Genomic DNA, 109,546 nt, shown 5'->3' with positions numbered 1-109,546 from the left:
TATCTTTGAAAAGGAAGATACGAGGGTGATGGCTATCTAGGGGGAAAAAAGGGTGGGTGGAGGGCCACGCAGCGTGGTGTGGCAGACCTGTGTCGTGGATACCTTGAAGTTAAGGAGTGTCGTGGAGTCTGTCATACCCGTGTACACCAGGCATTTTGATATTACTGAATCAAGCTAAATCTACCACATCTTTTCTACCTAAGAAACTGGGGGAAGTTTTGATAAGTATCTCCAGCAAGTAAGGAGAGCAGCAGAACCCCAATTCTCGGCATTCCTGAATGCAGAAGACTGGGTGTGGAGAAGGACTCCTAACTGCCCCCCGCAGCAAGCTCTCAGCGAGCCATCCCTGCGGCCTCTCTTCGAGTAGCTCCTACCAGGGGCCCCTGATAATGTCCAGAAAGTGAATTCGGACTTGTCTGCATGTGTGGGGTCATCGGGAGAACACGCCTTGTAGCTGGTAACACCGCGTTGGAGATGGCTGTGGAGCCACTCACACTGTTCGGTGGGTGCTTGGCTGAGCTTTGTATCGGCAGCAGTGTCAAAAAGGGAATTAATTAATTGGCTCAGCGAGGCTGCTGAGGCTGGGGCTGAGGTCCGGGCACCAAACGGCCGCCGCCAGCTCCGGGGGCGCCCCCGGTGCCGCCAGGGGGAGCGCGGCGCCCACCCGGCGTCTCCCGGCCCCCGCCCGCAGCCCCGGCGGCTTCGGCCTCAGGCCGCGGTGCCCGGCTGGATGGCGGCGGTTTGCGCTGGGCTTTGTGCCTGCCCTCCCGTCCCGCAAAGGTCTCCGCATAAATCCGCCGTCAGCGCAGCTGGGCCCGGGAAGGCTCCAGCAGGGGGCGGAAAACAGGGCCTGGCCTCCTCGTCGCTGGGCGCGGGGACCACCGCCTTCCTCCGGCCTCTGCCACCGGCCTCCTGGGCCCGCTCAGCTGGCAGCCGGCCTGGTCTTCACCCTCTGCTCACTCACGCAGAGCTTCGTGTCCTCCCCAGCCCCGTGGTGGCTTCACCCCGATGGGGCGAGCAGCTCAGCTCCAGCACGACACCCGCTTCTACCTCGTCCCCCTGGGTGGAGCAGGGAACAGGGCATGGGGGCTGCGGTCAGTCCCTGACGCTTCGTCTCCGCCACTCCCTCACGGTCCCTCTCTGCCCCTGCTCCCCGTGGGGTCCCTCCCACGGGATGCCGTCCTTCCTGAAATCAGCCTGCGGGAGCTGCCCAGAAGCAGCAGCTCTTCAAGAACTGCTCCCACACGGCTCCGTACCACGGGGTCCATCCCCCAGGAGCAAACTGCTCCAGCACGGGGCCCCCACGGGCGGCAGCTCCCCCCAGACCCCCTGCTCCTGCGGGGGCTCCTCCTCACGGGCTGCAGCTCCAGCTGTAGCACAGCAGTTTGATTTTTTTTCCCCTTCCTTCAATCTGCTCTCCCAGAGGCCCAACCAACATCACTCACTGGCTCGGCTCTGGCCAGTGGCAGGTCCCCTTTGGAGCCGGCGTGAGCTGGCTCTGCTCTGACATGGGACAGCTGCAGGGCTCACAGAGGCCACCCCTGCAGCCGCCCACAACCAAAACCTTGCCATATAAACGTAATACAACTCCCCATGTCCTTTTCTGCAGGGCTGTTGTGCAGCCAGTTGCTACCCTTGATGCCTTCGCCCCACCTGTGGGGAGAAACCCTATCGGCTTTCTAGAGGTGCAGCATCAGGCAGATCCCCTGATGTGTGACCTTTACAGAGTCACTTAACTCAAACCTGCAGAATTCATACTTATGCTATTTCTTTTTTTCGACTAGCTCTACTGTTGTCATGCAGAACAAGTGCCATTTGTCACAAATAAATGCTCCGGGAGCAGTCCCCTGTGTGTCTCTTTCAATACTGCTCTATGTAAAGTGATGACTGTAAAAGTCTTCTGTCCCACAGAGGTGCATAGAATTGAATCTTGACATTAAAATATTGTGAAAAGCTGCATATTGTGTTTCTGAATAAGCACTGCAGTATTCTTCTAGGCATTTTCAGCTCTTTATTTAAACAATTTTTGCAGGAAGATATTTGGAAACATCACAAGATTTCATATCTTTGAGCTGCAAAGCAGTGATATAAGATGCAGAAAGTCAGAACTCTCATCTGTGCAATGGGTGAATCATTGTCAAATGCACTCACAGGTGAAGCTCTGAGACATTTTTGTATTCCTCTCTCATCTCCAGCTGACTTCTCTCCATTGATCCACAACACATGAGCAGCATGAGAGAGGTGGGAAGAGTCATTCCTGATGAGAAATGGATTTCTTCCCCCACACTCATTATTTTAGAGGACTGTCAGTTTCCCTTGGCAGCCCATACAATGGGCTGTGTAATAAATGCAGATAGCATAAAATTAATGTTTCATTCCCATGGTGACAAGCAGTGGCATCCAGTTCCAGCGCAGGATAATTCAGTGACAATATGGCAGCAAACAAGCGCTTTGCCTGTTATGGGCTAATCAGAGATGCAGAGTGTTTGAATTGGACTAAAAAGCTCCACATAGCTTAGCCCGAGTTTATTAACCTGGAGACACGCTGGTGGAAACGAGCAGGAAATGAGAGAATGTGCATAAAAAATGAGCTGAAGCACATAAAAATATGCATAAAAGCCCGAGTGGATTTTAATAAAACATTTCCTTCTCCTTTTCATCCGGCTCTAACCAGCGGCTTTGCAGAAGCTGTCAGGAGAGAGCTGTGTCCACACCTGACTGCAGGAGATGAGTGCGTGTGGGGATGAGCAAGGGGATACCTGGTGATGGAGCTGGCAGAGACCAGGCCTTCACGGCTGCCAGCCTGGCACACGGCAGAGACACAACCTGCGGTTTGGTGGTTTGTGTTCGGTCAGACAAGTGGCCCTGCTGCTTCCTTTGGTAACACACGGCGAGGCAGGGCGGCAGGGAACCAGAGCCAGAGGCGTTGGGGAACTGCTGCATGAAAGAGCCTCTGTAGACACGAGCGATTCACAGCAGCAGCACTCCGGGGTGGTTGAAGCCAGGAGGGTGTCCCGAGCCCTGCGGCTGACCCCGGGCTGCTGGGGAGGGGGCTGCTGGCCCCAGGGCAGGGCCTGGCTCTGAGGATCCCCCCTCCACTTCTCCTTGGCTGCCTGTGTCCCCTCCCCCTGGATGCATGGCTCAGCCGTGGCTGGTGTTGGGGCTTCCTCAGACCCGACAGTAAGCGTGCCTTTCTTTAGACTTTATAATACATACAGGTGGGCACTCCAGAGGCAACAAGATACCGAGATCTTGGGACAACCTCCAAAGAACAGACGTGGCAGGGGAGGGAATTCAGCCGGCATGACTTGCCCCAGGGTTTCCTTCTGCGGGGCAGCAGCTCTGCAGAAGGGGCAGGACGGGCTGGCAGCCTCTGAGGAAAGCGGGGCCAGGTGAGGCTCCCCTTCTGCGTGTGCTGGGCCGTGTGTGCTGCGTGTTTCTGAAAGGCCAGTTCGCAGTGTGCGCTCTCAGTCAGAGCAACGCCTCGTTACTGCCTGGGATACTTCGGTTACTGCCTGGGATAAATCTTGTGGGTGCTATTCGCTGTGTGCTTTTCATCAGATTAGTTGTTTAAGCGTGTCTTATTCATGTCCCTTAGAATTATTCAAAAGATTCTCATCACACTTGTTTTTTTTTTTATTAACGAAAGCTCTTGGAGCCACATCTGACAAGTTTTGTTGATCATAATCTCGTGGCTGGGAACTGATCTTGGTAGCCATGGAAGCAGAACTTCTGGTTTTTAATGTCAACATAAGTCCACAAAAAGTGGAGTAAGGGGGAGCAGGTCATTTACATTATTGAGCAGTTAAGAAGTCTTTTTTTTCTGTGACTGGTTCCAAGTTTTCTAATTTCATGCACTAAGTAATGGATAGGAACAAAATCTTTTGACAGCTATTTCTACTGTGGAAGCTGATGAAAGGGGGTAACGTGGATGCACACGATGTCTTAAGAGGCCTTTCTGCTGACCGTGGGCTGCTCCCTTCTGCGGGGCTGCAAACACCACAGCGGGCTGAGCACATGGGAAACGTTGTGATGTTCCCCGTGAAGGAGGACGGCAGGTGTCTGAGCGCAAACCAGGCTGGATTGGACTTCACAGGTGTTCCTGGAAACCCCCTGAATCCTGTCGCTGGTTCTGAAGGAAGCTGCAGTGTGTCCTGTTTACAAGCCTCATTAAGGTAGGGCCGTTAGTCCTGCTGTGCCTGTGTATTGGGTTTACGTGGCAAGGTTTTGGTAGTGGGGGGGCTGCAGGGGTGGCCTCTGTGAGCGAGCTGAGCTGTCCCGTGTCAGAGCAGAGCCAGCTCCAGCTGCTCCAAAGGGGACCTGCTGCTGGCCAGAGCCGAGCCAAGGAGCGACACTAGTTGGGCCTCTGGGAAAGCAGTTACGAAAAGGGAAAAAGAAGACAAAAACAAAAACAAAACAAACAAAAAAACATGCTGTGCAACAGCTGGAGCTGCAGCCCGTGGAGGAGCCCCCGGTGGAGCAGGTGGATGTGGCCTGGAGGAGGCTGCGGCCCATGGAGAGCCCCCGCAGGAGCAGGCCCCGGGCCGGAGCTGCAGCCCGTGGAGAGGAGCCCCCGCAGGAGCAGGGGGTCTGGGGGGAGCTGCCGCCCGTGGGGGACCCGTGCTGGAGCAGTTTGCTCCTGGGGGATGGACCCCGTGGTACGGAGCCGTGTGGGAGCAGTGCTTGAAGAGCTGCTGCCTGTGGGCAGCCCCCGCAGGCTCAGTTCGGGAAGGAGGTGAAAGAGGGTGTGTGTGGGGGGGGAAGGTGTTTTCAGTTTGCTTTTAGTTTCTCACTGCTCTTGTCTGTTAGTAACAGGCCATAATCTCCCTTCTGCCCATTTTGCCCATGAGAGCAACTGGTGAGCGATCTCCCTGCCCTTACCTCAACCCATGAGCTTTTTCTATTGTATTTTGTCCCCCTGCTCTGCTGAGGAGAGGAACCAGAGAGCGGCGTGCTGGAGCAGAGCTGCCTGTCGGTGTGAGTCCACCACACCCGGCAGGAGCAAAGTCGGAGGAGCAGCACCATGGAGGTGCCGGGGCAGCCAAAAGAAGCGGTGGGTGGATGCAGCTGCCTGCCTGGCTTCCCCTCGGGGCATCCCAGCCCTGCAAGCAGAGAACTGCCCTCAGCCTCCAGCAGATCCAGCTGAGCTGCGGCTGCCGGCCTGTTCAGGTCTGCAGGAAACTACGTATGGGTATAAACAGTGCTCCTAAAAAATGCTGGAGATTTAACCCTCTCCATCATCTTTTGTAGGTGAAAAAAAAGCCCTTTGGAAGTGCTGGGGACCACAATGCTGAGAAAGCCCCTGCAGGAAAAGGGCAGCTCCTTCCCTTGGGCCCCACGGCTGCCGTCAGGTCCCTTGGTAGGTAGGTGATCAGTGCCAAGCACTTCGGTGGCCTCAGCTGGTGCTGGTGTTCCCCAAGCTCCACTCCCTGCACAGGGTTGTGTGGTTTTTTTTGTGTTTTATTTTATTGATTTATTTATTTTTTTCCCAGTGATTTATGTTAAATCTCCTGCCTCCCCAGCAGGGTGCTGTGGATGGACCGAAGTGGCCAGGGCTCCACATCCGCCTTTGCCGCAGGCACTTGGGCCGGTCCGCAGCACCAGCATCACCTCCCCGTGCAGCCGGTGGGGATGGCACAGCGGGGCGGCCGCTCACGCGTGCTAATCCCCGCACTGGGTCACTGGCTGGGAACAAGGCGAGGATTGTTCCTCGGGCTGGGGAAGGCACGGCGAGGGGAGAGGGAAGATGTGCTGCCCCCCGCCAGGCAGCGGCAAGGAGAAGTCAAAGGGGACTTCTTCAGAGAAATGGGTGCTGTGTTTGGCTGGAGGGGAGAAAATGTTTAGAGATTATTTTTTTCCCCCACAATCTCATTTCTTCCCTGCCCTCCTGGGCCTCTAGACCACAGAATGGTGCTTACTCGACCCAATAAATATTTATGGCTTCAGACAAAGAAAGGGAGAGTTTCAGCAGGTGGAGCTGAGGGCAGGGAGAGCGTGGAACTGCCCTTGGGCGGAGGAAGGGGCTGGAGCCGGGTTCCCCACACCTCGGCTGACTGCTTTAACCGCGAAACCATGGGTGGAAGCAGCAGCAACAAAAACAAAGCCCGGCACCTAAATGAACCAAACCAGAAAGCCATGAGTCATGCCTGGGTCTACAGAGAGGATTCCTTACTCACACTTCCTTTACACCTTCAAAGAGCCGAAAACCCACCTCTTTGTTGGCAGTGTTGGTCGTGTTTTTGTTTTGTTTTGTTTGTTTCATTTTGATTTTATTTTTTTTGAAAGATGGGATTCGAATGAATATTTGTAAAGAGGCGTTTGAACCTGTTTGAACCCTCACGTGGAGCAGGGCTGGGCTCTGCCCTCCCTGTTCTCGCTGCTCTGACTTTTAATCTCATGGGTGGTACCCGCCTCTTCTGCGTCCGCTGCGTCATCGGGATGTTGTGAATACCGGCCTGAAAGGTACACACCACAGCGTGCTCGCACAGCCCAGGTCATCCCCGTGACCCTCACCCCTGTTTATTGCGAGCCATCTGGGTTGAGTCCTGCGAGCGGCATCGCGCAGCAGCATTGTTTTCTGGGCTGAAACTGATGGATAGAGGAGGAGAGCAGGGCAGCGCGTTTAGCTGAGGAGTTAGGGTTATCGTCTCTCTGTATTACTGATACAATCGTTCATATTTGACTCAGTGAGTGCTCACTTACACATTCCGTAACAAACACCCATTAAAGTCAGATAGAAGCTGGCTGCTGTCTAAAACACCGAACACCTCGAGCTACGCACAGCGCTACACAAGCATGCAGCGTTTATCCAGCTTCTACATGCATAGGTTTAGCTCTACACATACATACGTGCACGTACACGTGTGTGAGTGTGTTTGCATTTCCTGTTCCTCGAGAGAGTTCTGCTGATCCACTGATGCTGAAGCAGCCTTGTGGGTGCTCCCTGGGTGACACAGCCCAATCCAGAGTGGGACGTGCGTGCTGGGGGACACCGAGGCGTCCTCCCGTGGGTTGAGCCCTCACCAGCACCAGGGAGGCTGTGGCCAGAGGCCTCGGGGAACAGGACAGGCACGGGGAGCATCCCTGTGGTACGAAGCTGCTTGCTGGCACCTCTCTTTGCGCCCAAGCTTCCCCAGAGCATCAGCACAACAGAAGATCTCGTCCTGCTCTCTGACTTACTTGGAAAAAGATATGTCACCCCGTATTGACTCACTGTGCAGTGAGACTAATGCTTCCCAAACAGCTGCAGGTCTCTCCTACCCCCGAAATATTCTTGCGGGGGAGTGATGTGGAATATGTTCCCCTTTAAAATGCTAGTTTCATTTGATGTGTGTGCTAATGGGCGTGCAATACTGTCACTGAGATTACCCAAGAGTGTCACATGCTGGAGACTCTGTACCATTTGTTTCTCTAATGACACTTCTTAATGCTAGAAATTTTAAACCTGTTAAAAGTGAAAAGCAAACAAACAAATATTGGGAAACTCTTGCTTGAGATGGGGAAAACGGCTCCTGGGGGAGAAGCTTTTTATTGCTCTCAGTTTATGAAACTCTTCACAGAGGTCAGAATTTTTCCTGTTTGAGGATCGTATATGTGGGTGCAGAACTATTTTCTGAAAGTCTCATAATACCTCAGTAGCAGAGAGAGAATATCTTTTATTAATCAGGCATTAAATAATTAATGTTAATAACCAGCTAAGATGCTGACGAAGGATGTGGGGCTGTGTTCAGACTAAAGCACCTTGCTCTTGGTCTGCCTCTTAAGCTGCTTTCCCGGGAGCTCGGCGATGAACGTTGTGTCTTTACCTCCTCGCCTCTGCTCGCTGAGCGGCGGCCACCCCCGTCTCCTCTTGAAGAGCAGGGCAGCCCCCTGCCCAAAGGAAAGGCACTAGTAAAGGCAAAGCCAACCAGCACCCAAAAACCAGGTCAGGGCGCTGCCTGGGAGGGAGCGAGCTTGCTCACACTCTCCCCCGTTACTCACGTCCTCGGTGGTGGGGCAGCCCCCGCGGCCGCCGTGCTGCAGGAGGGCCAGCTGAGGCTGTTGGGAGGAGCGTGATTCACAGTCGTGTTCTAGGTAAGCCCCCGGGTTGGGTGATGCTCACCCGGCGGGGGTAGAATCCCCTCTTCCCTTTTTGGCAAGAGCACGGGTGGATTTCCATCCCACAGAGGGATGTGCCCCCAGCCGACGCTGCTTGCCTCCGGGTCACTGTAATGTCACCCTTCCTGGGTGACCGACTTGGACACGTCGCGTATTTGATGCATTCCTGTCAACCCCGGGTGTGTGAGCAGGAACGAGCACAGAAGCACTCGTCAGGACAGCAGTAATTAGTTGCAACTTTGGAAATGAAATGCGTAATTACTGCTGTTTCACGTGCCAAGTAGCATGCAATGAGAGGGTTGTGATGGTGATTAGGGATTGCAGAGTTTTAGAGCAATTGCTGCTCCCCAAATCCCGCTCAACTCATAAAAAATGTCCCCAGGCAATTATAATCCATTGTGCAGCACCAGGCAGAGGGGCAGTTTGCATCTGTCAGTAACTCTTTTGCAGTTTTATCTCCGAAGAGGTAGAAATCTGTCTGCACTGGGGCATGTCTGTGGGTGACAAAGTCAGCCCTGAGCCTAAGCGGGAGCCAGCCCCTCTCCCTGCAAAAATCAGGCAGTGAGCACTGCAGGTCCTCCTCCTCACCCTTCCTGGCCTGAAATCTCCCCCTGTGCAACCTCTGCGAGCCCCCTCCCTCCCTCACGAGTGTCTCCCTTCCCCAGGGGCAGGGAGCAGATGCGTGACCGAAGGCACAGGGCTCCACCGCTGACCCATGCAGGAGCACGGGGACGGTGATGGCAGCACCCACGCGGTCACCGCAGCCACCACCACGTCATCTGCTCTGAGGCACCTGAGCGATGACAGCTCGTGAGCCACCTCCCAGCAGGGGCTGCCATTGGAAAAGAGATCCTGGAGGACAGCTCCGCCTGGCTGGTGCCACCACGGTTGTCCTCTGGTCCCATGGAAGGCTTTGGGCATCACAGGGATGCTGCCACATGAGGTTGGTTTGGGAAGAAAGCTGGCATTTCCCTGCCTTGGGTTGCTCTCAGGCACGGCGAGTGCAGGTGATTGGGTTATCTTCATCTTTCCTTGAGAAATTATTTCGCATTGTTATCAAATAATTCATCACGGAATCTAATGAGATCACCTTTGCAGCATTAAACACACCTTTACATTGGTATCTGTCTTCTCACCGATACCTTTTGTTTTATTAGTTCAGTTTTAAACCCTTCAGAAGTGAGGTGCTGTGCAGAGAGGCGATTTGGCTGCTCTCGGTTCTGTGGTGCTGGCTTCCAGCGCTGCTTCTGCTGCCCTGCGATGCTTGCCTGGAGGTGTCCGGCAGCGACCATGTGTGCATCAGCCGTAACGTCACAGAGCCGTGTATGGGACCTATCAATACACGTATCGATCAGGACCGTGCCAGTGTTCTGGCCTAGAAAAGCGATAGCCCAAGCTGTTATATAAACATAACTATTCAAACTCCCAACCTCTTTACCCAGACATCGAGAGCAGGTATCCTCACACAGCCTGTGGTGCGATGTGCCAGGGATGGATGTGAATTTTGCCTGTGTTTCTGCCCGAGCTGGTGTGGGGAAGCTGTGGGTGCCCTTCCCCTGTCAGGGCCAGGACAAAGCCAGCCCCAGAGGGACAGGCAGATAAGGACACTCCTGTTCTGCTCTGGTCACAGACTGTGTGTGAGACCTGCAGCCCTGTGATGGCTGGACACAGGTCACACTGCCACTTTTGCCCCAAAAAAACCTTGCCTAACCATGGCTTAGTGCTGGAGCAAAACATGACCAAAACACGGGGGTAAAGTAATCGCTCATAAAAGCAGGAGCTGCTCATGCAGATGGCACAGCAAACGGAGAGAAGCACCGGGATCTCCATGATGCACCACAGGAGTTGTCTCCCCGTATTGCTGTCCGGTGGAAGTTATTCATGCACAGCAGTATAAAATTGCCTTAAACTGCATACTTTAAGGGTCTTGGCTTACTGTCTCCGTGACTGGATAGCTACCCTCTGTCCCATAGCGATGACTGTAATAAAAAGTGTCTACATAAAACAAAATCCCTTTCTAATACCCTGTGCTGTAAAATAGAAGTGTTGCTGGTGTGCTGAGACGTGATGGGTGCTTTTATGTGCTGCCCCCGTCACACCACCCCCACAAGCATTTTGGGGTGGTGAGGGGACATCCCGGGTGACAACCCCGCTGCCTGCCCGGCCGCATCCAGCCCCTGAGTCCTCCACCTGGCCAGGGAGCGCTCGCCTGGGCACAGCGAGCAAGGGGAGGGGGACAAATCAAGGGGAAAAGCACAAATAAAAGGAATATTGAACATATAGAATGGGAAAAGTATTGGTAGATACACCTCGGTCTCATATTGGACAGTCCTGGCTGATACCAAACTACTTTGCTAAGAGTCCACATTACATCAGGTAACGTCATACGGCTTGCAAATGAGCTTCTTTATTATGAGCTTAGAAAAGAAATTCTAGCCTCCAGGGCTGTTCTTTCTTTTTGATTTGCAAGTAAATAAACTTTTTAAAATTTTTCTTTCTTTTGCACCAAATGCCTCCCGCCCCTATAGCCCAGGCTCCTCTAGACCTGTGCCTGTCTTTCCTCAGCAGTTTGAACCGCCTGCAACTTTCACGCCTGTCCCCAGCCCCTGCTGCTTCAGCTTTTGGAGCCTCCCACCCCATAATGGTCTTCTTGCAGTATTTAACTCCTCCCACCTTGAATAATGGAAGATTAACTTCATTCCATGTCTTATTTACATAGTAATTGTTACTAAATCTCTGAATCCTGATGCCATATTATTACTGCTGCAGCTACGGGGGCTGATCCAAGAACCAAATATTGTTTTCACTGTAGGCTTCCCGCAAGTCACTAAATGGATGCCGGAAAGTGCCATTATTGTTCTGAACAAGGATGAAGCCCCATCCCAGCACTGTGAACTGGTTTGAGAAAATTACTGTGTTGACTTCAGCAGCTGGACTGAAGTGTTAATAAAAGAAACAAAGGTCAGAGTGAGATAAAATTTTCAGGTGTTTCTTTTAGGTTAAAAAAGCCTTGTTCACCCACCTAAACCATTCCATCTGATGCAAAGCACATCCTTTTCCTGCATTTATTTAAAAAAAAAGAAGAAGAAGAAGAAAAGGCTACCTGCACAAGTCTGTACCAACAACAGTACCTCACGCAGCAGAAGGAAAAGACAGGCTGCATTTTCCTGTTTCCCCAGTGAAACTTAATTCTGTAATTCAGATCTCCCAGTGCACAGCTCACCTCCACTTCTGCAGCTGTGTGAGGTCGGTGTGATCAGGGACCACACAGGGCACACGGGGCTGCGTGCTTCAGGGTCTGCCCTGGGTTCGGCTGGCCCAGAGGGGATGGGGATGAACACAGGGGGCCCCAGTGCCTTGGGAGAGACATCCCTGTCTCCCCGGATCTTTTCCTCCCCGACCCAGCAGGTTTCCAGGAAATCATGTGGATAAAGCCTTTGTGAGAAGTGAGGGATGGTCATGGGGACAAGGTGGAGAGGAGGAAGCCACGCTTACAAACCCACCGAGCCGTCATTGTGCTCGCTGCATGACAAAGGCTCTGCCAGGTTGTCACGCTGACCCAAACCATTGCAGCTGTGTCTAGTTGATCAATAAATCACGTCTTGTGTGGACACCTCTCCTGAGTAGCTGGGCAACTGCTGCTTGTTGCTTTCCCTCTCCCATCAGGGATGTTGGGAGTGGATGTGAGCCGCTGGTGCAGCTGGCGTGGAGGTCCTGTGGGACAAAGACCCAGCACTGCCACTGAAGAGGATGGAAAAATTGTCGGTAAGGGTTATTTGGTTGCCTATGCAAAGGCCAGAGGTGGGAGCCTTTGGGCAGGTGGAGACCACGTGCAAGAGACAGCAGTGAGACAAAACATTTTCCAAACAAAGATCTAATTAAGGATTAGGGAGACTGCTGCACAGTGTAATTAGGAGATTACCGCCTGGCATGGGTTAGACTCAACAGAAAAATCTGTGCCCTGCTGTATAAAATCTTCCAGGCTCGGAAATGGAAACCCATAAGGAAAAGTTCTTCGCTGCCATAACCCCGTGTCCTGAGGCGCTGCTAAGGCACTATGAGGCTTGCCGGTCACGGAGCAAATCGGCACCTGTGAGGTCTCCTGGGTCGGAGGTAGAGAAAGCCACATCAGGAGGTGGCCAGCAGCTCCGCGGGCTGCTGCCTTGTGGGGAAGTGGTCGCTGCCTGGCCTGGCGTTGGGAGGGAGGAACGGGCCTGCGCCCAGCCCAGGAGCTGCAGGGTGTCGGCCAGGCCAGACTCAGTCAGTTAATGACAGAAAACATTGTGAGAAACAGCCACAGCAGTTAAATTCCCAAAGCGTTTCTGAAATCATTAACTAAAAATAAAGCCAAATTGTTCCTCTAAATGGACTCCCAGCAGGATGGGTTGTCTGGAGAGGAACCAGAGAGGCGGTGGAGTCTCCTCCTTGGAGACCTTCAGAAGCCGCCTGGACATGGCCCTGGGCTCCCTGCTCCTGGTGGCCCTGCGTGAGCAGGGGTTGGGCCTGGTGGGCCCAGAGCTCCCTGCCAGCCTCAGCCACCCTGCGGTTCTGTGATCAATCCTTGCTAAAGGTCAATAAAACATCGCAGTAAACATCCCCTGGATCAAGCAGCGAGACCAATGCTGTTACTCAGCCTCAGTGTCTTCGATTGTGCCCACAGCTGTGGATTCACCAGACGAGAGCAAGGGGAATGTGGAAGATCAGCGCCTTCCCGCAGCTCCGATCCCTTCCTTGTGTTTCCTTGTCACACAGTAGGTTTGCAGGGCTCCCTCAGCGTCGTCTTCTCTTCCCATGCCACTTTTTTCTTTTATCTAGTATTAATTCTTCAGTGTAGGATCCACCTGTTTACTGTGCTGTGTCTATTAGTTGTTTGCAGCAGTACAGACTGTAAATACTAACAATTTTGGCTATTTCAGTTAACTCCTTATATATTCTCCATCACACAGGTGTATAATACAATAGTAATCTTCATTTTAGTGCCAACTAGCAATGATAAATTAATGGATGAAATGCACGTGGCAAAATCCCAGTAAGGAAAGGCCCTGAAACCTCTGCAGAACCAATTTCTTTTCTCTTTTGGAAACTCGAAAATCAATATGAAGTTTCAAAGCCCATCACAGGTTAGTGTCAGGTAATAAGAGAAGATCTTGAACAAATCAAAGCTTATTTTGCTTTGGGGAACGTTGCTTTTAACCAGGTCATTTGCCTTTCTCTTGCTGTGCAATCACAGAATCAAAAATTGGAGAATTTACAGAAAATAGACAGTCATCAGCACGTCATCTTGTCAGACTGATTTGTCTGGAGACGAATGCCTGTCAGATTTCCTCAGCCTTGGAAGCTGATCTGAATACTGTCTGTGGCCTAGCAACCTCACCAAACGCCCCAGCGCTCACACCAACAAAATATTCAGGATACTGAAATGAAGATATTTAAACATGTGGTTTTGATTAAACCATCCTCTTTGAAAGTATAATTTGGAGTTATTTTGCAATTTTTATCTATAATATGAACTAAATCCATGTTGTACACTATAGGCTTGCCTAGTAAGGTTAACTGTCTCCCACCTGCACTGTACTTTCTTGGTCGAGATTATTGCCTCCTTGGGTACCTTACTCAGCCTTTTGCTACCTGACAATCCAATCAAAAAATGTTTAAAATTGTAAGGAAAATTTTAGAACTAGAAAAAGTAACCTGCTTGCTTCTATAAAAGCACCTACCTGTGGGATTTTTAATGACTGCAGCATACAGTCAGGAAAAAAAGGTAATAGAAAATTGGAGCTGTCATCTCACCTCCCATTACGAGATTAATTAATTTTCCTCTGACAGTGATATCAGTTGAGCTTCAACATAAAGACACAAGATATGAAACCATAAAAGTTATTTTTAAAAGTGCATGTTGGTAGTCATCTGCCGCGATGCTACAAAGCACAGGAGCTGTTTTTTATTTTATTTATTTATTTTTTTTTCCACTTTTGGCCTAGCAGGACCATTGGGTGGTTTGTCAGAGGCCACAGAAAGGCAACATCAGTGCTGTGCTGGAGCTTAGCAGCTCTGAAAATTAAAATGCATTCCCATTTCCGAGTGCTTTTTTTATTTTTGTAGGACGTTAAAGCTTTTATTGCTTATAAAATATCTAGTTGCTTAGGGGAATTTTAAATGAGAGTCTTCTCACTTGTGCTTGGAATTAATTAACCTCTGGGAGGAGAAAAGTCTTCTTGTGTATCTAAACAAATGCCCTGGAACGATCTGTGCTTAAAAGAAAGCCTCCCAGCTGCGTGACAGCCTTGCTCCATGTAATAACGCCGTCGCAGCAGCACTGCAGTTGCTTTAGGGTTCCCCCAGGGCCCCGGGGACAACTTGTGCCCAGAAAGCCCCTGGAGATGCCACCTTGTGCTGCCCTGAGGCCCAGCTCCCGGCTCAGCCCCCGGCTTGCTGGCGTCCATCCGGACTGAAGCGTGCACATTTCACAGCTGTGATGACGCCCAGTCAGTGCCTGCTGTTAACAATTTAAGTGGCCTGACTCTATTTCCAGGAATTCGGGCGAGGTTATCTGGCAGTCCACCCTGCCTTTCCGGCAGATGGCAATAACCCATAGCGGGTGAGCAGGAGGGCGGGAATGCACCCATGGCGCTATGGGGCATCAGCAGGGCTGGGGCGGAGAGGGCAAGGCAGGAGAGAGCGAGCAGGTCCATGAATAATAGATGACTAAAATCTAGCCAGGCAGCAAGTGCATACACAGGAGAGGGGGAGAGTGCATAATTCATCTGTAATTGCTTTGGGGGGGATTTTAAATAAAGAGGAGAGACAAGTCACAGATTCCCTTCGTTTCTTTTCTAGGTTTTGCAGCTCTGGAAGCGTGTTTTTGTGCACCCATCCAGGCCCTAGATCGCAGAGGTGACCCGGCTGCAGTCAGATATCTGTCAGGTGGCATGATGGCCACACACCAGGGTACCAAGTGTGACTGAGGCACCACCCCTAGACGACTGCTGCATGCAACGTTGCGGGCCGAAGGTGGCGAGCGTAGGGGATGCGCCTTCAGGAAGAGCGCGATGCAACACTGGTGCTGCCTCGCTCGTGGCAACTTCATAGCTCCTGGAAATACCACGGAGGAATTTCTGTCCTGTGATTCACTGTTAATTATCCTGCTCACTTGGCAAACCATCTGATTTATGTCAGACTGGCTTTTGTCACAGCGAATGGAGACCTGTTTAACAGTTTTGTTTTTCTCTGGAATAAACAAGGAAACAGGAGAGTACACTACAGAGTGACTAACCTGGAATCTATAAATAATGATTTCCTTGGGAATCAAGCATACTGGTGTCTAGAAGTGATAATTTTATGTGATAAACCTATATCCTGCATTTGTTAAGATTCAGTTCTTCAAAATCTTGTTGGCATTACAGACCCATAAATACAGACCCATAATGCCAGATCAAAGGTCTGTTTGTGCCGAAATCCCTGCTCTAAGAGCCAAAACATTCAAAGTTCTTTTGGAGTAAATGAGACAACCTGCCCTGGTTTTCTATTCACTGAGGGGAGGTACAAAAGACCGGTTTATGCTGTAAAACCTGAGGGTTTACAGCCGCTGCTGTTACACAGGGACCTGTGTAAAGCTCCTTTGTTTTCTGAGCTCGCTACACTTCTGGCCTCAGTGAAAGACTTGGGCAACAAGTCCTGTGTTCTCATCTGTGTGAAAAACATTCTCAGTTTCTAATTTGTAACATTTCACTATCACTGAATGTTCCCTTCTTCTTCCTCCTTTTTTTTTTATTTTTATTTTTATTTTCTTTTATGAAACAGAGCAATTGGAAACTCTTGATCTGCTTTCCTTCTTTCTTTTTACAACATTATATTTTTTCTTATCTTTTTCCTTGTATGGGTCTCTCCCAAAAGGAAAGCACTCTCATTTTTGTCTGTCTCTTAAAAAAAGGCACAATAAAGTAGGAAGAATGGTTAATGCCCACTCATAAAACATACAGAGCAACCCTGAAATATTTTTATGGGAAAAGGAAGTTCTTCTCCTTTTATGTCTCACTTGCCCTCTCCCAAGAAGCAAATTAAAAGTGCTGAGAAAGAGAATTGCTTTGGGTGGCGCTGTGGTTGAGATCCTAATAATAACATAATTGGAAGTGCAATAGCCAAAGACCTCTATCTGTTAAAATACAGTGACTTTTTATTATTTACCCACCACCTCGCCAGCAGACCTGTTTTAACTCTTATTGTCATGACAGCTTCTCAGCCTGCACAGCACCAACTTGTTTTGTAATTATTTTTGAATGGTTGGGTGTTCAGCACCTCATGCGACATTTGGCTTGTGGCATGCATGGAGAACGTGCTCTGGATTGCCAGCTCTGCCTTTTTGCTGTTCTGTTACACGGGAGCTGCTGCAGTGAGGCGAGTGCTGGTGCATCACTTGGTGCTGGACGGGCTGACCCAGAAAACCGCAGTCTGAGAGACCTGCTACAAGTGAAGAGGAGGAATGGATGATACATTTCCCAGTTAGCAGTAAATTCACAAAAAATATGGTCCCATTCATTCAAAAACATAACAAATTTGATCTGAATTCATTTGAATGATGCTGCCTAAGGAGAGAAAAGGACCAGGGATGTGACTGCATTTCCATCGCAGAGCTGGGGGAGGCGGTGCCTCTTTTTGCACGTTCACTAAAGATGTGGAAGACGCAGGTTCAGCGTCTGCTCAAGGGCTTTCAAGCCCCCTCCATCTCCCCTTTCTAAGCACGTCACCACTAACCCCTGTGCCATTAAACGTTCGGGGGTGCTTGCAATCCTGTTGCTGCTGTTACAGTTAGCATTAATTATTAAAGATTCACTGGCGGAGGGACGGCGCTTCAGATATCTCCCGTCCTGGAGGAGTGCTCCAGGCTGAGAAGCATCCACGGCCTTTGTTTAAATGACTGCTGATGTATTTTCCGTGATCCATAATGGTGCCAACCAGGGGGACTGAAGGTGGCCCACTTCAGAGCGACTGCCCATGGTCAGGATGCTAATCTGGGGGATATGGCAGATGATTTTCAATCCAGTTTCTGCCGCATTTGAACTAAACTACAAGGTCTTTGTTTTGCCATGAAAACTCTCACATTTAAATTTGTTTTGCCCCAAGCTGGGGCTTGTTTTTAATTTCATTTTCCCCCTTACATTTTTTTTTTTTTTTGTCTCAGCAGGATGCCTGAGAACCCTCCCTCCCTTTTCTTTCATTGCAATTGTAACTATAACAAAGCTCCAGGCCAGTGAACACCTCTTGCTTGGCTTTGGAGTTTATTCCTCCCTAAGGTGTAGTTATTATTTCGTAACTGAAAGCACCTTCTAGGTATTCTTTTATCAGCGGGATAATAGATACTTGTAGCTCTGCTGTAACTTCCTGGTGAAGCCGCCGTGATGCCACCGGCTTTCATCTCGGCTCAGCTGTTTGCAGTGGCTCTGGGACTCCTCCCTTTCAGGAGGCAGTTTCATCACGAACGAAACCAGCATCCTACGCAGCCTGGTTCTGTCGCCAGGGCAGACCGGTGCCGCACCAGGAAAAGATCATGATCTCCACACTTGGAGCACACGTATTATGTATTGCTAAAGTCATTACCTAGTAGGCACAGTGCTCCCAGACTTTCTCATTAGGTTCTGAGCTAATTAGAAGTGGCTAAGATGTCCGCATTTTGGACATACTTTTATTGAGTGGGCTTCAAGGGAGGTATAAGACTCTCCTCCTTCCAAAAATGTTTATATTCACCATCATCATTTTCACTAAAAGGTTTAGCAATTTTTATTCACCATCAACATTTTCACTAAAAGTTTTAGCAATTATTAAATTGAAGCCTGACTTTTCAAATGAAACGATTACATCATCCAATGGTTTTGATGAAGGGACTGGGGATTGGCTTAATGAGCGTGGTACAAATAAGAAGTTTCCACGAATGCTTTAGGGAGTGCCAGCACAGTGAACTGATGAGGCCGGGGGAAAAGGAATTAGGCAAAGGCTGTGGAGGAGGCATGCATGCAGGGCCACGGCTAGCACAGTTGTTCTTTTCTCCCTTTCTTCAGGATGTGGCGATCATAAAGTCAAGCTATGATCCAGCTCGAACATACCAGGGGATCCTTCACATCAACTCAGTGTGTAAACGGCTGCTGGCCCAGCCAAAATAACAGTAGCTTTCCATTCTTTCTAAAGACTAATCAGTTTTACTATTAAAAAACACATACAAATAAGGAAGGCTGAGCCAATTCCTTTTTATGAGCTTTTTTCATGGTCTGCTCTCTAGTGAAAAATGTGAATGACTCATTTCTGGCTAAAACCAGCTGATCCAACAGAACGAAAGACAGCATTGACTGCCATCACCAACAGCGTTATTGCTACACCAGCCTTAGAGCGATAAAATACTTTGTAAGGGTTTCTTTTCCTTTGTCGGTGGAAAACAACTGGGCAAATAGAAAGAGCAAGGAAAATCAGCAGAGAAACTTACAGGGAAACAAACATACAACAAAATGAGGACTCGGATTCCTGAAGATATTGTTCTTGGAGGAAAGAGCGACAGGATTGGAAAGGGTCTGTTCCCTGAACTCCAGTGACTCCTCGGGAATGGCTATGATATGCTGAAATTACTAGGAACTCCAAGCCAGCACATAGTTTCCATCATACCAGCCCACTCAGGGACTTGAAATAACTTTTTTGTCAGAAGCAAAACACAAAATTGAAAGAAAGAAACACAGCATGCCATGGAAATGTCATAACCTTCCACCTGCTTCTTTCTGCAGTAGCTGTCAGCACAGAAAGTTTCCTTTATCTTTTATGAAATAGGGAATGAAACAGACAAGAGTTGGTGCAGGGGCTGTAATGGAACAAAGGGACTGGATAAGGAAGAATAAAAGTTGACATCTATGCCAGCAAATTGAACATGGCCACTGGCACTGGAATGTGATCATCCACATCGTTAACTTGTAAGAACAGTCCCTTCCTACGGTTTGGCTGGAGGGTGGCATGCTGTGTCCCACACACCTCCTGCGACGAGACCTTTCCCAGTTTAGATGAGAACACCAGATTTTGAGCAGTAAGAGCATTTAATGGTGTGGCTGTGGGCCCGGCAAGGACGGTTGGCTTCACCCTCCAAGGCCTGTTTAACCCCGTGGTATGGACACAGCCACAGAAGGTGCAGGGACACCCACATCCATCCTTCCTTTCATGTATGCAACGAAGTCATATTGTCTTTTCTATAAATTCATCTAACAGCACCTTGAAAAGAGTTAGATTTTTCCTGACTTCAGTGTTCCTGATGGCAGGAAGCTTTTTCTTAGGAAAAAAAGAGAGAAAGGGAGAGAGAGAGGAAGAGTGGAAAAAAGGTCAATTTGCATCCAATTTGTTTAGACAGAAAAGCTTCTGTTGGTGTTTTTCCTTGATATATTTACACAGAGGAATCAAAATCTCTCCTCACCTTTGCTGTGTTCAACTAAATACAGGAGTATGGAAGTGGTCAGGGGCCTGCCAGAAGACAGAGTGCACAACTCACCTGTTTCAAGCCACCAAGTCTCTTTCATGCTGCGTGTTAAAAAAATAAGTATTTTTTATCCTTGTTACTACTGCTTATTCCAGTTCTTACTTCTATCATAGTTAAAAAGCACCTCCGAATTTCCAACTCACACCTGGCCAAAACCACGTGCCAAAACCACGCCAGGGACCGTGCTACCAGTTTAACACTGTGGGTGGCCGTGTCTGTTTGCCAGCACAGACATAGCTTGAGACTGTGATTAGCAAGAATGTTTACTGAGTTGAGTATCACAGTTACCAAATGAAGTATTTCTCTGAATAGCCTGGATCCATAGGCTGCAACGGGTTTGCAGGATTTGAACTCTCTCATCAGGATCGCTCTCTAGCTTTGTCCTCTCCAAGCCCCAGGGGTTAGCATGGCCACCAAGCAGCGAGAGAAATTATCACACTTAGAACAAAAAGATGTCAGAGAAACTGGAAACCAATACATACACATCCATGTTTCTGAAAACAGGTAGGCTTAAACTCAGTGTACGCAGCTGAAAATCAAACATCTGTCTCTCATTTTTTTTCTCATGAATTTGTCTAATTTTTTTGAACACGTAAACTGGAATTCACTGATTCCAGTAGTAATGACTTCCACTGTTCAACTGCATCAGTAAAATCTAGAGTGTGATCGAGCTGATCACATACAGGCATCCACGATGAGGTGAATTATTCTTCAGACTCTTTTGACTTTTTCTTGACTCCTTCTACTCTTTGAGTAGAATTCCACCGGTCATCAAGGGAGCACAGACATCTGCCTAGATGTAGATACATATTAACAGACACCCACAAACCTTAGATTCTTAGGCAGAATGGATCTCTCCCCAGTCTTGAAGCTATGCCTATGCAGGTGAGATGAATCCTACCTTGTCTATCTATTTCTGGTGTTCCTCAGCAATAACATTCATTATAAACTGGACAACCTCAAGCAACTTCTCTTTGACAGTCCAGCCCTTGAGAAGCCGCTCAAGGCTCAGAGTGGCTTTGTGCTTCCAGTTTCAGATGGGCCTCGCAGCGAGCATGCTGCTGCTGAGCCAGGCCGGGCCTTGTGCTGGAGTCAGCTCTGAACCTCTATCCTTTGGGGAACCAGAAACTCCCTCGTGTTTCTTCTTTCACACTGGATTTCGTGCATTTTTACAAAAGGAACTTCAATATAAATAAAACATTTAACACAACAGGTTCATTCTTTTGGCACATCTTTACATTTCATTTGACTCTGCTTATCAGTGGTTCACAAATGCAATTCCTTCCTTTCCCTTAGACAAAAACAAACAAGCACAAAACCAGTCCACCTACTTAGAAATTAAAGAAACTGGTGCAGGACCCTCCTTAATTCTCCAGTGTATAAATGGACATTTACATTGTGCTTTTTGAATATCAATACCTTTCATTATAGCTTTATCCCAGGAAAGAGACACTATTATTAAAAGAATTAATTGTGCCTTTTGTATGGTTGTCTGTTAGCGCAAACCCTTGCTACACCAAGCACAACTGGCTGTGTGGACATGACTAAGATCTAGGTTAGTATTTCTGTGCTAAGGCAAAGGGCTTGAGCCAAGGCAGCAGAACGGAATGCTCTCCTTCATCCATTGCTTGCTCTAGAGAGCGTATCCAAAATAGATTTGGCACCTTTCACCATTTTTAATTTCATGCTGTGACTCAGAGGTACATTTTCATGCTCAGCATTAAAAGTGGTTCATTTTTGAACATCGTGACCAAGAAGAGAAAGGCGACGTAAAAAGGTTATGTCATGGGTAACTAGTGAGCCTGTTCCTGGCAGGAGCAGACCTAAAGGATCTGTTTGACCAAAACAAGTACTACTTTGTACTTTAATAATGCTGACAATTGGACAGTTGATAGACTGCTCATGCAAAAAAATAGTCATATTTGAAATTTTGTCACAGCTTTCACTGGATGGTCTCAGAGAGAAATACAACAATTAAACACCACAGTGACCCTGTGGCAAATGAACAGAAGAAAGCAAAAAAGCTTGCGCTGACCTCAGTCCATTCTAACATGATTTAAAAAAAAATGTGCTGGAAAGAATCTTACAAACTCTTCCCTGCTTTTTCATAGTAAAAGAAATTATCTTCTCTGAACTGTGGATAAAAATTCCTGCTTAAGGCAGAGAACATTCCTCTGCAGTGTAACAGCAAAAGAAGCTCTTCACTGAACTTCTGAGAAATCTGGGTTCCTTTGCTATATTCCTTACTTTCTTTGTTCCCCTTTCAATTGATTTTCCTTTTAATGAACAGTTATATAAATAAAAATGGCTCATCTCTGAGTCGAGGCAGGAGATGGGGAGTAAATTGACAAGTTCATGCAAAAAGCCCACAGCATCTGCACGTCGTTAAAAAGTGCCTTTGTAGTAGTTAGAAAAAAACAGAAAGGAAGAATTGATTGTATGTACACGTGTGGGTGGTAAAAGTATTTTTAGCTAGAGGTGAGAGGCTAGAAGCTGTCAAAAAACTGAGAGTAAGAGCAGAGTAGACAGGAGATGCCCCAGGTGATGTATTTTAGATCAGGCTAGTTGAACCATTTTATAAAATAAACCTGTAAGTAGTACGGGAAGTAAAAAATATTTCCTATTTATATCAGAACAGTTTGCTAATTAAGTGCATTTCTTTGTCTAAATTTAGAATGGTTTCTCTATTGCATAGCACTATTGAGGTCATAGTTCCAAACACAAAATCACTGAAAAATGGGCTGAAAACCCAAGGAGAAAGGAAAAGGACTAAAGTGGATACTTGCAGTATCTGCCCATTAGATGTGAGAAAGCCCTTTTTTTTTTTTTTTTTCCTTTTCATCCATTTCTGAAAAAAAGAATCAATGTAGGTCATAATGAGCTTAGCCTGTGTAGTGTTAAATCCAGATTGTTTATTTATTGTTTCCCGTCCCCTGATCACATTTTAGGCAGCACATTTCTGTTATCTAACATCAGTTCTGGCACTATGAATAACAGGATGGCAGTGTCCAATCTTAGGTATGCATTTCAAATGAATTAAAACACAGTGCTCATCTAGAATTACTGCAACTGAGTCATGACCAAAATAATGGACAGCTGAACTTGTACAGATTTGAATTTGAGGACTCATAGAAGAAGAAACATAAATGGGATTTTGCCCTTCAAATTTAATAGACTCAGATTTTTATACACATGACCCTGCTATTTCAGAACTCTTAACCTAAGAGTTAACCTAAGGAGAATAAGTTTTCTTTCTATTTCTAATTCAAACACCAAAAAAAAGATTTTTCCAAGACTGGATTTTCAGAACTATGACACTTATTTTCTGTGGATTTGTGTTTTATCACAGAGGTCATAAATGAAAGTATGAGGTCAACTTTTTCTCCACGGTTGTGGATTTTATAATGTCACTTTCTTATATGTCTTCTCCTGCCCTTCTATATAGCTGCCTGCTTTCACAAAACTTTCAAGAGTTTAGCTACCTTTAAGACAACTCCCTTTTGGCAAACATAGATAAATTTGGACAATGGTATTGGAAGATATGAGGTAGCAGGACTGACAGACAGATTGAATACTGGCTTTATATAAGGAATCAGTTTACAAAGGCAGAAATTGATATTTAATATTCAATTTATGATATAAAAACATTCTAAATGCTATAGATACAAGAATTAAGAGTCTGTAGATTGTATAACAGTTCACAATAGTACCTAAAGCAATTGTATTTGGCAATTCTTTCAATCTGAAGTTCATGCCGTAACTGCACGTACTGGATCTTTTCACCTAAAGTATGTCTCAGTCCTACGTGAGGCATCAAGTGTGACAGCAACACTGCACTTGCACATCTCGAGGAAAAAAACAAATCACAGTGAGTAAAGGTTGTGAACTCTAGCTCTTTTTACTCCAGCAAAATTATAGAGAAATCCTTTATACGCAGAATACATAACATGCTAAAATTGGAACTTGAGCTGGACAGTTTGTGTGTGTTGTGGAATCTTTCATGACTGCACTTGGGCAGGGACTCAAAATTACATATCTTCTGGCACCTTCGGCTCTATTACACGTTAGCATTATGTGGGACCATTGGTTCTACCCTGACTCAGAGGGAAGAGTGCCTCATTCTGAATCACTAATGCCATATCCTGCAGCACTCTAGCGAAGCCCTGGCAGTAAGAAAGGATAATTACAATGTGGTTACTAAGACTGATTTTTGAGATGCTTTTATGCATACCTCAGGCATGTCAGTAGGTAAAATGCAGTCAGCTTGCCTAGAAATACCCAAGTGTCTTAAGTATATTATTTTCTACCACAAAACCGGGCATGCGAGCTGAATCTTAGTAGACAAAAACGTCCAGCTGAATACTGTATCCGGAACTACTGTGCATTTATTTTCATACATATATTTAAAAATACTAGGTATGAATACAAAACTATTTGACAAGTTTCTTTCGCCTTTTAAGGATAAATAATGAACATCTATATAAAAGATGTTGTTTCCCTTGCAATAGAAATAGTAGTCTCTACTGTTTTTCTGGACTCTGTGAATAACTTCTGAAGAAAGAGGTGTAACGCTGGTACCAGCCTTGCTCCATCAGCAGACTTCACAGGATTTTAATGACGTTCTGTGAACAGTTAGCCCAAAATCAAACGATCCTTGGTGTCATGGGGACACTTGCATAAATATTCAGGCTAAGATACATAGAAGCAAAGCTTTAAGATATTTGCACTGTTTACCACTTGTCTTGCATGTTGTCACACATCACCAGATACAAAATTGCAGGGAAATATAATTACTGGAAATATGTTCAGTATGAAAATGTGTCCACATGTTCATTTATACATACTCATGTCATTTTTCTCTTTTTTTTCCCCCTCAAATACAGCCTCTGCTTCTCTTTTCCTCAAGTGGAGTCTCTTTTGCTTGCACCCTTCAGGTGCTCTCTTCCCATTGCCTTTCCTTTCCTTCAGCAAAGCCTCTTTTTCCCACCTCTAGAGGATTTTACTGTCTCCTTCCGTATTCCATGTGCTAAAATAATCAACAAAGAAGAAGTTTGGGCCAACGTTAGCCTGGATTATAGGAACAGACCGCAGTTTACACGTCTCAGTGCCATTGTTTCAGGACGTTTGCAGATCCGCGCAGATACCCCCGCGTGGGTTACACTCAGCTCATGCTTTCAAGGAGGACTAGTTACTATTTTTTTTTTTTAAAAAGATAAGATAAATCACAATTTGAAAACGCCGCGAAGGTCACGTAAACGTTCCCACACTGGACGTGTGACGACTCTGACTGGCAGACTAAGAGACACCACACGAACTCTGAACAAGCGAGGATGTACATTTTTATTATTCCCCCCCGGTCACACCAAACACCGGGTTTCTTTTCCACAGGTGCCCCCCTCACGGACACCCCCGTTCCCCCCCGCCCCTCACGCCCGCCATGCGCAGGCCGCGCCCCCCCCCTCCCGCGCTGCCCCGGGCCAGGCCCCAGCGGCGTCCCGGAGCCCGCCCGCCCCCGGCACGTGACGCGGGGCGGTGACGGCGCCGTGCCCGGGAGCTGGCACTGGGCGGCGGGGACGGGGCGGGGACCGGGGCGGGAGGGGACGGGACGGGACGGGAGGGGAGGGCACGGAGCGGCCGCCGCTGGATCGGGGCCCGCCGCCACCCCGAGGCAGGTGAGGGGCTGCGGGGCGAGGAGAAAGAGAAGGAAGAAGAGGAGGAGGAGGAGGAGGAGGAGGAGGAAGGTGGGGAGGTGCCGCCGCCGCCGCCGGGAGGGCTCGGGGCACGGCGGCGCCCCGCTCTGCCGCCGCCATCCCGCTCGGCGCGGCGGGGAGGCGGCTCCGGGCCGCGGGGAGGCGGCGGGGAGGCGCACCTGGGCGCTGCGGGGCCGTAAGGAACCGAGCCGGGCCGTACCGCGCCGCGCTGAACCGAACCGAGCCGTACCGGGTGGTACCGAGCCGTGCCGGGCCGTACCGGGGCGCACCGAGCCGTGCCGAGCCGCCTGGCGCAGCCTCCCCTCACCTGCGCCAGCCGCAGCCGGGCTGCAAACAAAGGGAGCGCGGCGCTGCCTCTCCCCGGCTCCCCCCCCCCTTTACCCCGGTTCCCCCGGCTCACCCCCCCTCCATTTTGGGGTTTTTCGCCCCTCTCCCAGTAGCTCAGCACCGGCGGGGGTTTTGGAGCCGTTCGGAGGCGGTGCGTGAGGCCGCAGCACGGTGCGAGGCGCGCGGTGAGGGCAGGTGGGCTGGCGGTGTGCGGGGGGTCGGCCGGGGGTGCGCCAGGAGCCCCAGAAGTGGCCCTGGGCAGCTGTCTGAAATCCAGGGCTTGTGCAGGGCTCTGAGTCAGTAGGCGATTGTTAAATGGTTACTTATTAAGCCTTTTAATTTTTAAGGAAGTCCGAGCTCCGGGAAGCTGCTTTGCTTTGCGCTTGTGCTTGATTTCTAGCCTGACGGTAGGTAGCTCTGCGAGGAGACAGAGCAGGAGTGAGCTTGCCTTCAGGAGCCTGCAAGTTGTCCGTGTTTCGTCTGTGTTTGTTGGTCGCATTTGCATTTTGCATGTATTTTTATACAACTTCTGCGGGCCGCAAGCGCAGGCTTTGCAGGCGGCAGTTTTTGCAGGCGCTGGTTGGGTGCTGGCTGCTCGTCTGACCCACCAAGTCCCCCGAGAAGGTGGCTGGAAGGGGTCCCCAGGGGAGGAGCAGCATCAGCGGGGAGAGACTGGGACAGATGGGGCTGCTGTGGGGTCGGTCTGCTCAGAAACCATCATGCGATACGTCCTGAAGTGCTGAGAAAGCTGCCAGTGGAGAAGCAGAAGCACAGAGTATACTGCACTGCAGCCAGTTTATCTCATCTGGCCCAAACCGATAATAACTTATCCCAATTTAGCTTCCGTACTTGGGTTTATTTCTGCAGCAGCTCCTCAGAAGGGTTCATTTCAGTAGTGGGTAAAGTTTGATTCTGAAAATGGAAGAAGATGGCGCAAGTCAACTGCTGCTCCTTTGTAGGACATCATGAACAAGGTCACAGGAAGAATTTTAAGGAGATCAGTTAATATCCTCAGTGTTTTGTATTTAGTAATTTGCTGTGTTTCTATTATGAAGTAATTACATGCTGTGGTAAGTCTCCCCCAAGACAAATATAGAAGAGAAAGACTTGAGTTATACAGAAAAGGCTTCTGCTTAATTACTTGGCTCTAGAAGATCAGGAGAAATTACTCTGTGTGTAATAACTTGGGGAGTGGTAGGAATCTTACATTGTGCACCTCCTGATTTTTATTTTTGTCTTGAGTTCTGGGGTAGTGCTGAAGTTAGGAATGATCATACTCGATGCAATACATAGTATTATACATGTTGTACGTGGTCCTCTCTGTGCGCATATGTTTGTCTGTGTATGCTAGGGCTGTGCTTCTTTCAGGTCCATTTCCACACGCTTCAAGATGAGTTTAGCGAACATCTTTCTGCAGTTAAGAGTGAGAGTTTCAAGCAGATGAACTGCAGGGTTTCAGTTTCCCTAGGAAAGGCCTCCTTGTAAACAAATACAAAGATACCTAGAATGAACCACTCCAAGCAGAGATGAATTTGCCATTGCGGCTGGTTGGGTTTGGTAAGAAAAGATCCCGGTTTGGTGAGAAACGCCCAAGTTCCAGCTGGGCTCAGAGGCTGGCTGCAGAGCTGCTGCGTGCCCATGCTGAGGGGTGTTGGAGCTGGGTACGGGCAGGGCAGAGCTGACCTCAGCGAGCACGGTGGGCTGCCTGCTTTGCTCAGCCTTTGCCAAGTAACAGCTGGGAAGGGTTTGTATTGGGAGCGGGAGCTCGAAGAGATCCACGCCATGGCGTTGGGTGAGAGAACTCGTAACCGTCGGCCCTGTCTGTGTGGGGACACAGACACGGGTGTAATCGTGAACATGCTCGCTCTTTGTAGCAGCCCAAGCGCTCTGTTAAGTGGCAGGATGTATTTCTACGTGGGGATGTGGCCCACCTTAAATTAGTTACCTGTAGCATTCAGGTTTCACTTGCCAGATGGAAAATGTGGCCTGAATCTGTTCTTTGGCATTCGTGAAAAAAGTTTCTTCATGTTTTTGTTGTCAGTTGGGGGCATTCATTGTTATTAATCTGTTCACCAGGTATTAAGACTTTATTTAAGGTATTAAAGCTTACGGATGTCCTCTGTGGCAGTCGATGGCTTTTTCATGCCTATCACTCTCTAATTAGGATTTCTCAGCCTTCTTTACTGACGTGGCTGTCATCCAGCATTTCAGGTAACGCTAGAAAAAACAGCTCAGGGGCTGCGAGGCCTGACCTGCTGTATCGCTTCCGTGGCTGCCCAGTAGCAACAAACTCACGTGCTCCAGATGTCACTGCTGTGCTCTCAGGTCTGAATTCTTCCGTGCCCTGTGCTGTAGAGGCTCAGCCCAGGCTCCCGGGGCTCTGTAACCGAAGCTCCACGAGGCAGACAGTGCGTCCTCAGAGGATGTCACCAGTAGCTGTCCCCCGGGCTATGCACAGGGTGCAGGCAGTCCTGTCTTCTGTGGTGCAACAGCTGCGTAAAAAAAAAACGAAGTAAAACTTCCTACGTTTGGATCCACGAAGTCAAGGCAGTGCTAGTTGTTTGCAGACTTAGAGGCTTAAGTCAATATTTATTAATTAAACTCGGTGAGAAGGATTTCCCACCGATACCATAGGTGTTTCTCTCAGGGGAGGCGCAGAAGTAGAGCCTGGCTTGATCCTGATGATGTGAGCTATTTATAAATCAGTTTCACTGTTCTGGCCAGCCGCAGAATACAGCCTGTCTCTTTTCATCCGATGTTCAGTGTTACAAAATGCTTGCTATTGACTTGATAATTTTGCAGCTCAGCTGAAAGAACAAAAAACTGTGCCTTTTTTTTTTTTTTTTTTTGGAAAAGGCATGGGGTTACAAAACTGACTTCAGAATAGGGTAGAGCTATTTTTGTAGCTACTGCATTTTATTTAACTTCTATTTCTCAAAATTCTGTTAACTTTTTTGAAGTGTAAAATGCAACTTATATTGAGCCTATCTATCTTGAAGAAAAAAATAAGCATTAAGCATGCATTCTCACTAAATAGTTATATGAAGCAGGCAGGAGAATGAAAATTCCAAGCTTTCAAACACTTGGGAGCCCTGTGGGAAACCACGGGTATACATTCTTTCTTTTGGGAGAAGTAAAACCAGCGTGAGTGGGTTGTCTTCTTACATTTTAATATCCAAGGCAGCATACCTTAATGGTAGACTGTAACTTGGAATCGCTTCTATTTTTCTGGTATATGACCTTGAAGCTGTGAAAGGGATTGGTAGCGATGCTGAAGAAGTGTTGGGAGGAGTCAGATTTAGTAACAAGGAGGAAAATAATGTTTTTATGTGAGTTTCCAACGCTGCGAAGAGAGTGGGTATGTTTACCTGCTGCTGGAGTTGCTAAACAACTGCAGAAGTGCACTTAAAAATACCGATTTATGTTGAGCAGCAGGTAGGCTAGTTGTTCTGTACCCAGACTGTAAATAGACTGCAGTGCTGCAAATGTCAGTGTGCTGTTTTATGGGGGAGAGAGTAAAAGGGAAAAAAACAAAACGCGCACACAAAACCCCAGACAATCCGAGCATTCTTTCCTGCTGCTTTGTGTCCCTCTCGTCAGCTTTGTTTGAATGTGGTACCATCTTTCTTTCTGCCAAGTCCTGCAATAAAATTGCAAGTCTGATCTTGTGACTCCATTCGGAGTCCGGTAAGCAATTGTGGCTTTAAGGCTACCTGTAGGAAGTGCGTCCTGGGTGTCGATGGTGGACTGTGGGAGAAGGGACGACATGGTTTAAACACATTGTTCTTTCCAGGCTTCGTACTTGAGCTTTTTAGGGTTGTCTCTTTCTATTGAGTTAAGTGGGAAACGCAACGTATTCGAGGATCGGATCAAATAGCAGAAATGGTGAAAGAAAAATTGAGGAACTGTTAGGGGTTTCTGCTTCAACTCTCCCCAGAAGTCCCTTTTGTTGTTTGTGCACTTAGTCCCTCTTACAGCCTGCATCTGTGTGCCTGCATGGAATTGCATTAGTTCCGCTGTGTTTCAGGGTAAACACTGTAAATCTCATCATGAAGTCTCAACTGGCAGAGCAGCGAGTTTCTGAATTGTTTTTCTCATTCATAAAACATGCGGGATTTGTTTTAGACTTATCTGTTAATCTTTGGGGGTTAAAATGGCAGCATTTTATTGAATTCTCCTAAACTCTGTTTGAATGTTAGAGGTCTTCCCCATTTACTTGTATGCTTCATTTTTTTTTTTCAAGATTAAGGGACTGTATCTTACAATGAACACAACACAACGAAGTAGTGTGGAAGTTGCTAAGACTGACGCTTACCAACTCGTGAATCGCGACTTTGATGTTAACATGATTAACTAGAGGAGAAAGCATGGTAGTTCATGGATATGGGTGCAGTTGTCGTTGTCTAGACTGTAGGATGCTAAAAAGCCCTTTTCAAGATTTTCATGTAGTATCCTTTTATTATTTATTTTCAGTTTTGCTTCATAATCCTGTTTCATTATTTTTTTGGGTCTTTGTTTTAGCACATATCGCTCTTGGTTATATCAGGTTTTCTGTGAAGTACATTAAAACTAAAAGCTATAAAAGTAATTAAAACTAAAAACTCTTCTAAGAGCAAAGTGAATAGGTAGAATTTAAACCGCTAAAACCAGAGTATCTTGGAAACTTTAAATATTTCTTTTAACCTGAAACTGTTCTAGCATTACAATAGTATATTGCAGTTATACCAGCAGTTTATAGAAGTAAATCAGCATTTTTGAAGACTGGCTAGAGGTAGAGGCAACATGACGTGCGTGCTCAGATGGCACAGGTTGCCCAGCTCCTTAGGGATCAGTTTCGGCACTGAGGTGGAGGTCAGCAGAGCCTGTATACAGCGTGCAACACGTGGGGCAGGGATTGCCAGCCCATGCTGAACTTGGTGACTGGCGTGTAGCATTGGAGGAAGAATTAAAGGATTTTGTAAGGAATTCTGAGCTCTCTGAAGGGACTTGTGAACTGAAGGACAGCTCAAAATAAGCAAACCATAATCTTTTCCTTTTAAATATATTAAATCCAGAATAGTGATGCAGTTTCATAAGAAATTAAGCCTGTATGTAAGCAAGAGAGAGACTCAGACTAGTCTCCCCAGTGATGGTTAACCTTGCTTAGTAAAAGAAGCAACAGGGTTAACAGGTAACTTGGTAGCAAGAGGCTTCTGCGAATACGAGGGTTAAATCAGGGCTTCGGTTGTGTTGTTGACTTTGTTTTATTGCTGTGAAAGGTACCTGAAAATCTTGCTTTTTTTCATCAATCTCTCTGTCTGAGGTTGACATAAATTGAATATGCCGGGTTATTTTTGAAATTATTTTCCTTTAAAGTGCTCTTGGACAATTACTTCATTATGTAGATATAACTTTTTTTTTTTCCTTGCAGCTCTGATTATTAACAGGAAAATAACACTTCTGAAGCAGAATGTCGCTTACTGTTTGCCGGAAAAGGTGAAATCTTTTCAAAGAGAGATGGCTGATAAGGGTGGGAAGATCCTTCCAGGACAATTGTACATTGAAGTGGAGTATGACTACGAGTACGAGGCCAAGGACAAGAAAATTGTGATTAAGCAAGGAGAGAAATACATCTTAGTGAAGAAAACTAATGATGACTGGTGGCAAGTCAAAAGGGATGAAAATTCCAAACCCTTTTATGTGCCAGCACAGTATGTGAAGGAAATACCACGAAAAGCACTGATGCCACCTGTTAAGCAAGCAGGAATGCTGTCAAATAATGCTTTAAAGTTGACACACGGATTACAGAGGTCGACAGAAAATGTGAATAAGTCACCAGAGCTTTCTAGTTTTGGAAAATCTTCTCCAGTTCAAGTGTCTTGTTTAGTTCGAGATGCCAATCAAAATCTGGGACCGAACAATAGCCCTGGTCAAACTCTTGGGTTGAGTCTGGACCTTACTCAAAACAATGGAAAACTTAACAACGAGTTGCAGTCTCCCAAAATTTCCAATCAGTATAGAACCATCTCCATGGGTCATTTCCCGTGTCCAGAGTTCTTGGAAATAGAGAAGACCAGCTTTTTGCATGAACAATCTTGTGATTCAGCAGGAGAAGGCTCAGAAAAAATTCATCAAGATTCAGAATCTGGAGATGAACTCAGTAGTAGCTCCACAGAACAAGTGCAGGTAAGCTTAAAAATGGTTTCTGTAAATGTGTGTTTTTTTTTTCTTCTCCCTATTTCCTTGTTACCATAATGGTTTGTTACAGTTTTGATTTTTTTTTTTTCTGTAATAAATTGAGATTAAGTCAAAATGTATTGTCTCAGCATGAACTAGCTGTTGAAGTCTAACCAGTTGACATATGTGGTTCTATTACTTGCAGAAGTACTTTGGTTTGGCGATTAATTCCATTTACGATTCATGCGATTGAATGTTACAGAAACAGCCCTTCTTTATTAAGTTTGTTTGGAGATGACGCTTAATTTGGATTATTCTCTTCCAGAGGAAGCGAGCCTGTTGCAGTAACTCACTTGGATTTGTGAAAGCAGAGGAAGATAATAGTGCTAGTTACAGTCAGCTTTTTCTAAATCTGTGTGTAGATAGTGTACAAGCTGTAAATTGACGTACTAGAGGGTTTAATAGCTTAAAAAGGGTACATTTAGATTTGTATGGAGTTTAATTTCTGGCTTGATTATTTTATTTGTAGGCTCTTGTAATGAGTCAGCCTTGCCAATTTTGCTTCTCACAACTTTACACTGGATTAAAACTCAAAACATGTGAGTTTTGTTAATTAGTATGGAAGAATCTCAGGAATGATGTACTCCCACTTCAGGCTAAAACTGAGCATTGATTTCCTTTTTCTTTAGTGAAATGGAAGTCATTTCATTTACTTCATTTTTTTCCTTTTTTTTTTTTTAACACCTCCTTGCCCTTCTCCCCCATTAACAACAACAACAAAAAGGTTAGCACTGATTTAGATAATTAGGTCATACTTCTGGTATGGATAACCAGGTTAATTGGTCTGTTGTAATTCCAGATTAGTTCTTGAAGTATTGATGTGTGTGTACATGTGCATATTTATGTATTTGTGTAATACAGAGATTTTAATCCCCAATATACAGAGATTTTAAGTTGTTTTAAAATTCTCAGATTAAAAACTCCCTGCTCTTAAACTTCCTTACACTTTATTGTTGCGTGTGTACAAACCGACCACTATAATAAATCCCATTTGTCAGCCACTCGCTTGCCGCATTCAGGACTCACTTAAGGGTGGTATTCAAATGAAAGCTGATGCTAACTTCAGAAATGAAAATATTACTGTGGAGAATTGTGCATCAGCACTGGTTTGCTAATAAGACACAATTTGTACAAAGCTGCTTAGTTGATATGAGTGAGTATAGAAAGGTCTTAAAGATACAAGATAGACTGGGTGATTTACGTAGTCATGAACTCTTAATCTATATTATTATGTAATATGTTGATATTTATTGAAGTACCCAGAATCAGGAATTCTTAAATATCCCACTCTATTCTTGACCTCTTTCTTCAAAGTCAGAGTTCCTCTAGTTAGGGGATTTCATGCCTCTAATATTTGTTACCTTTTCTAACAATTTTACTTTCACTTTTTTTTTTTTATAATGTGAATAATATGGAATAAATGGGATTACTGAATTTCATTTCTTCAATTTTTTAGTTTTAGTTTCATTTTGTACTTCATTAACATAAAGATTGTTATGAACAAAGTGGAGAAAATCGATGTCCTAGCTCACAGTAGCTGATACCAGCTGCTTAGAACTCAGGATAAGATAACTGTTAGGCATTTACTATAGAAATGTGCAGTGGCTCATCTGCTGTTGGATTAATTGAGTGCTGAATGAATGACAAAATACTAAGGAATGGTTTGAAAGTATATTTTACTCTAAATAGTTTATCGCACTTATTTTTATGTTGTGTGTCAAGACAGTTTCCTCTAGTGTGTTGAATAAGCATAGCCTTTCCTAGTTAAAGCAGATGAAATCGATGTTACATGGGTGTCTTCTGCCACACAGTAATTAACATTCAGGCCTGCTGTCCAGTTTTTGTGCATCTTCGTGGTACTGATACAGTGACACAATCTTTTCACCTTTCTCCTCCATCCCACTGCCTCACCACTAGGACCTTTTTATATGTGTGGACTTTGGTGGGACAAGTATGCACATGTGTGTAGACTTTACGGGGTTGTAAGGAAGGTCTGAAAATGGAAAGTGTCCCAGTGCTTAATATTCCAAATCCCTACAGCTGAAACACCACATTTTTAGGCAAATCACGGTGGCGTTTGACGTGTGTTGCCGTGGAACTTGTCCTAATCACAGCCTCGGACATCAAGAGAGCGGGTGCTCAGTATGCCTCGCAGTTGCCTTATTTTAAAACCATGAAGTAACTTCATCTCGTCATGCGGAATCATGGGCTCTTTCAACACGATAAAAATATTTGACATTTCGTAGCCATAGGGATTAAAGCAGTAGTAGAACTGATGTCACTGCAGCTCAGTCTAGATACTATGAGTGCCAGCCTTCTCTGGAACAGGCCCATGTTTTTTTTTTATAATTCTTTCAATAATGAGCGTTGTTTAGTACAAATCAGCTGTGCCGAAATTAATGGCTTAGAAAGTTGTTTTTATTGCTTTTTAGTCTGTAGTGAGAACATCAAGTTCCCTGCTTTTGCACACAAACAGGATTTTGCTTCCCAAGACAGTCCGACTGCGGCTCTTCCTTCCCTCTGCCTGCTGTGGGATTCAGTTTTATGCCATCTGTACTGCAATGAGCTTCAAGCTACAGGTGTTTTCTCTTAAATTTGTAAGGTTAGAGACTAGACTGGCCTTGATAGTATCTCTGTGTGGGTGACTTTTTATTTCTTCCTAGACTCATGATTTAAGAGTCTGGCTGGAAGGGGAGTTGACATCGATGTCAGCACTGAGCTGGTACTGAGGAAGCCTGAGAGTTAAGGGGTGTGCTTTTGTGGTCGAGTCGGTTTGGAGAAGGAACCTTTGAACTTACCCAGCCCAGCGGCATGGTTTCCAGCCAGCCACGGAAATGAGGAATGGGTTAGTTTGAGGTGACAGTAATTTTTTGTCCCTATCCCAACCTGCAGCGTTTTTTCAGTATCCTGAGTATGAATATACGAGATGCAGAGGAGTGCTTGTATTACGAAATACTTCTGAGAGATGGGTACGCTATTCTCTGAAGATTATCCTACTTCTTCTTTCCAGTAACGAAGTACAACTTCTGTGGCTGAACAGCCTCCAGCTCATACATTTGCCGGCTGTGGAAATGTTGGAAGATCCAGTCTCCAATGTACTGCATAAAGGAAGGATTTTTTGAGATGTGGTATGGAATGGAGGTTAGGGAGGTGACAATGTGAGCAGAAGAACTTGTTAATGAAGATGAGGGCAAAATGATCTGATCAAGAGGGAGGAAAAAAAGGAAAGGGTAATGAATACTTCTGGCTCTTTGTGTAAAGAAATTCCAAGTACTGGGTGTAACTCAGATGCATAAGGTGCGCTAAGAATCAGATGTTTGCTTATGGACTTGAACTGTAGGAAGGCTGGAGGTAATTAGAGAAAGCAGGGCTTGAGAGGAAATGTTCCAATTTAACCAGATTTAAATCTGGTGGAGATAATACCTGCCAGTAGAACTGGTATTGAATGAAGTGGGTCAGGATTGCGCAGATGGAATCACTGGCACGCTGATTGTACTCAAATCTGAGAATGAATGAATGTTTTCAACAGAATTTTAGGACAGTGGTGTCAGGTGTGATGTCCAGATCCTATGAAAAGGGCAGAAAACAATCCTTTGAGATGCTAGCAATGGGAAAGAAGGAAACTAAGAGGAGAATGTTGCAGCAGAGGATGCGCAATACTTGAGAGAAGTAGCTGAAAGGTTAGTGATGTGCAGTATAGGCCAGAATAATTGTTGTGTAGGTGTGGGGGGGAAACCCAAAACCTACGCATTTAGCCACACCTGATTTCTTAGGAAGGAAGAGTTGAAGCAAAAGTGGAAAAAAATTAATAGTAGTTTAGAAGGCTTTGGGACAGTGTTTGCAAGTAAAATGTACTCTGATTTTGAGAGAGGGTGTGCAGAGAGGAAGAAGTTGGTTAAGTTCAGAGATCATGCCAAGGATGGTTGGGTGTTATCTTTATAGAAAGATGGTACTTTGGAATAAAATAGCTGCAGACAGAAATTAATCTGCTTTCAGCAATGCTAATGTATAACTTACCTGAAATACTTTTTCTGATGAGGATGAGTGTAACTTCCTACTGTGTCATCAGAGACATGGATTATATAGGTGATTATGTATGTGTATGAGTAAAATATTTGCTCTGACTTAGTGTTACTTCTTATGCTCATTAAAAGTTACTTTTAGTAGCAGGCTGTTTTTAATCATTATAAATATAGACAGTGACCCATTTGCAAAGATTGTTCTGTCTTTCATCCTCTTTAGTAATTGACTATTGCATAAACTGTCAAGTGCTAAAGGGGATTATCACTAGGATGACTGTTTTGCTTTGCTTAATTCTGAGTAGTAAAGATCTTGCAGAGAGATCCTTCTGTTTTACTGTAGAGATTTCTGTGGGAATTGTTATAACTTCTTGAATGGAGACTTTTTGTGTGTGTGTGTATGTTTCAGTAGATAGTGTGAGTGCATCATCTGGAGGTCTTAGCATTTTTGTCTATTTTGCCACCTAGTTGAAAGGCTGGTGGTAAATCTTCAGTATTAGACTACCTCGGTCAAATACTAAAACTCTAAATAAGTCTTTTGTTACTGTTTTTGTGGCCCTCAGATTTAGTTTGCATAATAACATTTTTTTTTTAAACTTCATTAAGTAAGTTAGAATACGCTGAAATATACCCATTATAATGAGGTGAAGAATAAAGCTTTTAGTTCCTTGTCATTAGAAGTTGTCTGTGGTATTTTGTAAAGCATTAAAACAATTCTTTTTATGTAATTCCAATAACTGCTGTTAGAATTTAGAAAAATGTTTCAGGCTGGTTAGAAAGTTGTATCAGTTACCCTGAACCTGCCTTTTCTTTTAAGCAGTACAAAATACCACCTTCAGCTCTGACAATGGCAGAATCTCCGCAGCCGGTAAACGCTTATACAGAAAAGCAGTACCAGGAAAATGAACTGATGTTTTGTCTGGCTGCTGCATAAACTTAAAGCAGCAGGCGATACTGGAGACTTGCTTGTTCTCCATTGGCAATGCTTCTGTTGGTTTTTAAGTTGGGAACTTCCAGATGCAGAACAAACTCAAATTGCTTTGTAATAAACAAAAACCCTACTTGAGAATATTTGATCCTATCTTGTTCTTGCACATTGCGTAACTCTGAGAATAAACAATTGCATTCTGTATATATTTACCTAGTTGCTTTCTAGACAGTTGTTTAATGTTCCAGTGCTTGTATGTTAAATAAATGTGCTGTTATTTTGTAGAATTCTAAAGAAAGTCTCACTTGTTTCACAGCAGTGTGACAAAACAGTAGGGAACGTATGACTGGATAGAATAAAATGCAGAACGCTTTTTTTTTTGTCAGATGGGCAGCTCTCTGGAATAGTAGACGTTTGTGCTTAAAAAAGGAAAGTAAAGTCTGTGCACATCTAGTACCCAAACAGCTGATATTTCTGTGTCTTTGCAGAGGTGTTTGATTTAAAAGTGATAGACAGAAATGGGTTTTGTCCTTACATGGTTTTTATTCTAATATTAAAGCAAAATACTTTTAAACAATATAATCTTCTTCTGAATAGTGAGAATTGATGATGAAGAGTTTCAAAGACTTTTGTGATGGTGAGTGATTGGGCAATGTAGTGTTAAATTACACTTATAACTTTGCATTTAATCTATCTTAGTGTGGCTTCTGAGCTAGTTCTTGGGAAAGATTGTAACTGTTGAGTACACCACTTTATGGAAGTGTTAGGTTAATATAAAGAAGTGATCAAATAAGTGTGGATAACGTCAGTTGTAGAAAACATTAAAAAAAAATGCAGAAGTTTGTAACTAATTCCATGGTATTTCAGTATCTTAAATACTTTGCAGTTGCAGTCATCTTTCTCATTGAAAATCTCTCATGGAAAATGAGAGAGTGCTGAAAACAGCACACAGAAAGGTGAAAGGTATGAGCAGAGGCGTGGAATAGTTCCCATGTGAAATCTTTGCAAAACCTTTTCTCTCCGGGTGCACATTTAGTGTTACATCCAGAATAGGTATTGTAATTATTGCTGCTGAAATGGCTGAGAGATTGTTCAGAACTAAAGTAGTCTTATTTTTTTTTGTCTTTTAACATTTTTTTCTGCCTGTCTTTTCTGTTGTAAACTCTTGAGGGTTGAGAACTTGTGTACAAAGATGTTCTGACGATGGGCGTGGGTATTGTGAGTCTCTGTTTCAATGAATTGTAGTTCTCCCTCAGATAAAAGTTTTGTAAATGAAACCTTAAAGCTGAGGGGTTGAGCTTATTGCTTTTGTTGGTTTTTGATGTTGTATTATCTGGCTTCAACTTCTGTTTGTAAGCAGAGTTCCTGATTAGAATTTACTGGCACCCCTCTTTAATCTGAAATTACATATGACTTTTGAATTTAATTAATAGTTTTAATTGTTCCCTTTTTAAATGGTTTGCCTGGGGCTTCTGGATGATCTTCAGATCATCCAGTTAAATTAAGTAGCTTCCCCGTGTTCTGTTGAAAGGCACTGCTGAAGAGCAGAGTGTTAGGCAGGTTTTCTGGCCGTGGCTAGCACAAGCAGATGTCATCTTTCTCTTGCTTTCGTGGATTATCATTCAGCTGAATAACTTTGCTGCTCTAGTCAGCGCACGGCTCTGTAAATATTTATTGCTGGTAGAGCATGGAGATGGAACGGTGTTGGCTGGAGGAGTGCTGCGATCGAGTATGTAAATACCGGTGCAGCAATACCAAAGGCTGTGCGTACTCCTTTATTACAGCCTGAATAGCTATAAATAGTCTAGTGCAAAGTTTGCAAGCGTGGTGGACTGAAGGACTCGCTTGCCTTTTTAGTACAACTTAGGGGCTGAGATACCTACAACAAAGGTACTATGTAAAGGACAACATACTGCCTGATAAAAGCAAAAATACTACTCCCCAAAATCTTTCTGAACTTGTTCAATATATATAAGTGTTGTATACAAATTTCTTTTCTAGGCAGCTTGACAGGTTGCCAGGATGTTGTTCAGAATCACTTGCGCTACGCAGAAGTTCCACAGCACGTTGCATATAACCGGTGTGACTCCCTCATCCCTACGCTCACGCCCGTGCAGATAAAGCCGGAGGAGGCTTTGTTGCTTCCTGCCCGGCCCACTTGTCATGGCCGGGCCCCGTGGCTGTGGTGTTAGGCCTGAGGCGAGGCAGCCCGGCCCGAGCTCCCTGAGGCCTGCCAGCGGCATGGCTGTCACAGCGCTCTCCTTCCAGCCCGGTGGCGCTCGGCCTGTCATGGCGGGCAGCCCCTCACGGGGCAGGTGCTCGTCGGTCACCCACTGCTGCCCTCACAGCTCCCGGCTGCGGCCTTCGGTCTGACTTGCTTTCTCCCATCTCGTCTTTGTTGGCTGGAAGGATTATGTTCTTCGTTTGTCACCTCTGAGAAGGGAGGACATTTACTGGGGAGCAAATAAAACTTGGAAGGGATTTTTTTTCTTGGTATTCTTCCATGCCCTTCTCCCCAGAAGAGACCTGTCCGGTCCGTTCCTTCTCTCCCCAGTGTTAGAGTACTTGTTCTTATAGCAGGATGTGGGTTGTGATGTACCGAGGTTGAAACTTAAACTTTGTTTTCAATTAACTGTGTGTGTAAAAACCTGTATTTCATCCCTTTCCTTCTTTTCTAGTTTACAAGCTGCTATTGTAACCATTGACTAAACAAAACTTGGGTATGTTCTTGTGCTCAAATTTATTTTTTTTATGGAGAACGAGAAAAAAAAAAACAACTCCCATGTGCTTTGCAAGTAACTTGTTTCTTGCTTTGTAAAGCTCTAAAGCCTCAGCAGACTTTGTCCAAACTTAGGGTCTGACGAAACTCCAAGTAACATTTATGAAGGATGTAAGACAGTGCTATCCAGCAGCTGCAACTCTTTGGCATGCTGTTTGTTAAAACAAATAAAGAGAACATTATGAGGAAAGATGATGTTGCGCTGACAATTTATTTCTTTGCAATTGGTTTCAGAGGGAAGATTTTTTTTCCTTTTTATTTGCGATCCATCAGTTGACTCTTCTGTTAACTCTTCAGTTAAACCTCCCTGTGGCTTCTTTCACTGTCAGTTTTGTGGCTCTTCCCTTGCCTTCTTGTAACGTGGTTGCTTTCTGCAACAAATGGAATCAATATCCATAAGATATTTCCAATTTTGTTTCTCCAGCACTGTATACTAGGCCAGGCTATATGTTGCTGGTTGTATGCTTCTTTGTGACACATCATGAATTTCCTAGCAGGAGAAAATGATGCAATACTTCACATCTTGAGTTCTGTGTGTATACTTGTTATATATGTAGTCATAATTGGTGGGTAGAAAGGATAGATCAAAATCATGTTGCTTTTTACACTTTCATAAACTTTCTCTTTAGTCGTGACGGGTCATAGCTGTGCTTAGAAAGATCCAGTTACATTACTGCAGCACGTAAGGATAAAGCTCCAAATCCTGGAGTGCAAGTCTCATACTCACCTGTCTGTGGGAACTGTTGTTGGTTGGTAAGTCTTCCTTTTGATTAGAAACTTACCCACCCTTTTCACCTACCGAGCATTTGCTGAAAATTGCAAAGTATCTTTTTGGTGTTTATTCTCAATGCAACCAGTTGTTAAAGGCAAGTGCAGAGGTCAGGTAGAAAGAAGACCGACCAATTGCTGTAGCTTGAAGGGCTGAATTTAAAAACTCTCTGGCGGTGGTCTCAGGAATTGCATACACTTATCCTCCCCTCATTTCATCTTTTCACTGTGCCTCTTTACTGTCTGTCTGTCCAGAGTGCTTGCTGCTTTACTTCACCATATATTATGTTGTAGACTGTGACTTGTGCACCGAGGGCCAGGCTTCTCTGTTGCCCTTGCTGTGGTTGGATTTGGGTTGAGTGCAGCCTCAGAGCTGTTGTAAAGTTAATAAAATTCCACAAATACTACATTTTCTTTATATGTTTGCAGCTGTCACAGGGGAAAAAAAATCTGGTTTAGTATCTAATTTCATTGAAGCATTGTGGTAGCTGCAGACTTGGTTTAAATTCTGTTCTAATGTTGAAACACAAAATGGAATGGCAAAGTACACTTCTTTACTCTGGATACTGAATTGCAGAAATAACTGTTCTTAAAAATGAAAGAAATTCTTGCTAGTGTAAGGAAAATAAAGGGGAAGAAAGAGTACAGAAATGCGTGCCTGTTAAATGCTTTCTGCCCTAAACCCAAGTGCCAATAAACTGTCTTGCGAGTAGAGAGAAACAGTAAAAAGTACAGTCACAGGACAAATATGTATATTTTTAGTCGTTGTGAGGGGGGAAAAAGCTGCAACCTGGTTGAGATTCCCATGAGAATTTTCTTGCTTTGCTTAGCTCTCCTGTAAGCATTATGTACAGTCTGTTGCTGTGTTCGTTGGGATTTCAATGTAGTTTTTAACAGTACAATTATGTACTTGTTGTTAGCATTTTAAAAAAATCAACAAAACAACAACGACAAAAAACAACAGAAAACTGAAAAGTGATCTTAGAAATCTCTAACTTGTTGAAGTTATGTGCTGTGTTTTGGATGTAATTCTAAAAATATTGATCTATTTCTAAAAATATTCACCCTGTTTTGTACTCCTTTGCAAAATGGAATCAGAACATTAAAATCAGCGGTACTGTAGTCTATTCTAGCACAATTGAAAATGGAAAATTAAAAAAGAAATTAGAAGCAACATGGCATAATTTCTTATAGGCTTTTCTGTATGTCTTTAAACAGCAATTAAAGGAAATATTCTTACTTTGCTCAAATTTTTAAATACCGTATAAATGCACTGGCAATGAATATTTTTTTGTTGCTCTTCATCCTATTACGTCTTTTAGGACAGAATTTGAAGCTGCAGTCTTGATGTAAAATGTTGTCTGTGTCTTGTCTGGCATGAGACTTGCTTTCCTACTTCATGATCAGAAAAAAATGTTACGCCTGGTGTAACATTAGATGTTCTTTTTCTTATGCCTCTAGAATAAGTGAGTTTGGGAGTGGGGTGGGTTGGGGGGTGAGATGGGGGGCTCAAACAGCCCTAACTAAACCTCAGAGTTTCAGTTTTGTGTTGGAGAAAACTTGTGGTGTAGGCAATGTCTTCTGAATTTAGAAGGACTTGTGACACTCTGTCTTAATTCTTCATCCCTTCAATTCATATTCATTCATATTCTTCCTTCTCTCCTTCTTTCTCTCTCTGATCAGTGCTAATATATGTGGGATTTTCATGGTTTATTGGGAACTTCATTTCCACAAGCGTCAAAATCAGAAGTATTTTTCCTGGTCAGAGAAGTTTTAAGCAGAAAACTCATCTAAAGTGGGTTTTAATGCCAAACTTTTTTTTTTGCCATTTTTTGCTTTTTGCCTTAACGTTTTCTTGATGAAGGCTGATAAATGTCCTGTTCTAAAAGGACTCCAAAACAGTAAGGATGACAAATGCAGTATCTTGAAATAGCAAATTCCTTTGGAAGTTAAATTACAATCTCTGATTTTGGTTGTTGTACCGTGACTGTCTTGCACCTTCTACAAAATCGTGCTGTCTGTCATGGAACCCACTAATTATATGCAGCGTTAGCAGTAAAAATGTGACAGAATACTGGATATGAATGCAGATTCCGGAAAGAGACTGGTATAAGGCAAGTGGTGTTTAAAGACAAAGGCCAACCTGTTCGCTGCTGGTTGAAACCTGCTAGGTAAAAATCAGTTTTGATTCTAAATACAGAAATGTAAAATCAGTTTTAATAGTGCGCTAAATGATTAAGGGGAAGCGTAGTGTCTAGTTTTAAACTACGTATTTAAAAGGAAATGAAAAATTAAATGTTAGTTGAAATAACATTTAAATATGTGAAAAATGAAGTGTGTGTGGAAACTACTTCTGTATCATCTGAGTGCTTGGCAGAAGATTTATGTGGAGAAAAGCCTGTGGAAACAGGCAATCCGAAAACCTACCAGCTTCATGTCCCAGTTTGTTTTCAAGTAGGGGAACTCTTCATACCAGCTTATGCTAAGCGTCTCAGTAAAGGTATGCTTCCTTGTAGTGACAAAAATGTGGGTGTGACATGTCTTTTTTAATCAATCTTTTTTAACATTGCTGCTACTAGACCTGTTTTGTTACGGGGTGCCAACGTGGCCAAAAGCTCTATGCTGCTGCCTTGGTTAAAGGCAGCATAAAATGTTAGCTTCTGCTCTTACATGACTTTTTATGGTACAGCGTGAAGTATGCACTGGTGTTCATAGCAGAGATTAGTGGTTTAAAATCTTCGTGCTGCTCTTCTCCTGCATTTCTCTGTAGGACAAGTGATCGCTGCAAGGCTCGTGGTACCGCAGGTCCAGCCGAATAGCTTTGTTGTAGGTTGTGTTATGATTGTTGTGCCAGATTGATCCTCTAGTCCCTTGATTTTAATGGCATTCTAAAAAGCATAATTATTAATACTGATGCCTGCGGTTAGATCTCAGTGATTGGATCTCATTAAGTGTTGTTGAGAAGATGCAGGTAACCCCCTAGACACTCAATTGCAGCTCTCATGAAGACAAAATAATTGGGAGCAATGCTGCTCTTAAGCATGTATTAAAAGGTATTTAAAGTTTCCAGGTAAGCCATCTATGTTTAATGTAGCTGTTGCACCAGATGTGACTGACCAGCAAATGGAGCTTTATTTAATGGCAGTGGCGTTCCAGGAAGGTTTCTGGGTAGCTGGCTGGCCAGGCGTCACTGTCACTTCTGCAGACCGTCCTGGGACCTGAGCCTTGCAACAGCAGGCATCATGGGCGCTTTTTTTCACCATTTTAGAGAAGCTCAGTGGTAATACTGAAAGTATCTCTAGAAAACAGCATTGAAGTCAATGGAGAAATATTCTTTTCAAAACTTCGACGTGGTAATTTTAAATCCATTTTAAAAACTTGTTTTTCTGTCTGCCTTAATTCATGGCAAACTGTCACTTTTCCAGAAATGGTAATACTTTAAATTTCGCTTGTGATATTTGGCTTTAGCGATATCATCAAACAAATGCAATGACCTTCTAAAGGTGCATGTTTATAATAGAGAAATAACATGCCCTTTACCCTATTACCTGTTTTTCTTGGAGACTCCCAGAAAGTTCAGCTTTCGTTGAACTTGGTTTCTGTAGCTGAGCAGCTGCTTTCCATCAGCTTTCAAGAAAACCTTTACGTGCTGAGCTCTGCCATATACCTCAGCGCAGAGATTTTAATGTGTGCGAGTCCTTAAAAGCATTTTTTTTCCGATAGCTTGGCAGATAGTGCTGCGATACTTTCTAATACTTGCAGTTTCAATGGGAATGTTCTGTAGAGGCTCGTGGCTGGCTGATCCGCTGACTGCTGAGCACAGGGTTGTAATTCAGCTGCCTGGGGGAGGGTGCTGTTTGCTCTCAGTGCTCGGGCACCCGCTTGCTGCGTGTTGCTTAATCAGCATGAAACTATTAGCAAATTCTTGCCTTCTCAGCTATAATGCATTGCTAATAGGTTTGCTTTATTGCACAGTATAGTCAAAAAAGAGTCTGGAATGTTTTAGTAATTTTAAGTAGCATAACATTCTGCTTAATGACATTAGGTGTCATTTTCTGAACTCCCTCGCTTAATGCACTTGTACTCCTGTCGTACGAAATGCTGGTTACTTACTTGTACCTTTTCTTAAGGAAAGTTTTATTACTTAAAAGCTTTCTACGTAATTTTAATTTATAATATATTACATAAAATGGACACCTGCCAACAAAAACATAGTATGAGTTCAGTTTAAACTACTGTCTTAATTTTGTCAGAAGGTCATGCAAACTTTACTTCAGTCCAAAATTTTGAGTTTTCTTTTTTTAATTGACACCCCCCCCCCCTCGTATTTTAGGAAGTGCTTTGTAAACGGGTGTGCAATGCACAGGGAGTGCAGTGGCCTCACTTGCACCATCAGCAGTACGTTTTGGGGGGGCTAGTGCTAAATTTCTTGATCTGTCACTTTCTTTTGCCTATTCTCTGCCTCTTGCTTTAGAGCAGTAACTTCTGGTTTTTGTGGCAGTTCAATCATGTCTTCCTTTTACTGATAAATCAGAATGGATCTCTGACATCTACAGGTTGGGACAGTTTTTGGTTTTAGTTGTCAACGTCGAAATTATGAGGCAGAAAGCCAATTTAATTGTTAGTTCATTTTGCTGCTTTTAGTAATTTGAGAGATTGGTCGTGGTCTCCTAATAATCATGGCAGAAACTGGAAGGGCGCCCTCCCACCCCCCTGCTTGCTGGCTCTGCGCTGGATAGACCGCATGAGTTCTCCGTGTTGTGGTCGGAAACGTGGCAAAGAACGAAGCTTCCTATTTATACTGTGAAATCTGGTTTGCTTATGGCTGCATTAACTCATTCGGAAGTGTCCTATCTCGCTTCTGGAGACGGACTTTGAAATAGACTTTTACAATGCGAATCCAGAGACGGGCAGACGAGATGCCACCTTTCTGATAGGTGCAGCCGTAACCGACCCTGTCGGGATTGATCCCAGCGTGACACCAGGACTTTGGAGACGAAGTCTTTACTGGAAATATCAAAATGCTTTTTTTTTTTCTTTGCTATTTCTGGCAGGCTGTAGCTCTTTGTTACTGATCTTCTTAAGGGATCTTTCATTGTATGAAAGCTTTGTTTGAGAAGGACCTGCTGACAAGAGGATTTCTGTTAAACCTCCGACTGTGATTAGTTGCTGATACTTGTATGAAGGAAAGAAATCAATGCAGAAAGATGGAATGAGACTTTAAAAATCACTTTTACTTCTGTGTACTGTTACTTAACAATTTCCTGCTGATGCAAATGCAGCATTTTTTGATGAACAGACAGTTCCCAGCCTTTAAATGAAAAACTTCAGTTTAGGATGTCAAAATTTTAAATAGTGGGCTGATTTTTTCTTTTCGTTTTGAGTTATCAAACAACTCAAAGATAGCACACTCAGTGATACTTGTAATAACTTCATATGCTGATTTATCACTAACATTGTACACATATAGTGAAACAAAAAATATTTTTGACAATGTTAATTATGTCCAGTCTGTTTTCACTGCCATATAGCCTTTAAAATGTGTGCTTAAAAAAAAAGTATAATGAACTATGTTCTGGGAAACTTGGTTGATGTTATACTCTCTAATCTTCCTTTGTTTCAATTTACACCCTAGCATACAGCTGGAAATACTGAAGTGGGGCTGTTTTTTTTTTTTTTGTTATAGTAGATCTAAGGAGTCAGAAAATAAGTATTTTAATGTGATTACTGAGCACTTGATGAGATGCTCATTCTCAAGGCACCTAATTTCTTCTTTTTAAACCAAGCAGCTTTTTTGTAGAGGGGGCCTGTAGTCTCTCGATTCTCTTGGTGCTTGACTACCAGACTATATGGTTGCCTATTCAAAGGTAGTCACACCAGCATGGGAATGGAGATATCTTCTTGTTTTGTTTTTTTCTCATTTCAGTCATAACAAAAACTAGCTGAATGTCAAGGTTTGTTTTACCTTCTTTTCCTTTTTTTTTTGTTCAGTTTAGAGCTTTTTAATTTGAATTGCTCAGTAGTTCATGTTGGATATAAGGGACCATTAAAATCTGTTGTGGCAAATGTTCTGTAACGCATACCAGTGAACATTAAGCAATAATTTTCTGTGTAAAATGAAGAACTGATTGAGGAAGACTGCTGGAGGGGGGGAAATAGTCAGATAAGTTTTGTTTTTTTGGGTGCGGATGGATGTGCTGAGTCTGTGGGAATAGGCTTAGTCCATTGCTGAGCAACCCATTCATTATTACTTTGAGTATTTTGGCATAAACTTGTTAAAAAAGTAAATTTCTAGACTGTGACACTGCCTTGTCCCTTCACCAGTTCTTTTAGTTAAGATATTATAGACAGTAGGCACTGATGCCATTTTGTGGTTCTTTCTTGATTACTGTAGTACACAATCCAGACTTCTGTCTTAATGGCTACATTAAAATTTTATTGGAACTGGAAAAAATAAAACCAACTGCTTCTGGAAAAAAATAAATACTTAAGTTTCGATTGCAGTGCAGTCGAAAAGCCCTAAGCCCCAGTTCACTTCGTTTGCAAGACCTCTATTTTGTATTACAAATGAGCAAATGATGAAACAAGTTGCATTTTGTAACCTCTCAAGGAAGACCAGTGACTTGAAGTTTCCTGTGCTGCAGCTGTGGCAGCCAGCAAGGGGGAAATAGCTGCGGGTCTCAGTAAAACTGCTCTTCGTGAAACGTGTGGTTTTGCCATCTAACTTCTAAGATTTTTATTTATTTATTTATTTATTTATTTTTTTCAAATTGCACCTGGGAGTTGTCTTACCCAACTCTATTTCTGATGGCTGTGAAGTGATAATTCATAGTTAATGAAGAGTAACTTCAGTACAAGCACTGCCTGTTGTCTGGCACGTTACAGAATATTGGAAGGGGTGATTTACATTCTGTGCTAGAAAGCTTTCTAATATAGATCTGGTTTTACTGCCTTTCATCGTCTCGGAACACGAAGGTGGGTTTGTCCCTTAATGAGCTTCCTTGCTCTGAAAAATCTACCTACTAACTCCGGAGTTTAGTAGTATTGGGTTTATTTTCCTGTCTGGTTTGGTTTGCTATCATCTTGTTAACTTTTTGGCTGAAATGCCTGGGTGAATGGGACAGGAACCGCTGTGGGGTTGGTGTGACAGAGTGAAGGGGTACAATTTGTCTGAAACCAGAGAAGCCTGACTCTCCTGAGCTCTGCTCTGTGATCTGTGGCAGTGTCTGAAGGCAGAAGCACGACCAGATCCAGTGGAAACTTCTTGCTTTATCCAGGGCAGTTTTGCTACAGGTTCAAGAAAACCTCTTCAGCTGAAAACTACCTAAATACATCCCCTTTCCTTACTGGCATATTTCTGAACGTGTTATATCTCTTCTGGGTTATAACTTATTTTAGGTATTGATACACCCTGGAGGTTTGGAGAAGAGCAGAAAATAAAACATCTTTCCTTGCTTAAATTGATGAAGGTATTCCCAGCATACCTGACCCAGGATTTTTCTTTCTGCTGAATATTAGTATTAGTAATATGGGTTTTGTTAATCTTACAGAAAGTGACTAAGCACTCTGAGCAACATAATGTTTCTTCTGAAAAATAAGAAGTCTATAGGCACAGCTGTCCAGCATAGCTAAGAGCATACATTAGTCCTTTACCTAACTCCATCTTGTTTGATGACAACTGCGGCAAAAGCATCCCGTGTCTTTCTAATTCTGTAAAGTACCACATTAGATGGAGGGATAGGCGGTTTTTGTACTTAGCCATGCAGACCTGTGGCATACTGGAACCAGCGAATGCCTCACGAGGAAACGTGGAGCTTGTGCCCTTGTCCCTGCAGTAGCCGAGCGTGTTGAGGTACCTCGGTTTAGCTTTGCTCGGCTCTTTGCGTCGAGTAGAGGGGCTGGCTGGCCGCTGCTGCCAGCAGTGGGGTGCCGGAGGGCAGGGGGCAGCCACTCGGGGCTGCGGGGCCGGGAGGGGGCTCTCACCCCTCGGTAGCGGTGTGCTGGCCCACCCCCCTGGCTCCGGCATCAGCCTTCATCAGAGGTCTTTCATTTTCTGAGATAAGTAAATCGGTGTTTTTCTTGGTTTCTAAACATTGAATCGTTGGCCGAGTCCTCTGAACTGCGTGCTGTATTAATCTGGTGACACGAACTGAATTAGCAAAAGTATTTGCTGAACTCTGGGTGTAAGCAGAAGTGTCAGTGTGGCTTCTGCCTTTATGCACAAAGGAAATTCTTCCTGGGCGTGCAGGGGGAGTTAGGGTAACAAACGCGTTTAAAACAGCGAATTACTTTACTCGGCGCTTCCCTTTCTGCTAAGACGAACGGACTGGTTTTTCAAAAAGGAAAAAAGAGCAGAAACCATTTTTTTTATAGTAGATGTTTTGCTGTGTTTAAAAGGACAGCTGTTGAAAAAATCGGCTGAAAAAAGAGCTCTGGGAACAATCGGGACTTCACATACACAGACTTGAGAACAGTTGCATCCTGAGATCTGTATCTCCCTACCATATGTCTGGTCTGTGTTAGAGTATGACTAAACTACTTGGTGAAGAGTGTTCATCGTAATGTTTCTAGATTTTGGATGTACAATTTGATTTTTAGGTTTGTCGAGATACAGAGCTAGCATGGCAAAATGTGGTGTATCAATCTGAAATTGAATAGCCGTGCAGAATCCTGAGAGCATACTTTTGGGATGTTGCTCAAGTTTTTATAAATCGTGTGTTACTGACGCTTGGTTGTCAGGTTTTTGGTATAATTGCTTATGGAAGTTAATGTGAGTGTTTACAGGAGTTGTTTTCTGAGGTGATTTGCTCCATTTCATCCCAAGTGGGACGCCCATCAAGTCAGCTGCCCACCAGAGGTCTGGGGAACATGTGTAGTGAGGCGGCTCAAGGGTAGTAGTTGTAAATAATAACCGGAGAAACCTCCGAGCAGCAGATGTGGGGTAGCAGCTGTCTTAGCTGTGTGAAATACAGCTGCCTGACTGCTCAGGAGCAGATAAAGCCCGCTGCTTACCCAACAGGTTATATTCTTGTTAATATATGAGTAAGGTAAGCCAAGAGAAATTTTCTAGCGTCTGATTTCCTGCTGTACTGTGGTTGTTCTCTAGGCCAGCTAGCTGTGTTAGTAACTGGCTTTTGCTTTTATATTGATAAGCGTCTTGGTACTTTAGCATTTTTTCATCCTGTTTAAATACTGGTGATGTCCTGCAGCTGCATGTTATTAGAAACTTAGAGATGTTGCAGTTCATAAGAGCAACAAGATATTTTGAAATTATTCTAACACCTAACAAAGAACTACTAGCACAACATTTTTTTTTACAGAATTTGCTGCCACAAGCAACATTCTCTGAAGTAGTTTCACACGAGTGAAATCTGCTGTAAAAGCAGAGTAGAAGGACAACAGCTGTAAATAAACTGTGTGGGAGTTCTGCATTTTCTTGTGAAATGCTTGGAATTAAATACCCTTTTTGACAGAGTGCAGTTTTGATGACTGCTATGTTTTGGAACAATAACTTGCAAATTTTTTTTAAAGCTTAAATATTTGGTAACAGCCCTTATTTATAATAAAGTTCTTAGTGCCTGTAGCTTTTTCTTTCTCTTGAAAACTGTAGGATGGTATAATTTTTGTGCCAGTGCATCGTGATTTTTAATATCTTGCATGGTATTAGATTTCATTATATATTTGATCAGGTGGCTCTTGAGCTATCTGTTAGGCTTTCTGAGCTATTAATGCAAGTTCAGCATCTTCTCAGTAACCTGGGAATCTTACCAAAGGTGATGTTTACTTTCCCATGTGCACTTCCTAGGGGTGCCTGGCTTTACTCAGCTTTGTATAAGCACTGAACTCTCAAAAGTACACTTAAATGCTGTGGGATCTGGACTTCTGAAAATAGGAAGCGTAGGAAAAATTGCTATTCAGTTGTCAGTGATGTAAACCGATGGAAACTTTTTTTGACCTTTAAGCTACCATGAGGTCAAATAACACCATTCCAGCCCACCGTGGTATTTTGTAAGAGAGAAAGTTGTGGAGATGCTGTGGTACTGTGATGGTGACAACACAGAGGAAGTTCAGAGTTGCTAATAAGCTCTCTTAAATTACTTGGCTTCTATGAGGCAGATAAGATATGGGGCTATACGTTAAATTTTTTAAAACGGTAAATGGCTTGTGAATTTCCAGTACTCTAGAAATTTTTATTTATTTATTTATTGTTCTACTGTGCCAGTTGTTCTGCTGTAAGGCTTCTAAAACATCTAAAGCTCTTTTGCTCTTGTGATGCTGCCATGTGGTAGCTGCTGGCACGTTAGACTACACTTTTACACCGGAGAAAGGAAGCTAGGTTTCTGTGGTGTTTTCTTAATGTGCTTAGATTTTATTGGAAATAATCCTCAGGAGACATCACAAACAATGCCAACAGCTTTCTTCTTCGCAAACCTGCTTTTAAACATGTACTTCAGGTTCCACAGCGGTCAAGAATTGCAAGCAGTTAAGCTAAAACACAGAATAAATTTACTGTTTTTACGAGCTTTGTTGAACTTTCATTACTACAAGACCAACTTTATATCACTTCTACGAAGCTTGGGGGAAAATTAAATGTTTCAAGTTACTGCTGCATGGCATGTCCAGGTTGTTGAAGATGCTGTCTATGTTTCTGAAATATGTTACAGATACTACCTTATGTTTGTTGAAGGCATCAGTGGTTTGTATGATGAATGGACAGTTGAAAGTGAAGGAAATTTACTGGCTGACTCTTTAACATGTTAAATTTGGCCACTCTTTCCTAATTGGGGTAAACTTTCTGTGTAAGCGTGCATGAAGTAAAGTGTTTCATATGGTATTTAAATTTCCTACTATAGGAAAAGCAGCTTTGTCTGTAGCCTTGGACAAAAGCTTTTTTATTAAAGGGACAAGCTAGATTGTGCAAGTGGTGGAGAACAAGTATGGTAAACACTGTCATCTTTGTGCATATTTTACAAAGGATCCCATTGTGAGGTCTTACTTCCGTTTTTTATAAAATATTTGACATCACTGTCGCAGCCCTTCGATCAATTATATACTCCCTTGTATTGCTACAGAATTCATAAGCTGATGTAAGTGTTCCTCACTGGGATGGTCGGGAGCGCTATAGAAATGTGAATGATAAATCTGTACTGTGTAAAGAGGGGGAAAAAAAGGTTTTCCATCAGTTTTCTTTGATCAGTCAATGACGATGGATGGAGTGTTGTCTCTGGCAGGGAGAGGAGTAGCCAACCGCTGCCTGCAGCGACCGGCCGAGTCGTCCCAGAGCTGTCCTGCTGGGGAGGCTCTCCGCTTCTCTTCCTAATCGGACGTGAATGTGACAGGAACAAGCCTCTTGGCTTTCTCTGCTGCAGGGTTTTTGCAGTGCAGTTTCATGAATCACTGCCTTGATGAGTATGAAAACAATTTAAGTTACTTTTTTCAGGTTACCAGGAAAAGGGAATGTGTTTTACTTTGATGTTAGTCAAATAATTCACTGTATGCCACTAAGGTGCGTGTGTAGTTTTGTTTGTTTGTTCTTTCATTTAGTACTGTTCTCAGAGTGTTACAGACTTTTTGCTGAAAAAGCGTTATGATATCACCAGATAAAGAGTTGTATTTTCGGCAACTTTGGGATAATTTTTTTTAATGGCTCAAATAGCACAAGAGCTTTCTGGCAGATGGTGATGTCCTATGTCCTACAGTGCTTTGTTTTGTAATGTAGTTTCATAAAGCAAAATATGAACAGACATTTATAGTAAAATGTAGGTAAATATTAACAGAAATAGAACAACTAGTTCAAATAGTTTTGCTTGTAATTCAGTGCAAGTAAATGTAAAATTGACAAACAAACAAAACGTAATTACAAAAAATAAATTACGTTTGCTTTTTATTACTTTCAGTCTGATGGAAAGTTATTAGCCAGACATTTAAAAAAAAAAAAAAACACCTTCAGATTATCTGCTTAATTTTTTTAAGTAGGACACTTGAAACATTTAACTGTTGAGTTGCCTTCAACAGACAAATACATGCTGAGGAATCTATGTAGGATGCTTTTCATTCTGTATTACTTCACTAGGTCATTTAAATTTTCTTATCACTTTATAATCACAGGTCAACATGAAAACTGTAGTGGAAATATTTAACAGCATTAATATTTCTTGTCCTAAATTCAAAGTCATCTGTAAACAGGCTTATAATATTTATTGTTTTCTTTTTATGCATACTGTAGGCTTACAGTTTAAAGCATTACCCAGCTAAGTATTAGGCCAGAAAAGGTTAGGGCATAAAAATTGTTTGGGTTCCCATTTTAACTTTTTTTTTAAAATCAGTTTAGGTTTACTTGTGAAGTAGCAGCAAACTTGCTGAAAATCGTCCTCAAGTATTGTTGGGCATTACAAGAAGTTTTATATGTGCCTCAATATGTTAGAAAGAATGTAGGATCCTGAACATGTTTGTAGAAACCTAGGCCACGAGCAGAAAGAGGAAGGAGGTAAGCTATTTATTCCAGTTGAAGCTGTCACTTCATGAAAACGAAAATGTAGAGTTTTTGAGATTTCTTTTATATCATTCTTACGGAATAAAGCTGGTATTGAAGTCCCAGGCCTTACTAAAAGGACAGTGGCAATTCCTTGGCAAGAAGCTCGGTTGTTGAGGGAACTGGGATTCTTCGTTCTCCCTCTGGATGCTGGAGAATGTGCCTGTGCTTCTGCCTGCCCACTGCTGCAGAGCACCAGTACGCCCTCGGGTTCCTTCAGTGCTATGTTGCTCTTTTGCATGCTGTTGAATGTAACTCAGGGAGCATTAACACGAGGTTTATGTATTTTTTTTGTTACTTTATCAGCGCCTCTCAGCAGTCTGAATGCTGTTACTGAAAAGGAAGTTCTTAATTCCAAATTTTTAACGTTCAGAAAAGCTGTGAAAAGAAGCAAGACAAATAAAACTATTTGTCTTGGAGGGAAAAATCACGTATGGTTTATTCTGAAAAAGCTTATATTTTGAAAGCTAGCATTGCAATCATACTTGAAGCAGTTATGTTCTAGAAGATTTGTCCTAGGATTTAAGTGCTGTGAAAAGAAAAAGGTAAGCATCAGATTAAAAGGAATTTTGTTTTCTCTCTCTTAATTGCTGGCATCCTTAATGTAGAATGTTCTCATTGGATTTAGAAAAACAAATAAGCAAAAAAACACAACACGTTTTTAGCAGTGGATAGGAGGTGATCTGTTGTCCATCTCCCAGAACTGGAGTTTCATGTGGTAGTGTGCATCGAACTTTTTTTGAATGCTTGAACAAATACTGGCATCTGAAGAAAGCCTTTTGTATAAGGTAGTATTAAAACCTAAGGTATTCTCTGAGAAGCTGATAATGCATTTTGGTAATGAAAAGTACCTTGTGAAGTATAGCAAGCTGGCTTTTCATTGCACTGAGTTCAAGTAAGTGTTCAGAGGCCTGATAGCATATCTGGCCTTTGTTGAAAATGTTGACTGCTCATTCATGAATGATTAACAAGTTGTTTTATTTAAAGGCACGTATCTGCTTCCTACTGTGTCAGTGTAAAAACTAAGTCCTGAAAAAGCTGTGTGTAATGTCTGTATGTGAAGAATGTTTTGTGTTGATCCTGGAAGCTTTGTCTTGCCTGTGTGAAAGTCTTCATTGTCAGTTTGCAAGGATTTACTGCTAGCAGTTTTTTTTCTGTGCAGATATTGCAACAAGACTGAATTTAAATACAGCAGACTTGTAATGTGTTAAAATGTCGAGCATTACGGAGTTCAGGGAGAGGTCCCTGTATTCATAAAGTTGTCATTGTGCTTAGCGGGCTATGCAATTTTGTAGCACTGTAGAAGTACTTCTGCTTTCTGATTTTCCTTTATCACTTTTACCGAGCAAGAATTCCTACTGTCTTTAGTAGGAGAAAGCAACATGAAAAAACTTGAAACCATACCAGGCAGCAGATGAAGTTTGAAATGTTTTGAGTATAAGCCACCTTGTGTGTGTACGTGTGTGTGCATGTTGAAGGACATGTTTTACATATTTTCTCACTATCAGAATTAAAAGAACAAGCAGTCTCAGTAGATTTATTTCCACGTTTATGAGCACTCGGAGTTCTTCAGGACAAAAATGAATCTCAGGGAAGGAAGTTCTAACTGGAGCTCCACATGTACATACCAAAATGTTTGGTGGTTAGCATACATTTAAGTTTCCCTTAACTGTGTATGTCTGGATATGGGAAAACAGCCAAGGAAGCTGTTATAAACTATTTTGATCTACGTAACGCCTTATCTATTTGGATTTACATATTAGTGATGAGTAAATGGGTTAAGTAAAAGAAATTATTTTAATATGCTTTTTGGCTTGAAACTAGTAAAGGCTTCTGCAGCGTGCAGTCTTTCACTGGAACCATTCACCTTCGGGGCAATGGCAAAGTTGTTTGAAGCCTGAGCGCTCTACAGGGCCACCTGGAGGGAGCTGCTCCCTGTGGCAGTCCCCTTCCCATGGGGGTGAGGGACCTGCCTTCTTGCTGGCACCGCCTGGGAGATGCCATAGGGGTACCTCAGGAAGTGACGAGCTTTGTAAAAGTTGCTTTGATTTGTCAAGAAACGAGAAAATCTTGCTGTATAAGTTTAGCATTGACGTTGGGCGCTGTTGAATGCAGCATTGCAGAGAGCAGTGCACCTTGTTGCGTGTCCTGAGGTATGAGGAAGTACCGCCGCGTGCTACGTGGTTATTTAAAGTAGTTCCTGATAAGCATGTCGGATCCCTCGTACACGTACTTCACAGCTGAGCTACGTGTTGTACTTAAATTTATTTTTGCGTTTTCCATGCTTCTCTGAGAACAGTAACTTGAAGGGTACCTTTCAAAAATCTTGAAGTTGTACCAGGGAAATCTCTCAGGAGAGGGTGCAGCAGGGAATGGTGGTAGCCGGGCCTTTGGTTAGCAGGACGCTTAGCTGGCCCGTGTGTCGTTCAGCTCAGAGGTTCTGCCTTTCCTACGGGCAAGCCAGAAGTTGGTATTACGAGTTTAGTAGTACTAAACGTTCAGAAGTAAAACACTCATTAAACTTTCATCTCACGTTTCTGTTTTAAACTTAACCAGAGTGTTGCTTGGGCTACGTGGCTGTGCATCGGCCACGAGCTCCCTATATCGGCGTAGGGTAATACAGGCCCTGCAGCTTCACCTGGCGCTGTTCTGGTTGTGATGCTGAGACCTGGGAAGACCTCAGAGTGCAATCTCTGAGCCCTGGGCCTCAGGCCTCCTGCCTCCAGGCCACCTCTTGGTGCCTGAGGAGCGGGGGGGCCCTCAGGCGTGTGCGCTGCCACCGCTGCCTGCAGCTGCTCCGCGCACACGCCAGGCCCGATGTGCTTCACAAGCTGGCTGTGGTCACGCTCACGGCATCTGGTGGCGTCCTCGGGCATCCCTGAGGACAGCGGGACAAGTCTTTACTTGTGGCAGTGCTCCTTATGCTGGTAATGCCCTCGAGAAACAGAACTTTACCAAAGCCAGGTGTTCCCCCTTCCCCTCTTAAAAACGGGAGACCTTAGATAGATTTCTTTCCTTTGAATTAATGGAGGAGGATACTAATTGTTTTCAGCTGATTTTGAGTGCTGCAGATACTCCCCCCCCCCCCGGTTTGCCTTGTATTCCTATTAAACATACTCACTATATCTAGTAGATTGCCTTTTCTCTTTTAAAGACTTGCAAGACGAGTCCATGCCTGTTCTAATCTCATTAAGTTCCTCTCTAGCTATTTCCCCTTTTGGTTGTGGATATTGCCCATATTTGGTTCCAGCTGTGGTGCAATCACTTTATATCTGATTGTGTGGTACAATATGCTGTCTTGCCTGAGCAAACCCCAATAATTTATGATGAGATGTGGCCTAGATTAGCAATTTAAGATTTTAATGTTTAAAAGCACATTATAAAGGATCTTTTATGTAATGCAGTATGTTTTTTTTTTTTTTCCTTTGAAAGATGCAACAGGAGGCACAAGGACTTGCCTCCAGCAAAGCTTCTGAATTAAAACTGAGCAGGGGGGAGGAATGGTATGAATGATATTTTTACTTCCTTTGGATGCCTAAATAAAGTGCCCTGACACAGGGAGATGGCTCTGTGTTAACAGGCAGCAATTCAGTTTCGTTTAATAACAAGTTGCTCCCACAACCTCTTAGTCACAGCTTTCGTGAACTACTTGTCTTCTGTGTGGTGTGTTTTATGTACTTGTACTTTAAAAATCGGTCAGAAAGTATATTTTTCTCCTAAACACTTCTGTGACTTATTTGAAAGTACTCATGGTTTCGGTAAGAGCCACAGACTTAACATGAACGCCAGCAGAAAGCATGGTTATCAAACTATGAATTTGAAATTGTCATTGGTGTTTTATTTTCTTGTGGACATTTGTTCTCTTTATGCATATATATGAACAAAATTAGCTGGGTAAGAATAGCCACTTAATTTCTGTAAGAAGGGAGTGGTAATCAGAACCCTGTCAGTGATATTGCATAAACTACTTAAGTAAGCATCTATTTGGAAAGGCTTGCAGGTAAACCACCCAGGTGTTTTCTGGAGTTTCTTTCTCATAACACTGTGCTCGTCTTTCAAACTGAAAAGTGCTGCTTTATATTCACCATCATCTATATGGCAATAGGGGAGGAAAAAGGCTGGGGAACCATCTTTGCTTAACAAGTGACATGTAAGAAATGCTACGTTTGGTCTTGAACAAAAGCATGTTACTTTTAGTTACTGAGCAATACTGGAACTGTAAAGCTGAAGTTTTTAAACATACAATTATTTTGACAATGATGCCAGTGTATTTCAAATCCATTGCAAGACATAATTATCAGCTGTCAGCTGGAAAAATGCTAAAAAATTGTTAACTATAAGGTTAACATCACAAACTATATCTATTTAACACTGAAAAAATCTAATGTTTTCATGCCCTGGCATCTTGTGGCTGTCCTTTGTGCTTTTATATGTAATAAAAAAAAAAAAAAAAAAGGGGAGTTTGTTGGTTTGTTTTACAACTGTAATGTATACTGATTTGTAAGGGAGCATTATAAAATTCATTTGCTCTTTAATAATACATTTCTTCTCTCAATAGCCAACTACTCCACCAAGCCAAGGGAGGCCTGATTCACCAGTTTATGCTAATTTACAAGAACTGAAAATATCTCAGTCTGCACTTCCACCTCTACCTACAAGTGCTCCAGTCCAAATAAATGGGGAATGGGAAACCCATAAAGATACTACAGGACGCTGTTATTACTACAACAGAGGATCACAGGAACGAACTTGGAAACCTCCACGTTGGGCCCGAGATGCAAGCATTAATAAAGGGGATTCCCAGAGCCATGCAGATCATGAGGTAGTTTGTTCTGAGATCACAAACAACGAGATTGTAATGCCTATGAGTACTGTTTTGTTATAGAACTTGATATCTCTGACCTTTGAGGTCTCAAGGAGTGTCTTTTTTGTCTTTTTGGTCATATGGCTTGGTATGAATGAGTAAAGATCAACAATTTCTCTCTTCAGTCAATTTTGTGTATTAGTGTGTACGTGAAATGTGTAAAAGACAGGTCACAAATCTGAGTACTAGTTGTAAAAGTGCCCAACAGTACTTCATTAGGTGTTGCAGCTTTGCTTTTAAAATTAAAGGAAAGCTAAGAAACCTTGAAACTACCAGGGCTTTAAATGACAATTGAGTATGAAGGTCGTCATAACTTTTCTGATATGGTGTTCTCTTTTTCAGTATATTCAGCATATTTTTGGGTGAGAAGAGGGAGATTGGGAAGGAGAGGGAGTGTGGGAAGGGGGATGAAAAAAGCAAGGGGATTTTTTTTATCAACCTCAGTTAACTATACAGTAAAACAAAGGCAGACGATATACAGCTATTTGCTACTACTTGGTTAATGCTGTGGCAGTAAATTTAAATATGAAGTATTTTTCTTAGAGGAAAATATTTTTTTTTTTTTTTCAGAGAGGAATTAGGTGGTTGTAGACATGGATGTAGAGAAATCCAGAGTCTAGGTGTCAAAACTAGACTTAATAGAGTTCCATAGCATGTTCCTGCAGGGTCAAAAATACTGATATAATTGAGGCTTCTATTCAATTCCATCCATTTTATCTAACTGTTTGTTTAGAATTGAATTTACATGCTTTTCAATGATTTTTGTGTGGAGCCTTGGATAACTCTTGAACAAACTGGAGGAGAAGGCAGTCAAAGGAGCAATACTTGGTTATGGAAGTGTGTTACCTGAGAAAATCCTTTTCTTCATTCTGTGAATGATAACTGGGTATCGAAGAAAAGCAGAGAAGACAAATTATGGTGCTGGCAGGCCTGCCAACCAAGTGTCTAGGTCCAATAGTGGCAAATGCTTGGGGCGGGGAGAATCTGTCCCAGTTTTTGGCAGTTGGCTGTAGGAACTTTTGACTTGATTACATTCCAACCATAAATGCTATTCTGTAGGTATGTCAATAGATTTTTTTCATTATGCAAACGTTTTACTTTTTGAAGCATTTTTCAGTTGTTCAGCTTTGCCACAGATTTTCCTTAAGAGAATCGAAGCTTACTATGAAATTATTAATGTTAGAAGATTGTTTAGGATAATGTTTGAGGTGCAAATATATTCTGTGCGACTGATTGCTAGGGAGAGGCAAACAGTAGTGTTAGTCTATTTGAGCTGCTACGGTTCAGATAAAGAAACGGAATAGTTGGAAGATGGATATTACTGTTTAAATATGCTTAAAATAGTGCTCTTGTATTCAAACAGTGCTTAGGTTAATCAGTTTCTTGATTGAAAGAAAAAGCAAACATATTTGTCAAAAAGTCTTCCACTTTTATATACCCTTTTCAAATATGTATAGTTTAGGTGGATTTCCTCCTGAGCTATTACACTATTTAGTTTTAAAATTTAATTGTGTACTGCTCAGGAATTTTAGATTGCTAGGAGTTCTGTTGTGGAAGTCTGCATTTGGGCCAGTAGTGCCAGAAAGAGGAAAGAAAGGAAAAGGGAACCTCTTCATCGCCACTGGGAATGGCCTTCCTAGCAGCAGTGACATTTGCAAGCATTTAAACAGTCTTTTGTTGTCACAAGCTAGTGGCTGCAACAGGTAAACTGGCAAAATGTCTGCAACCATCTTACAGTTCTCCGTTAATTTCTCACTGGCTGTGCTTTTGCTGGAAATGACTTTGTTCTTAGTCAGGATGAGATGATTGCTTTTTTGAGTAGTAACTCACCTAGCAATGAGAGTAACCGGTTTTCTAGTGTGATTACTATTCCTTCTTCTCATGGAAGAACTTTGAATAATTCTTTCTCTTTCCCCACCATCTGCAAATAATGCCTGATTCCTATTCCCACCTCTGTACCACCACTTCACTGTGTAGTTGCACGTTGAGAAAGCCTGTTTACTGCCTGTGTATTATATCAGACAGCTCAGTTCTTCCATTTATTTGTGATGCTTAAGGTATCACAGTGTGACCTTCAAACAATTTTATCTGTTAAAATTTCATTCTTTGTAAGATCAATGGATGATGCGTGCTTTGATTAACATAAACTTGTGTCGAGCTGAAAAATTTCCAGTAGCACAAATTCCTTACATTATTTGTCCTCTCTGACTAAGGTATTAAAGTTTTTGTTGATTTTGAAGTCAGTTTTTCCCTTCTGTTCTGCATTTGGGAGTGTACTTCACACTCCACTGGTTGTGTTCACCATTTCATTTATGACCTTTAAGTACTTTAAGTACTCTAATACCTTAGAGTACAGGTTGAGATCCCAGGCTAAGCTACAGTAAAATATAGAACATCCCAGATTTTGTCTGACCATGAGGATTTAGATTGCTGTTGGAACAAATATATCTTAATAATTAGCAAAAACTGATTTAATGTATTTTAATGAAATTAAATAGGCTTTTACATACTAGTCAGTTCTCCTCATTCCCTTCAGATTTAGCAATACAGGAGCATATGCACAAAGGTTAAATGCTAGTTGTATCTCTAATGATTTGTCCTCAGAGGAGGTTGTATCTTATTAGGTAGCAAAATGACAAGGTGACATCAATATGAGAACTGTATATGGCTATATATTATAATGTATGTATTCATTTGTAATTTATTAGAACATAAATAGCTTGTAGTTGGTCTTAAAACTTTGTGGTTAGGATTTTTTTTTTTTTTTGTAATTAAGAATAGGCAAAATTATACTTAACATGTTGAAGCTGATAAGAGGTATGACACAAAGAAAACGGCCTTAAGTTACAGCAGTTATTTGGACTTCGGGGTGTGGAACAGTACAATCCTAACAGGGCCTCTGGTAAAGGAAGACTAAATATGGATAAAATTTATCAGAGGCAGTGACTTGCTAATTTTTTTGAGGAAAGAGCTCTAAACGGTAACTGGGAGAAATTGGTCAAACTGCGGAGTGGTTTAATTAGGACTGTAAGTGAAATGAGACGTGATGTCGGATCAGAGAAGGGAAAAACCTCTGATGCACATCTAGGAGACCAGAACGTGGAGACCAGTGAATTAACCAACAGCCTGCTGTAAAGCAGCACTATTTCGTTTAAATTGAAATCCGCATTTAAAAAATGTGGCCAAGATGCTCTTTCATTCCCTGTTTTTAATTTGTTTCAAAATAAACAGGGTAATAAAGGGATGCTAGCTTTAAAGACTCGTTTTTTTTCCTCACTGTTTTTGAAAGTAGTGGTAACTTCCAAAACTGGTTTAATGATAGAAGAGAGACCATAAACATTCCCCATTTCTAAACACAATGTGCCCTGGTCTCTGCCCTGATTTTCAACGTAAATGGAAAAAAGGCAGGAAAGGCATTAGAAATGATGGTGTGGGGGACATTTTTGTAATTCGCTTTGTAATGTCGCAGTAAAGTTCTTAGGAGGGGTAAGGTTTTGGCAGCTGCCTGCGTAAGATGGTTTTAGCTAGATGTGGTATCCTGTGATTGAGGATGGGACCCTACAAAGTAGCACGGAGGCTACATGAAGGGAGAGTGGGGTAGAGAGCTCGCAGGCAGTTAGTGCTGGGAGAGAAACTGAATGTAGTTGAGCGTGGTTTGGCCAGTGTTCTCTTTAATCCCCATTTAGGCAGCTTTAGCAGTTGTTCCTAGTAGCTGGGGGATGAAGGATGCCTTGGTTTGATAAACTTTGAAACAACTCTGGCATTTCATTTAAGTTTGTCAGCCAAGGTTAAGGTCTGAGATAGTGTGGTAGGTGGGATTAGCTCATCCTTGGAACTTCAGGCATGAAATAGGGGGTTATAGACATGTGTTAACTCATTCTTACTGAACAAAAGCTTTCTTTTTCTTGGAGAATTTTCATTTTTAAGTCTTCTGTTTAGTTTTAAATGTGTACAGTGCTTCTTTAGTATCAGGAATTACTTGGAAGAAGCATTATGTTATTTGTTCAGAATTCCTGTTAATGAAAAAACCAAAACCATACCCTCCAAGTCTTCTACTTTGATTGAACAAATGTCAGTGTGCTTGTATTTAAGTATTAAAATATAATGTAAATTTAAATGCGCATATACACTACAATTATCCTATAAAACAGTTGTTCAAGTGGGGCCAATAACATTAATATCAAGTCAGTGGTCTCAATTCAAGCGTAAAAGCGTGGCTGAGGACTTTCTGTTGTCCAAGTAGTCAGAAATCGGCAATTCAGATTTTCATGTTATCCTGTGTCCGCGAGGTGAGATTGTTTAATGCATAGTTTAAGTGCACCCATCCTTTTCGCTGCAGAAGACACGCTTATGTTGGTTTGTTAATGACCAAATTGCGTGCTATGGGTTTTGCTGTGCTTGGTAAGCTAGCTTGTGTCAATTTAGGGAGTCTCCCTCATGCAAGTGGTAAGCTACTCCAAAAGCTAACACCAAAGCCCATATAATAATTCGGAAATGTCACTAAATATGTAGTCTCTAAAAACAGTCTCTTTAAAACTGGTGAATTTCAGATGCTTGGATTTTTTTTTTTTTTGGTAAGAGTTTAAGCTTTTCAGGAGAGAGAAGTTTGCCCTTTTTTTCCTAGTTTAAAACGGGAATTTTGCCTTTCTTCCTGCTTTATGGCTTTCTTTTAAAACCTTTACATTGTGTTGTTGAACCTTAGTCCATATTTAACCATCATTTTCAAATAGCAATGATGCGTTCCCTCTTAAGATTTTGCCTGCTACCGGCCTATGATCCATGATATTGTGAGAGGAAATGCGTGCTGATTTCTTCAGGAGACTCTGTTGTAGAAATATTGTTGTGGAAGATGAATGTAGAGAGGGTTTTTTTGATGCATGGAGTGGATACTTGGAATAATATCTACAATACCTTAGGAAGGAGATGAACAAGGTGTACTAAAGAACAGAAGTTTTGGTGTGTGTGCAAAATCTTTACTTCACATGCCAAACGTGTTCTTTACATTATAATCCACTCTTGCCTTTGGAAGGTAATCTTGTAGTTCAGCTAGCTGTGCCTTCAGTTGGTGGAATATCTTGATTTATGAATCAACTTTTTGTCACATTTGTCAGCATTGGAAGGAGAAAGGTGGAAATTCCTCATTCTTGTAAGATGCATTGCAGACCTAGATAGGTGGAAATGGAGTTTAAAGTTATCCTAAATGATTATTGTGTTTCCAGGTACTATTTGGGAAGGGAAGGAAAGAATCCAGGTATGAAAGCAGGGACGTTGTTAGGAAACCAGTAGGTCATCCAGGTTTTCTGCGGCAACAGAGTTTACTAACGCTGACTTTCTTCATCAATGAGTAATGTAAATTTGTGGGAATAAAATTTAGATTGACAAAAAAATGGGAGTCAAAATTATATTTGAAATAGTTGTATGGTATTGTTTAAATCTGAGTAGTTGGAATCTGGTATGGTAGAATAAAAAAATTATCAGTATAAACTCTGTTCTAAAAATGTTTTGAATTACCTAGCAATTATCAAATCCTTACGAACTGTAAAAATGTCTGTCTTATTTTCTGATGTAAGGTATAAAAATGTGAACTTCTCTCAGTTATTGCTATTCTCGTTCTCTCCAAATAATCTTTGATCTTTCAGATTTTAAAGCATTTTCATTCTCAAAACTGCCTTATGTTTCTGACTACTTGTAGCATCTTTCATCAGAAGAAAACGACCACAGTTCTTGTTACAGCCAGTCAGATAGTCAGTATGGTTCTCCTCCAAGGGGTTGGTCAGAAGAGTTGGATGAACATGGTCAAACCTTATATACCAATGACTATACTAATGAAAAGGTACTTTTTCCCTTCTTCTCGTCACATGTTCAGCTAATTCACTGTTAGAAATTCCGGTTTCGTTTCTAGAAGTCAAAAGCATTCCGTAGTGGTATCTCCTTTTGTTTTTAAACTTGCATGAAAATTTCACAACTGAACTAACATTTTTTTCTTATGTATGTCCTTTGCCATGCTAAGGACATACTTTTTTCTTTTTTTTTTTTTTTTCCCCACCTGCCATCCTCTTGGTTACACTTCAGGAATGAACTTAATACCAGTATGATGCTCTTATCTTTTTAAGGGTTTTCTTGTCTATGAGATAGGTCTTCCAGATAGGATGGTTTCAAACTGAAAATAATGCTGCTTTCTCAGTTTCATTCTTGCCTTATTTGAGGTTTTCAGTACTGGTTTCAGATATAGACAAACTTTTTACTTAAACCATAGCAGTATCAGTAGATTTATGTTCTATTCTAAGGAGATAATTGCTACTGATAACTTACTGTGATTCTGGGCATATCCTAGAAATTTCTACCATGCAGGAAAAATGACTATGATATTTGTATATATTTGTAAAGAAGTCTTGTTTTAATTGCTGACTGAAGTTGTGTTTTGATTTTTAACCTTCAAAAAGTGTTTATGGCAACAGTAGTATAATTACCATGTTGTAGCACTACTTCTTCTCTACTTGATATATGTAAGTTTTTTAAAAGAAGCTTTTACGTGATTGAGTTTTATGTCAGTTTTGGAGTTTTGTCCTTCTTAATCTATTTCTGTGAAAAATCTATAGCTCATACCTCTTTTGGCAAACATGCAAGTATTGTTTAAAAAAAAAAACAACACTGGGACTGAGAGAGAACAGTATTTCCTATCACAAACCTTTCATTGAAAGGCAGTTCTGTGAAACCTACTTGACCCAAGAACCCTGATGTGAGTTTTTTCTATGCATGTTTTTGTGAGACCATCCTGTAGAATTTTACTCATTAAAATTCTGTCTGTTCTGCACAACTAGTGATAATCACCATAGTTTTACCTCTTTGGTTCTGGGAGCTGCTGATAGAGGTTACATAAGTTATATTCTTCATGATTTATTTAGATACTGCATCTCATGCTCCTGTCGATGGTACAAAAACGTAGTTGTTCAAATTGTGCAATAATCTCTTAAATTATCAGTTGCTGGTTGAGCTTCTTATAATTCTGTAATTTTATCTATACAGTTCTTACTCAGATCTGGTACAAAGATTGTACCTCCTTAAACTGATGTCATAATGTTGATAAAAGTGAGATGTGTAATCTTCAAAATATCTGTTGATCACATTGTCTTGGTAGTTTATGTGAGTCATCAGGAATTCCATAACTGTGATATTGCAGGTGTTTTTCCTGAGGTGTTTCAGAAGGAAAAAATGATAGTGAGCCCTATTCAGAAAGCAGAAAACTAAAATGTTGCTCCCATTGTTAACTAACCTTGGTTAGTTAATGGAGGTTGCTTGGTAGGCACTGCTGAAGTGGATGGAACTTTAATAAAAATTAATTTTAAATCCCAAATACCAGAGACTGTCTATGTTATGACTGTCACACTAATTATATTGCCTGTCATCACATTTCTTTCTGCAGTGGATAAAACACGCAGATGAACAAGGTAGACCATACTACTACAGTGCCGATGGTTCCCGATCAGAATGGGAGTTACCTAAGGTGAGTGACCTAATAAAGAAACTTTAACAACTTGGGATTTTCCTCTCCTCCTCAGGAAATGTTCTATGAGGCCCTTAATGGGAGTTATTTGCAAGAAGAGGGCTTAGTTACTTCTAGCATTTTTGTGGAATTTCTGATTGAGGAGAGAAAAAAACATACTAAAGGACATAAAAAAATAGATGTATGTAACTATTCAGATGTCAAAAAAGGTATCTTTTCTGAACTGAGCTTTTCATGTACGAATGCAAAGTATTATCTGTGATTCATCTCTGAAATAGAAAATCTTTGTAGGAAAAAAGTTTTTTCTTACAAAACAAAATGTTCCTTAAAAACTGCAGTCTATTTTTATTACCCTCCAAAATGAATGATTTTTCTGTCCTATATTTCTAAATTTGGTGATTTAAATCTTAGACTGAGAGGTGTTAAAAAACAAATTTCAACAGTTTTGTGGTGTCTTTGAGGATGACACTTGAGAGCTTCACTAGAAGTGTGTTCTGGTATTTATTAATTTTGGAATAAAAATAAAAATAAAAATTTGTAGGAAATCAACGTATTTAGGTAGTCTGAGAATGTTCCTATTATTACTTAATTTACATTTTCATGTTGAAAAATTATAGAACATTTTTCATAAGGATGTAGTTGTACAACTTTTAGGATGTTTGTTTGATCTCATATAGTAAGGTTATAAAAAAAAGATTCACAGGGAATTGCATGCATCGAACATATCGAAGTGTGTGATTCTCAACTATTGTTCCTTTAGTACAAAAAACAGTGTCATTTCTAATTAAAAAGGAGTAACTGTAATAGTGCTTTTGTAATACTTGTGGGAAAATATTTAAAGTTACAAATGAAGCTATACACTACCCTATTGTTACATCAGCTAAAGGATTTGTATCTGAGCTGAGCTGACATTATGAAGTTTCCTATGTTGATCTGATGTGTTGGGTATCTTGAATTTTGTAACATGTCAAAGCTATCTGATCTGTAACTATTGTTTTTAAAAGCTACTTAGCTATTGATTAGCTATTAGATTAGCAGTGTGCAAATCTGCTAGGACAGGTTTTACCAGAAGCAATTGATAGTCTATATAGTTGAAGGTAATTTGGGGGAATGATGTCTTGGGTACTTCATTCGGTGACTTCTGCACAGAAGGTTTTGACTGTGAAGAAGTTGCTTTCCACTGAAATAGATTGGATTTGGATTTAAACTAAATAGCAAATGGAGTTGGCTTTAATCCAACTGTAACAAGTCACGAAGAGAATCCAGCACTGTTAACCTGAGGCACCTTAACTACAGGGGTGAGGTCTAGTATTTGTGTGTTTGTGCATGATATTCTAGTGGTTCTTCGTAAACCTCTGGGCTCCCTTGTGTTATTAACCACCTACAGAATGAAACAAAGCCTCTGTTTCTTGGAGTTAATGGTCTGATATGATTTAGCTCATATTTATATGAAAATCATCAAATATTTTTGTTAGGAAATTTGCTTAAATTGTTTAGCCTGGGCTATTGGAGTAGCAAATATTCTTAATTTCCTTACTGAGCATTCTTGAATGTACTAAATCTTGGTTGGAAGCAAATACGAGGTTAACAGAAGTAAATGAGCAATTGACTTCTTGATTCACAGTCCAACTGCCTATCTGTTGACAGAAATCCCTGGCTTTTAGCTTTGAGTGCAGTGGAATAGATTAAATGTTTTAGCAAAACATTTAGCTAGTCTGTGTATCTGAAAAACATACAGTATAAACAAACGTTAAAAACTTGTGAGTAGTTGAAGCATGATTGAAGATCAGTCTTTTGAAAGACTCGCTGAAGCGTGTTCTAAAAGCGCTTAGGAGCAAATGAACTGGAAAGACAACGCAGACTGCAGAGCGACTTTGAAGAAAAATAATCTCTATCAAAAACTCTCGTGAATGGTGAAACGACCTTAGAAAGACTTCAGCGTTTTAACTCCTGCTTAAATGAAAATTAAGTTACTTGGAAAAAAAAGATCTTTGAGAAGAAATTAGATACAATCTCCAGTGGTTCTCTAGATCAGTTTTTTCCCCCAACATATTTTGGAAGGCAATATATGAACTAAATATTTTGTGAAATAAACAAATAGAATAGTATGGTCATGTAGTGTTGTTAAACCAGAAAAAGATCGTAATTCTTTTTGAGGTGATTCTTAGTAATCTGGACATCGATAGAACTAAAAAACATCCAGAGGCTTCTGGAAATAGCACATTAGCTGATCTAATACGTTATATGAAAAAACTTCACTTTTATAGCATTAGCTGTAAATGTGAACATGCTCTGGAATAACACTTCAGTAGTCTTGAATGTGTGTTTAAAAAATATCTGATATTAGAGGAGTTAGGGAGAGTTACAAAACAAATTACTTCAGTCTCATAGAAAGCCCTCCAGTCACGTATATTTACATGACATCTAGGAATAGCTGAATGCCTCTGGCTAAAAGCAACATCTCGGATGGAGTAGCTTTGACAACTGCTAGAAAAAATTCTATTAAGACTCATGAGTGTGACCCAGCTTTTTGTAGTGGAACAGAAGAACATGCCGAATTATTCTTTATATTGGATAATAACATTCACTCATAACTTGTCCTACCTCTTCCAAAAGACTTTGTTTTCTCCTGTGATTTCTGCTATATTCAGTTATCAGTTCTTGCTGATTATTTAAAAAAAAAAAAAAAGTACAAGGTCTTCTGTGAATAGTTTGTGATAAAATTGGTTTATTTCCTTTTTAGTGAATGAGTAATATCTAAATCATAGTGAGGAAGGATATGGCCCTATTCCGTAAGCCTAGTAGTTTTCTAATAGAAGTTTTATATTTTGAGCAAATGAAGAACTCTGTATTAAGGGGGGAAAAAGTTAAGTTGATCTCAGGAATAAAAACCTTCTAAAGTTTAAAAATGCAACTTATCAAGATGACAAACAAAAAAAAGGCAAGGAAACCTACATAATAAATATTGAATAAGTAGCTGAAAGGGGAGGAAAAGAGGACAGGCTAATAAAAACTAGAGATGCTGAGTAATTGTCTTCCCAGTTTTCCAAATGCATTCCTAGTCTTGTATCTAAAAAGAAAAATAGCATAACAGCATGGTTATTGGACATCAGCTGTCTGAGTTCCCTTATGCAAGAGTAGACATCAGAAGAAAATGCTTGTACTATAAGCATCAGGAGTGAACTCATAGTTCTGGCTGTTAACATTTAGAGACTATGATATCCCAATTACACTTTCTGTTCTCAGAAGTTAGTTCACCATTAGCTCCCCTCACTTACTGCATGTACAGAGGCGGCAGTAGGTAGAGGAGCTTCATTTCAGGATGTCATCTTAGACTGACAGTTTTCTTTTGCCATCTCTGCCCTCCAACATCAAGTGTGAGCTCAGAGGTCTCAGTTCTGGTGCTCAGGTGAATGATTTTGCTGCTGGAGACCTCAGTGTTGTCAGACAACGAATGACACCTGAAAAATTATAGTAAACACGATGCTGGTAATAGGAAGAAGATACTGTGCAGTCAAATGGTGAAAGAAAAAAGTGAAAATATGTATGCATGAACTTGTCTCGTGGCCAGGATGTGAACAGGTCCTACCGTGAGCAGTGCTACTTGGTTTGAGGTAACACATTATGTGTGTTGGCATTCGTGTCTACTGTAAGTCTGTACACATTAGTAACAGTGAATAACCCTCACATTCTTGTCATGAAGTTTGGGATAGCTTGGAGGAAGTTGAGACTGCCTCAGCTGATGTGATGACTTAGAGGTATGTAAGGACAGAAGTGCAGGTGATATTATGACAAACCTGAGATAAATCTGAAGATGTAGTCATTTTTTTTTTTGTTCCTTTCTCTTTAATGTGTGTACCTGTATTGAAGAGGCCTGGTCTGGTCTTCCTCACTTGTCCTGGTGTGGTGGTTTCCAGCCCCCTTCATTCCTCCCAGATAAGAGAAGGGGGGGGGGGAAGTATCCCCAGCTTTTGCTGAGGCAAGCAGTGGTGCCTGTGGCAATCAGTACTGACTTGGTGCTGGTCCTGACTCAGTGCTGGTCTTTGCAGGCCAGCAGTCCTAGCGAAACAGTGGGTAAGAAGGTGAAGCAAAGAACATCCAAGGCAGCAAAGTCAATGATCCAGAGGGGTCTCCAGTCGCTTCTGCTTCAGGTGGAGCTGCCTTCTTCAGCACCCTCCTGCCCCTGCACAGCCTCTGTTCCTTCAGAGAGGCTGCTGCCTCAAACGCTGCTGCAATACAGATGGAAAATGAGTCTCATTTTCTCCAAGGAAAGAAAAGTATGAGGTAGAGATGAGGTCCGTGAAAAGACCAAAAAAAAAACAACCCAACCACAAAACTTATATTTATGTGTTAAGGAAAACATTGTATTGATTTAGCTAGGAAGAGCAAAATGTGTACATCAGTGGTACATTAATCACAGCACTAAAAAAATGTATTCAAAGCCAACGACTGTTCTAGCATTGGAGAAATACTTCTGTTCTGAGGCAACATTAAAAAAAAAAAATATTTTTTTAATATATGATTTCAGACTATCCGTTGGGAGAACTGCAAATGCTAGAATAAGGTAGTAAAGATGACTAGGATATCAGAATATTCTTAAATGTTCCTATTTTAATCTAACTGCAAGAAAGTAGAGTAAAATGTTTAACTTTGGGTCTTTACCAAGTTTCGCTGTCAGTTGCATTCCGCGCTTTTCTCCCTTCACCCGCCTGTTCCTTGCATTTGGCTGTGGCTGTTGTTAGCGCAAACAAAGAAGAATCTTTGTTCTGTTTCTTGAAGCTGACAGATCTGTGTCATCTCCCTAAAAATGGGGACAACTGCTACAAATAACTCGGAGGTGTTGCATTTATTCCAATTGCAATTAGGCTAGGACAGAGCCTTGAGCCATGCCATATTATCAGGTTAAAATTAAATATAAATAATTTAGCTAGTTGCGAGGGTTAGAAAATTTTGTACCAAAGCAAAGAGAGCTTTCAAGTAGCTGTGAAGGCAGCTGCTTGAAAAATTCAACAATGAAAATAACTCTGTGTTACCCAAATTTGCACCATTAGTGTCCTTATCCTACACCAAGAGCTGGTGTAACAAGAGGTCAGCGTCACTTGGCACATGTGGTAAGGTTATGAACAATTTGCTGATGTCCTTATTTCCTGATAAAAAGAAACTGGTAGTAGAATAGGGAACAAATGGAGGCGATGTGCTAGAGGGGGTAATGTAATGGGACAATTTTTGATTTGGGGGGAAAACTTTAAAGGAGCAGCAGCCTGCATTCTTAGAATTCTTGGTCACGTTATCAAAAATTTTAGATTTAAGAAAATAATAGCATCTTAGGGTCTGATGTTTAGATGCATGGTATCATCAGATGATCTTTGTATGGCCCTTCCCTAATCTCTTCAAGATTACATCAGAGACGCCAAGGAGGCATCTGACTGCATCACCAATAGCTCTGGCCACTTCTCTCTAGACAGTGACATCTGTCCAGTCTAGAGGATGGCTAGTTCGGTTGGATAACGTGGAGCCTGAAACAGTATCTTTATCTCACTGTGCTTCTCTTTGGAAAACCACAGATCAGACCATTTATTTCAGAAGCTGAGGCTTGTCTTGAGCCCAGAAATATATTTTTTATTTTTTCTCTTTGTAGTTCATTCTACTGTTTGCAGAGAGGGTGGGGAAAAAAAAGCAAACCCACACCTGACAAACAGGCATGAACGCTTGAGTGAAAATTGTTTACTTGACACCTATATTGTGAGAAAATGGGGGAAAGATGTCAAATGTTCTCTTTAAAGAGCTGTCAGTTTATTAACACTGTTTGTATCACCAAAGCAAAGTATTGAAGCTGCTAAGATACGTGGCACAGTGTTCCTGAACTGTTGGAAGTGCATTGTTAATGAGCTCCATATATACTGTTTCTTTACTTTCTCGTTAAATGTTTTGTTAAACTGGAATGTCACATTGTGTTACAGGCCCTTTCTCCTTCAAGATGGGGTTGTCTGTAGAGATAAGTAGACTCCTGCTGATTTGTGGTGGTATAAAAGGCACCTTTTAAATATAGATCACCTGTAAGTAGGCTGTGCCCACATTCTGACTCTTAAGACAGATTTAAATTCAAGACGCTTTACATTAAAGTCTGTATTTGACTGTTGTTAGAACCTGAATTCTTCAGGTTACTCAAATGGAAAGTGTATAGAGGATTTCCATAAATAATATTCAACAGTGTCACTTAAATATAGATATTTTAAAAATAAATGGTTCATTTTATGGCAAAAAATGTTTGAACTGTCCATTTAAATTCTCTAGAACTGTTGTGAGGAACACTGTGGCAGCTTTCTGCGGTGTAGGCATTGTTTCGTCGAAACTCGGTTAGATTTTAGTTGTATGGGCATTTTTTGCATATTGCAAATTGCGTATTTGTTTATTGAGTTGCAGAAGTATCTGCAGAGTGGATGTTTCTAGAACAAGAAAGTCAGCTGGTTTTAGATTCCTTGTAGCTTGAATGAGAGTTCAGCTTTGATTTAACAAGGGGGCAACCTAAAAGTTTCTTAAACCTCACTGTTAAAACATACCTATTGTCATACGAATATAAATGTGCTGAAACCAGTGCAAAGTCACTGCTGTCTTGGATGTGGATCTCTACAATGATAATCAATACGCCTCTGTCTGTACACGAACCACCAAATCTTATTCTCTGTACTGTAATATTCATTCAACTGGGAGTATTTTATTACCGTTATGCATATTGGAATAAATTAAATACTAAATTTATCATTTACTTTCTAAGTATTGACATTGTTGAAAAATCAGTTTGTGCTTCAAAGCTGCTATCGTATAGTGTCTGCCATGGCAGTAGTAATGACGGCTCTTTATTTAGACACTAACTGCATTGGGTTATTTAGCTTAAATTTGGCATTTCTGTTATTTAACTTAAATCTTACTTTGCTTTGTTGGAATGTGTTACTGTCTTTGAAGACCTCAAACTCCAGGATTACAGTGGTAAATCTGCAGCAAAACTGTGGAATTCAATGCACTTACAAAGACTATTGTTTTAGCCTTTTTTAATAAAAAGGACATTTGATTTTCCTGTGTTACATCTTACCCAGTGGGTTCTAGTCCTTTACGTGACTCCACAAATACTTCCATATGTCCCTATGTGCAGATTTTAGTCTTCTAACACTGAATAGAGACAATAAGAATTTTATTGCCCTTGTAAAGCAAACAAAATTGATGTTGTTTTTCCTTTTTTGTATTTTCAGTGTTAAACTCTGCTTGAAATATTTTTATAATTCTTTATAGTGCTACCCTGGTGATGATGGTGATTATTTGAAATGACTGCACTACTGACAAGTATGCTGCAGTGCTGAGATGAAATTAATTGCTACGTCCTTCTACGGCTTTCACGTTTTCTTAACCTCTTGATCTTTTGGGATGCTGTTGAGTTAGTGGATTTATCAGAACGTAGGTCTTCTGTTTCCTTGGGCTATTAAAGCTCTGCCAAGTCCTAAAGCTATTTCCTGCTAAATACTTACTTTCTGTGCTGAGGAACAGCAAATCCTTCTATCAGTAATTCTGTGTAGTTATTCTGAAAAGCAAATCCTCACCTTTTTGTGTCTCCTCTCCTAGCCATACCAAACGCTTGGGTCAAAGAGAATTATATTCAGTCAATCACCACTCTCAATCTGAATGGCTTACAGTAGAATAGAAGGGTTCTCCTTGTTTTACACGAGACCTGACAGGTGGTATAGTACTGTTGGTGCGATATGAAGACTGAATGTTTATATCTTGTGTTTATTCTAATGCCACGGTGGTTCTCAATGTGCCAGTTGGTTGCAGAATGATAAGCTGTTGCCTAAGAAATCAAACATCTGTCTGTTGCCCAAGAGAGGCACTACAGCAGACAGGAAGTTCTGAAGACTAAAAAGAAAAAGAAGGCTATTTTGATACCCTTAAGTGAAATAGGGAATCTGAACATTTGTACTGTTAATATGTATGAATGGCATGCTCAGGTGTTGTTTGTATAAATTAGATTCTACTTATAGTTTGATTTTTCTTTTCTTTAGTATAATGCTTCACCACAGCAGCAAAGAGATATAATAAAGAGTAGGAGTCTGGACAGGAGGCTACAAGAACCAATAGTTTTAACAAAATGGAGGCACAGCACAATTGTGTTGGACACCAACGATAAGGTAGGAGTGAGTTAAACAGCATGCTCCAATGTGAACCGTTTCTGATTTCTAAAGTATTTAACAGAAAATCAGTGTGCATGAATTTCTGAAATCTCATTTGTTTGTATTCTGCTGTATTGCTGTGTATAACATTCAGTGAATACAAGGACTGGTAGATAACTTCACTATTGTTTCTTTGTAAGTAGTAGCCTTTTTCTTGTTATCCTTGAAATATTTTAGAGTTAGTTCAGATTTTGATGTGTACAGCCATTTTACTTATAATTGGGAATTTCCTGTTATTCAATTCAGGCTGTAGAGTATAATCAGGGTTTGAGTTCAAGAATTATGAATATGGGTGAGGTTTCCATGTAAGGTATATTGATATTTCATCTCTGAGTATCTTAATTATAGAAGACACCCAGTGTAAGTACACTTTAAGGATTGCAGATGAATAACTGAAGTGAAATATTCGTAGAATTGAAATAAAAGTTGCACTTGCTAAACTAAAAATTCTTCTCTAAAGATAGCAGTAATGCTATTACACAATGAATTTATCCCTTTAATGACCTCTCTGCCGATCTCCACTGTGATACGTAAAGAGGAAAAGTTGTGCTCGATTGCAGCAGGGCTGTAATGTTACTAAAGGACAGAGGACAGTACTGAAAATGCTAAAACTCTCGGTTTTAATCCAGAGCTGAGCTGGGAGTTTAGTCTGAAAAGAGCTGTGAGTCAGGGATAACAGAAGCTGTTTTCTGTGCATTGTTAATGGCACATTCTTGGAAGTCTGTTTCGGACTATACGCTAACAGATGCTGCTTGAGCAAACATGGAGACAGAACCTCTCCCTTGTTCTTCCTCTGTCTGTTTCTGTTCTGTTTGACTTTTGTCACCGCTGTTTCTGCCTATGCTGTGACGTTCCGTCAGCACGTGGGTGTATATAGGGAAGGATGTATACAGGAGAGCTGATGTATATAGGGAAGAACTGAAACTGGTGGCACAGGGTGATGACTTACTTTTCCTGGAACTTCACAGGAGTCAGTCCCAAGTTTCATGGAAACTGAAATATGTTGCAATGCTGAAATCTTAGCACAGGCTACTCAGAATAAGATGCCAGCAAACTGGCTAATAGACTTCCTTTTTCATAAGATACAGGTAAAAATTTTGAGAGTCTGGCAAAAGCCCTCTATTAAGTTGGCGTGTGTAATTGCAGATGGTAAAGACGAACTTAAACGACAAAACACAGCAGTGGTCATGAAAACGGATCTGCTGCCCAGAATGTTACATGCTTGACCTGTTGTTTCTGGTATATTTTAATAGTTTTTATTGTTGAAATGAAGAGTTCCTTGTGGACAAGGAGTTGAGTGGGCTATCAAGAGCTGATGTAGTTCCTCAGAACAGAATTTATTGGATTTGATCTTAGGCTTTTGAGCTGCCAGGTTAGAATATGTCATACATGGTGCTGAGGAGCCATGGACCGTGCTTGGCTAGCAACTGCCCGCTCTGCACCTGAACGTGTCAGTTCAGTGTGAGCGGTTCCGAGGTCCCTCTTACTGCTCCTTCATCCTGCCTTCATCTCCTTATGCATCTTTCTGCACCAAATGTGCTGTCGCATGTGCATGGAAGGCTAAATGGAGTCCTGCAAAATCAAGGCTGAGAGGGCTCTCCTAGTCTCATGTGACGTTTACGCTTCATAGGTACGAACAATTCTGTTGGTGAAAACTTAAAATTTTGGCCCCGCTTTTAAAGGAAGACTTCTTTCTTACGTATAAGATTTACTTTTGGAATGACCTTTATGTAGCTCAGCGCTGAACGAAGAAGCTCTTGTAAAACATTGAATAAGAGGAGCTGTTTACTTTTTATCAAGACCCAACGTTCAAGTACCAAGACCTTAAACCCACTGAAGTAGATGTGCAACTGTACAAATGTCTGGTGTAATAACCAAAAGAAACTGTGTATATAAGTCAGACTTGTAAAGTCTAAGCCAGCAGCTTGAAGTTACTTTAACAGCTTCAAAATATGCAGGCAATGTGCATTTGTTAATGGTAAGGAGTCATATAAAGCACAACATTAATGCTTTTGGAAAATTTAAAAATATGTAGTAGAGCAATAAGCTAGTGTTTTGTGGAAGGACTCGTGGATCTTAAATATTAGTGCATTGATGGACCCATTTTATTACCACTGGCAGGCACACTCTTGTATGAACTGCTTAGAATTAGCATCTGGTAAAGGAGTAATTCATACCTATGTAAGTTAGGCTTCTTCCAGAGCTCCAAGTTTATGACAGTTATCTCAAATTTGGAATGAAATAGAAGGAGGAAAAAAAGATGGGTATTTGGCTGGATAGGTGCATCAACTGCAAAACAGCTTTTAGCTGCAAAACAGCTTTTAGCTGACTCCTAGGGAATTTGTTTTTTAAAGATTTCTGAGTTTGTTTTTCCTGGAAAAACAGCAGAACTCAATTCTGTGAAAACATGCTGGTGAAGAGTGGTTAAATGTGTCAGAGGGAAGGTTGTGGGTTACCAGGGCTGACTGGGACTGGATGATACCAAGTGTACTTGCTGATTGTTTGGTGGCTGTGGCACATACCGGTATATAGCCATCAGGATTTGCATAGCTAAAAAGTTTCATTAGCAGGGAAAAACATACTTCTCTGAGAGGGAAAAAGTTGATTTCCTTAGATTGAGCTTTCTTTTTTTCCTATGAACATCTGAAAATACAGAATACTTAGCTTATTCTTAGGGATGCTAGTGCTGTTTGTCAGTGCAACAGTAAAAGAATTAGTGGGCCACTACTTGGAGGTAGATTTATAAGTGGATTTTAAATTGCAGATGTGCAAGGATTTTATGTAATACTGGAAAAACAAACGTTTTGTTCAAGCTGAAGCACAGAATTTGGGAGAGCTATCAGGGGAATTAAAAGGGGAGAAGAGGAGAAATGTACAAATAGAAAGCGTCAGTTTTCTTCTATTTGAAGTTCTTTACCAGATTTTCATGCAGTGTATTTGTGCAAAGCAGCAGTACTTCAGTGGAAACACGCATGCCTTTTGGTTTTCAGTATTTTTTCTAGTCTTCAGAGATTTAGTAATTTTCTTTTGATCCATCATTAATGTTTGGTTTAAAACAAAAACCTGAATCTGTAGGAAATCTCAGTGCTTGATTATAAGGAAACAAACTGTCACAACTCACAAAAATTAAATAGAGCTGGTATACACTGAATGTATGAACCGTGCATGTAACTATTTATTGTGTAAGTTTCTCTGCATGTATGGGTATTTATTGTACTAATCTTGCATGTATTGACCACGCAGAAACATAATCTGTTCTTTAAAATCTTTGTGTTTTTTCAAATGTGCCTTGTAATAAGTTAGTATTATAAACATGCTTCATAATTTGATAGCCATGTCATACAGAAAAATCTGCTTCTTAATAAGGATGAAAGCTTTGCTTTAAGCTCATGAATTATGTATTAATTTTTTTTTCAAATGGACATGTGCTAATTAGCCTGGATTGATTGGTCTGTAAATCTTGTCATAACACTATTTGGTAAGCAGGTTTATGATACAAGTATTTCAGAATATCATGAATACTTAAAAAACAAAACAAAACAACCAAACAAAACAACAACATAACAAAAGACACAACTTTTTTCTGTAAAGTGTGAGTGGGGGGAGAGGAGAGGGTGTTTTTAGGGGTGAAAAAAGTTAAAATTGTAAGAAAGAGAATAACTTTTAATTGCATTTTTAAATTCTGTAGGAATCATCAACTGCTTCTAAGGCCAGTTTTCCTGAAAATGAGTCCTCTCCTTCTTCACCGAAGCATCAAGCCACAGTCAGTATGGAAATTGTTTAAATAAATAAGTAGATGTTGTAGAAACTTGGCTGTTCATGATTAGATAATTGAGGGTAAACCTTCTTGTTACTGGGGAAAAGTAGGGGGATAAAACTAACATTTTAAAAGGAATATGCTTTTAAAAAAAAAAAAGGGAAAGAAAAAGCTGGATATTTTTGATTTCAAAACAACTCTGTGATGGGAGATGATTCCACAATGAATTTTTAGCTTCAAGTTATGCCAAATTACGTAGTTATTCCCCAACAGTCATGTCTTCACACCTAGCAACTTGGAAGGTTACAAGCAGAAACAAACTGTCCTTGCCCACAGAGTTTATCGCTGTCAGTAGTCAGTAATAGTTCATATGATCTGATGTCTTTATTTTTAACTTGTATTTTTCATCTGCTTGAATAGATGTAGGAATCATGAGAACCTTGCGTAAATAAAACCTTGTCTTTTTAATAGGATATATGCTGGGACGAAAACCTGAGCTTGCTAAAGTCTTGTTATGAACACTTAGATATTCTTGCTTTAGTTTAAATTTTAAATGTGATCATTGTTTTTTTTAAACAGTAGGGAGTAATTTAGAAATATATTTATATTTATATATATATATATATATATTTCTTTTTGCTTGTAAGAACTGCATTCCAATAGCATTGAAATATGTGCCTTTATCAGTTTTAGCATTTCTTTAGTGGGTAGCTCAGGGCATTAAAGGCAACCAGTTGTGTTTCATTCATATGCTGCACACAGAGGAATGGTTCTCTGGCTTATTTATGCTGATCCATTCTTACAACTCTTAATACTGTTTTCCACAATGAAATTAGCATTGCTTATCAAGCAAGCATAGCTGACAGCCTTACACACAAGCAATTCTTGCTGCATGTGTTCTAATTTCTGTAAATATGTTTCAGACCTTGAAATATTAAAAACTGGATTTTTGTAGCAGAACTCACTTCTGGCTTTAGATGATAGTTAAAGGAAACAGATTTTTTTTCTGTCCCTGGAACATAAATGTTACAAAGAAGCTCTTGAGTTTTTGTTGTGATCCGTAGACTTTTCTTCTCCTTTTCCCTAATTAAATATTACATTAATTTTCCCATTAGTACCCCCTAGTGTTGCTCCTGAGTTCTGTGTTATGATACTTTTTCTGAATAGTTCTCCTTTGGAGCATTCCCACTGGTTCCACGTGTAACTTGGTAATGCCACAGACTATTTGAGAAAGTGGGCGTGGGTTGTTCGGTCACTGCGAAAGGTAGTGACAAACTGTTCCACTTCCTAAAGCCAAAAGTTTGTTAGAAGGGTGCAACGCATAGGACTGCTAGTGGTGTTCTGCGTGGATCATGAATAAAATGATCTAAAGAATTTGCTAATTTCTGTGGGAGGGGAGGGAGATGTGACTAATTTCTTCTGTTGAAAATTCTGGCCCAATGGAGACATTAGATTAAGAGTTGCAGTGGCTGATGGATCAAAACAACATATGAATCACTAGATAAGTGGTGTTATCCTTGGAAACATCCCTTTTGTTTTATCCACGCTGCGTAAAACATACAGATAAAATTTGTAAGATTCCTGAACTACAGGTCAGACTGGTAAGAGTACTGTCAGAGTTCTTGAGTAAAAAATTTCTGTGCTGTATTATGCAGTTCTGGTCCACTTAAATTTGAGATTTAGAGGACGATGCTGGAGAGAATGTATCTTCTGTTTTCATCGGATCTAAAATTGAGGACATTTTTTGTTATGGTAAAGCTAATTTGGATCCTTTCCCTAGTTGATTATTTCAACTAATAGCTTAGTTCTTAAATTAGGAATTATTAAGAGCTGTTACTGAAAAGGAATAAATTTAAAAATAATTTAAGATTCCTTTAGTGCAATTCACTGGTAGGACAATGCTGGGGTGACAGGAGAAGATGATAGAATTCATTACCTCATTTCAAGAGTCACAAATAGTACAAGTTGACAATTTCCTTTTTATCCTAGAATATTTTTTCAAACGTGGCTTTATGTTTTCTTATTCTTCTATAGAAACTAGAAATATTCACTCCTCTGAAACTTGAAAATACCCCTCTTGTTCAGTGTTCTTCTTTTTCCACCATTCACTGCTTGATCTCCAAATTTATACAGACGCGTACAAATATAAATGATTTTCATCAACAAGACATAACTAAGCAGATTAAAATTCTAATGTTTTGCTTGGGGTTAGGAAAAAATAGGGCATGAAATGTTTCACTCATCTGTTTTGGAAATGAATATATTAATATGAACTAATAATGAATATTATCCACAAAGATGATCAGAGGGCTGGAGCACCATGCCTATGAAGAAAGGCTGACAGAGCTGGGGATGTTCAGCCTGGAGAAGAGAAGGCTCTGGGGAGACCTTTTTGCAGCTTTTTAATACTTATGGGGGCTTGTAAAAAAAAAAAAAAAAAAAAAAAAAAAAATAAACGTGGAGAGCGATTTTTTTGCTTGGGTAGATAATGATAGGACCAAGGGGGAATGGTTTTAAACTAGAAGAGGGGAGATTTAGATTAGATGTTAAGAAGTTCTTCACTCAGAGGGTGGTGAGGCACTGGCACAGGTTGTGGATGCCCCATCAGTGGAGGTGTTCAAGGCCAGGTTAGATGGGGACCTGGACAACCTGGTCTGGTGGGAGGTGTCCCTGCCCATGGCAAGTGGGAACAAGATGATCTTTAAGGTCCCTTCCAACCCAAGCTGTTACATGATTCTATTAACATTTTTATGCAGTTCAAGTATGGTTTATTTAAAATATACAGCTATGTTTGACAGAACTCTCCCAAGTTATTCTAAGAACTTGGGCTGGCTGTTTGTCGGATACCTCCTTTTTTTAGTAAAAGACACAAACACATTTGCTATTACACAAATTATTATATCCTTGTTTAAAATTTCCACTGTATTGTACTACAAAGGATTTAAGTTTAGCTTGTCAAAAGAACTTAGGCCAGGAAGAAAGAAGGCTTTTTACCTCCTTCATGTTGATGAGTACTTTCCCAGAGTAATCTTGACTTTGCTGATCTCTGTATATTTAAATATAACTTCAAGAAACTGCCATATGTAATCGTATAACATGTGCAAAGATGGCTTGTTCCCAGAAATTGATTATTTGAGCGATTTAATTCAGTGATGTGATGGCAATGAAAACGGATTTTCTTTTTAATTTATTATGCCCTACTACATCTTACAGGGTCAAGAGAAGTATGGGTTATTGAATGTGACGAAAATTACAGAAAATGGGAAGAAAGTTCGGTAAGTCTTGGAGTTCTAGAAGTACATGTACGTAAGACTTTGTGTAAGATATCTGACTTCAATATTAGGACAGCATCCAGGCTTTTGCAATTACTTATATTAGGACAGCACAGAGGGTTTTGCAACTTACTAGTTTTTCTCTGAATTTGCCTTAGAGATTTTCCTGTAGGTTGTGTATTTCCTTGACCCAAAGTGAAGTATGTGTTTTTCCCAGTGACTTGATAGTGGACTTCAGGCATCTAGAGGCTTGTGTGTGCCAGGTCTTCATAGAGGGCAGTGATTTCATGAAGGTGTACTGATGAGAGACAGTTTTTTTAAAAAAAAAAAAGGGGGGGGGGGATTTATTTATTTAAGGCAAAATCTATGTAGCTTATAGCCTGTCTTGTTCCTGGAATAAGAGGGGTGTAAGAGAGGTCTTCAGACTTTCACTTCGTCTTGTATAATATTCAAGGAGAGTGTATTTCATGTTCCCCCGAATTCTTCCTTCACTTCTCTTGTGAAGGATTTCCTACATAATGCCTTACCCAATGTTGGTTTCCCTGTAGGTGATGAATGACCTCATTTCTAACTTCCTTCCTCTGCCTCACAGGCAGGCATCTGCATAAATCGTAATGTAAGACCGAGTAATGCTGTGTAACTTAGAATTCTAGCATTTTGCAAAGAGTCAGTACTAAATAATGTGTGTTTTTTCCTCAGATTTTATTTAGGTTTACTTTTTTACGTTTAATTAATTTTTATCTCTAGTATTGTGTTATAGACATCAGTGGTCCCAGATTTTTGATACATGGAACATACTTTTCTTGAGTATTAAATTGTTATCATGTAGCTATCTTCCAGAGCCACCCTGACCAAGTCCAATGCAGATGGGCAGCAGATCTTGCCCCCAGCTTGGTTCCCCAGAGCTGCTTCTAAGAGCCTGGTAGGAAAGGGTGGACTCATGGACAGTGGCTCATGCAAGCTGCTGCTGGTGCAGTATAATCTCGCCACTTAAGTCACATCTGTTGGGAATCACTGATCTGGATTACTGCGCTGCTATACAGAAAGATGCAACATGTCACTGTGAGAGCTGTTGAATAATAATTCATGTTTGGGCAGTAGGAATAGATTGTCAGGGCTCGTCAAACTTTTTTTTTAACCTCAGGACAGATATTCAGGCACAAAAATATATTATCAGACAGCTGGAACAACTGATTTGTTCTTTTTCCATATCTTTTAAGATGCGTAACAAGTATTTCATTGCCAGTGTAAATTAGCTTATTGCATACAAATGGGACAGTTGCATCCCAGTTCGATGTGATCAGTCAGTTTCAGAATTATGCGGTACTTCGGCACAATCTCCTTAGTACACAGTAGGCTGAGCATTAGCCCTTTTGAAATTACAGTTGTATGGTATTCCTCCTGGTGAACGGCTTCCACTGCTAATTAGCTTTGTTTGATTTAGATTTTGATGGTCAGGCTGGGACTATTAACATATGTTGCCTTCTACAAATACGCTAGCAATTAAGACGTTACTGATGGCACTAATGACTGTATATATGGTTAAGTTTTATTAACATGCAGGTCAACTGGGCAACACTGATAGCTTAAATATCTGCTTTCAAAGTCAATTTATCAAATGTTTGTTTACAAATATTTACAGAAAGAATTGGATGTCATCATGGGCGGTATTACAAGGTTCATCGCTGCTGTTCACTAAAACCCAAGGAAGTGGAACTGGCTGGGTAAGCTTGGGAACGAGTCCCTGCCTTCATTTAAGTGTTAATCACATAAACCACAAGAAGTGAAAGCACTGTTTGTTGGCCTTGAATACCAATATATATGCGTAACTTAGAAAAAAACCTCAAGGTGTGAGTACGGGAGGTAGAGTGGGGAGGCTGGAGAAGTTACCAGGAGAATAGTTATGATGTAGAATGAGAAGAAATACAGATGTACTTTCTTGTAATGCAGAAACATTTTTACATTTAGTAAGTATGAAACAGATAAAGAGGTATTCAGATGGTCAATAAGCTGAATCATTTTTGCTGCAGACCAGGTATTTTTGTGTTCTTTACTAATGTGTTTATCTAAACAGTTCTTCTGTTCTACTGTTCCTAGATATTTTTTATAGAATCCAGATAATTTTTGATGTGGTACATGTAATTAAAAAAAAGTCTGACGCTGACACTTGGCTTATTGCATTGGAGTATTTGAATAATAATATAAACAAAAATGACTGTCTTAAGTGGTATTGGTAGGCAGCAGTGCTTTGAACTTACGGGAGAAAGTGTATGTTTAGTATTGTTGTCGTAATGTTGTTTAGTGGTTGCCTCGTTGAACTCCTTATTTTGTTTTATATCAGTATAATGGGTGACAAGTATTTGTATCTGTTATGCCTGATGAAGACCTAAAGATAAAACATCACACCAAACGTGATGATATCTATTCAATTTTTATCATTTCTAGTTTAATTGCACTATAATTAAATTGACTATATTTATCCAGCTACGTTCCTACATTAATCAGTATAGAAATGGTTCATTAACTATGTCTTAATTACCCACTTTCGGAGGTCTGATATTAAAATTGCATGTGGATCTCCTATAATACCTAAAGACAGGCCAGATAAAGTGTTGGTTATTCCAGGATATTGTCATGCTGATTCCAGCAAAATTGCTGATCTTTCTGCTTGGCTCACTTTCTCTTGCTACACTTCTTTTTGGACAGTGAGTTGATACTGACCATTCTTTTCTAAAACATTGAGTTCATTTCAGAGGTGTAAATGTCGTTTTTCTGCCCTTTTGTTGCTGTTGAAGAGGTGGTTGCAGGAATATGGATGAGGATGGATGAATAACAACATTGGGAGTAGTAGAGAATGGAAATAAGGGAGTTGAGTGAGATGGTCATGCAGATTGAAAAGAACGGGAGGAAAAGAATAAGGATTAAGGCATAGGATAGGGTGAACTGTAGGGCTGTCTGTAGTAGAAAATGGACCTAAGGAGGTCTGCCTATGATGTATTTGGGGAGGGGAAAGGAAAGTGATGCACATCAGAGACAAAGCACAGAAAAAAATAAATAGAAACATATGTATATCTGAAAGTGACTTTCACAACTGTAAACATTGGGACACTAGGTAAATGTAATTATTTTTCTCATTTGTGAATAATATTAATAAGAAAACCTGTGAACTACTTCCTAGTACATAACGTCCATAACAAAATGTTGAAGAAATATTGGAGGACTTTTAGAAGGTGAGCCTCAAAGCAGGAAGTACTGCGATCAGAAGGCTTAAAAACTTCCTCCCTTGTCTTCCTTCATGCCCTTCAGTTATTGTCTATTGTTCAGTTCAATTTTATCACCCTACTTTATGAACTGGGAAATTCCTGGACATTCAGAGGTGAGGTTTAATGTTTAGTCTCTGTACACAAAGAATACTATTATTATAGCAATAGTGTTATTTTTATTCTAAAATTTCTTCATACTCTTGATCTGAATTTAGCTGTAGATCAAAAAACATTAACAGTATGTTGATTATATCATACTGCTCATGAACGTATGATAGAGTTATGCATGGATGTGTGCCTGACTGAATTATCCATAGAAGATAGTCGTGCAGATCTGCTTACTGTTTAAGAAGACTAGTGTTAAGTGTGTTACGCCTTATAAATACAGTCATTCAGCGAAAAGGGAAAAAACAAAGTTATCAATTCTTCTGATAATTTAAGTGCAGCAAAAAGTACCACGGTCACTATCTGGTAAGAATATTCCTGTGGGAAGATGTCAGGTATGTGGCGTGCTGTCAAGTACCTGACGCTGTACACAGCTGCATTCAGTTCACACTGTTCATGTCTATGATTAAGTTGAAAATGTCAAGGGAGAACATCTTTCAAGGACTGTGTGTGCATACTTACCCTAGGTTTTCTAAATGTGTAAATATTCAGCACACGTTCTTTTTCGTCTTTGTATAGGAAATTTTTTGGGAGTGTTAAAAATTCTGCCTCACACGTCAGAAACTTGGAACTGTATCAGTATTTCAATAAGGTGAAGCCAAGTCTAAGTCTGACGTGTGAGAAGAATTACATTTCTCCCTCATCTTGAGAGAAGAATATTTGTTTAGCAGTGGTCTAGCGATTGATATAACCATATCAGTTTTTGTGCATTGTTTTGTGACTTCATCACTCTTCTTCCTTTTTCTCATCAAGTCATTTTGCCAAGTGGGCTCAATCCCTGAGCTTTTGCTCTCGCTGCTTTCTTCTTGGAAAAATGCTCTCAGTCGTCGACCTGCTGTCACCTATGTAAACTCTGACCGAGTTTCAGCTATCAGTGTATGTGTTCTTGTTGCATGTCTCTTGTCGCTGTAAGGCTATTTGCCACTAATCTGGAAAGTAAATTTGAACTTTTCCAAGTTTCATCTCTTCATATAACACCTTATGTATACTATTTGTTATTTTCTCAAAGTTTTTTTTTTAAGGTACAAATTAACAAAAGTGAAATTACAATAATCCTGTAATTGTTCTAATAGAACAAAGTACAAAGATTGTCTGGTTCATCAGTGCCAGAATTGTATTATAACCCAAATATTAATTATAACCCCAAATTTGCCTACTGTTTGAACCATTAGTGTCTTGACTAATAAACAGCATGATATAAAATATCTGTTAAAAACTGACCATTTCTAATTCTTTCTAACACAGCTAATTTAGGATGTTTGTAAGGTGCCTATGGTGCCTTTGATACTGTGATGCACATGGTATTGCTTTATTCTAGCTATAATTGAAATACACAAAAACAAATATTACACTTAAAAAACTGAATGGAAAACTCAAGGATGTTCTGGCTATGTACCACATACAGAAAGCTGATGTAAATTTGTAGGATTTGTAAAGTATAATGTAAGCATTTGTAGTTAGTCATATTTTGAAGTGTAGGTGCCAAGCATAGAAGTGGTGCTTATCAGAAACCGGTAAATGCAGGTAGCTAATAAAGTAGTTTGTCTAAGATGGATGAGGAGAAATTAATACTCTTTGTAGAAGAAACAAGCATGTTTGATTGGCTGCACTAGTTTTTAACATCTTAGTTCTGGTTATTAATATAATTAGAATCAAACGAAAGGTTTCATTTTAAGTTATATCCTGAAAACATTAAAAGCTGTTTTGTTTATTTGTCGTCTTGAGGACTAAAGTATCGGTGGTCATTAAAACTGTTTTGGTTCTTGGCTATATTCCGTGAAGAGTGTGGAAAGTGCTAAAGATCTGGAGTTTAGGTATGATTCCCGAGACTTTCCTTCAGTAGTTGAAAAGTTCTGTCTCTTGGTGTGAATGAGTTGTAGTAGCTACTGACAGATTTTAGTGATGGGGCTTCAGAAAACACGGGAAATAGTAATTACTTAAAGGTTTCATCTATCAAACTTCTGCAACAGCTGCATGTCACCAGTGTCAGGTATGGTGGCGGTAAACCAGTGGTGGGTAAACTTCCCATTTAAAGATCAAGGAAGTAAGCAACCTTCAAGGTTGATTTGGGCAAACTCTTGTTTATTGTGTTATACCACTGCTTACAGACAAGTGTGCGATATGTATGTTACTACAGTTCATCGGTGTTGCACAGCTGAATATATAGGAGCTCTGATGATTATCAAGAAAGCTATTGGTAATGTAAGTACTGCTATTGGAGACAAATTTCCAAGAACTTCCAACATTTTGCTATGACAGTAAAGAATATCTTAATATTTTTCATCTTCTTGTCAAAGCTGTAAGTTCTCAGTCTCTGTTACCAGCCCTAAAGCAGCCACTAAAGAACCCCACAGTACTATTTCTGCAGTTGATTGCAGGTGAAGATGACTTGGAATTTAGAAGTTCTATTAAACCCTAATTAGGAACAGAATATTGAGAATGACACCTGTCATCTCAAAGCCTTCCTACAAGTAATATCCGATTGTTTCCAACAAATGCTGGAATATATCACCATACAGACTGCATGGTTCCTCCTGGGGAGGCTCCCATGGCATGGAGACAACCCCTGAAAACACTGAAAAGGCTTTCTAGCTATCGATGCCAGCACACACCTTCAAGGCAGTCCTTAAGCTACTCAGCATCTACTGTGTCTAAAGCAACAAAAAAAAAACCACCTATGCTTTCCAAAAAGTGAAAGTTATCTCTGCCATGGAAATAGCATAAGCGCATCCCATGACTGTACTTTTTTTGTTCCTAGAAAAAAACTGTCAGAAGTGAATGTAGGACAACTTCTCTACATAGGACAGCTCACAGCAAAGTGTTACAGACCTCCCCCCTCTTTCTGTCTCATTTCTGCTGTCCTTTCCAAACTTCCCAGACAGCCGAAAAGAGAAATCTGGTAAGAAGCAGGGGTCTGCCCAGTAGGAACTGAATGTGACCTGACCGGTGCTGGCTTGACAGCTCACTCTGAGAAAGCAGACTTTGTCTAGGTGGCAGCAGATGCTAAAGGGACAGGTTTTCTTTTTACTTCTCCCAACAAAACGTGTGCGCTGCAGGAGGATTCGATCTCCTTTAGCTAACCTTTGGCTGCTGAGCATCTGAGCTGCCCTGGATTTGCTTCTGGAATCTTTTCAGGAGGGAAATGACTGCTGGCTTCTCATTTTCATGCAGCCAGGAGCAGAAAAGAACCATGGCAGAGAAGCTCATAGGAGAGACTGAATGCTAAACTTAATTTCTTTGTTCAAGGAAATTCTAAGTTTGACTTATCAGTTGTCAGAGGTGTTTTGCAGAGAGGCTGGAGTATGTGCTTTGTTGTTTTCACCTGCTTGGATCCTGATACTGGAGCTTTGACACTGCTCATGTGAAGGAGCTGGGGAAGAATTCTTTTTATTTCCTACTCAGGGAAATGTGGCTTCTGTTTTTTGTGTTCTGTGCTTCTCTGATATGCTGAAGGTAGTCAGCCTGAAAACAAGGGTAGAGTGCAACAGTGCTTGAGGTAGCACTGGGATCTGTCACCTGGAGTTCAGCGAACCAGACCATATTGGAGGGCAGGAGGAAGGCTCTCCTTTTGGTCAAAACAGTCATGACTGCTGTTTGTTAACTTCCCCTGTAGCAGGTCATCTTCTGTGCTGCTCAGCATCGTGTGGGAGGTGTTATTAATAAATCCCTTGATCTTGCAGAGGACTTTGGCACTAATCTGCTCTCTCCAGTGGCAAGCTCTATAAGTCTTTTTTCTTGTCTTTTCCAGCATGCAGCAAAGTTGTTGTAGGCTGTCAGGTGTGGCTGGTGTGCTTCAGTCGCATGTGAAGCAGTTGTGGGTCTCCTAAATAGACAGTTGTTGTACAGCTGCCCATGATTGCGAGAGGTATATCTGTCCAACATTTGCTTCTAGCTTCTGTGGACTCCAATTTCTGAACTGGACTACCAAAAGCTATTAGGAAATATTCTTAGATGAGATATCTGAGAATCAGGTTAGAAAGCAGAAGGTTTTTTCAGAGATAAGTTGGCATTGGGTAAATTAGAAATATTCCCCACTTCTGATATTTCACACATTAAGTTGTTTCTTTCCATTCAATGTTTAATTGCCCTTAGGAATCAAACAGGGAGATTTTCTAGTGGTAAACAGCCTTTCTAAAACACAATTAGCATTAATTAACATCCTTGCTGGGAATTTAATCAGAAGCAGCAGATTAATTCTGTTTTCTGTTTTTTCTCACTTTGGATATGGTTGTTGTGGTACAGACTGCAAGCCTTGTGTTCACAGCAAGGAGGTTGTCCTGAGGCTCAGGTCATCCTGAGCTCTTGCAGAAACATCAAATTTCTTTATTCTTTTCTTTTTGTTTTCTTTCCAGAAATAGAAAATCTTTATGTTGGATCAGATGCTACAGGCTTACCTCAGATGTACAACATTAAATTTCTGTACTGCAGCCAATTGACAGCTTTTCCTGTTGATTTTTTTTTTGCGTATTTTATTCACAGTTGGAGCTTCTTGTTTGTGTGGCTCCCTAAATTGGTTTCCTTGAGGAATGATATTTCAAAGCTATGTGTTGTATGCTGAAACCCTAGTAAAAGTACTTGGCTTTAAAAATTTGCCATACCCAGCATAAATATAAAAGTAGGAAGTAAAAATAGCTCCCTCATGCGTTCCTCGATTGTTAACCCACCAGCAGCCCTTCAGAATGCTTTTTTAAATCACTTTGCTTATTTGTTGTTTTTCTAAGTAGCTAGACAGTGAAATTGATTTGTGTTTACTTAGCGGAGTATGCTCCAGTATTGCATTAGAAGCATTAAAGGAAAACATTAAACAGATTTAATATAAAAAGCATCATTGGAAACATTTAAAAAGAGTATTTGTTCTGAAAATGTAAGAACTGAAAGTGCTCTTTCAGTGCAAGAGGGGTGTATTGTGTGTAGTGGTTCCTATCTGGCAAAGCTGCTATTTCTGGTGGGATTTTTGTTTTTATATACTGATGTTAACTGACAGAATGATTTGCGTTCAGTTATGCGTTAGCCTTATTCCTTTAAAGCTTGGGACTATTTTGACTAAAATCAAGCTGTAATCAAAATCTCTGAGGACATCTACTACTTGTGACAGGAAAAAGCCCCTGCTAGAATCTGGCATTTAAAGCTATTGAATTTTAAAGTTCTTAGGCAGAGCAGTTTCTAATACATGTTTAGTTTTTTTCCGGTATGTTTTTTGTTTTTTCCTGGTATCATGTCAGTTGATACATAGCAAAGAACTGTATTGGGGTTAAATCGTTTAGGCTGCAAATAAAGTGTTGGTGTGTTGCATTTAGAGAATTGCAAGGCTATTTGTTAGAAGCTTTTTTCTCTTTTCTTCATCATTGTTCATTTTTCCAGAAGTTTGGTGTCAATCAGTCTAAGCCAGAATTTACAGTGGATCTCAAAGGGGCATTGATTGACTGGGCTTCGAAGGACAAATCCAGCAAAAAGAATGTTATTGAGGTAAATTATTTTATTTAAATGCAAAATTATAGGCACTTCAAGTGACTTCAGAAAGTGTCTCTAAACTTAGCATAAACTTCAGTTAGTTCAGTTTTCTGCATTTCTTCCCTCTCAAATGTATGTGTATGTTTGTTCTAGTAAAGAAATGTCCGTTCTTGCATGTCTGCATAGGCTATGTATGCATTTAAATTTTAAGCAAATGTTTGTACTGCTTTCACTGATTGTTGAGTAGCTATATATCATCTAAAAGTTGTGCCAAGGAGATGTTTAACTTGGTTTAGGTAATTTCAACTGGGAATTCTAGTAAGTTTCTCAATTCTGATGACATCTATTTTTTTATTTCTTTAAAGCTAAGAACCCGTCAAGGAACTGAGCTCTTAATTCAGTCTGATAATGACAGCTTCATTAATGAATGGTATAAAGTTCTTAACTACACCATCAACAATCAGGTGTGTATTGGAATCATGAAGGTTCTGTTTTCAGGGTAATACTATTTAGTAAAATAATTTATATAATGACTCCAAATGCTTCATATAGATCTTTGTTTCTTCATTTTCTTGAGCATGGGCTGGTGGTTGAGGATGTGGCAGTTTCCGGTGATGACAAGTGAAATATAACTAATAGTGACAAGGGAAGAAGAATGGTCCACTGGACTAAGAAACAACAGGAGGTGTGGACTGATCTCCAGCTCAGAAATGAGCTTCCTGCTGTGCCCAAATACTTGTTCCATCTCAGCAAGCTGAAAGGTTCTGACGGGAAGTGTAGAAGGGGGAAGGACTGCCAAGGGAACGCTTACCATAGTGACTTACCTTAGTCAGCATCTGTTACTGCTATTCAATTAATAAGACTACATTAAAGTGTAAATCAAAAGCCCTGGCAAAATACTGTGTTATAATGCCAAGTCCTTATCAACAGAAAGGTGATCAAGCTTTTGCTCTTGACACTGCTGAACAAGATTTTACCATCTTTGAATTCAGAAGAAGTTGGAGGAGACATTGGAGAAAATATTACCCTCAAATTGAGTTAATGCACGTTCTTAATTTGCGTAGCTACAGCTCCTTGCCAGAAGAGCTGCATTTATGTCATAGTCTCCAGGCAGCAGATAATTAAAGTTGATGCTTTGTTGTCAGTCGGTGGCCTCCATTTCTCTTAACCCTTGATAGTGTTTTCCACCCAAACACAGCAGGCTAATACAAATGGTTTAGTTTCTTTGTGCTCACAGTTTGGGCCCCTAAACTTCTGGTTCAAAAATGTCAAGACTGTTAATAACAGGCAGTCACTCAGCAGCACCTTTCTCCTATCTGTCACACGTAACACAGCTGAGGACACTTCTCCCTTGCTGAAATGTAAATGAAAATGGAAAGGCTGGGATATAACTGAGGCAAGAGTGGGGTATTACATACCAGGTTGAGGAAGTAGAATAGAACATAGCTTTGAAATTTAACAACCCTAAGGAGCTTAGAGGCCTCTTGAAGAGAATATTGTCCAAACGATCTCAGTGATGGAGACATCCTTAGGAGGTCCAAGTGATGTCAATGACAGAGATCCTTAGCAGGGACATTAACTGAACTGCTGAATGTATTGAACTGTGACATATAAAAAAAGGCTATCCAAAGCTTTTTAAAAGCAACAAGGAACGAGGCTTTATTCAAGTCTTCTCAACCCAACAAGTTAACGTGCAACTTTGTTTTATGTCACGAATAGTCATGTTTCTGTTAATTTGATGTTTTAGAGTACACAACCTTGCATTATTTTTAAGATGTGAGACACTTCTAAGAAAATAGATTACTGATGTTTTTGTAATTGCGTAGAAATGAAGTATTTCTGCTTTAGTAGAAGAGCAGTTAGAAGAACTCAAATACAGAATGGATATTTTGCATTGAGACCAAAGGAAATTTATTTTTCTATTCTTTTTCTATTTATTGATGTGTCTGATGTCATGTGCAGCGTAAGTATGAGGCTGCAGATAGGCAGTTGTACAGACTTTGGTGTATGCCTACACACTACAACGTGATTTACATTTTCACTTAAATGTGTGTTGTTTTTTTTTATTTTTTTTTTCCCCGAGATTATCTAAGGGTGTTGAGGCACTGGCACAGGTTGCCCAGAGAAGCTGTGGATGCCCCATCCCTGGAGCTGTTCAAGGCCAGGTTGGATGGGGCCCTGGGCACTCTGATCTAGTGGGTGATACCCCAGCCTATAGCGGAGGGATGGAACTAGATGATCTTTAAGGTCCCTTCCAACCCAAACCATTCTATGATTCTGTGAATATGCTGAGAGAACAAGAACACACAGAGCAAGGCCTGGAATACTTACTGTGCTGGAGTGAATTCAGTGTATGTTCTGACAGTGATGAAGTTCTCCAACTGGCTGTTTTCTTTTCTGTCACAGAAAATTTTAGTCAGAAATTACAGATAGGGTAAATGTTCTAGAAATGTTTTTTAGACCATATAAATCAGGTGCTTCTGTAGTAGACCACATGAATAAAATAGCTGATGTTTGTCTACTGATTTGAGGAAAAAGTCATTTATTAGTTTATGTAATCAAGTTTTTGTCTGTATTGGGTCTTGTGATCAAATAGTTTTTGGCAGAGTTACTTGGTGCCAATGAGAATGGTATAATACCAGATACCAGCTGAAAGATAATTTTAGCATCTAGAGTTCAGGAAAGAACCAACTGAATATCGTTAAAGGGGAAACAAAAAGTGTATTTTAGAACTGTCTCCATGAAATGTGTTTTAATGCCATGTTCTATAAATTGGTAAACTGACTTCTATGTCATCTTAAATCTAATAGGTAGAGTCTGATGAAGCTTTAGAAGATGAAGTACCAGATTCGCCTGGGGTGGAAAAACAAGACAAAGAGAAAGAGAATAAAGACTCTAAGAAACTTCGTTGTGAGTAGAAAATTCTCCAATAATTGATTTTAGGAATGAAAAAAAAAGTCTTCGCTATTAAGTGTAAATAGAAAAGAAATCAGAAGGACACTTAAGAATGAAACTACCCTGATTTGTAAACATGCTTTGATATAGTTCCTTCTCCACCTTGGTGACAATTACTAACTTTTATTCATGTTTTCCTAATCATACTTAAAAAGTAGGAGAGAACAGGCAGTAATGAAGTGGATTATTTTCAAGGTGTTGTCAAATGTACAGAGGTAATCAGATGTTTTCTCTGACTCTTATAAATGGTTTTGATAAAGAATCTTTTTGTCCTGTTACCTGTTCAAAACTGATTGGGTAGTTTTACTCATTTTATTTGTGGTACAGCATCTGTAAGTATTTTCACTTAAACTTCAATTTCACTAAGTTGTTAGCGATGTTATTTTGGCTTGCTTACAGAAACTAAGCAGTTTTAATCACACCTTCAGAGAAATTTCTTTCTGTGCAGAGAAATACATAAGGCAGACTATTTTCAATATTTTACTTCTGGGCTTTATGTAATTTACAAGAAAGTATTTCTTTCATTTAAAATACTTAATGAGTGGTAGGACTGGTTTTGAAATATAGCTATACAATTTAAATTCCATGTTTAGTTTATACGCATGTAAATTACCATTTAGTTAATTTTACAGATGGCACTTGGTTTTAGAAGTTTTATGTGAAAGGTGAGTGTCTTGGCAGTTTGAAAAGTGGATGCTATGTACAAGGAGTTCAAAAAAATGAAAATGCGGATGCAATGCAACTTTGAATAGGTTTTTTATATTCATTTGTTTTTGAGATATTTTTTTCATATTGATCCCTTGGCAGAGAAATTCAGTGTTGGTTTTGTGGATATTAATGCAAAGTGCGTTTCTGTTTCCAGCAATGAAAATACCTAGCAATATAGATTCCACAGATCAGAAGAAGACCAAAACGAAGCTAAAGAAGTTTCTTACACGACGACCTACATTACAAGCTGTCCGTGAAAAAGGCTACATTAAGGGTAAATGAACTTTTTTGACAAAGGAAATAATTTGAAAAACTGAATTTCATAGTTCAGGTGTAAAATAGGGTTTAAATTGTCTAGTTTTAGAGTAAAACACATGTATATAGCTGGCTTAACAAAAGTCTTGTATGTATAGTGGAACTGGTGTGTGTTTGTCATTCTTCTGAGCAATGCTGTTAGCTGCTAAACTTCATGAAGGATGTCCTCTTCAATTCTTATTACTGGCAAAACTGAAGTGGAAGATGAGAGCCCAGGGACCTATGTGGACTTTGAGTATTTCTGAACTAGGGAGTCCATTTGGTCTGCAATTCTGAGCTGGAAATTTTGGATAGCCAGATAATCATTCCTTTATACAAGGGAAAGGAAAGTTGAGCATGTGCATATGCTCATATGTTTCACAAGGGTGTTCTTAGTCTAAATGGAACCAGACAATCTTGTGCCATCTCATAAGAAATGAGATATTTAGGCAAAAAAAAAAAAGGAAAAAAAAAAAGATTAGGCTAAAGGAATCTTAACTCTAATACCCTTTTTCCCTAACCTTTTTCTTTGAATGTATACTTTTTTTTACAAACAAATGTTTGATAACACACATTCTTAAATGCAATTTATGAAAGAACTGATAATTTAATATATTATACTTTCATCTGTTACACATGTAGAAACTCTGAAAAAGAACAGTATTTGCACAGGTCAAAATTAATGTGTTTGTGTAAATTTCTTCTTGTTAATTTCTGGTACTTACTGTAAAACTTCCTTTGCTTGTTTGTATGCTTTAGCAGGACTTGTAGGTGGTGCTCTACTAGGGTCAAAATAGCGTATGGGTAGGCAAATAGCCCAAATCCGACTATGATTTGCCTAACTGCATACTTTAACAGGTGTGCTTCTGTTGCATGTGGCATTTGATATATTTGTGTATCTGCAAATACAACTTAACCGTAAATTATGAAATTTTTGTTTGGGATAAGAAGGCATTATTCCCAGACTTGGTTCTGCTCTGCTTTACAGCTTAGAATTCATGTGAATTCTTCATGATATCACTTCTGACATTAGCAACAGTGAATGCTAAGTCAAGTTCAATTTGTACGCATGCATGCTGATGATTGGATTTTTAATAAAGATATTAAGGAAAGAAGAGTTTGTTTTTATTTAAAAGCATGATGTAAACTTATGAAGTTGGATCTGCACTGTACAGTTTTATGTTTACTGTATGAGTGAAAAATACAGAGGTCTATTTAAAGGCCTAGTGTACTTTTGTGGCTGCTACAGAATAAGCTTAGTAAATGACGACTTGGCAAATGTAATGCGAGTTGAAAAATGAAAAATTTTGGCAAACGGGCTTGAAACAGCATGCATTAAGCACAAAAGTAACTGTGGTAAAGCTTTGGTACATGGAAAAACAAAATTACAAAAGCTACTTTTAAGATGGGAGGAATAAATACAATTCTGGTACATGTGGGAATTATTAAAGTCAGAAGCAGTTGTAGCAAATCCTTTTGTTACGTACTAGTATTTTCTCTTGCTACCTAACCTGCATTGTTCTACCTGCTACAGCTGCTTGCTATCCTGGCTTTCTACTGTGTGGGCTTTCTCAACCCTTTGCTACTGATTCTGCTTATACAGCTGGCTGCATGAGTAGCAGCAGCACGAATGAGGTGTTTTGAGTCGCTGACCTTATATGCCTACTGCTAATATCATTATATGCCAATTTTCATGCTGTATGGTTGGTTTGGTGTGCTGTTTGGATTTCCCAAAGCGCTTGTCAGGTGCAAGTGTTCTAGTGAACCTGCCTAAATTTCTAAACATGAAAAGTGGGTTAGATGTTATGCATGATGCAAATGCAAGAGCAGTCTCTCTCTTGCATAAGCTCTGAAGTAAAATGTACCAGATATTGCAAAGATGGTCACTTACATGCCATGTTTAAAAGGTAAAATAAAACTTTCTTTCCTTTAAGAGTGTGAGCTTTGCCTCTCTATTTCAAGACCTTGTTTCAGTCTCATGCATCTGAACCTGGGAGGTCATCAATTATTTGGTCATCATTGATAAAACCATAGAAGTCGGTCTGGGAAAGATTTCAATGCTAACATGCAATCTGAACAAGGAGTTAACATGTTGATGACATTTACTAAGACATTACAAGAACATGTTCTCTGCCCAAGCTGACTTTCATTTTCACTCCAGTTGGATAGAAAACACTACACCTGGCTTTTGTATAATTTTGAGGACAAGACTCAAAATGATGTCCAAAAGTATGGACTTTGCCAATAAATACCTTTATTGAAATTCCATCCTTGTGGCCAGGTTGCATATACATAGTCACGCTTCAGAGCTCTGCAATATAAAGGTTCATCATTTACAAATCCATGTCAGAACTTAGTCTTTAACTCCTACATTAAAGCCTTTCTCTGTCAATGAATGTGTAATGCAGGGTTAAACAGTAAGTGCAATGGAGGATGACTTTTTACTTTTTTCCCCAAAAAAATCCACAAAAGCATTGATTTTTGGTTGAAGTTCCATATCTCTGTTCAGATTGTTTAGCAAAGATTACGGTAAATGTATTTTGAACTTGGAACAGGAATGAAGTACAACAGGACGTTTGAATGTTACATTTCCCATTACAGCAATGACTATGACTCTTATAAGTGTTCTTCTGATGGATTAAAATTATTTCAGTACTAAAAGTTCCCTACTTATGCTTGGGTTACTGCTGACACTTTTTCCCACTGGGAGCTGTTGGAAACGCTTTTCAAAACTTTTCCCCTTTTCACTCTAATACTGCGACAATTGTATCCAGTAGCCTTTGCTCTTTGTAGAGGTTTGTTTTAACCTGAACTAGTTCTGTCACTTGAATCCTGTTCCACTGTAAATCAGTCTCTTTACTTGGTTCCAGATCAAGTGTTTGGTTCCAATCTCACCAGCTTGTGTCAAAGAGAAAACAGCACGGTGCCAAAGTTCGTGAAGCTGTGTATTGAGCATGTTGAGGAACATGGTATGGTGAATTTTTTTGTTTGTTTCCAAATCTCTATTGCTCATCACACTGTCTAATTTTGAATGTTTTAATCCGTAAAATGCTGTAGATTACTTACGGAAAATAATCTGAAACCTGTATCTGTAGTTAGCAGTGAGTTTTCAAGAGTGCGTGGGTGGGTAGGTGGAGTACAATTTGGGGAGAAGAGAGGAAGTCTTGCATCTGAGGAATTGATCTATTTAATATCTTTCAAGATAAGGAAAAGGCAGCCTCCTAACAGTAGGGGTCTAAAAGAGGAGCGATTGCAAGAAGTAATAGAAGATCTCATCTCATCAAAATTTTCTTCCAGGTGAAGAGAGACTGTCTGAATGCAACCATTAGTTTCTGAAAGGTTTAAGCATGTTTACAAAGTCACTTATATTAACACTTCCTTGAAACAAACTTATAGAAAAAATTGGTGTTCTTGCTCTGTATAAGCTTTGACTGCCAGAAGAGGAATCTATTATTTTGATCTCCTTCAGCCTCTTGCACGGATTGCTATGTGAAGTTTTACGCTGTTCTGGAGATTATCAGTGTCCACATACTGACTCAGTTTTTGTTTACTTTAATTGAAAATAAGTCTTTCCTACCTAATAGCTGGGAAAATGGTATGTTTGAAAGCTGTATGTGGCATTCTGGGTTGCGTGATGTAAAGGACATCTTCACTTTTTTCTGTTGGAAATACGTTGGTTGTGACTTCTGATTTGGCTGTAGTCTGGGTTCGTTTCCTTGCTTGTTTCTTGCTATTGCCATTGCCATATCACCTGAGAGTGGATTTGCCATAACTATCACTCAGATATACCAGTCTGTTAATTTGAGAACATTCTCTTGAGAATCAGGGTAAGTGTTTACAGGGGAATACTACAAGTGAATTTTAAGGTATCTTCCATGGGAACTTCATTTAGGATTTTGTTGCAACCCATAGTTCTCTTTCTCATCTTATGGCCTGGGAGGGAAAAGATAACTGCTTACTGCCATTTGTGGTCTGCAGTTTGAGAGAAAGGGGTTATTTTGCTTTGTTCTGTTTTTAATCTTTTGTATTTTAAAGACAGGACTGCAGTGAAGATAGTGGTGAAGTTTTCCCTTTTTAAATACCCGAGGGGAAGCTGACAGAAATGAACAGTTTTTTTCCCCACTTCCTCAACTCTTCTTGCTACTGCCAACACACTTCAAATCAGTTCTTTCTGTAAAGGAGTGACTAGTGGATTATGGGGAAAAGGGATATGTCAGATGGTGCTGGTAACTGTGCTGTATTGCATCAGACTACTCCTTGAGGAGCTACAGGGACTGAAGGTATTCTGGCAACACTCACCCTCTGTGGCACTGACTCACATGCTGCATTCAAGTGGCATTTCAATTAAATTCTTTACCTGCTAATCAATCACTTCTGAATAATTGCAGTAGCAACTACAGGGACACAGTTTTCTTCTTTGCCTGGTTGAATGTTCAGTGCTGGCAGGGGCTATCTGTCTACTTTTGAAGGCTGTTGAATAGTGAGTGTGCATGCATGTCATCCTCCTTCTTGCAAACCTGGTCACTTGACAACTTTGAGATGCTCTGTGCATGACTTGATTTGATTTTTCTTAACCACCACGCATTAAAAAATTGAACATCCACAAAATAATTGGTTCTTGCATGTTGGACTCTGCATATACCCTGCCCTGCCCACCCATGAAAACCATTTGAGATCCCTAGTCTCATTGGGAAAACTTGGAGCTGTTGCCTCATTTACTACTGTTCTACTGGGTAGGGAAGCTTAGAGATTACTTTTGAGCCTGATGTTACCAAACTTGTGTCTGAAAACTAAATCTTCTCCTATGTGCCCTGCCCATCAAAAAAGCTAGTTTAACTTCATTTTTTGATGATGACTTCATTTTGTTGAACAGGTGGTCATTATTACAAGATTAGGTGGGTTGCTTTTGTTTTTAGTTTTGCAGGCTAGACCTATAAGCAAGGAGTCTAATAATTCCAGAATCCGTATGTATGTAAGGTATCAAAATGGATTTATCCCTTTGTTTTAGGACTCGACGTTGACGGCTTATACCGAGTTAGTGGTAATCTTGCAGTGATACAGAAACTAAGATTTGCAGTCAATCATGGTAAGTTTCCGTGAACTATATTGCAATTACATAGATTTTAGATTATTTGAAGTTCATAGAAAGCTCGGGGAAAAAAAAACTCTTAATGTATAATTACCATCTTTCATAATTGTCATCCTCAAAGTAAAATTACTTCAAAATAGCAGAAGTTAGTGTGTAGTAGACATACAGATCATTTAAAAAGACAAACAACAAAACTAACATCCTGGAGGTTTGTTCTTGCATGGAGCACAGAGGTATTGCTAGAACATAATTATAAAGAAAGGTGGTATTAGAATTCAAGGGGGCAAAAAGATTTAAAAAAAATAACTGCATACCTTATGAGAAAACAGTAAGTAAGCATATTATGTTTCCACTAGCATTAAGCTTGCTTTTTAGCAAGATTTGCTATGCCCTTTTAGTGTGGGGATTGCTAGGTGTTGTTGACTGTACTCTCTTGTAAAACTCTGTGTATCTATACCTTAGTGTTTTGTTCAGTGGGAATCAAGGTGGCTCGCAGCTGGGAAAAGAACAGTAGCCCATCTACTATCTGACCACTCGTTTCCTGATTAACAGGTTCTAGGAGTAAATTTTGTATTATATTGGAGTTCATATTCTCCTCTGGAAAGGGAAAGTGTCCTTGGTAAGGGAGTGAGTGGTATGTATCGCCCTACACAGTTTGGCTGCAGAAAAGACCCTGCTTCTAGGCTGAGGTGGAATTACTGTTGAGATTTCTGTTGTTGGTTTCTTTCTGAGCAGTTCGGGGCCTCTAAATTGCTGCATGTCTCCCAAGGGCTAGATTTTTTGACAGTGTTTTAGCCCTTCTAAGAGAGCATGCAGTGTTGTTATTAGAATGCAGCCATATGAGTATCTCACACAGTGCTTGTTCTGAGAAGTATTCTCCTAGCTACCTATAAATACGAAAGGTTTTACACTGCTACTGCTCTGTACAAAGCAGAGAAAAGGCTGAAGGGGAATATAATCTTCACTGCTTTAACAATACTGTGGGAAAGAAGGCTAAGTTATATATTAAAAAAAAAAGACATAGTTAAATTATTATCATTAGTTGTTTATTTTTGTGTCTCAGATGAGAAACTCGACTTGAATGACAGTAAATGGGAAGATATACATGTCATCACAGGAGCTCTAAAGATGTTTTTCAGAGAATTGCCGGAGCCGCTCTTCACTTATAATCACTTCAATGACTTCGTCAATGCTATTAGTAAGTCTGGAAAACGTGTGCATGCTTTTTATGTAACTTCTGCTCAATATGTGCAATTCAGTTATCTTAGTAAAAAGAACGTTTTGATTCTGAGTGTCTGTAAGGGTCACCTGCAGTTGCCGGCCAGTAATATACAGGCTGGCCAGGAGGTGGCAGTATGTTCTCTAATATTAGCCCTGAAAAACGAGCTTTTAGTCCCAGTCTCTTAAATTTTATGGTGAAGTTTTAAACAGAAATACTGAGGTTTTGTTTCTTCCTTCTGCAGAGCAAGAACCAAGACAGCGTGTCCATGCTGTTAAAGATTTAATTAAACAGTTGCCAAAACCAAATCAGGACACTATGCAAGTACTCTTTAGACACTTGAAGAGGTAAGTATTAGAAAGAATACTGACCCTCCCTTAAAGCTAAATAATCAAATGAAAAATAGTAGGTGACACTTTGCACCGTGTTTTTTCTTGCAAATATTGGACTTGATAAACACAGTATATGGGTCTGTTCTATACAAACTTGCAGAGCACCAATGGACTTTAGACAGTATGTGTCATAACTGTGATATTTACTGCAAAATCCATAAGGGCTAACAGCTGATTTCTATAACATAAGTTAGAGAACTTGTGAGGATTTCAAGAATAATATTTCAAAGTAAAACTTTTCTGTGGAGAAGGAAATCACAGCAGGTGTATGTCTTAATTACAAGCCTAGTAGGTAAATATTATGAATAGTCATTTGCTTTGGACTGTTTCTTTTTTCCTGTCATCCCATCACTCTTAACACTGATGTCTTTTTTGTGTGTGTGTATTTTTCCTTTCCAGAGTTGTAGAGAATGGAGAAAAGAACCGAATGACCTATCAAAGTGTAGCAATAGTTTTTGGTCCAACCTTATTAAAACCAGAGAAAGAGACTGGTAACATAGCAGTCCACACAGTATACCAGAATCAGATTGTAGAATTAATTCTGCTGGAATTGAATGCCATCTTTGGACGCTGACGTTTTTCTCGGAGTAGAAACTGGAAGTGATGAGTTGGCAGCAGTATTCCATCAGAAGGAAAATCTCTCTGTATATGATGTATTATGTTTGTGGACCAAGCAGCAACTTGATTTTTGCACTTTTGGGAGAGGGGAGAAACAGGAGAAATGTTTTACCACTTTAATGCAAATTAAAGTCAACACTTTGTTTGGATTTCTTTGAAAAAAATCAGCGTAAAAAGTGAATTGAAAAAATTAGTTTGCCTTTTTTTTTAAATAGCATTTGAGAATTGCAATATAGGTTCATACACTGGATTTCTTGAAGAGTAAAGCTAGTAATCTCAAACTGGATAATCTGGAATTTAATCTTAAAATATTCCCACTTGATATGGAAAAGTTCTACCAACTGATATGAAAAAAAATCAGTGAAGTTACACTTTAGGCTTGTGTATTACAAGCGATACAGATCTGTCTGATGCTTTTTCCATGAAATTTCTGCATGCAGTGACTGTCTTAAACTTGTGCTAACAGTTTGGTTTAGTTATTCTAGTCTAATTTCTTACATGACATCTGCTGTCCTTTTTCCTTTTTTCTCCCCCCCCTCCCCAGCAACCGTTCTGGAACTTCTTAGTTGCTTTATAGAACAGCACACTATTTCAAACACTGAACTTGTACCAGCATCCAGCTATGGATATTTGTCCTGTGGCATAACAGAAGTCATATTTAATACATATGTTCATTTTTTTTTCAGGGCGTTTTCTGAGCTAGGTTTTGTGTTATACTGATTTACAGCTAAATCCTAAGTAAATACTGACTGTAACACTGTACTGAGTTCTTGGTATAATACTGTGGTAGTGGAAGTTTCTTGATGTAAATACAGGCTGTCCTTTTGACTCTTGTATATAATTCAGTTCTTGTATAGTTCAAGAAGAACGTTCTAGTCACACATTTCTAATCATGGGTAGATTAGCTGCAGTAGCATAATGTTTCCAGTTGATGTCTGGGTTTCAGCAGTGAAACAGGTTATGGGGAGGGAGGGGGGACCTAACTGTGTGCACTTTTAGATGTTAATTACATTTGCGGGCAAATACCTGTAATGCAAATGGTACTGGAAAAATACTGAGTGTGCTTGCTAAACTGTTAATGCACTACAAGAAGAGCCTTTTAGGTTATTTAATATGTACAGGATACATTAGAAAGAAATGTATTATGAATTCTAACATCTGCAAATAGTGAAACTCATGTTTTGATAGATGTTTGATGGAATCCATGATGCTAAATTTAAGAATTTCTTTTTACATTAATGTAGAATAATTTGTAAAATTGGTTTTGAAAGATTTTGTTACAGGGAGCATGGTCTGCTGAAGATTTTTTTAAATGTATTTTTCTAGACTAACTGCTGTATCTGACATATTTGTTATGTCTAACCTGAATAAAGAAAACCATTAGTTATTTTGGAGTTTGCCATTCCCGCTTGAGACAACATGAACCCCATTTAAACAGTAAGACTGGTGTATTGTGCTGCTTAGCATGGACACTACTTGCAGCAAAGAGTTGTCATGCTGGATTAAAAGATGAAAGGTTACTTTATACCCTGACAAGTTTAGGAATCTTCCCGTCCCTCTCTTTAACAAGTTAAACTCTAACATAAAATTCAGAGACGGCAGAAGTAATTTATGGATATAAATTTGTGGTCTTTAAAACATCTCGGCTCCAAACCTATTGTAAAAAAGCAGATACACTGGGAAATAATTTCGTTTCACTTTTTGATCTGTTGTATGCTTTTCACAACAAAGTTCCAGATTGCAGCTAAGGGGATATGTGGTGAAGTAGTGAGGTGTAATCAGATGACTGGTACAAGAATTTCATGAGCATAAGGCTTGGATGAGAAGTCTTCATAGATAAAAGAGAAGACAAGTTACCTTGTGGCTTTCTCACTGTCTTGTTGTGGTAATGGTGAAGTCTTGTGGTTTGTTGCAAAGCAAGGTGGGTGAGAATTGTGATAGCTACATCTGTGTTGTGTTTTCAGCCTCCTGTTAGGCTTTCAAACAAGAACGGTGCTGAGTGGCAGATGTGCCCCCATCTACTGGAAGATATAAACAAAGTTGAAATATGTTGTTGTAGATTATTCAAATCCCAACTTCAGCTGTAAAATAAAGAATTCCCGTTGCTAAGGGAGATAGCTTATCTACAGGTCGCCTTTTCTGTATGAGTGTTTCTGTATTCAAAGAAAGAATTCCTTTTTAGAACCGTTTGGTAATGAGGATGGCCATTACGCTTTTCCTTGTATTCCCAGAAAATAAAGCATTTTGTTATTGCAATATATAGTACGGTTTTGTGCAGTGAAATTGTTGTAAGTTTTAATTTTCTCACTTTTAGTTTGGGGAAGTGAATGTATTTTTTTTTAATCAAAAGAGGTGCAGCTAAACACTCAAACTGTTCAGAAAGAGGAGGCTGTCCAAGCTGATGGTCTTGACTAACCTGAAATCGTGTATGTCGGCACATGGTGTTTCTTCCCTACTTGAAATGCCTTGTTGTCTTGTTCCTACACTTAGCTTTCTTTTGAAAATCAAGAACAGATCTTTGCACAAACACGGGGAGGGAAAGCTGTTTGCATTAGAAGGAACAAATTTAAAGCCTGAACTGAGGAATAGATGAACCAGATTAGATTTTAGACTAGAATCCAATTTTAAGACAATACAAACCCTTGCAGTCATAATTGCTCAAAGGTACCATGCATTGATGCCACTTCAAATTTTGTTCCAGTAATAGAGCTGCGTGCCTCTGCAGATCAGCCATGTAACATTACCACCAAGCGACTCTCAGACTTGCTTGATCTATACCAGTTATGATTTTCTTCTCTTTAAAGCTAGAGAAGTGGACACAGAGCAGGCAAATACACTCATTTCGTGTTGAACTGAAACTAATTTTAAGTCAGAGGCGGTGCGTGTAGGTAAGCCTCCTCAGTGCAAGCTGCTAGGTTGTGCTTACTGCCCAGAACCAAACTTTCCTCACCATCCTCACTGAGAGCCAGGATGAACCCCCTTTTTATTGAACCTTTTGTATTCCAGCAAGGAAATCCTCGACTCTTGCAGTGTGGGAGAGAAGGGAGTTAGTAGGTACTGTAGCATCAGTTTATTCTTACGTGGAGCACTGACGTTTTCCCCTTTAAAGGGAACAGCTTTATTTAGCCCCAAAGTAATGATATTTTCAGAATCAATCGGTTAATTCATCAGCCATGCCGTAAAGCAGGCACAGTGGGGCATTCTGCTCGGGTGCGGGGGGAGGTACAGCATGTCTAATGAGGCGCTCTGTAACTGCCAAGGAGAGGAGAGCACCTCTGAGGAATCTTAATTAGCCTCCACAATTGCAAAGTTTTGTGGGCAAGCAGCTGGTAGGACTGGATCAGACCTTTACAAAAGTAGCCCTATGCGATTGTGGGACTTAAATGAACATTTTTTTTTTTCCGTAGCATTCTTGTAAACAGAGCACTTGTAAAACAAGATCACACTGTGTAACAGACCAACATGAAAGACACGTAGAGGGAACTTGGCCTCTTGGTCCTTTTTATTTCATTGAGAATTAAATGGCAGCTCTAATATTAGACTTTCCTAGGACTTCCCCAAATGCAGTTGGGTTTGTTAAAGGTATTTAGCTACTACTTTCAAAAGAAGAAATCTACGTTGCATTCAGCACGCTCAGAGCTGCAAATGAGAACAATTAGGGATAGCACTGGGTTTATTTAATCTTGCAGCTTACTGCACTAAAATGTCATTCACCAGGGAAGGGGAGAGCAGATCCTTAGTGTGGGAATAAGTACATGCAAAAGAGCGAAGGCAACCGGACAAAGCAGGTGTGATGGACAACCAGGAGAGTAAAGAAACAGTAGCTTAGAAAATCTGCAGGAATACAAACCAGAGACTTGGGAGAAAGCCAGGCTGCTAGGAGCAGGGGTTTTTCTTCCCTTTTTTTTCTTTTTTTCCCCCCTTTTTTCCCCTGCATGCAATACAGATGAAGACGTGGCAATGTTTTATAAGGGTAAGTGTCTCTAAGTAGGTGGAGTTCAAGTGACATTGCAGAACAGCAGTGCCCACCTTTCTTCAGACTTTTCCAGAGCAGCTTCTGTGTCCGCTCGTCAGGGGTGAGCTGCAGTCTGGGTTCACTTGATACAAACACCTGTGTGGTAATGGGAGTCAAGAACTCTGTTCCTGCAGTGTAATCATGGATGCACAGCCAGAATCTGTGCAACGCAGAAATAAAAGTTGCTGCATTGCTCCAGTGGTACTGCCCATGCCAGCCAGGTGTCTGAACCCTGTGGCACCAGGTCCTGAACAGCACAGGTAGCCCTGGATGTACAGTCTTAGCAAACCAGAAGAAAAAAAAAAAAAAAACACGCATAAAGCTGAAAAGTGGGAGTATGCAGAAAGAAAAATAAGGTCCTGAGCTAAACTTTCTTCAAATCCATTTTAGATTTTTATGTATAGTACAAATCTGCTCAGTCAGAAGTTTAATTGATAGTGTAAAGGAAACAGCTGTCTTAAAAAAAATAATCTGTAATTAAAAGCTTTCGTTTTTTACATCAGGCAGTGGAAGATAACGTTAACCACTGACACATCTCATTTCTCTAGCTCACCACGTGCTGCAGCCTGGGGTTTGGTCTCAAGCTGTGAAAGCTGCCTTGCCCCTCCTGCTTGCTCTCCTTTCCTTTACCGAAGCGTTAATCCCGGACATCTCTCCTCTTCCTACGTGCACCCCCAGCTCTTTCTGCTGCCTGTCCCATCCCTGTGCCTCGGGCCATTGCTCCTGCCTGTGCAACACCTGCCTGGGGCTGGGCAGTGCTTGGTGCTGCCCGGAGCACTGCTGTGCTGCCAGGGGCTGCTGCACGCTCACACCAGCCACGAGACTCTTCGTTAGCAAGCAGTCATCAGTGTTAATGCTAAATGTATTGTAGTTAAAAAAAATAGAGTAGAACAAGACAAGGGTCCCTTCCAGACAGTTACAGCAGGCTGCGTGCTGCTCCTGTTTCCCAGAGGGTCTGTCCTCCTCCTGGATTGCAGAAATGAGTGTAAACTAGGCAATTAGGTGTTGTATTCGGCGTTATGCTGAGGCACAGCAATGTAATCCCCTGCTCCCATTTAATCACCACCTGTGTCACCTGTGCAGGCTGCCCAGAGGGCGGCACAAACTTGGCACTAAACCACTGTGGCTACAGACCAGGATCGTGCTTTTCCCCTTTGTTAGCCCTAGCTTACCGCTCCCACCCACCAAATACCCCAAACTAAACTTTCTGCCCACCTTTCCCCCTCACAGGGTACATCACAGTCTGCAGCGAGCTGAGTGCTCGGGGGTGTCCCTGGGTGCAGCTTCTGCATGTACGCAGTTGGGTTAGGAGGGGGAGCAGTGCGTTTGCTATAAACACCGAACAGCGGGCGGCATCATTAGCTCTTCAAATCATAACCAGCTCCCCAGGTGGCTGCCTAATGCCTTCTGGGCTTGCTTTGCATCCCTGCGTTAAAGGAAAGCTTGAGCGGGCATGGGAGGGACGTGGTGCTGGGGTCGAGTGCCGCCGCTGCTCGTGAGGTGAGCTCCATTTTGCCAGCACCGGCCCTGGGCCGTGGACGGACAGAAATGGGCCTGCGGGCCACAGGAGGGAATGGAGATGGGTCTGCAGGCCAGAGGAGGGGCCTGGTGCTCTCCTTCCTGCCTGCTTCCTCTCTCCCGCTGGGTTGTGAGCTAAGGCTCGTGGTATGTCACAGGCCAGACAGCGCGATTATAATGGTCCTCTCTGGTTTTAGAGATCTCTGAATGAAGCTGGCAGGTAGCCTGCCGCTTAGACATTGACTTCCTTGTTCCCACTTAGTCATTCATGCCCCAGATCAAATGAAGGCGCTTCTGCTGGCCGAAGCTGAATTCCCGTTCCTCTCCTGAGGTAACGCAGTTCAGCGGGGGGAAGCCGTCGTCTCCTCCGCCAGCAGCTCCCAGAGCTCTACCGGGCACCGGGGGTGGACGTGGTGGCACCAGGTAGTGCAGCTGCTTCTGTCAGCAACGGTGAGATCAAGAAAAGTGCTGTTAAAGCTGCTTGCTCTTTCCTGCAGCCCGAAATGAGAGAGCTGGGCTCTCACAGCAAAAAAGGCTTCCCTCCCCAAGACGTTTCAAGTGCTTTTTTTGCATTGCCGTGCAGCAGAGCTGGGCTCAGAGGGCAGCTGGCAGCGGCGGGGTCCCACTGTGGGGTTGGGGCAGCGCAGCCTCCTCCGCATCCCTGCGAAGGAAGCCACTGTGGGAAAGACCCTGCACAAGGAGCTCGTGGGCTGCCAGCCAGAGCTCACAGCAAGCGCATCGCCAGCCCGGCTGCTGGCACCGAAATCAGGGCTGGGAGGGACACAGCACCGTGTTTCTCCTGGTCCCAGCAGCAGTCTGGGCTGCTTTCACAGACCCCACTAATGGAGAGGGTGGAAACTCCCAGACAGCCTTTTCTAGCACATAGCTCCCCTCCCATTCAGAAAGTTTTTTCTTTTTGCATATCTATGCACTCATTGCTGCAATTTACTTTCGTCTTTTTCCCTATTCTGTCCATATCCATGGCTTTTATCCTGTTCCACAAAGCACATGGAGAGCTATTTCCCATTCGTCTCTGCACACGCAGTAGCAGCCTACAAAGCTATAAAAGGTTTCTGCGTCTCAGTTTTCCCTACTGTAGACTAAGCAAGCCCAATCCTTTAAATCTTCCCTCGGCTGCCACGCAGCCTGCTGATTAGGGCATGGGACGGGGCAGCACGAGTTCACGTTCCCCCCAGGGACAAGCCCTCAGCATTCCCCCACCCAAGAAGCCTGGCACACCTCCTGCTGCCCCTTCGCCCTGCGATGCCCCCTGCTCGCCAGCCCCATCTCCCGAGCTTTTCCTCCTGAAGCACTCGGCCAGCACCGATGGCACTGGGTGTCAGCAGCAGCCAGGTGGCCACAGCCCTGCTGCCAGCACCAACAGAAGCTCTGCTGGAGCAGCAGGGAGCGCAGCGGGTGGGAGGTGCAGCTCCCAGGGCTGGGCTGGGGGCGAGGGGATACAGCCAGGGGCAGCGCCTGCAAGCTGCTGTCCCGGCTGTCAGCGTGCCACTGCAGCAGGATGCACGGACCCCCACCCTCCCCAGTGGATGGGCTTTGCATTGCTTGGATTTGCTCTTCCAGCAGAGCAAAACAGCAGCCCCGGCACTGCTTGCTGCTGACTCCCTGGAGCACCACACGAAGCCTTGCGAGCATCCCAGATAGTGCCAGTGCCACAAATCCTCGGTGGGACCCTGATGCTGGGGCTCCCCTGCTTGCTTGCTGTCCCCATCACACATCTCTGTCCTCCTGCTGCCACGTGCTGCCCTGCCTCAGCCTGCAGCTCCCAGAGTCCATGCCGGCTGCTGCACTGGAAGCAGTGCTGGTGACAGAAACACTGTTTGAACTCATTGAACTTCGTTATTGTTTTGAAAAAAAAAAAAAAAGTCAAGGTTCTCTACATTAAGAAACAAGATTAAAGAAAAAACAAACAAACAAAAACAAACAAACAAAAAACAACAACAAAAAATGAGGTACTGCCTATTCTGGCAGATTCATTTGACAAATTAAAGGCTGCCAGAAACACTCTCATTTGCCCTGGCCCAGTGATAGGCATTACACCTGCATCACCACGAGGAACATGACTAATCCTGAATTCCTTTCACTTCCAGGCACCCATGAAAAAGCTTCATCTATCCCAAAGCTACAATTTAAATGCTGAAAATAAAATACTTAAAAGCCACGCAGTGGTAGTTCGGGGCTAGTAATGATTTCGCCTGGCACCGGCTGTGGTAGCTGTGTCTGTGCCACCTTGCTGGTAGCTCGCTGGCTGCAGCCAAGCCCTCTGCTCCCTTTTGGTTCCTGCACCGTGCTCCCCAGCCAAGGCACAAAACTCTGTGCCAGGCCAGAGGAGCTGGAAAGGCTAACCAGGGGCAGAGCAGGTGGCAGGGCCGCTGCGGTTGTTACTGGGCTGGTGACACTGCCACAGGGGTCCCTTCCTCCTGCCCTGCAAACAAACCCCGGTGAAGATTTTAGCCCCCCCACCAAAGCATTAGTTCCCACCTAGTTGGCCAACAGCATCTTGTCCTAGTCCACAGAGCCACTCTTTATGTTGAAAGCATTGAAGAGAGAAGGAACGTGTAATTAGGAGGCCCTGAGTCCTCTCTTCACAACCTTAACTCAGCTCGCGTTCAGCGGTGCTACCACCTTCCCACAGGGTAACGCGCACGGGGCCGCTGTCAGGCTCGTTCCCAGGGAGGTGAAATATTTAGCAGATGCCGGCCCATTAAGCACAAATCGCTTCGGAATTGCCTTGACCCAACCGCAGCGGTCGTCCTTCTCCCAGGCATTGTCCTCTGCAGAGCAGAGCTGCGGATGCAAAAATGCCCCCTTCTCATCCCGCTCCATCGTTCCTAACAGGGATGGAGAAGGAGACCCCAACTCCACGCCGAAACACCCGTGGTCACCCTGCCAGGCAGTGGGGTAGCATGAAAAATACACATCCAGCTATCTGTAGGGCCACGGCTACCCTTCTGCCATCGGGTTGTTTTCTGGGCTGCCAGGACTTCTGGCGGCAACAGCGCCGAGCCCTCGGTGAAGCAGCAGACCCTGGCATCAGGTCTGCTTATCCTCGCCTGCCTCCCCCCGAAGGTGCTGCGAGAGGCTCTGCCTCCCTTCCACGGGGCTCTTGCAGCATCCCGAGCACGCAGCAGCCCGTTCAGGGCAATTATTCTCCTTTAAGGCCTCCGAAACTGCGAGGTTCCTGGCATTTCTCATTCTCTGGACAGGTGCAATTTTTCATCGCTTTCCTGAGGACTCTCGTGCTTCGCCACAGTAAGGGAGCAGCCCTTAAGGGAGCGAGCTGCAGCCTGCAGTTTATTTTTATCTCATGATGGACATCAGCTGAAGGAGTTCCCGTTAGGTCAGGAA

At 41.5% G+C, this 109,546-nt stretch overlaps 1 protein-coding gene and 1 long non-coding RNA gene across 14 annotated transcripts; one reads left to right on the top strand and one right to left on the bottom strand.

The window, feature by feature from the left end:
• The first annotated feature begins 25,116 nt into the window (after positions 1–25,116).
• Positions 25,117–102,905, top strand: ARHGAP12 (Rho GTPase activating protein 12). 13 transcript variants are annotated; one of them, XM_083824617.1, is made up of 19 exons: positions 25,117–25,269; positions 31,046–31,800; positions 57,436–57,699; positions 63,434–63,574; positions 65,165–65,245; positions 73,297–73,422; positions 77,153–77,227; positions 80,435–80,496; positions 82,136–82,217; positions 84,675–84,797; positions 89,286–89,387; positions 89,738–89,836; positions 92,183–92,282; positions 93,190–93,309; positions 96,200–96,298; positions 98,338–98,415; positions 99,482–99,616; positions 99,882–99,984; positions 100,429–102,905. In XM_083824617.1, the coding sequence occupies exons 2-19, from the start codon at positions 31,132–31,134 to the stop codon at positions 100,601–100,603; spliced, it is 2,634 nt and encodes an 877-aa protein (XP_083680743.1). In that variant the 5' UTR covers positions 25,117–25,269; positions 31,046–31,131; the 3' UTR covers positions 100,604–102,905. The 13 variants fall into 13 exon arrangements, with proteins under 13 accessions (XP_083680743.1, XP_083680753.1, XP_083680752.1 ...); XM_083824619.1 differs by having other exon boundaries at positions 25,162–25,265; XM_083824622.1 differs by lacking the exon at positions 25,117–25,269 and adding an exon at positions 25,764–25,786.
• Positions 102,906–104,131: 1,226 nt separating this feature from the next.
• Positions 104,132–109,114, bottom strand: LOC310894478. The gene is made up of 2 exons (XR_014579944.1): positions 107,915–109,114; positions 104,132–106,618 (listed from the first exon to the last, which is right to left on the bottom strand). It is a non-coding gene; the product is annotated as an uncharacterized lncRNA (long non-coding RNA).
• Between the last annotated feature and the right edge of the window lie 432 nt (positions 109,115–109,546).

Source organism: Anser anser (assembly GCF_964211835.1).
Source record: "Anser anser genome assembly, chromosome: 2".
Classification (NCBI taxonomy): domain Eukaryota; kingdom Metazoa; phylum Chordata; class Aves; order Anseriformes; family Anatidae; genus Anser; species Anser anser.
This window is presented reverse-complemented; position numbering and strand designations above follow the sequence as displayed.

Excerpts from the sequence above, each read along its gene's own strand:
- ARHGAP12 (XM_083824617.1), top strand. The coding sequence starts at position 31,132 with ATGGCTGATAAGGGTGGGAAGATCCTTCCAGGACAATTGTACATTGAA. Across the intron at positions 89,837-92,182 it reads ACTACACCATCAACAATCAG|GTAGAGTCTGATGAAGCTTT; the intron begins GTGTGTATTGGA and ends TAAATCTAATAG. Across the intron at positions 96,299-98,337 it reads TGAGCATGTTGAGGAACATG|GACTCGACGTTGACGGCTTA; the intron begins GTATGGTGAATT and ends CCTTTGTTTTAG.